The sequence below is a fragment of the Amphibalanus amphitrite genome, unplaced genomic scaffold, assembly GCF_019059575.1.
Source record: "Amphibalanus amphitrite isolate SeventyFive unplaced genomic scaffold, NRLGWU_Aamphi_draft 000022F_arrow, whole genome shotgun sequence".
Classification (NCBI taxonomy): Eukaryota; Metazoa; Arthropoda; class Thecostraca; order Balanomorpha; family Balanidae; genus Amphibalanus; species Amphibalanus amphitrite.
This window is the reverse complement of record NW_024881518.1, coordinates 1,321,191-1,463,310: the sequence shown is the minus strand read 5'-3', so window position 1 is coordinate 1,463,310 and position 142,120 is coordinate 1,321,191. Positions and strand designations below refer to the sequence as shown.

The window sequence follows — 142,120 nt, the reverse complement described above, 5'->3', positions numbered from 1 at the left end:
CTTAGGCCAGGGCGTGTCCACTGGTCGAAGGAAGAGATGAATGAGGTGGCCTGGTCGGATGTGAAGCCGTTCGAGCTGCGATATCCGTTGAGCCGTCAAATTGACCATGTGTGGGCTGCCAGCAGCTCGAACGGCGTCGCCCGGCGTCAAACATCCGGCCAAAATCTAGACCTGAAGCATGTTCAGCTGCTGTGTAATATTCAAGCTGTTCATGATGCCACAGAAAACCACTATCAGTGATAAGTATTACCGGCGCAACATCCTGGCTAGCCATTGGTTAGAGCCACTCAACCAGGCTGCACAGGTGGGCTCAGTTTCTGAACGTGTACTTATGCCTGATTCAAGCCGCGCAGTTTTCATGCGGGGCGGCGCACCACCATGAAGTCCCTAGCAGAATGATAAGTGATGCCGAGAGGACCTATTTTTCTTTTCAGCTTCACTGGGGGGCCAGCGGCATCACTGCGGGGGCCACGCCCCCCCCCCCCTAGCATCTCAGAGGAAGCCCTGGGGGCCAACCATGTGTTTTGCCCCCCCCCCCACACCCACTTTTTACTCGAGGCCCTCTCGTCTAGGACGTGGTCACCTTCCAGAATAAACAAACTCGGTAAAAATAAGTTCCACGAATCCCCACGCACAGAGTCCAAGGGACCCTTGTTGATCCAAGGAGGCCCTCTATCCATACTCGTCAGCGGAGGCCCCTGGAACTGATGCCCTGAGAGGCGCTAGTGGATCTGAGGAGGCCCCAATATCCACACTAGTCTGGGGAGGCCCCTGACACTGGCGGTCTGAGAGGCCCGTCTGGCGTCTATCCACACTAGTCAGAGGAGGTCCCTGAGACTGGTGGTCTGGGAGGCCCCTCCATCTACACTAGTCAGAATTGGCCCCTGACATTGGTGGTCTGGGATCCCCCTACCCTCACTAGTCAGAAGAGGCCCCTCTATCCTCAATAGTCAGAAGAGGCCTCTGAGACTGATGGTCAGAGAGACCCTTTTATTTATACTAGCCACAGCTGCACAGGAGCCCCCTGAGATAAATGGTCTGAGAGACTCTTCTATTTATACTAACCTAAGGCGCCCCTGGGATTGATGGTCTAACAGGCCCTTATATTTATACTGGCCGGAAGAAGGCCAATGAGACTGATGGTCTGAGAGACCCTTCTATTCACACTGGCCAGAGGAGGCAATTGAGACTGGTGGTTTGAGAGGACCTACTATTCATAAAAGGCAGAGGAGGCCCATGAACTTAAGGGTCTGAGAGCCCCTCCTATTCATACTAACCAAGAGACGACCCTGAAATTAATAATCTGCGAGGCCCTTCTATTCATACCAGCCAGAGAAAGCCCCTGGGATTGATGATCTAAGAGGCCCTTCTATCTATAGTTGCCAAAGGTGGCCCCTGAGACTGACGGTGGCCAGAAATGGCCTTTGAGACTGATGGTCTGAGAGGCCCTTCTATTCAAACTAGGCATGGGAGGCCCCTGAGAATAATAGTCCGAAGTCTCAGATACTATACCTCCTCTGACTAGTGTGGACTGTGGATAGACGGGCCTCTCAGACCCTCAGAGGCCGGTATCCCTCAGAGGCCGGTATCCCTCAGAGGCCGGTATGGGATATTAGAGCTCAGTGAGAGCTTGTGTGGTGCCTTCAGTGGCCTTGTGGAGCCGTTAGTGTTCTCTGGCGCCGGTGTGTCCTCACTCCTCGTCACCGGTGTGGGGCATTTAGAGCTCAGAGATACTGGTGTGGGGCCCTCAGAGGTGTCGGTGTGGGTCCTTCAGATGCACCTATAGAGCCTTGAGAGTTGAGATGCACACGTGTGTGGGCCCCAGAGGCGCCGGTGTGGGCCCTCAGAGCCACCGATATCGGGCCTTGAAGGAAATTGTTCATTTTCCTGAAATTTGTATTTTACTACAGATTAATGATTTTCATGATCATAATTATCAGAAAATAAAATAAAACCTTTTTGTATGAAGGATTATTTTCCATATTTTAATCTAGGAAGAACTATATTCTATATAAAATTATGTTTATCGCGGAACCTTACAACGCGTTGACCAATCATATTGTGTAGTTCAAACCTACCCATGCTGATTGGCTGACGATGAGGTGACTGCATTCCTCTGCAAAGCGCGCATTCCTCTGAAAGGCACTCTTTTTGGAATGAGAAATGGAATATCTTCGTCTAGGGTAATTGTTGAGCCGTAAAAGCCACAAAGAGCCAATCATCTTTGTGCTAGTCTCAGCTCAAGCTACAAAGTACGAAACTGCTATTCCAGTAAAAAAAAAAACCATGTGAAAAGTGAACTATTTCCTTTAAGAGACACTGGTAGGTATGACCTTCAAAGGCGCCGGTGTGTGGCGCTCATAAACACTGGTGTGGAGCCATTACAGGCGGGTGGAGCCGTTAGAGGCCGGAAGGGGCCCTTAGGTGCCTACAAGGAGCCTTCAGAAGCTGGTGTGGCACCCTTATGGAGATAAGCGTGTCTACTTAGCAGCCCTCGAGGTGCTCTCACGAGCTCTGTGGGGCCCTGCCGAGCCGAAATATGGCCAGTTTTTTTTTAACGGCCAGTGCCGCCGCAGGGCTCTTAGGACTTTTATTCTCAGGGACCTCCTCTGCATAGTTTGAATAGAAGGTCCTCTCAGACCATCAGTCTCGAAGGCCTCTTCTGGCCACCATCAGTCTCAGGGGCCTCCTTTGGCAAGTACAGATAGAAGGGCCTCTCAGATCATTAACCCTCGTCCGCACATGGGGGCCCAGGTAGTTTTTTCTGCTCTGCACTCAACATTTTTAGAGCTAGATGCCTGATTTTTCGTATAGCTGCTCCTCTATCCTTTCTCGATGTCCACTGAAAATGTCAAGTCTCTGTGGTTTTGGGTTTCGGAGATATGACCTTGTTCATCAGGTCATGTCATGACCCAAATGACAAATACCCAATATCTTGCGTTGGCCATGGGTCTTGTGAGCTTTTGACACATTGATTTCGGCCTTTTTCACAGTCTTACCTCCCCCTATCAGTGAACATGTTGTTCGACTATATACAGATGTCAAGGTTAGGGTCAAGGTCAACCTAGGTCATCTGGAAACATTGCGTTTTAGGCAAGCGGAATTTACTTTTTGTGAAGTTTCTTTGACTGTATATTTAGTAAAAGTTTCTCATTTCATGATCTCATGTAATATGGACACATAAACAATCGGTGCACACATCAGTATACACACAGACACGCACAGACATACAAACACATATCATTGACCTTGACCTAACTTGACCTGAGATGACCTCACCAGCAAAAACCTGGTCGGATAGTGTGACATAGAGGTTCTAGCTGGCTTGGCACCACAATACGGCATCGTCATCGGTATATGATGAGCAGCGCACTCGATATCCAACGGTGACCCAAAACAGTAACATTTTTTTAGTTTGACCTGACCTGAAAGGTCAATGCCTGACCTGAGAAGGTAAAACTGGGCATCATTAGATTCGTCTTTTCCCAAAGAATCTTTTCAGTCTTTACCGCAAAGCTCTATCTCCAACAGGAACGAAATGGGGCGGGGGGGGTGTGGCAACCCCCCCCCCCATGTGCGTTCTAGGATGGGAAAATGGCATGTGCAGGCGAGGGTTAATCCCAGGGGCTTTCTCTGGCTAGTATGAATAGATCAGCCTCTCAGATAATTAATTTCAGGGTCTTCTCTTGGCTAGTATGCATAGGAAAGGGCTCTGATACCCTGAATTTCAGAGGCCTCCTCTACCTATTACGAATAGTAGGACCTCTCCAACCACCAGTCTCAGGTGCCTCCTCTGGCTAGTATAAATAGAAGGGCCTGTTAGACTATCAATCCCAGGGGCCTCCTCTGGTGAGTATAAACAGGAGAGCCTCTGAGACCAAAAATCTTAGGGGGCTCCTGTGGTCAGTATAAATAAAAGGGCCCCTCAGACCATCAGTCTCGGGGGCCTCCCTAGAACAATGTGGAGAGGGGCCTCCCCAGATTCACTAGGACCTCTCTGACCATCAGTCTCAGAGGCCTCTTCTGACTATTGAGGATAGAGGGACCTTCTCTGACTAGTGAGGGTAAAGGGCCTCCCAGACCGCCAGTGTCAGGGGCCTATTCTAACTAATGTAAATTGAGAGGCCTCCCAGACCACCAGTCTCAGGGACATCCTCTGACTAGTGTGGATAGACGGGCCTCTCAGACCGCCAGTGTCAGGGGCCTTCCCAGACCAGTTCGGATATTGGGGCCTCCGGCCTCCTCAGATTCACTAGCGCCTCTCAGGCCATCAGTCTCAGGGGCCTCCGTTGACGAGTATGGATAGAGGGCCTCCTTGGATCAACAAGGGTCCCTTGGAGTCCGTGCGTGGAGATACGTGGAACTTATTTTTACTGAGTTTGTTTATTCTGGAAGGTTACAACGTCCTCTCAACTCGAGACGAGAGGGTCCCGAGTAAAAAGTGTATGGGGGGGGGGCGGCAAAACATATGGTTGGCCCCCAGGGCCCCCTCTAGCATGTTAACTTGGGGGCCGTGGCCCCTGCAAGTGATGCCGCTGGCCCCCAGTGGAGCTAAAATCGCGTCACTGGGGCGGGGGCAGGCAGTTAACACTTTTAGTGGCAGGGGAGTTGTTGTTTTCATCCGTCCCTCAGGTTTTTCGAGAATATCTTCGAAACGGCTAAAGATAGGATGCTGAAATTTTGTGACTTTTCTTAGAACTAAACTAGGCACATCATTTGAAATTTTCAAGTTGATACCCTGATCAGGGGCGGTTCCAGGGCATCGGAAGGTCCATTGGGAGGTCCTATTCACGAAGTGAGTCATTTGGGTGAAGATCACTATGCTGGTGCACTATAACTGTAGGTAGGTATTCATTCTGTGGGTGGATCAACATTATTTTCGGGTATTAGAGGTTCACAAGTGATCACAAGAGATGGATCATAGGCGGTTCCAGGAAAGCAGAAAGGGAAGTCGATTTCACCTCCCAACTTCGGTGCTCTGACGCCGCCTATGAATTGCCAATCTACTATTAGTCATTCTTTCACATATTTTGTAACATCAAAAGACCATTGCAAATCCGTTTTGGTAATGGTATTAGGCCCGGTGGCCGCGCCGGGCCTGCGGGCTCGACCTTGACATCTCTAAACAGGACCTCGGGGAAGGGCAGGACACAGAGTCTGAGCCTTAAGGACAGGGCAGGCACTGGCCATGAGGCTAAGATAAGACACATTAGGCACGTGAGGACTGGGTAGGTTGCAGGGTCCGAGGGCAAGGCAAGGCGCGGGTCTGAGGCTGTCATTACACAGGGCTGGAAAGTAGTGCAAGATTCAGGGCCTTAGAACACCTGATGAACACCACACCTGATGGCAGGGCAACACACACACACAGGATCTTAGAGCAGGGCAAGAAACAGTACCTAAGGGCAGAGCAAGATATAAGGACACAGGTAGGGCACAAGGCCTGAATGTATGACAAGACAGGGTATAGGGCCTGAGGGCAAGACAAGGCTCAGGGCATGAGGGCAGAACAAAGCACAGGTTGTGAGGACAGGTAAGGGCATGAGGACGGGAAACGGCACGGGACCTGAGGACGGGGGACACCACAAGGCCTGATAGCAGGGCAGGGCACAGCGCCTGAGAGCAGTGGGACACGAGACCTTAGGGAAATGCAGTGTGCAAGGCTTGAGGGCAGAGTAGGACACAGGGCTGATGGCATGGGACAGCACAAGGCCTGATGACAGGGCAGAGCACAGCAGCTTAGTGCGAGGGCGGGGTCTGAGGGCAAGACAATGCACAAGGCTTAATGGCAGAATACGACAGGGTCTGCGGGCAGGGCATGCACATGGGGCCTGAGGCAGGGCAAGGCATCAGGCTTGAGGAAGGACGCTGGGCCGGGGCATGAGGGCATGGGAAGGCACAAGACCTGATGGCAGGACAGGGCACAGCACCTGAGGGCAAGGCAGGGCACGGGGTCTGATGGCAGGACAAGTGTACGAGGCTTGAGGGCAGAGAAGGGCACAGGGCCTCAAACTAGGGTAGGACAGGGCACGGGCGTAAAGATGGGAAGACAGCGCATACAACTTCAAGGCAGAGTACATAAGGTATCGGATTTGAGGGCAGGACAGGGCGGGGCACAGGGCCTGAAGGAAGGGCAGGGCAAGGTACAAGACGTAAGGACAGGACACTGGGCAGGGCACATACCCTAGGGGTATAGTAGGGGAGGATATAACAAGGTGTACGACTTCAGGATAGAGCAAGGCACAAGGAATGGAGAGGGTATGTTTGTGCTTAGGTACATAGTAAATCAGGGCACAAAGCAATCGAAAAGCAACATCTGTTACACAGTAAAAGACCGAGGCATGTTACTTATTTTTGCTAGCACTTTTCCGCTGACACCCTGTCATTTCAGTGTGGGACGCAGTGGTTCAAATTTCGCGAGGGCTACGTCCCAAAGGCAGGGGGCTGCGTCCCCAAATGGGACGCAGTCAGTTTGTTAAAATATACCCTGAGTGTTTGAGAGAAATTGAACGTCGCGCTTATTGGGAGGTCGGATAGACCCACCCATGACCCTCAGTAAAAAAAAAAAAACTCGTAAAAGGTGGCCGATCGCGGCGAAACTTTTCGCATTCACGAGCTAATCAAAATTACACACATCATGACAATTATATGACCCCCAACCCCATGACCCTTGACCTATGGCGTGTTTCTAGAGACCATGGCATGGCAGAATCGCGATTCTGCGTGTTAGCGCACATTATCGACGCGTTTTCAGACTATTTGTGTCTTAAAAAAAACGCGCAAACTGGTGGAATGATTGTAATACCATGCCTTATGGTAGGTGTCAGGGTCGCAACTCGCATTAGGGTCAGGTGGTCAAGGTTACTGAGCTTAGATGACCTTGCTTCACCTTTTCAAGTTTCAACATGTATTAGTGTCCTTTTTGCAGATGTCGAATTTAGGATCCATTTTCAAGAGAGGTTTTGGTGCCAAAAAATATGTTACGAAGCTTCCCATGTTACGAAGCTCCCTTTCAGTGGTAATTGACACCTACTGTGGCTACCTGGCATGACACCTAGGCTAGCTACTGGACACTGGTTGACCTGAGCTTACCTGACCAGACCTACCCCCAGGCCCCAAATGCTGACAGGGGATTCAGGTTCAGCGCACAATTTTGAGCAAGATAGCATTAAAATTGGGAGGTTCGTATTTCCTTTGTATTTCATTTTTGTAACCACCTGGTCGGGCAATGTGAAAGGGTTACAAATAAATATCAAAGCATGGATAAGATAGGCTACTATTTTTATTTTTCTTAGTTAAGAAAAGATAATCGTGTCACGGCTATGACTAAAAATAAGTGGCCTAAATCCGATGAGAAAACAGGATTTGAGGGAACCCTAGGTTTGGCTCCATGAGCCTCTGCCCCCCCCCCCCCCCCCAGCGAAAATCCCTTACAGGAGGCCCTGAAGCCCCCGGCCCCCCACCTAAAAAAGTAGGTGGGCACTTGCCCACCTGGCCCCTCCTGTTCCTACGCCTATGCAATTTTGTTAATAGCCAAACTATCAAAAATAAAACACAAACTAATGTTTGTGGAATCAATAGTTTGATTCTGACACCAGATTGCCTCCATAAAAAATCAATTTCCTGATTGTCTTTTAGCATGCTTTGCATAAAAAACAGTCATTATTTTGGCTGTATTTTTGTGTGTGGTTAGCTTCATCATTTTTCTTTGCCACCTGCTAGCAGCACTGCCAATAGTGTTTTACAAGAAGCATGCCAATTGGGGAAACTATGAGGCAGAAATAAAAACATTGATCGATCAATAAATGGATCTTGTACCTATAACCATATATGGGCATAAATGCAGTCCCCGCTATGACGGGGTGCCTTCAGTGTAACGGGACAATACTTGCGGTATTGAGTACACCCACTGAAGAGAAAAAGCTTCCATTACCAAAGGAATGATAGTTAATGAGTAATACTTGACAAAAGTACGCACATTCACCCGAAAATATTTATAGTCACCGTGCCGAAAATGACGATGTTTTTGCAGGTTCTGGGCGTCCACTTTGGCAGACAATCAGCTGGCCATTCCATGAATGGATCGGCACTATGAAAAAAGTTTAGAAATTTATTTCTAAAACAATAAATACAAAATATTAACTATTGAATAATAATTAATTTTGCTAAAATTAACAATATTGTAAACAAATTAATACAAATAATAACTATTTACCATCTCTTAATTACTCACTTTTTCTGGCACGTTTCTGTCGATCCGAGCAATTGCCGTCAAACGTCGGTTGGCCTTGAGTCACAACTTACTTCATTAGGACCGCCAGCTAATTGTGCGCTGAGTGAGTACAGGCCTTGTGTGAATTACAACTTGCTAATGTCTTATTTTTTCATTTGAAAGCTAGGATGCACAAAATCACATCCATTTTTTCGTTACATGGTCATGGCCCTGCCCACTCCAACCTTTCATTGGTCGATCAATATTTGGATTTGAGCCTCGTCCTTTACCCAACTGATGCACAACCTAACAGAACAGCTTCCAACAAAGTATGGTTAGTTTTACAATTGTAAGAATGCCCTGCTCCTTCATTTCAAAATGAAAAGTGATGTAACCATTAACAACACATGAGCCTAGTATCCGCCATCTTCACACAACTATATAGCCGCCAAGATAAAGCAAAAAGGGATACCGGTATGGACTCTAGTCATGTCATGGCAGGCACAAGCTAGCTACAGGCAGTTTTTGCAAGAAGGTAGGTGGAAAAACAAAACAAAACAAGGAGACAAGTGACAACAATATGGGTGGGTGGAGTTCTTCTGGCTGTTTACTTAACCTGATCTATCATATATTAGGGAGAACAATATTTAGCTTACCTGTTGTAGACACACAACGACCACCATCCTTGAAACTGCACGTGCAACACCAATAACGCTCAAAGATATACCGGCGTGCAAACAGCTGCGCCGAAATTGTAGCTCAGTCGTGCTTCCAAATCGACGTGGCACATCGCTGCCAGATCTTTTACTGGACGAGGAAGGCCTTTGAGTATGAAGCAAACTCTGGTGGATAAAATATGAACTAACAGAATCGTTTAATTGGCCGGGTTAGGGTAAATCTGGTTTAGGCTAACGTGCTCCAAAGTTAGTATAAACTCGGATCTGGGCTGTTCCTATCAAAATACACTAGTTTTAATTTATGCTATCCAAAAAGTTAGGGTAAATTAAAATAAATTGAAAATCGGGTTTAGGCTAACGAAAAGTTAGCCTAAACCCGTTTCACAAAAGCTTCCGACTTTGACGAATATCGACAGTGCCGTAACAAAATTGGTAGTTCAGGTACAGACTGCAACTGCAGTTCTTTTGCAACTTATTCCTTGATCAGATGAATACTTGTCATAGATTTATTGGGCGTACGATATTGGCGTGCGAACGAAGGGGCCAAAAATGCGTGTCCACGACCGACTTCTTTTTAAGAGAAAAGAACCGCTAAAGCAGGAATCGATCCACCGATCTTCAGCTTCCCACACAGAGACTCTAACCACTCGGCTACGTGGATTGACTGGCATCCATATACAATTAACAAAAGTCTCAACTCAAATCTAGCCTCAATGCATGCATTGTCGCGTCGGATGGCTATGACGTCGCACTAGAGATGTCGCTAGTTGGTGGGCCGATTCGTGTAATACACTTGGCGAATACGCGAACGGAACATATGCAACGCCGTCTCTGCATGCCAGAGCTGCAGGCAGCTCGCTGCCAGTTACAGCAATGAACCCTTATGGGTGGAAGACGATCTCCTCAGCCGCGTTTTCCAGTCGGTATCGGCAGATTATTTTTATGTCGCCGGCCGGACCTACCTCGTGTACAGTCTGTCTTAAAAGTACCGCGCAAAGTGACGGTGGATCCATCGAGCCTGACTGAGGAAGGGCGTGCTAAATTTGGGTCACCGAAGCAATTGACATCCTCGTCCATTCCTTAGGTCAATTGGTCGGTGACTTTCAAATTAAAACAGACCCTTTCTCGGTCAGGCTTGATGGATCCACCGCCACTTTGCGCGGTACTTTTAAGACAGACTGTACGTGGACAGACTGTCAGGCTGGCCGTATGTAACGGTCTGCCCCAGGACGGCCTCGGCGGACCACCTGATAGGCGGCGGAACGATTTTAGACAAGGGGGGGGGGCACCAGCTCAAGGAGCCAAACCTAGGGTACCCCCAAATCCTGTTTTCTCATCGGATTTAGGCCACTTATTTTTCGTCACAGCCCTGACACGATGATTTTTTATTTTCTTTTTTTTTCTTATCGAAAATGGCAGTTCACCCACGTAGGTATGTGTGGTTAACTTTAAGCTGACCCTTAAGTACCTAGGTATGTGTTTGTTTCTTCCTTATTGTCGTTTGATAAATTCCATTTATCCTACATGTATCAAATTCCCAAGAAGCCATCGCAGTACTAATCAGTACGTAAACTGTAGATATACGTGCGAGAGTGATGTGTTTGTTACAGTAAATATATTGGTCCCTATTTGTTTATACACTGTTCGACGAAGCACAGTAATAGCCAATTGTGTGTCATCCCATCAGATGTGCATGCTTACATTGGAATGTGCTGCTGAGTGAATACAATACAATACAATACAGTGGCGAATCCCAGGGGGGAGGTCACATGGGTCATGACTTAGGGCCTGGGGTCACCACATGCCTGCCAGGAGCACCACAGGCCTGATAGCCGACAGGGGCACCACAGGCCTAGCAGGGGCACCACGGGCCTGTCAGTGGCACCACAGGCCTGTCAGGAGCACCATCGACCTAGCAAAAGCACTACAGGTCTTCCAGGGACACCACAGACCTGCCAGGGGCACCAGAGGCCTGCCAGGGGCACTATCGGCTTCGCAGGGGAACCACCGGCCTTGCAAGGGCACCATGGGCCTGTCAAGGGCACCACAAGCCTGTCGTTGGCACCTTAGGATAGTCAGGGGCACCACAAACCTGTCAAGGGCACCTGCGTTCTAACAGGGGCAGCACAGGCTCGCCAGGGGCACCACAGACCTGCCAAGGCCCAGGGACACCACAGGCCTAGCAAGGACACCCCAGGCCTGTCAAGGGCACCATGGGCCTGTCAGGGCCCATAGGCACATAAGTTATGTCAGGGCCCACCGTAGGCTTGTCAGGGGGCAGGGTAGGTAGGTACCACAGTCTTTCCAGGGGCACCAGCGCCCTAGCAGGGGCACCAGTCATCACATGACTAACCAAAAATAAAGAAAAAAAACTGAAAATAGGGCACCACCAAAATTAAGTGGCCGAAATCCGTTGAGGTTTTAATTTTGGGTATAGGTAGGGGCACCACTTCCATGACCCTCCCCTTGGAGTTTTCCCGAATCCGCCCCTGGTACTAATACATCAAATTTAAGGGGGCACCTTGCTATTGGTGCCCCCTTGCAGAATTCAAGGGGGCACGGTGTCCCCGTGCCCCCCCCCCGTTCCGCCGCCTATGGCCGTGAAGCAGCTGCGGCGGCTGTTCTCTCAGACGGGTGTTCCCACCGTACTGCGGAAGACGGCGACCGCAGTTCGCCTCATCCACGCTCCGGCGATTTCTGGACCGGTGCAGTGGGGAGTCCGCCACGAGATGTCATCCCCACGGTACCCGAGATCCAACGGTCACGCCGAGGCTGCCGTGAAAACGGTGAAGAAAATAATCGTGGCTGCCTCAGCGAGCGGACGGCTGGACGACGATCAGCACGACCGAGGTCTCCTCGAGCTGCGAAACACGCCACGGGCCGACGGCAGGTCACCAGCCCAGACGCTGTTTGGTCATCCGCTGCGGTCAGGCGTGCCACACCAATTCCGAACGCAACACCCAAACGTCCTTACTCCAGCGTGCATTTGCGGTCACCCAAATGAAACAACCACTCACTACATAATGGACTGTCCTCTGTACCAAACAGCCCGATCGCAACTGTTCGGTGTCATGCAGGCTATCGTTCCAAACTTTGATAATCTCTCAGGAAAAAGTAAGCTTGGCGTACTTTTATTTAATAGAAACGTCACAAGCATGGTGGGTGTGGCTCACCACTTACAAACATACATTCAAAACACCAGGCGATTTACTAACACAACGTAACATTGACATAAGTACGATTATACACACTCACAGCCACACACCACCTTCCAGCACACACACTCACATCACTCATCTGAGCCGGCGGTGGCCGCCCTGTGCACGGGACCGAGCGGGCTTTCCCCAGTTGGATGCTTCGTGGGTAGTTGGCGGGGTCGGCGTGGTTCTGTCCCCTGTTGGCTGTGTTAGTGGATCCATGATTTATTAACATTGTGTTTTGTCACTGTAACTGCATTTCGTTGTATCGCGCAATAGTTCTCGTCTTTTGATGGATGCTTCGCTTAACGAAGCATCCATTTTGCGGGCAGTGTCGAGCGAGCCGTCAAGGTGTGCGTGCCGTCCGAGCCGGCAATATATGTGCAGAGCGGTGCGTGTCGTGTCAGTGCGGACTGAGGATCCGGCGGGCGCAGAACAGAACATTTGCCAGGGCCCCCACATACCCTCCAAATTTCGTCTTTCTAGCTCCAGTGGAAGCCAAGATCTTAGGGGGGGGGGGCGACATCCGCCCCCCTTCCACTGGGCGTAGTACTCGCAACCCTTCGACTACGCGTGTTAATCGTCTAGCCGTTTTACAAATCAGTTACACGACATTTGGTTATTTTCTCTCTTTCCACGTGAAGCAATTGAAAACACTGTTTACGGTGCGGAATGCTTCAATTAACCACGAACCGTTATCATGCACATAATGGTAGCATCGAGGTACCCTTTCAATATACTCTTATCTAGCGGGTTTGATAAAAATGAACCCTCCAGGAGATAGTAAGAAGTTTTGAGTGCGCAGCCGAACGCCATGCAGAATGGTCTCATTCAGATGCTTCTTCACCTGATCGGCTGATCGGCTTGGACCGGACCTTGGCCATTGGGTGACATCCAGAAGTGACATTTTCTAGGCAAAAGGGTGTAATAGACGAGGCTTGACGTCACAAACGTGAAGGTGGCTTCTCCTGGCTCTGTGTCCACTCTTTATTGGTAAAGTATTGCATTATTTATTAGCACACAGAGCCAAACCTTCTTTATCGCGAGCCCAAGGTACACTATGGCGGCGAGGGCAAAGCATTAGAATCAGAATCAGAATATATTTAAAGCTCATCCAGACAATCACTGGTTTCTCATGTGCTCGCGCTAACAATATGGGCAAAAGACTAAACCGGTAAAAGACACGATATGGGTAAAAAACACTTAAAACATGTAAAACAAAAATGGGCGTGCTAAGATCACAATAAAAGCTCCGCATGTGTACATATATGTGCGTTCACCGCCGCGCCGTGCTCAAGTATTTCTTGACGGTCCCTCTGAACGCCGATATGCGGGTCTCCCTAATGTCGCGCGGCATGGCATTGAACGCGCTGGCAGCTCGATAGGCAAACCTTCGCTTGCCAGACTCGGTTTTGACTCGTGGCCAAACAAGAAGGTCATCCTGTCTGGTCCGACCTCGATCTCACACTCAGCGCGGTACGAAACAGGCCAGCGGAGCCGCTCGGCTGTCCATGGGTCAGCCCGCCTTTGATTAAACACAATGTGCGGTACATTACGAGGTCCTGGGCAGGTAACCAGTTCAACTCAGCCAGTACATCGCTTACGTGCTCACGTCTACGCCGTCCTGAGACCACTCTTGCACACAAGTTGAGTAGGGGAGAGTGGGGCAAAGCGGCCACCTTAACGCTGCTTACGATGTCGACGCTTGATTTTTAAACTTGGAAAGAATCTTTCTATAACAATGTGATCCCGATTAAATTGCCTTTTAATTTAACTGCGTTTCATTTACAAAGGCGTTCACATATGGGAGATATTGACAAAACTTTAAACCTATGCATATTGGCCACTTTGCCCCATACCCTGGGGCAAAGCGGCCACCGGCGACTACTCAAGTCCCGATGTGAGAAAGAGAATAGTTGCTTCATGTATACGACTAGGGTAATTGATGGCGACAAGGTTTAAGCGAGGATGGATGTTTACTTTGTCATCTTCCCACATGTAGGTAAACAAAGAAAGGATTTTCATGGAAAGACATTTAATTGCATTATTTGGTAACTCATGTTACCGAAAAGTGGCCAAGATGAATGCATGACGACACATTTGAATATAAATGATGTTCTTTATCCAGATGGAAACAACTTATAGCCAATTGGGGGCTGGCCACTTCGCCCCGGCCACTTTGCCCCGCGAATACCGTCCGAGACAAAAATATTCCAGCTTAGCTATTAGTGGGGTAAAGGACATTTAAATCGGTAGAATACATGTACGATAACCATGCAATGCATGGACAAGAACGCTTATTAAAATTTCAAACGGTTATAGAATAAAATAGCATTTAAAAATTGTAAACATAGTTGGTGACCTGGCAAGAAATACTTTTCCGTGTTTCACAGAACAATGGTGATGGGCCTGAAACCCCGGTCTGGCTCATTCGAACGACCGCGAAGAGAAGCATTATTGGAAAACCATAAATTGGAACTGACGCCAGTTGTGGAGGGTTAAAACGATGGGTGGCCGCTTTGCCCCGGGTGGCTGCTTTGCCCCACTCTCCGTTGTGAGTAGTATGAGTAGTTGAGTAGCATGTGACGAAATGCATATAAAGGTGTAAACTCATGCTGCGATGCAACAATTAGCTAGTATGGTTGGCTTTGGTCCATTCACTGATATCTAACATGGAACGCATGTTACCGGCTGGTCAGCATTACTGATATATGCCCGGTCAGAATGTAGGCGAGAGAGCTCATGCCACGCGCTGCGCCTCTGAACATCCGCTTCCACATGTACTTCTGTTTAGTAGGTATATATGTTACAGTTAGTATGCGAAATCCGTTAGGTTGCAACGTAACTAGTTACGTTGCAAACTACCTGACCGGCAAGGTAGTTTGCAACCTAATTATACGTTGCAAACTAGCTGACCGTCCAGTTACTTTGCAAACTAACTAGTTAGGATGCAAACTACCTAGGTACGTTGCAACGGAACTAGTTATGATGCGAAATGGACGGCTCACGGCAATAATTGTACATCAATTCCAATGCTCAGTCACTGGTTGTTAGCGCGAAGTTCTGTGATTGTCCCAAGGGTTGCGCTCAACATTTCTATTGGTTTAACCCGCGCCGGGCCGGTGCTTGACGCCAACCGCGCCAGGCCAGGGGTGTTTGAACACCCCTTCTAACTTGGCTCCTGAGCCAGGTAGCGACTCGCGGTGAGCGGCATCCGAAAGAGCGTCAAAGATCATCAAGGAAGCACTCGGTCATTTCTCAGTTCTCGAAAGTCGAGCCGAGGAATGTCATCAACGCTCAACTTTTGCTAATTTCAACATTGTTTTCAGCTTCAGTCTTTGAACTGAACCGAGAAATGACCGAGTGCTTCCTTGATGATCTTTGACGCTCTTTCGGATGCTGCTCACCGCGAGTCGCTACCTGGCTCAGGAGCCAAGTTAGCGGGGGTGTTCAAACACCCCTGGCCTGGCGCGGTTGGCGCCAACCACCGGCCCGGCGCAGGTTAAACCAATAGAAACGTTGAGCGCAACCCTTGGGACAATCACAGAACTTCGCGCTCACAACCGGCGACTTAACATTGGAATTGATGTACAATTATGGCCACTGAGCCGTCCATTTCGCATCATTACTAGTTCCGTTGCAACGTACCTAGGTAGTTTGCATCCGAACTAGTTAGTTTGCAAAGTAACTGAACGGTCTGTTAGTTTGCAACGTAACTAGTTAGGTTGCAAACAACCTGGCCAGTCAGGTAGTTTACAACGTAACTAGTTGCGTTGCAACCTAACGGATTTCGCACACTAACTGTAACATATATACAATTACATGAGATCACTATTATTTGATGAATACCTGGATAACCTCATTCCTCTCGTTCTCGCTCCATTGTCCGGCATTAACCGTGTTTGTAGCGTCCACTCTATAATCCCAGTTTCTTCCCGATGGCAGCGGCTGTGTCCAGTTGGGCCCGTAGCTGGTCTCGAGGTAGGCGTGGGAGTCGCAGGGCACTCCCACCACCAGGCCGTGCAGGGTGCCCCAGCAGAGCGTGATTTCCGGGTCCACCCATCTGTGAGAGAAATAGGGCGGGGGTGGGGGTAGGAGGTGAACTGTCATAAGTAGTGAGTGCACGTGTTGTAAGGTGTTTTGTCGGGAGTTCTTTTGACAATGCTGACAATGGTGGACCGTTGCGTGGCTGAAAAAGGATTGTGAATTCGCTGCATACCTATACCTACCCATAATGTAAGATATCACCTATAAAGCTAATGACATCCTGGAAACACACACAGTTTCCAAACAGTAAGTAAGCTTCCACACAGTGTAGTGTAAGCTTCCACACACAGCAAACTGTCAATCTCTCACCTGATTTTTTTCAGCGTATCGAAGTCGACTCCTGCGGTATATCGATTTTCTCCGTCGGGATACGAAAAGAAAACGTCGATTCTCGTACCGACATCGTCCTTGAACGCCATTTCTAGGCTGTCGTTGAGCCGGCCGAGTTTAGACGCCAACAGGAGTCCGGCAGAGTTTAAAATTTCCACCAGTTGGGTCACGGTGACGTTACCATTTACAAATGGTTCCACGGCCACTTCTAAATCAACGTCACCCATGGCTGGCACCAGGTCGCATTGCCGAATGTAGCCTGCGTTACAAGAAAAAGGGAACGTGTCACAATCGTAAATATAATTCAAACATTCCATGGCAGTTACAGGTGTTGGTAATGCAATTATGCATGCTTCAGTACAGAGGTCGCCTATGTAGTTATGTAGGCCTGCAACCCTCGTCTTAATGTTCGTAGGCATTCTCAGCCCGGTGAAACCGAAGATAACTAGAAGACTAAGTAATCACACTAGGTAGCCACTAGGTAATCACAAAACAAGGATGTAACATGATTACTCCGCGGCCCGCGCCATAGATTAAGTATAAGTCACAGCGGTCAGCGTGGACTTAAAATCAATAGGTGTTACAGATTCTGGCATTCTTTTACGTTCTATCAATTCACATAATAGCAGTGATGTCAATAAAACTGGATTTTCAACAGGAAGGTATGTGATATGATAATTTTATTTTATTTTAACCCGCGCCGGGCCGGGGGTGTTTGAACACCCCCTGCGGTTTTTCGCAGATATCTCAAAAACGGCGGCGCTCCGCGCCGCCGTTTTTGGCACACCTGTTTGGGCATCTTTTCCGCACAAGTTGTGAAAATTTCAGACCCAGGTCGCCTTAGGTCAGGTCACCAGGTCACGCCAAGTGACCTCACCTCAGAAAAAATAAGAATGCTCGTCATAGCTACACCGATTGATCGATTGCCTAACTTTCAGCGATTGATTAGAGCAACATTATCTATAAAATGTATATCTCGGAATTTTGATATCGGTGACCTAAGGTCAGGTCAATTTTGCGACCTCTCCATTAAAGGTACCTACTCGTCAATGGGAGAAAATTGAAAAGCGTCTGTTTTGCACGAACGCTATTCCAGACACTCTCAAACATCGAAATGTAGGTAAAATGGACACACTGAACCGGAAAATGGCAACTGTGACCCCTCGTTATGTCCCCGAGGTCATCTCAGGTCACGAACAGAATCTAACAGTTTTTCGCTAATAACTTCTGATAGAGGCGTGCTAGAGCGCTGAAAACGCCTTAGATGTGTTCGGCTCGACGTTGCGGATCGACTGATATGCAACATGACCTTTTCCGGTCAGGTCATGACCTTGACCTGAGGTCAAATTTTCACATTGACCTTTCAAGGTCAAATTATAGTTCATTCGACGCGTCTCGACGAGAAGAACACGATTCTGGCAAAAGTAATGTCATGGCTTTTTTGAGTCAAAAGTTATTGCCGAAAAAAAACGTTTTTTTTTAAACGGCATTTTTTGGAGTTTTTGCCCTCTGGAGGCTAAACCGTTGACCTGAGATCAAATCTGAGAGCATCATTCAGAAAGGTCTGTAAAAGGGCTATCGAATGCGCTTTTTCGCAGCGCTGTAGCTCTATTGGTTCCCGAGATAGCCCTTAGCAAATTTCAAAATGTTGAAATAGTCAACATTTTACCTTTGGTGACCTCTGGTGACCTGACCTTTGACCTGACCCAAAAAATTACTGGAGTGCTTTCGTCCTTATTTTGGACTTTTTTATTGCCGCTTACCGCGTGTCGCTACGTGGCCCAGGAGCCGAGTTAGAAGGGGGTGTTCAGACACACCCCCCCCCCCGGCCCGGCGCAGAATCTCAGAGCACCGGCCCGGCGCGGGTTAAGCTTGAAAATGTGCCAGCTAGCTAGTTTCGAAGATAACACGGGGTAAGAAAATGCCCTTTCAATCTCCGAAATTCGCTTTATGACCCTTACGGGGCGGGTGTGAGCGTCCTGACACCGCATCTACAGCCACCCCTGACCCCGCTCACCGAGCAGGGTGCCACTGCCCAGCCAGTGGGGCACGCCCAGCGTGTTGCACGCGCTGACGGCAGCAGCCAGCAGCGCCCAGGCGCGCCTCCTGAACCTGTCGGCGTCAGGGCCCTCCTCGCGCGGCGCCAGCCGGTGGTAGGCGGCGGCCAGGGTGCGGTTGCAGGCCCGGTGTCTCGCTGGTGTCATCCCGGCTGGCAGAGTGTCGCCGGCGGACAGAGACGTCGGCTGGAAACTGGCGAACAAACTGGGAGAGAGTGGAAGACATCAGCCAGGCTATGCAGTCATTAGTGAAGACAACTGGCGGAACCAGCAGCGCCAGCTTCCAACCGTAATGCTTGTTTCAAAATAACACATCGCAAAACTTAAATCGCAAAAATTGTAATCTGGATACATGTCCGTTGCACATAAATTACACATGTATGTGAACAGTGCACAATTGCGTGTCCCCATGTCAGTACAGTAGAATCCGCTTAATAAATCCTTGGATTATAAATCCAGCCGCTTATGCTTCAGCTGTTCACGGATTTTCTCCATAGATACCCATAGTTAATAAATTCGCTTAACCCGCGCCCGGCTGGGGGTCCTGGATTTCCACGCCCTGCTGGGGGGGTGTTTGAACACACACCCCCCCCCCCCCTTCTAACTCGGCTCCTGGGCCACGTAGCGATACGCGGAAGGCGGCGTTCGAAAGAGCGTCAAAAATAATGAGGAAATCACATCAGTTAATTTTTTGCTCAGGTCAAAGGTCAGGTCACCAGAGGTCATTGAAGGCAAAATTTCGCCGATTTCCAGGTCGAATGTCGACAATTTCCAAGAAGCCAACGCATAACTCGGGAACCAAAAGAGCTACAGCGCCGCGGAAAAGCGCATTCAATAGCCCAATTAACGCCCTTTCTGAATAATTTTCTCAGATTTGACCTAACCTAACGTCAACGGTTTTGCCTGCAGGGGGCAAAAACTGCAAAAATAACCGATTTTTCGGAAACAGTTTTTCTGCAATAACTTTTGACCCAAGCCTTGTACGAGCTTACTTTTACCGGCATCGTGTTCCTCTCGTCAAGACGCATCGAATGAACAATAACTTGACCTTGAAAGGTCAACTTGAAAATTTGACCTCAGGTCAAGGTCATGACCTGACCGGAAAGGGTCATGTTGCATATCAGTCGATCTGTATCGTCGAGCTGAACACATCTAAGGCGTTTTCATCGCTCTAGCATGCCTCTATCAAAAGTTATTTGCGAAAAACTGTTAGATACCATTCGTGACCTAAGATGACCTCAGGGCATAAACAGGGGTCACGGACACCATTTTCATGTTCAGTGTGTCTAAACCACTTGTAATTCAGTGTTTGGGAGTGTTTATAATGTCTTTCGTCCAAAAGAGGCGCATTTCAATTTTCTCCCATTGACTTATAATGGAGAGGTCGCAAAATTGACCTGACCTTAGGTCATCGATATCAAAATTCTGAGATAAAAATATTGTACATGCTATTGCTCTTAGCAATCGCTGAACGTTTCAAAGCAATCGGTCACTCGGTGTAGCTATGACAGACATTGAAACTTTTTATGAGGTGAGGTCACTTCAAGTGACCTGGTGACCTGACCTTGAATGACCTTGGTCTGAAATTTTCACAACATGTGTAGAATTAATGTATGATAAGGTGTACATTCGCGAAAAAACACAAGGGGGTGTTCAAACACCCCCCCCCCCAGCAGGGCGCGGGTTAATAAATCCAGTACTCCGCTTAATAAAGCCACTTAGGAGTTTCGAAGTCCGCAGTGACGTCTCCCCATTCGAAATGTGACATCCGACCCGCTCCCAAAGAACCGCACTGGAGCATGGCAGTGTGCAGCAGTTGGTTCTAAAAACAGGAGTTCAGGGCTATCAAGAGCGCAATCATCATGCATCTCAAAGAAATGTTCCCGGCAAAGCAGGCACGCTCGACTGTTTCGTTGGCGTAGCAAGCATGGCAGGGAGTGATCGTGGATGGATAGGTTGACTTCACCGCTGTAACAGCTTTGCAGTATGGGATGGTCACTTTCAGGGGCTCCACTACGGTCGCAGGTGGGGGGGGGGGGGGGGTGTCCAACCCTAAAACGCAGGCCTTTGCATATTAGGCTGCATTACGAAAGTCAAATTATTGAGGTCCGACTCCAGACCCCCACGACCCCACCGGTGGCGAAGCCCCTGGTCACTTTTATTGGAATAAGTAAGGTAATGAGGAATGTAAGCCTATACGCTTGCATTGCAGGGAAACGGAACGTGCAGCTGCGAATTGCGATACATGCTTTTTTAATGAAAATAACTGACTCCGGTTTATGAAGCCGCCGCTTAACCCTCGCCCGCACATGCCATTTTCCCATCCTAGAACGCACATGGGGGGGGTGGTTGCCACCCCCCCGCGCCATTTCGTTCCTGTTGGAGATAGAGCTTAGCGGTAAAGACCAAAAAGATTCTTTGGGAAGAGACGAATCCAATGATACCCAGTTTTACCTTCTCAGGTCAGTCATTGACCTTCCAGGTCAGGTCAAACTAAAAAATGTTGCTGTTTTGGGTCACCGTTGGATATCAAGTGCGCTGCTTATCAAATACCGATGACGATGCTGTTTTCTGGTGCCAAGCCAGCTAGAACCTCTTTGTCACACTACCCGACCAGAATTTTGCTGCTGAGGTCATTTCAGGTCAAGTTAGGTCAAGGTCAATTATATGTGTTTGTATGTCTGTGTGTGTCTGTGTGTATACTGATGTGTGCACCGATTGTTTTTGGGTCCATATTACATGAAATCATGATCTGAGAAGCTTTTACCAAAAATGCAGTCAAAAAACTTCACAAAAAGTAAATTCAGCTTGCCTAAAACGCAATTATCTTAGATGACCTAGGTTGACCTTGACCCTGACCTTGACCCCTGTACATCGTCGAACAACATGTTCCATGATAGGTGGGAGGTAAGACTGGCAAAAAAGGCCGAAATCAGGGTGTCAAAAGCTCACAAGGCCCATGGCAGGCGCAAGATGTTGAGAATTGGCCATTTGGGTCATGACATGACCTGAAAAACAAGGTCATATCTCCGAAACCAAAAATCACAGAAACTTGAAATTTTCAGTGGACCTCAAGAAAGGATAGAGGAGCAGCTATACGAAAAATCAGCCTTCTAGCTCTAAAAATGTGGAGTGCAGAGCAGAAAGACTACCTGGGGGGGGTGGCAACCACCCCCCCCATGTGCGGGCGAGGGTTAATTAATAAATCCAAAACACCTTGTCGCCAAGGTGGATTTATTAAGCGGATTCCACTGTAGTACTGACTCAGTACGTGGTGATGTATTGCAGCGCAGAGTACATACCTACGGTATAAAAAGGTCGGTCTGTTGACGGTCTTATTGTTGTCTGACTGTCTTACTGTTCTGTCGTTGCGAAGATGCCTGACGCATGCGGTCTAATTGATGATAAAGAATAATGCAACTAGATCAACACGGGACTGACATAAGTAAATGTACACACCCAACATTGGTCGGCAAACCTAAGGTAGGCCTTCACTCTCCTCTGGACAGTAACTTCTGAAGGTAAATGTGCACAACGACGCAGCATTTGAGCAAAGGGCGGATCTCGTCGGGCCGGTGACGTAGAAATGTGCTCGAAAAAATGCCCGAAGCCCTTCTGATGTTGACATTTTAGTGCCTGGCATCAGGCGTGGTCAATTACTGTACACCCAAGAACACAATCTGCACTAGCATGTCTCCGTGCACATTTGAACCATAACGATTCCACATTTAGATATTCCACATTCGTCGACAGTCAACATTTGTATTTTGTAGACATTCCAAATTTAGACATTCTATTCTATTCTAGACATTCTTGCGGTTTCGCCCCTGATCGAGCTAGAGCTTCGCGGAAAAAACGAGCGTGTTTTCCGTGACGAGAGGAAGCCGATGATACCCAATTTAAAGGTCCTAGGTCATTGGTTGACCTTCCAGGTCAGGTCAATGACCCAAAAGTCGGGAAAATCGGGACCTGTCAGAACGTCGTAAAATGTGGCTGCTATAAGGTTTTTCGGGGTGCTGATCACGAATATCATGCTAATTTTGATCACAGATGATGTCTTCATGCATTTAGGCCAGGTCGGGTCAGGTCAGGTCAGGTCAATCAGTAGGGGTCCTGCCGGGTATTTGTAGTAGGTGTCAACCGGCTCTGACAGCTTCGTAACATGTTACGAAGGCACCAAAACTACTTCGTATGGTTCATATGGTTGCTAAATTCGAATTCAGCTCCAAAAACTGGCCTAGAAACATGCAAAACTCGAAAAAGTGAACCGAGGTCATCAAAGGTCAATGACCTGACCTGACCTTCAGGTGACCTTGACACCCACCCTAATGCATGGGGGCAACATCATATCACATGTTTGAATGCTTGTAACCACGCAAAGACTTCAAACGCGCGGCTAATGCGAGCCGACATACGCTGAATCGCGATTCCGGCCAAACTTGGTCTCGAAAAGTAGGTCACAGGTCAAAGGTCATTTGGGTCAGGGTCATGAAATTTTCAGGGTAGGTGTAAAATTGATCAACTCGAGGGTATGAAAGTTTCGTCGCGATCGGCCGCTTTTTATGCGAGTTATTCGCGAAAAACCTAGGGGGGGGGTCCGTTCGACCCCCCATACGGGCGAGGGTTAAAATTGTCGACATTCGACAAGAAAATAGGCGAAATTTGGCATTTAATGACCTCAGTGACCTAACCTTTGACCTGACTAAAAAATGTACACGTAGTTTCGTCATTATTTTTTAACACTCATTAAAACGCCGCCTTCCGCCTATCGCTACGTAGCCCAGGAGGCGAGCCAAAAGGGTTTAAACTAAAGCGCATAATTGTGCCACTGATTGTCTGGGGGGGGGGGGTAAACCACCATCCCCAAGGGCGTGGAAATCCATGATCCCCAGCTGGCTAACAATGCAAAATGAACATATTCACTTACCTCGTAACTATAACAATAAGTGCAGTGCAGTGCATCAGCCAACCGACTAACGCTAGCCGTCGATGCCGACAAATCAGAGTACGGTATGACGTCATTTCGAACAGCACCCGGACCAGCCGGAGGTCCCACACCCAGCCCGCCCCAACAACGACTGCCGAGTAGGGATGGACCGCTCTGTGAAACTCGCGGGCTCGGTGACGTCACGTATACCCGCCAAGGATGTCCTCAACCGATACGGGCTATTCCAGGGAACTGCGCGCTCATGCCGAACGGGGAGAGTTTTGACCTATTCCGCCATATCGGAAATTATATGGGTAGGGTGGGGTAATTTGAACATGTGGGGCAATTTGAACATAGTGTGAATAACACAAAATTACGGAAAATCCATAAGTGGCATGACAATAAGACCAATGAGAGAAATTATCGTAACCAAAAGGGCTATCATATGAACGGGGTTTAAAGTTTCAGGGAATGAAGATGTTGACGCACAGTGTAAAAAATCAATTTCGCAAGGAAAAACGCCTAACAACACTTCATTGCAACTTCATTGCAGCGCAAAATCTTGCATTGCTAGCGCCTAATACGCAACGGCTTTTGTTGTACAATGACCTAATCAGTGCCTTCAATCCAAGAAATTTGCTTTTGAACCCTGTTATTAAAAATGGCGAAATAACTTTTAGCGTGGGGTAATTTGAAAATAGTGTGAGAATTTCAATGAAGACAGGGATAGCTCCGAAAAACAACGCTCCCAGGCTTTTTTTTGCCAATATTTTCGACCCAGAGCAGTAGCAGATAAGTGATGCCAGTTTTAGAAAATTTACGTCTAGTATCCGTCTAATGTCCGGCATTTTCGTTGATTTTCCGTCCAAAAAAAAAAAATGTTAAAATCAATTATTTGTCCAAATATGTCCGAAAATTATGCAGCTATCAACACTCAAAACCGTCATTTATATTGCTTATCATGTAATTTTACCAGCCGAAAGGTGTTCATTATATTGAGAGCTTAACAAGCTTTCCATTCGCCAATCAATGCTACGCACGATTACTTGATGAAAATGCTTAAGTGTGGCAGGCTATCGTCCAATGTTGTCCAGACTACTATACCTTTGTGCAATCAATTCCGAATTGGACAATATAAAGAATTGAAACTCCGAATGTCCAGGTTCCGATTGGCACCACTATAACAGATGAAGTAAGGTTTGGTAGGGTTTTTATCGAACGGAGATGATAGACGTTCTGTTCATTGAAGAGAGGCGAATTCTGTCAACTGACCGGTGTGCAGCGTGCAGATATTGATACTCTGCAACTGTTATTTTTGTTGTTGTGTTGCTTTTTCAAATGAAGCTATGTTTAGAATTGCTCTGTCTATTCGTTTATGGGTCAAACAACATCGGTGCTGGCGAGACTATCGTTTTTATGGCAGATAAAGGCAGTATGTTCAAATTACCCCACGGTGGGGCAATTTGAACACACCGTGACTTGGTGGAGAAGTGATGCTATGCTATTCAAGGTATGCTCGGCTCGTCCAAAAATGATGCTTACATGGTGAAAGCAAGTGACACATGCGCTACAGAAACAGTTTTTCTTCATCCAGGGTTGAGCTGGAATTTGGTACAACGGAGAAGACATAAAAATATGTTCAAATTACCACACACTACCCTACTAGGCTAATTTTAGGAATTCAAGTCGCGCTAGACAGATCAGTCAAATGATTTCTAGGAGATAGGGAAATTTAACTGAATGGTCCTTAGTGCTGGCAATGAATTACAGGTCGGGCTAACCCGGAGGTTGCTGGAGTATTTCGCCTCCCACCACTAGCTGGGTGAGTGGTGTTGGGGGGGGGGGGAAGAGGTTGAGTGTTTTTTAATGTCAATCCAGTATATTTATTAACCCGCGCACCGACGGGGGGGGCGGATATCCGCCCCCCCCTGAGGTTTTTCGCGAATAGCGGGAAAACCGCGGCGCGTAGCGCCGCGAAATTTGGTATGACTATTCCCTCATCAATTTTACACATGGTGTGCAAGTTTGAACCTCCTACCTTTCAAGGTCAGGTCACCAGGTCACTTTGAATAACCCAACCTCAAGTCACTTTTTTGCAACTTTGTCACCGTGCCAGAGCTACAGTAGATGTTGGAGGCCTTTGAAAGTCGCAGGATGTTATTAGGTCATTAGTAGCTACAATTTGTATATCTCGGAATTTTGATATCGGTGACCTAAGGTCAGGTCAATTTCGCGACCTCCCCATTATAAGTCAATGGGGGAAAAATCAACTCCCTGTTTTTACCACTAAAACGGGTCGGAATGGCCCCATATACCATACATGACTTCATATACGATCAACCTTCACTACCTTGAGGTCTGTTTTAATGTTGGGCAGCTGTGAGGTCATGTGACGTCATCAAAGGTCACCAAAGGTTTTTGGCCAATAACTCCGTACAGGAACAAGATACAGACGCGTGGATGGTCTCATTGTGTTCAGCTCGTCAAGACGCATCGAATGATATACATGATGACCTCGAGGTCACGTGACCTGAGGTCAACCTTTGACCTTGACCTTTCGAGGTCAACATATATATCATTCGATGCGGATTGACGAGAGGATCACGATGATGCCCTTAGTTTGTTCCTATCTTGACTAATTCGAAAGTTATTCGAGAAAAACTCTCTCCATATTTAGCGCCGCCATTTTGACTTTTTCGACCCCTGTGACGTCATCTTTGACCTGACCTGAAAATGACCTTAGTAAAAATTGTAGATCTTGACCGTGCGTATCCGATGCCGTTTACCGCTTGTCGCTATCTTGCTTCGTTCTCGAGATCTCAGGGGGGGGCGGTCATCCGCCCCCCCCCCCGTCGGTACTAAGTTGGCGCAGACCCCCGTCGGTGCGCGGGTTAAACGTGTTAAACGCCCCCAGCGGATAGCTCGAGGACCGAAAGGTGCAGCGAAACGGGCGAGGAGGCAAACGAAAGAACGACGCCACGGACGGGACACTTCTGTTGAGAACTTTAAAAATGACTTTTGAGATCACAGGTCGGGACCAAAGTCAGGTAAAACATTTGAAGTTGGGCTTTCAGTAGCATGGACTTAGGAAACTCGTATTGAGCGTCTCTTGTCATAAACTCTGTCAGGATTGTGCAGAATCTTCCATCTAGTTAAGTGCTACAGTGTCACAAGTATGCAAAGTTATGCAGGCCAGTTGCATAGGTAGGGTCAATGTCGGGTCAGTCAGGTAAGAACATATTCCCGATAAGCAAAATGAGCATTCGTGACATATGACATATGTTTTATGGAAACGTTTAGGCGCAGAACTCGATGATGATATTCATCTTTTCATACGAGGACTTGTTTTGCAAAAAAGTTAAACATAACAACTGCATGGAGCATGACGGTGAAGCAGGGGAGAGTGGGGTACCTGTGGCATGGGTGATTTTTATATTACAAATCATGCATCAAGTACTCAACTCAGCTTACTTTTCACTGGCACACGCACGTATCAGTATTTAGAAAGACTGATATGGCGCCAATATTTACGCAGGCTAGCAGAAAGGCTGCACACGTTTAAAATGCTAATGCAGGCTCAGATCTCATAGAACGCTAAGTCACCCTGTAGGCGCACTGGGATGAGTTGTGACAGCAAAAGCATCTTTTCTGGTCAACACTGAGTTGTTTTTTGTCAATACTGTTTGTGTTGGAATGTTGGATTGTTTGTATGCTTATAAACATAAAATGATCATTTGTCTTGAATAGCCTGTCAAGTAAGAAGCGCTCGTCTCATGTTTATAAACATTTGATCTCAATCGTGTGAAAATTGGCCGCCGCAGGCTAGGGTTATGTTAAAAAATGACTGTTTATTAATGGTTTTACCGCGCATCATTTAACCTGGGTGTACATTTCATGCATAAACTCCAACTCTGGGTCAGTTCAGCGAAGCGTGGTTAGCAACGTTAATGCGACGTTAGTTCGAGATTGAGCCATACTAAATTAGCCTTTTCATGCGTGTGGAGATCAGAATGGTTTTGTGCTCTATATTGTTAATGCATTCCAATAAGAAGGAAAGCATGTGTAGTTTGAGCCACGAGGGAGGTTTACGATCGGCTATGATAAGCTGGCTTATGGTCGTTAGTTATAATTATCGAGAAACCGCGAAAAGAAGTGCGGGAGTGCGTCTTTTGCCTCCTGTAGCGTCCCACCGTGCCGGGGCTGTTTGACAGGTCACCCGAACAATGACCTCACCCCCCCCCCCCACCTCCCACCGATCCCGACTCGGTAGTGACCTTCTTGGAATCAGGCATGCACTCGACTTGGGTACAACACCATGTAGCTACGTTTGGTTCGTCCCCAACCAAAATTTTCGAGACAGGCACACACGGCAGGATCATCTCCTTCATCTTCCCCGACCGAGGCTTGAAACCGGAAAACGGCGTTTTGAGTACCGCGCCGCGGCGCTATTGAATAGCCTCCCACCCCAGGTAGTGCAGCTGCCACCTGCCAGCTTCGCCCGGTCTGCCAGGGCCGCGCTGATTAACAAATCCCCGCTACGCCGCTGACGAGATTTAGTAGTAGACAAGGCATGCCGCCAATAGATGGACGATCTGTTTGTGCTTATGTATGTATATTGTTTGTCTTATGTACATATGTAGATGATTATTGTCGCGACCCCATCGATGGATGACTGTCGTCTAGTGCTGAGTGTTCTTCCCCTGTCCGCATGATTGTTACCCATTATACTCGGATCTAAGCCGCCACGCCATATGTGGAAGGCTTTTGGTGTCAATATATACATACATACATACATACAACGCTAAAAACACGAGAAAAACCCACGAAATGAAGGAATATCATTCCTGCGAAGCGAAAGTTTAAATGGCAGCTTAGCGGCCCCCGGCTAAGAGGCGTTGGGCGAGAGCAGACAGATGCCGGAGAGAGCGAGGGAGAGGGAGCGTGGGTGGGAGGGGGAGAGATAACCCGGCAGTTGCTGGGGTATTTCGCCACCCACCGTTTGCTGGGGGGGGGGGGGGGGCGTTAAACGCCCCCAGCCGATAACTCGAGAACCAAAAGGCGCAGCGAAACGCACGAGGCGGCAAACGAAAGAACGCGACGAGACGCTTCAGATGAGTACTTTAAATTTGAATTTTGAGGTCACAGGTCAGATCAAGGTCAGGTCAAACACCTGAAATCGGGCTTTCAGTAGCATGGACTTCAGGACTTCGCAATGGGCGCCTCTCGTCATAAACTCTGTCAAAACGGTGCACAATCCATCATACCGGGCTTCTCAAAAAAGTTAGACGGATTTCTTTTGCGAATAGATGACCCGTAACAACATTTAAGCAAAATCAATGCACGTGGAAAAACGGATAATTTTTCGTAGATTTATGTGACCATGATTTGAGCTTTGAAAATAAAGCCGTGGTCTTAGGAAGTAAAAGAAAAACTCGTGAAATTATGTTTTCCCAGACTAAGTCGGTCGGTTCGACACCACGGAAGATCCGCAAACACTTTAGGGCAAAGAGAGCAACATCTTGAAACAAAATTTTCCACATCCTATTGACAAAATTCTGGCTCAAGGAAGTGTTAACAATAGGTTCAGCAATTCAAGGTACACAGCGGCGGCCATAAACCCAATCAAAGGCTCACGGCGAACACCACTCGTGTGAGAGATGCGCTACTCAGACTGTCAATGGTCAGCGATATCGGGTAGCTCTGGCGACGTTTTGGAGGGTTCTGCAATATCAGGATGAGCAGAGATCCGGAAACGCTTAAGATCCAATGGTTCCAGCAAGACGGTGCCACGCCAATACCGCTAAAGAAAACCGGGAGGGGCTGTGGGAGCGCTTCGGGCGGCGCGTGATCTCGAGGTTCGAGACACGCCCGTGGTCGGCGAATTCTCCGAACATAACCCCACCGGACTTTTTCCTATAGGACCACCTCAAGTCCCAAGTGTATCGAAACCACCCAAAAAGTTTCGAAGATCATAAGGATGCAGTGAAGTCAGCGGTGTGCCGTCTGCAGCTTTCCGTGGGTCGTGCTGCAGCAGAGGTCGCGCTGCGCCGGGCTAAACTGTGCATCGAGCAAAAAGAGAATCATCTCGAACATGACCTCGGCGCGGCTCAGAAAGGCGACTGCCGAGGATCGAAATCCCCTCAAACGAAATGTCTTTGATGAGGCTTTTAGGTGATACCCAATTATGTTTTGTTACACTGATACACTCTTCAATACGTTAGTTATAAAATCGTCTAACTTTTTAGAGAAGCCCGGTATAAGGCCTACAAGAGTGTCAGCTCCATGCAGGGGTCAGTCAAGCATAGGTCAGGGTCAAGGTCAGGTCAACCGGGCAGGCACATATCCCCGAAAATAAAAACTGATATTCGCAGCCTGTGACACATGTTTTATGGGTAATTTGGGGCGTAGAACACGATGGTGACAATGATTTTATCATATGTGTACGTGTTTGGCTAAAAAAGTTCAATTTAAGTAATGCATGTATCATGGTCGTGAAGTAGTCACGAGAAATTGCCGAGATTCAGTGCAAGATTCTGGAAAATGCGGAACGATAATCAATAATCGAAGATAGCCATTTCATTGTTCATGGTATTGGCAGTCTAATGGCGTTTACAGCATGTCTGTATGTCTATTCTGTGATTTTATATGATTTTTTGAACATAGGTATGCCGTTTTTGGTCGAAAACTCAGAAATCATGACGTCACTAAAACCTCGATATCTCAAAAAAATTTCGACCGATTTTGTGAAACTTTGTCACAATAAACTTCAATTAATTCCCTACAGGTACCCAAAATTTGGCGCGCCTGCGGCGCGCCGTTTTTATGCTATGGCCCGGCGAAAAAAGTGGGGGCGTTTAACGCCCCCCCCCCCCCAGCAACTCGCGGGTTAAGCGGAGCGGGCGGGCTGGGGCGGGAGGCACGAGGGGAGCGCGGGATATAAGACAGTCAGAGACGACCCAGCCAAGGGGACGGACCATCGGTCATGGTCTCAACAATATTTTTTTTTTTGTTCTTCTTTGTTTATTTTTCCTGTCGTGACCCCACTGTGGCGGGTGGTTCCAGGAGCAGGAACTGCCACCAGTGGGCGATCGGCCTTTACTCAGCCAACAGAGTGTCTAGATCACGGAGGCGTCAGGCCTGAGCCCATGAGCCCAATTCGTAATGATCGCCGTAGTTCCAAGAAGAGCCTATTATCGTTCGGCCCAGCGCCGGCTGCCCGGCAGCCAGCTTCGGCGAACTCCGAACGGTTTCACAACTTTCCCTGTTTCACCTACATACTCGCGCACATCTTTTACCGTTAGTATGTCGGCCATTAACCAGCCTGGCCGGCCCACCCTGGGGCGCTCACGCCCGTCGGGTCGGGCCAAAATAAGCGCCCGTCCCAGGGGTGTTCACGGGCACCGCACACTGCTGAGTGCGCCGTGCGTGCGGTGTGTGCAGCAGGCGTGGTGGTAGGGGATGGGTAGGCGGTTCTGACGTCACGTTGGACGGTCCGCTGTGGCCGCTCCCGACGCTCGTAAACAGCCCTCGGGGGTGCGTCCGGTGTGACAGGAAACGCCGCACACTGGGCGGATCGGCACTTCTAGCACAGCATGGGTACAAAGAACGAACTTTGCGGAGGTGCAGTAAAATCTATGCCATTTGGCTAGAAAATGATCATACTACATTGCTCTAATCTTCGTTTTCCAACGCGGTTGCTATTTCATGTCGAAAACTCAGCTAAGCGGGCGCAATGGAGGGGGGAACGAATTTCGCTCATCCATCATGTTTTTCGCCAATAACTCACGCCGTAACCATAATATTAACGTGAAATTTTCGGTATTTGTCAAGAAATGCATGGTGGATCATCTCAGGCAAGCAATATGTAAATAAATCAGTCCACAGCTTTCTCTAGAAATAGCTGTGTGAAGTCGAACATCCTGTCGGCGCGTCGGCCGGCGCCGACCGTTACTCGCCACCTGAATTGTAGACAGACTTTGACGGGGCGGGACGGTACCGTCTTTACATCGCGCTCCTTACCGCTGATTATGATCGATTCGACTCAATTTTTGTGTGGAGACAAAATTCTCACAAACGCAATATTGCGGATGACGCGTTTCCTGCGTCGGCCGATCCCCTTCTCAGCCGCCGACACGTTACTCTTAGCGGGCTTCTAACTGCCACTTATTTCGTATTATTAGCTAGAGATTCACCATGCATACTCACAAAGATATCTTCTGTCGTATAGTGAAAGAAACAGGAAAATCGGACGGCAACTTTTTGAGTTATCGGCGCATAAACGCAAAATAGTCGCTCATATGGAAAATTTGACCACACTTGACCTCATTTGACTTTGGAGATATTGACCTAGGATCCGGAAATTCACACAATAAAATTCCTAACAACCCCTACCTACCCTCGAAATTTTTTCTTTCCAGCTTTTATAGGAGCTGAGATCTGTTGTGCCGACTGTCGAATCGAGCGGCCACCACAGAAATTGGGACGGGCTCGTGTCGTTAACGGTTTTTGATCGTCCTTGGCCACCAACCAAGCGTGGTGCGGTAGTTGACCTACTGTCCTGTCCCAGCCGTTCACAGCCGTCCACAGCCGTCCACAGAGTCGACAGGCTCAGTGGAAAACCGCGGCCGAACAGGGGCACAAACTTCTCTGTCGGTGGGGATAGAGGGCAGCGGGGAGAGGGTAGAACGTCTTCAGGGCCAGTCGCTGCCCGACGCTATACCGGAGCTCCGTTGTCATAGAAACCGAGCGCTCATGCCTGGTAGTGTCAGGCATAGGCGGCGGAACGCGGGGGGGGGGGGGGGGCATCGGGGCACCGTGCCCCCTTGATTTTGCCATTTTAACATTAGCCCTATGGGCGTTGCATGGAAAGAATGGGACCAAAAGTTGACGCCGCCACGTCCGATGCCCTGAAACAGTGCCCCTGAGCCCTGAATGTTGATCTGCTAAAACTATCTAAGTAGGGGAGACCCGGGAGGTATGGGCCATCGCAGTTTTGAAGAAGTGTTGCGTATTTTTACGCATTTGACCGCGTAAACTGATAGCAGCCATTCCGTTATACAACCCCCCCCCCCCGTGATTTTCAAAATCTTCCTCAGTCTTCTTTGGCAATGAGCGGTGATAAAACGTTTTTGCCCTCTTCGAGTAAAATACTGAATATACAGAAAATTCGTGATAAATTTGAACCAGGCTCGTTTTATGATGTCAGACCAAAGCTAACATAAAGTTTTAGGCATGCAAATTAAGACTGGATAGACAATTTGAAGCTTTTTTGCAAGATTATGAGCTGAGATGCTACGCAAATTCTGGCGTCCTACCGGGAAGCTCGGGCCACCCACCCCCGTTGATCCTTAACCCTCGCCGGCACAGGCCATTTTGCGTCCTTCGACGGAACAAGGGGGGGGGGGGTACGATCCCCCCTCGCGTTTGGCCCCTGATCGAGCTAGAGCTTCGTGGAAAAAAACGGGCGTGTTGCCCGTCACGAGAGGAAGCCGATGATACCCAATTTTAATGTCCTAGGTCATCTGGTGACCTTCCAGGTCAGGTCAATGACCCGAAAACCGGAAAATCGGGACCTGTTAGAAAGTCGTAAAGTGTGGCTGTTATGTGGTTTTCCGGGGGTGCTGATCACGAATATCGTGTTAGTTTTGATCAGAGATGATGTCTTTTAGCATTTAGATCAGGTCGGGTCAGGTCAGGTCAGGTCAACCGGTAGGGGTTGTGACGGGTATTCGTAATACGTGTCAACCGCCTCTGACAGCTTCGTAACATGTTACGAAGGCACCAAAACTACTTCGTAAAAGTTTAAATGGTTGCTAAATTCGAATTCAGCTCCCAAAACTAGCCTAGAAACATGTAAAACTCGAAAAAGTGAACCGAGGTCACCCGAGGTCAGCAAAGAATGACCTGAACTGACCTTCAGGTGACCTTGACACCCACCCTAATGTACATATGGGAGCAACATCAAATCGCATGTTTGAACGTTTGAAACCACGAAAAGCTTGCAAATGCGCGGCTAATGCAAGCCGACGTACGCCGAATCGCGATTCCGGCCAAACATGGTCTCGGAAAAGAGGTCACAGGTCAAAGGCTATTTGGGTCAGGGTCATGAAATTTTCAGGGTAGGTGTAAAAGTGATCAATGCGAGGGTACTGAAAGTTTTGTCGCGATTTGCCGCTTTTTACGCGAGTTATTTGCGAAAAACCTTAGGGGGGTTGCATCAACCCCCCCCCCATGCCGGCGAGGGTTAATCAATGAAAAGATGCTTTCATTGAGTGTCATCTTTAATAAGTTTTATTTTTGTCGCGCAAGGTTGAAAATTTAACTTCAAATTTCATTCGAACAGAAAAATACAATTTATTTCATATCATGGTGCATGATTGAGTTTACCAAAATACATATGTGCCCAAGCGACCTCCATGAAGTAAGCTGTTGGCCGCTTATGCGGTTCCGGGCTTAAACCCTTGCCCTGGCAGGGCATTTTTTCATAACACGGCCTGGCAGGGGGGGCTGATGCGACCCCCCTCCTCGCGATTGGCTCCTATGGGCTATGGCACCTAGAAACACCAAATTTGGTAGGTAGGTGAACCGCCTGGAGTTCTTGCCCCTGTGCAAATTTAGTTGCTCTAGGTCAATATTTAGGGGGGGGTTTGGGGGTATAAATGTAAAAATTTCGCTAAAAATAGGTCAAAAGTGTTTCGCTTATAACTTTTGATCTAATTAAGATAGAGAAAAAAGCACTAGTGAACTCAGCACGTCAAGGCCCGTCGAATGACATACTTTTTTGCTTGCTTAAGTGTGCTTAAAGTTTTTCTTAATTTTTAAGTTAACTTTGAATAGTTAATTAAGTTTGGGTTAACCAAAGTGCATCATATCGCATATCATTCGATTCGGCTGATCACCAAGAACACAATGACACCATTTTTAATCTCTAGCGTCATTATGTTCCAAGTTATTAAGTTATTGGTAAAAACGTCATTTGACCTCAGTTGCCGTCATTTGACCTGATCCATGGATAAGTACACCAAACAAAGAAGCACCAAGTGACCTGCTGTTAATTACTATGGTTACAAAGCACAAAAGTGATAGAACGAAGCGGATATCTCCAAGTATTTTCCAAATTTAGTATTTTCCCATAGGCTTAACATTACGACGTAATGACCTCTAACTGACCTCATGTCAGTGACATAAAAAACCCGAACTCATATATGTTATAAAACTCGGTGAACTTAGCACATCCTGAAAGCTTGAAGGAAATCAGTCCAAAACTGTGAGTTGGACAGGTGTAAAAAGAAAATCAAAATTCGACCATGACCTTGTACCGTTTTTTTCTGGTGACCTGACCCAAGGTCACCCGGACTTGAAATTTTTAGGTCATATGTAAAAAGGTTGCCCCATAGGCTGTGCCAAATTTGGCGTTTTTACGCTATCTTCGAAAAACCTTAGGGGGGGGGGGTACATGCATCGACTCCCCTGCCAGGGCGAGGGTTAACCCGGCAGGCGGTGGGCCACCCGGCCACCTTCCGCGCGGTGGGGGGGGGACATTTTTTGCCCCCCCCGCATCTGCGAAACTACTGGACGGATCCGGAAAATTCAAACGGCGTTCGATAGCCCTGTCAAATTTGTTGACAGAAACCAAATTTCATTGACTTCGGGGTCATCGATGACGTCACAGGTCAGGTCAAAGATAAAATGTTTCACCGTTCACGGGTCTCCTAGGGAAAGCGCTATAACACCGAGTAAAACGCATTTTGTCGAAAATCAGCGATAGGGCGTCAATTGTCTAGTACATATTTTGAAATGAGAGGTCACTGGTCATACCAGGTCAGGTCACAGGTCAGGTCACCGAGGGTCACCACATGAACCCAGCTTTACTAAGGTTGTGCGATGCATGTTTTATGGACAATTTTTCATTTCCAACTCAATGGTGTTGGTTATTATACGCATCAGACAGTATGTAATACATGGTAGTAGTACGTTATAGATACCTATACCTATTAGTTATTACCTACGTAGTACGTACCTCCAACATTAACCCGCGCCCGGCTGGGGGTCCTGGATTTCCACGCCCTGCTGGGGGGGGGGGTGTCTGAACACCCCCCCCCCCTTCTAACTCGGCTCCTGGGCCACGTAGCGATACGCGGAAGGCTGCGTTCGAAAGAGCGTCTAAAATAATGACGAAATCACTTCGGTCAATTTTTTGGTCAGGTCAAAGGTCAGGTCACCAGAGGTCATTGAAGGCAAAATTTCGCCGATTTCCAGGTCGAATGTCGACAATTTCCAAGAAGCCAACGCATAGCTCGGGAACACTGAAAACTAAAATGATTCCGGGGGGGTGATATTAGGAGAATGGTCTAAAACGAAACCCCAATTATTCCCGTAATATACTTCAAGTAGCACCTTTTTGGCCTTAGAAACCCCTAATATCCCAACATTATTTAATTACCCTAATATGCCTGTTGGATGGCTAAGTGGAATCAAAATGATTATCTGGTTATGCCTCCATTATTCTTACGAAATGCCTAGTGTATTCCCCCTGATTCTCCTCTATGCCCCTTTGATGCTATCTATATACCCCATTGATGCTCCTTTGATGCTTGCTATAAACCCCATTGATGCTCCTTTGATGCTCTCTATATACCCCATTGATGCTCCCTTGATGCTCTCTACATACCCCATTGATGCTCTCTATATACCCCATTGATGCTGATTTGATGCTCTCTATACACCACATTGATGCTCCTTTGATGCTCTCTATATACCCCATTGATCAGGGGCGTAGGCAGGGGGGGGCCACTGGGCCATGGCCCCCCCCTTGGGCGCCGAAGGCGCCCTTTGCGATTGGAGGGCGCCGAAGGCGCCCTCCAATCGCAAATGCAATTGTGATATAATCGAATCGAAAAACAATCGCGACTGGAGGGCGCCCTCCAATCGCGAATGTGTTTACAGGGAAAATACGGATGGAGGGCGCCCTCGGAGTACGCCCATTCCAAATACGCCCTCCAAATACGGTTGGAGGGCTCCCTCGGGCGCCCTCCAACCACATTTGTAGGCTGTAGCTCTCTAAGCGTAACGGTGGTCGCCTATGTAAGCCGCTGTCCTGTAAATAAGCGCCCTCTCACCCGAAGGCGCCCTCCTGTAGGTCGCCACCCTGCTACACATTGCCGCCCTTCTGCTGATCGGCGTCCTCATAATTATTGGCGCTCTCCTACCTATTGAGCCCTCATGTGAAATTTTGAAGGCCGCCTTTCTCCCTTTTGGCACCCTCTTGTTCAGTGCCGCCCTCCTACCTATTGGTTCCCTAGTCCTTCCTGTTGAATGTTAATCGGGGCCCTTCTCCTATTGGCGCCCTCGTGTAGATCGCCGCCCTCCTAACCACTGGCACCCTCCTGTTGATCACCGCCCTCCTATCCACTGGCACCTTCCTGTTGACCAGCGCCCTCCGCACAGACGCCCTCCTGTTCGTGTCATCCTCTTGAGCAAAGGCGCCCTCCTCACCATTGCCACCCCCATTTTAATCGTCACCCTTCCGCTCATTGGCGACTTCCAGTTGATGACCGCCCTCCCACCTATTGGCGACCTCTTGTTGATCGCCACCCTCCTATTGGTGCTCTCCTGTTCCTCGCCACCCTCTTACCTGGTGGCGCCCTCCTGTTGATTGTTGATCGGCGCCCTCCTACCTATTGGTGCCCTCCTGTTGATCGCTGCCCTTCTATCCATTGGCGCCCTCCTGCTGCTCGCCAACTTCCTACCTATCGGTGCCCTACTGTCGAAACTCGGGATGTTGATCGGGGCTCTTCTACCTATTAGTGCCCTCCTGTGGATCGCAGCCCTTCTACCTATTGGCAACATCCGTTGATCGCTGCCCTCCTATCATTTATTTACTCCTTTGGCATGTTTTTCAACTTAGTCGTTCTATTGCACATAGTTGATGTCTTGCCTGTGAAAACTGCCACAAATGAACGTGCATTCAGCACAATGAATGAAGTATCTATACCTACCAAAACTATCTACGCTCTACGATGCATAAAACACGTCTTTGGTCTTAACGGATTGATCCTACTTTACGTGCATCATGGCATCTATATGGATTACGATTAAGTATTGTCAACAGGTTCGGGCGCAACAGCAGGCATCTGAAGTTTCGGTGATTGAAACTAGTTATGTGGGTACACTGTATGCATCTGTGAGAAGGCTATGAAGGCTGGTCTGAGGTAATTTGGATGATGTTTACGCATCTCGCGCTCCGGTATCAATCCGATACGGTGATCTGGTGCGTAGATATGCCACCGCCAATAAACTTTTATACATCGACACCCATGAGCCAAGCTTTCTGTACAGTTTGTGTGGCAGCGGCCCGACCAAACCTTAGGTATTTTTTACACCTTCAAATTTGGTAAAAGAGCGAGAGGAGCTTTGAACAGTGATCGTATAAAAGGCGTGCCTAAAAAGCGGAGGAAAAGGTTGTTTTCAAAAATTTCGCGCGCCTTCGGCGCAGCATTTCAAGAACACTTGACCTTTTGTGACCTGGAGTATAAAGAATACACACGATGCAAAATCAATGCAGCACGACCTATACGAGGTTACGCAAAAAAAACTGGTGGCATGGTAAAAAACGCCTCCCAACCCCCCAACCCCCACTGAGCGATTTTTTATCTCGCGACCGTATGGCGCCCTCCTTGGGTGAGGTGGCGCCCTCCAAACCCTTGGCCCCCCCCCCCTTCGCGATTTTCTAAATACGCCGCTGCCATTGATGCTTCGTTCCGCAGTGGCGGATCAAGGGATGGGCTCGCGGGGTCATGCTATTCCTCGTGAGATCCCCATGAGATACCTAGCGCACTGATTTCTTTACCCACACAAAGGTAAGAGACGCCATTTATGTAACCATCTTCGCCCTTCCTCTGAATTTCCCTGGATCCGCCCATGCCATCGACGCTCAGCCACACCAACAGCAACCACGATACGCTTGTGTGTTTAAGAAAAACGTACTGTATTGATTGGAAAGACAACTGCCTCTGCATTCATTTCAAAATCACAGCTTCCTAGTTGCCAAGAGACATTCAATTTGTACTATCCATATTAAACATACGTCACGCACACGCCTCATATAACAAATGCCATATCACATGTTGAGATCCAGGCTGTAAAAAACACATGACACACGAGAAGCGCCGCTGGCTCTTCTACGATGACCGTTCCCTCTTAAGAAGGAGTCGCAAAACAACCGGTGCCCCTTCAAATGGCGTGGTTTTTCCCACCTTTGTTACACAACGAAAGTTGAGCGTGTGGCTCCTACGAGTTCCCCCTCCCTGACCTCAAGAAAATCCGACAACGTAGCCCAGGGGCTGCCACAGGATGTCAACAGGCCCGCCCATGCCGCCTGTAACCCCTTTCCCTGTGGGGCGGGCCATCACGTCCGTCTCCATCATCTCCGTCCATCACTCCGTCTCCACTCCGCCCCTGGGCTTACCTCACTGCGCGGGCACACTATGCTGTCAGCACCGACAGATTTTTCAGCGCGTCCGCCGTCGCTGTTGACTCTGCCGGCAGCCCCATGATGTCGTGGACGATGAACCACATCGTGGAGCGCGATGCACGGGACACTTTCTGGTTGAAGACGTAGTGGGCGACCCCGAAGAGAAGGAGTGCCTCTTCAAGGCACTGGGCGCTGGCCACCACTGTTTATCCAAGCATTTCATCGTCATATGAGTTCCTGCTAAGGATGGTACTCACCCTCAATAAGGCTCAATTCCAGCCTAAAAATGGTACCACTCGCAACCACACAGCACCCAACACCGCTCTTCACTGATCACCGGAAATGGCGGAGAAAAATGGCGGACCTTTGGCGCGTTCCTGATGCTTCCAACGAAGAATAATTGAGGAATAATATGGTTCTACTCGGGTGATATCAAGAGTAGGTATTTTGAAAGAATCAGCCAAAGGAAGCATATCAGAAGAATATGAAAGCATCTCAAGGGAATATGAGCCTCCCTGTGATTCCGGCAAGATACCCTCTGGGCAATGAAAGGGTATATTGCAAGAATAGATAGAGAATCATAAAGGCATAACTATCAGCGACTGCAGGGTATCAACAGCATCTTATACGCACGGAATCATGCAGAATCATTTGGGGTATCAATGGCATAATATGGTTCTCACAGAGTGATATCAAGAGCTTATTAAGAGAATCAATAATTCATGGAGGACGAGGGAATATCATGGGAATATGAAGCCAATTGCGATTCCATGAACATACCCCATAGGTATAATGAAGCGATCAAAAGGGAATAATTGGGGTATAGACTTCAATGATCAGGGCATCAGGAGATTCATTTTGGTTTTCAGTGAACCAATAGAGCTACAGCGCCGCGGAAAAGCGCATTCGATAGCCCTATTAACGCCCTTTCTGAGTAATTTTCTCAGATTTGACATCACGTCAACGGTTTTGCCTCCAGGGGGCAAAAACTGCAAAAATAGCCGATTTTTTTGAAACAGTTTTTCTGCAATAACTTTTGATCCAAGCCTTGAACGAGCTTACTTTTACCGGCATCGTGTTCCTCTCGTCAAGACGCATCGAATGAACTATAACTTGACCGTGAAAGGTCAACTTGAAAATTTGACCTCAGGTCAAGGTCATGACCTGACCGGAAAGGGTCATGTTGCATATCAGTCGATCCGTATCGTAGAGCTGAACACATCTAAGGCGTTTTCATCGCTCTAGCATGCCTCTATCAAAAGTTATTTGAGAAAACTGTTAGATACCATTCGTGACCTAAGATGACCTCAGGGCATAAACAGGGGTCACGGACACCATTTTCATGTTCAGTGTGTCTAAACCACTTGTAATTCAGTGTTTGGGAGTGTTTATAATGTCTTTCGTCCAAAAGAGGCGCATTTCAATTTTCTCCCATTGACTTATAGGTAGGTATTGGGGAGGTCGCAAAATTGACCTGACCTTAGGTCATCGATATCAAAATTCTGAGATATACATTTTGTACATGCTATTGCTCTTAGCAATCGCTGAAAGTTTCAAAGCGATCGGTCACTCGGTGTAGCTATGACAGACATTGAAACTTTTTATGAGGTGAGGTCACTTCAAGTGACCTGGTGACCTGACCTTGAATGACCTTGGTCTGAAATTTTTACAACATGTGTAGAATTGATGTATGATAAGGTGTACCAAAAACGCGCCGCCGTTTTTGAGATATTCGCGAAAAACCACAAGGGGGGTGTTCAAACACCCCCCCCCCCCAGCAGGGCGCGGGTTAATGCACAACACTTAGCTTAGAGGCGGCCGCGAGTGACATACAAAAACATAAACGTAACATATTGCACATCGGTTCAGGTTATTCGTATCGTGTACATGTGATCGAGTTCACTTCGTATCTCAAATTAACAACGAGTGTTGCACATCAGTAATCAGTAAATTCGCTATCGTAAAATTCGTAGTTATTCGTTGCTATTCGTTGCTAATCGTTGCTATTCGTTACTATTCGTTGCTATTCGCTGTATTCGCTGTATTCGTAAAACTGAATCGTGTGGACCACACTGTAGGGGAAGCGGGGGTAACACCGCCCCCTAAGGCCTAAGCTTTTCGCCAAAATGAGAGAATATGTGTGAAGTCTCTTGGTAGTTATTGTCTTGGTTAGGTACAATATTTAAACATTTTCTCACGTGTTTTAGGTACTTATTTTGCATGCTCCTAAAAGGTTTTCATGTATCACGACTTTTAAAAATACCTTGCATATTTGCTGCCTACAAATTGTGTGGGTAACCCCGCCACCGGTGTTGATGTTAACCCAACCCATTCCTACGAAAGCATTTTAATTGTTCAGAGATCGCGTGCGATGAGTTTCCTGTCGGTAAGTGGTAATTTTCGCAAATAATCGGTAATGGACACCTAAATAGGTATAGGTTCATCAGCCATGTTTGCCAGTTTTATACAGCTGGCAAGTGCTTGGTCGGGATGCATGAAAAATAAAGTAAACAAATCAAATAAGCTGCTTATTCCCGACTTAGGAACATCTACGAACATAAATAAAGCGTGTCTTTGGTTTATCACTTATCACGCTACAAACAGGAAACACCGCAACCTCAATTGGGGGTAACACCGCCACGGGGTGGCGGTGTTCCCCAATAAGTGATCACAAGCAAAAATCGCCAGCGGCAAGAATGTACTACACGGTTCAAGCAAACCTATCTTACTGGACAAAGCCGATCAGTTATTTTTCGATGTAATCAAGTAAATCAAAATGAGTCTCTACTTAAAGACATTCAAAAGTGCTCCCAACTCATCGAATTTTTATAAGAGGATGTGCATTTTTCTTTAAATGGCCACATTGAGCTTCGATTACACTGAAACACCGGAACACAAATCAGAAGACGCTTACCCTCGTGCGGTTAATAGGAAATAACGGATTTTTACACTTCACATTTCATACTTTCGCCGCCAGATGGGGTGGCGGTGTTTCCCACAGTGGCGGTGTTCCCCCCGCTTCCCCTATAGAATATGATACATTGATAAGAAGCAGAGTGATAAGTGTAGTTCGGCGCCAGGGGGACCTAGAGCATAGGCCAAGAAGACTGATTATAGTTCACTTGGGGTCGTTTCTTCTGTATCAATAGACTCTGCTATCTTCCTGTCTGGATGATCCCGGCTTGAACGATATAGAATGCGAAGTTTTAGACGCGCTGTGCCTCTATCCTCTGAGTGGTGGTGTACCCTAAAATGATCACCCATCGGAGTGTCTTGGGTTTGATTTTGGGCATCATCAAAAAGGTGGCTATCGCCCTGCGTTGACCTCAGGTCAGGTCATTTTTATGACCTGTCCATTATTACGAGCGGGAGCGACAGCGAGATCTCGAGAATAAAGCAAGATAGCGACAAGCGGTAAACGGTGCAGGGTACAAACGGATAAGGTCTATAATTTTTACTGAGGTCATTTTCAGGTCAGGTCAAAGATGACGTCACAGGAGCAAAAAGGAAGTCAAAATTGCGGCACTACATATATATGAAGTTTTTCGAGAATAACTTTCAAGGTATCCCAGCTAGGAACAAACTAATAGCACCATCGTGATCCTCTCGTCGATCCGCATCGAAACATATGTATGTTGACCTCGAAAGGTCGAAAGGTCAAAAGTTGACCTTAGGTCACGTGACGAGCGGGAGCGACAGCGAGATCTCGAGAATAAAGCAAGATAGCGACAAGCGGTAAACGGTGCAGGGTACACACGGATAAGGTCTATAATTTTTATTGAAGTCATTTTCAGGTCAGATCAAAGATGACGTCACAGGAGCAAAAAGGAAGTCAAAATTGCGGCACTACATATATGAATATTTTCTCGAATACCTTTCAAGGTATCCCAGCTAGGAACAAACTAATAGCACCATCGTGATCCTCTCGTCGATCCGCATCGAAACATATGTATGTTGACCTCGAAAGGTCGAAAGGTCAAAAGTTGCCCTTAGGTCACGTGACCTAACGTGAACTAACGTAACGTCTGCCCCTGAGACACTGAACGTACACCGATTTTCAGCTAAATCGAAAGACCCCGCCGTTTACCGTTAAAATGTTAATTGGCCGTTAATTCGTTAACGGTGCAAAATACCACCCCAAAGAGGTACATTTTCGGAATAAGCGCATCGAGGAGGCCCTGTACACCGATTTTCAGCCAAATCGAAAGACCCCGTCGTTTCCCGTTAAAATGTTGATTGGCCGTTTACCCGTTAACGGTGCAAAATACAACCCCAAAGAGGTACATTTTCGGAATCAGCGCATCGAGAAGGCCCTGTACACCGATTTTCAGCTAAATCGAAAGACCCCGCCGTTTCCAGTTGAAATGTTAATTAGTCGTTAACTCGTTAACGGTGCAAAATACCACCCCAAAGAGGTACATTTTCGGAATCAGCGCATCGAGGAGGCCCTGTACACCGATTTTCAGCTAAATCGAAAGACCCCGCCGTTTCCCGTTAAAATGTTAAGTAGTCGTTAACTCGTTAACAGTGCAAAATACCACCCCAAAGAGGTACATTTTCGGAATCAGCGCATCGAGGAGGCCCTATTTGCCGATTTTCAGCCAAATCGAAAGACCCCGCCGTTTCCCGTTACAATGTTAATTGGTCGTTAACTCGTTAACGGTGCAAAATACCACCTCAAAGAAGCACATTTTCGGAATCAGCGCATCAAACAGGCCCTGTATACCAATTTTCAGCTAAATCGAAAGACCACGCCGTTTCCGGTTAAAATATTAATTAGCCGTTAAATCGTTAACGGTGCAAAATACCACCTCAAAGACGTACATTTTCGGAATCAGCGCATCGAGGAGGCCCTGTACACCGATTTTCAGCTAAATTGAAAGACCCCGCCGTTCTCCCGTTAAAATGTTTATTGGTCGTTAACTCGTTAACGGTGCAAAATACCACCCCAAAGAGGCATATTTTCGAAATCAGCGCATCGAGGAGGCCCTGTACACCGATTTTCAGCTAAATCGAAAGACCCCGCCGTTTCCCGTTGAAATGTTAATTAGTCGTTAACTCGTTAACGGTGCAAAATACCACCCCAAAGAGGTACATTTTCGGAATCAGCGCATCGAGGAGGCCCTGTACACCGATTTACAGCCAAATCGAAAGACCCCGAAATATGCTGCTGTGAGGCTGATATTCGTTGCAACTGAATTGACAGACGTCGCCAAAACCTTGTATTTGTATCAGATGCGTCATGTTGGCTTACATGTGACTTAGTTTGCATTCTGTTCGCGAACCTGTCAGCAAGATTATCAGCACTAATTATCGCACAGGATTGGTTTTTATGGTCGTCAACGTTGGCTTTAAGTGTCGTCATTTTAGCCAAATATTCGTGCTGATTGGTGTATTGTGCCAACTGACAAAATTGCGAACAGAGTGATATTTCACTTTAGAAATGTATGTTGATGGCTCAGCCAAGGCTCAGCGGCCCAGCGAGCTACACCAGCGGACCCCGGCCGCTGAACAGCGGCGGCGGCCGGGTTGAACGGCCACAGACAACCGTCGGCCGCCAACTGCAGCAGCGACAGATTCCCTATCCTCCAAACCATTCCGTTCCTTTCATCGTGACGCTTAAACATTCACAAACCCCATCCCTCCCAGCGACCTATCCCCCACTCTTCAAACCATTCCTGTCATCCAACTCTCGTCGTAACCTTACCATTCACAAACTTCCTCCTTTCCTCCTTTCACAAACATCAATTTACCGGTAAGTTTCACTGTTATTTATGTGTCTTAAAGGAAAAGTGCCACCTTCTTGAAATATGAAGATATCGTTGGTTTTTATTTTGACATTATTATTTTCCATTTTCTTTTCAAAACCGGTGCCAGAAGTGCATAATTCGCTAAAAAGTATTTCAAACTATTTAACATATTGGTACTATGTTTATACTCTCTACCGCAGCTACTGTATGATGTCATAGCAATGACGTCACACTCAAGCCAATCAGCCTTGAGGAGGATAGACTCGTCGGACTGTAGCGGTTGTAAACAACTTGTCGCCCCGTGTGTCTGCCCGTGGCGCTAGTTATCTGTCGAAGGTAAGGGTGAAAGATGGATATAATGGCCATGGAACGCTATTTTAGGATTATTGGTGAATAGCAAGAATATAGTTTTGGTGGTTTGAAATTGTTTGTCCTCAGTGATTGGCTTGATTCTCATTTTGCGGCATAAGCGGCTGTTTGGTTACATTGCATTTTTTATGATTGTGTAATTATTATGATTATGTTCGTCCAAAGTAGGCATCACATATCAATCTCAAAGGCAGATCATCTTCTTTTCATGCCTATAATTTTCTTCAAGAATATTAATAAAAAATATTCCATTTACCCCTGCCTATCATATATCCCATGGAGCTGCCGGTGGAAGTAGGCATGCAATGTGACCTAGCATTGGCGATGTGGTTAATTAGCTTTAAAGTACTATGGAATGCTAAAGGTCATCATTTAGAATGGTTTTCAAAACATTCCACTAGGAAATATTCATTGAAACCTGAAAATTACTTACAAAATGTAAATGTATAGCCACGTCTCAAGAGCATTCAGCCGTCTTCTCAGTAAATATATAATGAAACATAATCTTACCTGACCTAGCCTTACCTACAACCTACAACGTACGGCATTGGTAAAGCTGGCATCACTGTCAGCGTATATTAGTTTGGTAGGTTGTGGGTAGGTAGGTTGCAGGTCAGTACAGGCGCGGATACAAGGGGGGGGCATGGGGACCATGGCCCCCCCTTGGCCGATTTTTTCAAAAATAAAATAAAAAGTTAAAAAGCTGAAAAGGGGGCCTCCTGAAAATAAAGTGGCTATTCATGTTGAGATGTTGCCTGAACAGCTAGATAAGCTCAATAGACGCAGTTTTTTTTTGGGGGGGGGGGCCCAACAAGTGGGAAGATGGGGCCTCCAACAGGTGGGATTATGGGGGCCTCCTGGTTTCTAATGGCCCCTCCCTTGGAGATTTTCTGGATCCGCCCCTGGGTCAGTAGGTAAGGTTAGGTTAGGTTAGATTGTTTTTAAGATTCCTTTTATCTACACATTTACCGGTTAGCGCTGACGGTGACACCAGCTTTACCGATACCCAACCTACCACCTACAACCTACAACCTAAAACCTACATTCAATGGTGGCGGGTGGTGATAATTGTTATACCTATATGATAATACTGGAGATGAATACCATACAGATTAGCTGGTATCCATGACACACTTTCTTAAGAAGAAGGTCTTCTATTAAATCATGTCTATTTTATAGGAATGAAATGATTTTTGTTGTAGTCACATTCCCTACTCTGACCATCATGTCTGATTATTTCCAGTTACCACTGACAATGCCCAAATCAAGAACAACAAAGGCCCAAAGGTGGCTGTTTGGTAGTGCGCAAAGCTGCTGGTAAGTGGCATCAAAGGATAGGATGTTGTTGTTGTTATGGGTTAGGGCGCGTAGCAACTTGGCTCTTGCGTCCAACATCAAAGGATAGGATGTGCTTTGTTATTTCCAGGCACGTAACCAGGATTTTGCTCAGGGGGGGGGGTCACAGGTTGTGGCCTAGTGTTGTACCCCCTCCAAAAAAGGAAAATTTCTCTGATTAGGCCCACTATTTTGGGGGTGTGTCACAGCTGTTTTTATTTAAAAAAAAAAATCGCCATCACCGAGGGGGGAAGGGGCACGAGGGCATGGCTCCCGTGCCCCTCCCCCCTCCTTGGTTACGTCCTTGGTTATTTCTGAGAGTTTGGATATCACAAAGCTTTAGATATAAATTAGAATGTAATAAGAAGCTTTCAGCATTGCACCTTTCCAGACACTGATAATTCATTTGCCTTTATTGTTTCAAAAGTCAATTTTCAACACAAAAAAAGTTGAAATTATTAACTCAAATAATTGCAAATATATACTTTGGTAATTTGCCTTTCGCATCACTATCAACAAAATAATCAAGGGTGACTAAATATGAAATGTTCCTGCATGATCTTCATCGTGAACAATTGTCAAGGTATGATGTTTGCGTGTTGAAATGTTATAAAGAACTTATGTCATAAAAACACAACTTGTAAAATTGTGTCTTTCCATATTATTCTGCAAGTAAGCCTTGGAAGGAAGAGACACTATTCCGTCCTACAGAAGCCATTTAGAAATGTGTGACATGTTCAGCACTTTGAGTCAGTCGGTGCCCGGACCTCAGTCGGCTGTATGACAGTCTCCTCGTCCTCTTTTGTCGGCTCCGCCCCGTGCTGTTCTATAAGGGTGTCTGACCCGCTGCCGCTATCCCCACTGTGAGGTCTGACCCGCCGCGCGCTGTCACCACTGTCGGCCCTCTGTGTGCGCGGCAGGTGGTGGTGGACGTCTCTGCCCTGACGCGCGGCGTGCGTCTGCTCAGTGTGGAGGTGCCGCTGACAGCGGTGCCGGCCGGACCGGCTGCCTCTCCGGCGGCCGACATTGAGCGCGGCACGTGTCCGCCGCCGTTCGGGCCGCTGCAGCTGCTGCAGTCGGCGGCGCAGCTGTCCGTCTCCGTGTCGCTGGCCGTGCCGCTGGACCTGCTGCCGCGGCCGGCGCCGGCGCGCTGCGCCTACGGCCGCCTGCTGGCCGTCGTCTCGCAGCGCGGCCTGCAGCGCAGCGGCGTGCTGCAGCTCATCCAGCAGCTCAACGAGCCGCCCAGCCCGGCGGCGGCCAAGGGCGCCGCGCCGCGCCGGCCCGGCGACGTCAGCACACCTGGCATCAGCGGCTTCTGCCTGGCCGACCGTCAGCTGCACCTGCTGTTCGCCGAGGGGCGCGCCGACGCCGAGCTGGAACAGACGGCGGCCGCGCCGCGCGCTCTGCCGCGCCGCGACGCTCGACTCTGCCACCATTCGGGCCTACTGTTTAGGGAGCGCCTGTACCCGCGCCAGCCGGCCGCGTTCCGCGTGCTCGAGGACCGCCCGCTACGCGCCCAGCTGCTCGACACCCGCCTCTACACGTTACAGAAACAGGAGCCGGCGCGCGCCGTCCGCGCCATCAGAGAGTGCTTCCGCACGCAGTGGCTGTCGGAAAATGAACCTGCTTCCCAACGAGGCCGGCCTGCAACAACTGCTGGCCGGCTGTTGGCCGAAAAAAAAACGCCTTCAACCGGATGTCAGTTGTCAAATCAACGCGTATTAATGCATTCACTAGGATGGGCTTACGTAAAGCTGTAGAATTGCAAATATATAATGGCACTGTTTTTGATCCGTTCGGTATGCATTGGTATCATATGATCTCTCATTCACAGACGATCAGCTGCGAAGACCCAGATCCGTAGTAGAGGGCTCATCGAGTCCGGGTCCAGCTCCCCATACTTCCTCCACTTTGGAAACACCGCAGCGCAGATCACAGTTATACATAATATTTAGTTTTCGTTCACTTCATAACCGAAGGTTGTTTGATAGGTGATATGCTGCTTAGGTTGCACCCCGGTATATCAATACGAAGCTTCCGTCCCTGCCACATACCAGTGAAGGAGGCGGCGGCGGCGGCGGCCGGGGCCGGGCTGCCCTGCCCACCGACACAGTCTGTGAAATGCCCCAACAACCTTTAAAATTCAACAGGCTTCATAAATGTTTTTTTGCACCATATTTTCTCGCGTATATGAAAGCTCTAAAATGTACAATATTCCTTTCAGCCACAAGCGATATAAAAGCTCTACAAAACGTCATGTCTCTGTGTGCAAGAAAGACACATATATTGTGTATAATCGAGCGTACATGATCTGCAGCGCTGCGGAGGGCTGCTCGGTTGCCGCTTTTTACCAGTCGGCTCTAGGTCGGACATATGGGTAAACAAAATGGAATAGTAATATTAAACAATGCTACCTGCTGATGCTACTGGGCCTCTCATTGGTGAAGAACTGGCAGCCAGCCAGCGTGTTTTTGTGAGAACTGTTTTAACAGCAGCAACCGAACGGCTCTCGGGCCAGCGACCAGTGAGCGTAGACAGCACAGCGCTCCGTTAGGCATCGGCGGGCAAGCACGCATTAGCTGTGGACGGACCGGCCGCCCGAACATATTTGTCGGTATCGAAAGTATCGTGAACCAAATGACTGCTAGCGAAAAAAGGACTGCCTCTCGTATCCATGAAAACATGTGTTCTACAAAAGTACATAATTGCTTAGTTGTCGCCAGTCACTCATTGCACCATGGCGTCAGTGTGGGGCCGCGCCCCGAATCATCTCAATCGCCAGGCAAAGCATCTCAATCGACAGGCACATGGTAGTCCAGCTACGAATCCGAGCCGCGGCATCCCGTCTATGTATCTACATTACACCACAATCGAACACTGTCGGGCCACCCGAGACAGCAGTCTCCAATGTAACATCAAAACCCGCCACTCGTCTAATATCAGAAAAATGAGCATTGAGTACCTACCGAATATCGACTACAGAAGATTACAATGGGGTGCAGATCTAGCAAGAGTGTCGCGGTTCGTCTCGGCACGGCTTACAGGCCGCCGAGCCCGCGCAGGTGACCGCCAGCTCCACCTGTTCCACCTCTGGCGCGGAAGCTCGATCACAAGACTGACCTCAGTCGGCGCTCTGTGCTCGGCACAGGGCGACCGGGTCAGGAGCGGGCCGCTGCCGCCAGGGCCGCGGCCACCAGCCACGCGGCAGCGCCCGCGCACCGGCCGCCATCACCCGCTCAGCCCAGATGCGCGCCACGGCGTCATTGGGGCTTCCCTGAGCAGGATCGAACCAGAGCTGCATGCACGGCTCCGTATCCGCCGTGAACTTCCACGAGTGATCCCACACCTGAAAAAGGCGCACGGTTTGCGTCACAGCTCGGCTCACTTTCACAGTCCACGCACCGGCAGCAATTAAGGGCTACTTAGATAGTGTGCTAATAGAGCGCAATCACTTAGCTTAATCCATATAGTCAACCATGAATTGTTAATTACGAGCGAGCGAGCGAAGCGAAGTCTTTTCAATATCACGGAAAAAGCTCAGTATGAGCGGCCCGACCCGGCCCGGCCTGTAACGCTTTTGAGAGGCTTATATCTCAGCAACCGCTGGACCGATTGGCCTGCGGTCTTTTTTTTTGTTGGCTAGCCCTATTCCCTCTACCCCGTAATTGACTACTCTTGATACATTACAGGGACCGTCGTGGCACGTGCCACGTGAAAAGTCAAGGGTGTTATTTGTCAAAAGTTGCAAAAGAAGTGATTTTGAGAGGCTCATCTCAGCAGCCGCTTGGGCGGTCTTGCGGTAAATTTTGTAGGGTAGCTGCACCCCTTCAACCAAAGGTCGGATGCTGTTGATCTATGTGAGTGACCCCCACTGCACGTGCAAAATGCAAAAAGAAGAGGTGCCGAATTTGTTCCCATTTCAATAACTCTGTAATTACTGGGGCGATTTAGCTGAAACTTGGCATACAGGTAGGCAGTAGGCACCCACCAGGCAATGCATTCCCATATGTTGCGGTTAGGGTGCTACTGCTTACTGTATTATGTGTAAAATAAAGGACGCTTGAATCTTACCTGAGTGATGTCCATTTCTTGATCACTTTCATCTGTGGGTGACCGAGCAGCGACAGCAACCCAAGGCGTATACGGAATCTGTAAAAAATCAGCACACCGTTACCACATGTTTTAATAAAACTTACCTATAGGGAGGTAGCATAAAATACAGATCAAAACAATAACATACAAACATACAGATATTCGGTTAGGTTGAAATGGCTAAAAAATATAAAAAATAAGGGCAAGGTACTAGGGCTGTAAAGCTGTAAGGGCTCGGTACTAGTAATAATTTTTGGCTAAAAATATCACAAATAAAGACTCTGCACTAAAGCTGTAATGTCTGGTACTAGGAATAACTTTAGAGTGAAGTGTTACAAAAACAATATTCAAAGTCTTTTGATAACTTTGCAGGCATTTTTATCACTTTTAAATAATAACTTACATTCTGATCCGGCACAGCACTGTTCTTTAGACGCAAACGTTTTTGACTGTGCTTATCATGGTGCGCACTTCTTGTTAAGTTTAAGTGGTCATGTGGTCTTGGCTCATTGGTCATGCCACACACCCTCATCCACTTTTCTCTGTACTTCTTTTTTTAGCGGGAACCTAAAAGTAAAAAAGGGTCAACACATGCTTAGTCCATGCATGATGCAACACATACTCTGTGTATTAAGCTGAATAGCTCCACTGAGCCCAGTTTCACCAAGTGCGGTAAACTTAATTTTGGGGTAGTTTTTGTAGTTAAGTAGTGGGGTAGTTTGGTAGTTTACCCCAAATTGAGTTTACCGCACTTGGTGAAACTGGGCTCTGGTGAGTTTCCTTTTCTTGTCAGCACATAAGTGAAAGAAAACTGTGTAGACAAGAGATGAACCAAACCCCCATGGAAAGGTAGGTGTTACCACAACCAGGAAATGGGATTTGAAGGGCTGGATAAATGTGTCTGAGTTCTGCCTTTCAGCCAGACTGGAAAACATCCATACACTACGCCGGATGCCCGTGAGCCCCTCATGCGCCAAAATTTGAAGCAAGCAATTTTGAGCTGAAATTCCAGTGCATGATTTCCACTGAAAGTTGGGTGCCTGTTTGCACCAAAATTAAGCCACTTTTACATAAAGCACATGTGCATATCTACCGACCAAGGCTATATCAACCAGACAGATCGTTCCGGGGCCTCGGAGTCAGACGCTCTTCTCTTTCTGAGCGTCTGAATTAGTTAATGTTCCCATGAAAACCCAATACCACAATTTGTGTGGCACACTGTAGAATCTTAAGGTGAAACAAGGCCCAGGCCGGAAGTTTCGACTCTCTTCAGACCTCCCAGCGCCCGCAGGGCAAGTCTGCTGCTAGATTGACCACAGCGTGTCAAAAAATTCGGTGACAGCCATTTGCATAAACATTATGCGCCATGCGGTCACCCTGCGCCTAAAAATTCAGCTGCCACCATGACCATGCGCTGAATTTGACGCATGCAAAATTATGCTGGATGTGCGATGAAATTTTCTGGGCAACGCCGCAATCACGCCACTTCGCATGGCATATTCGGCATAACTTGCGTTTTTTTATCCAGTCTGGCATTTCAGTTGTGAAAGCCTGAACAGTTCAAAAGGGTTTGCTAATCCAGGGGAGAGTTCTGTGAAAACAAAAGTAATAGAAGAGCCATTGCAATAAATAAGAATTTAGGTACCTACCTAGGTACCTAGGTACTTACTTGTGCACAGTCACACGCATATCAGTCCCGACCCGACGTAGGTCGTTTGCTCCGCGGATCACGCACTTCTTCATCGTTATTATAGGTATTTGTTCGAACAAAAATGCCCTGATTTCGGATCAGAGCCACGGTATAAAATATGGTATACTGCCTTGCGTAAGATAAAAATGCATTTTAGCAATTGGCTACCAAACGAGATGTCATCTGTTCAGGGCATAGCATAGGTTTACTTTCATAGACCTCATGAAAGTAGCTCATGAAACTCATCACCAATCAGCGCGACGGATTTCAAGATTCGATTGCGGATGTTCATCCGCCGGCCGATTGCCAGAACAGACAACGAAAAATAACGCAACTGCTCGTGGTCTGCTCGCTAGTACAGGGATCCGTGCCTGATCAGTACTGCTGCAAGCTGATTGGTTAAAAACCAAAGCCTCGCCGCGGGTGGCTGTATTGTCGGATAAGAACGCATTCCTGGGATAAGAACGCATTCCTGGCATATTTTCTTTTAAAATTGCCGATAACTACGAATGGAGGCCGAAATCGGCCGTAAGGAGGTAGACAGAGAGGTTTTCGGACACGGGCTACAAGATGGCTATCTCAGTTTCAATCCCCATGTTAAAGGTGGCCCTTTTCCTTTAAAGGGACCCTCCCACCTTCAAAAAAGTTAATGAATTGGCACGAAAGTGATGTCGCTCGGTTCAGAAAGAGCGAAAACGAATATCTACCAAATTTCATCGAAAAATATTCACTGGTTTTCAAGATATTAGACTTTTACTTTTGTTTACTTTTTGGGATCTCCGCTGTTCCTAGCGACTTTATTTGAAAGTGCGGCATTTGTTGCGCGCAAAGCAGCATATACCACCGCGTGCTACCAAACGTTTTAGTAAAAGATTTAAAAATCGTTGGATCTCCGCTGACGTCACAAATTCTAAGGGGGCATACCAATGCACTAGCCCCTTAGAATCCGAAAACTGCAAGTTTGAAATTCCATATCTCCGAATTAAAGCATTTGTCGATGTTGTGAGTGCCCAAACCGGTATTTACAGGCCATGGCCACCAATTTGGCTATCTCAACTCAAAACTAATGTTAAGGTGGGAGTGTCCCTTTAACGTAAATTCATGGGTTTTTCCCCATATTCATGGCATAGTACATGGATATGGGTTTTCCCATGTTGTCTTGCTGTAAAAGTGGCCACCGGTCTTAGTCAGGACGGCCGGTTTGTTTTGCGCGGCGTAGTTAGGTCGCCGCCCTCCTCGCGAGGCCGGTAACGTAAGTTAGGGCCACTAAAAAAAAAGATTCATGATTGTGCGTTCTGTGGTCGTCGTTGACACGCGATATTATGGTCAGATTATGGTGATAGAATGCTACATAGGGTGAAGGCTTAGGTTAGGTTAATTTATTTCTGAAGCTTACTGTTTTGTGTCAAACTTTTCATCGATGCTTATCTATTTGATAAGCACAGCCCACAGGTATGAAATATTTAGTGAGAAAACCCAAAAGTACAGTGGCGGATCCGGGGGGGGGGGGGGCAAAATGGGACGAGGGGCATTTGCCCCTCCCAAACGGCAAATTAACATTACGCCTATGGACGAGGCATGGGAAGAATCGATAAATTGTTATGTTTTGCCCCCCCCCAAAAAAAAACTCTGAGCTGGATCCGCCTCTGCAAAAGTATGATGAATGTAATGATTTTTTTTTGCTTCACACTTTCATGTTACATGTTAAGATTTTTTGGAACACTTTCAATATGATTCACTTTGTATGCTTAAGAAGTATGAAGTGATTAACTTTCATATCATGCTCACTGTCTCAGCAGAATAATGTGTTCTTAAAGGGACCCTCCCACCTTAACATTAGAGTTGAGTTGAGATAGCCAAAATGGGGTCCCTGGCTCACAATTACCGGTTTCGGCACTCACAACATGGAGAAATGCCTTAAATCGGAAATATTGAATTTCAAAATTGCAGCATTTTGATTCAGAGGGGCTAATGCATAGGAATACCCCTCTGAATGTGTGACACCAGCGCAAATATCTAACGATTTTTAAATGTTTGACTAAAACGTTTTGTAATATGCTGCTTTGCGTACAACAAGTGCCGCACTTTCAGCTGCCAAACTATTGCTTCCAAATAAAGTCGCTAGGAACAGCGGAGATCCCAAAAAGTAAACAAAAGTAAAAGTCTAATATCTTGAAAACCGGTGAATATTTTTCGGTGAAATTTGGTAGATATTCATTTTTGCTCTTTCTGATCCGAGCGACATCACTTTCATGCCAATTCATAAACTTTTTTGAAGGTGGGAGGGTCCCTTTAACAGAGCACTTTCAATGTTTTTAGCATCTAGAATTCAAAAAGATGTCCTAATTTATTGATATCTTCACTTTCTTGATATATCTCAATTGTCTGCTTATGTATGATACATATTTTGTTCATTTTCATGTGTTTTAGGCTGATTCTTAATTTTCCAGTGTTTGGGTTGTAGTTTTGCCATTGGGGTTGTACTTTAAAAAATTGGGGTCACAGTATATTAAGTTCCGCATGTGGTAATTAATATTCCCCAAAAGTTTTACTTTTGAACCCCTCCTTCGACCTTCATTGTTGTCTCTACGAAAACTTCAGGTGATTTTCTGTCATGTTTGCAGGCATGGATATAGCACAGTCAGTTAAGAGAAAAGCTGCTGCACCTGAAGATAGCTTGCCAAAGAAAATCACATCGCAAGCAAATGGTGACCGAGTAAGTCTTATCACCTATTCCCACTTATCAGTAAAACACCTTTTGGGGCGACCAACCCCAAACCGCCCTTCCACGAGAATCCACCGCCCTGTTCCAAAACCTGAGTGGACAGGAAGTGGAGCATGATCTAGCTGATCTGCTCAAAAAGGGCCCAAAATTTGCCCTAACCCAGTCGATTCGGGATAGAACCCTGACCAGTGATGCCATCCACATTTTTGCTCCATCCCAAGATCTCGACCAGAATTTCCCAAGATTCTCGTCTCGAATCCCAAGACTACCCATCACATATCCTTAGGAGTACCCCAAGTAAATCCATAGCTTATTTTGGACATATTAGTGTGTTTAGTATTCAACTTTCTCTTCTTCGGGTCCACCCTTGTCCTTATTGGCGTCTTTACAGCAGCTAATGTACCTAGAGGCCGGGGGGAGGGGAGGGGGAGGGGGTCGATCGGACTCCTACAGCTGATCGGTTCCCAGTGGCGCGGGAACCGGGGGGGGGCTAGGGGGGGCTGAGCCCCTCCAACTTTTCGGCTGGGGGGGCTCGTAATGTATTTGAGCCCCCCCAGCTGGAGGAATCGATATCGGAAATCTACCAACACAATTTCATAGATTCATACATAGGCGCGGGAACCGGGGGAGAGGGCAGTGGGGGAAGCTTGCCCTCACAACTCTGGGGCCGTGGGGGCGGTGCCTCACAACTTTTCATGAGGCCAGGAACCGTTGGGGCAGCTTGTCCTCCCCAAATTAGGGGTTGTGAGTCACAAAGGAAGAAAGCATGTGAGTGAAAAATCTACCTATTTTACTGACTCGGCACCTCATTTGGCAGCTTAAAACCTTTATTCCAGGTTGCCAAAACGGTAGTTTCTTCACTCAGCTGAGACGGAATACCTCACTTTTTTTGCAAATATTTTCTTCTTTTTTTTTCGTTGAAAAGGCCACGGTCTGAAAAATAAGTGGCCTAAAACCGATGAGAAAGCTAGATTTGGGGGTACCCTAGGTTGATATCTATGATGGTTCAGCCCCCCCAGTCTGGAAGAAGTTCCCGCGCCACTGTCGGTTCCTGACCGAGTATTAGAGCTTCACGAAAAATGAAGATGCTGGCCTAGACAACATGAAGCCGGTGGTATCTGCTATTATGGTCAGGTCATTCGTCGACCGTCAATGGTGGGTCAAGGACCCAAAACACAAAGTTTGAATCTGTTAGAACTTCTTGGAAACGAAGTCTGTGGCATTTTGGGTTTATTTCGAAATTTGTCTCGTGATACATTTGGAGAAGCTAGGGTCAGGTGAGGTCAGGCTGATTTTTAGTGTTTTCCACCACTGAGTTTTGAAATATGGGCTCCAAAAACAAGCTCTTAAAAGCTTATGTGAATCCCGAAATCGAAAAGCCTATGCTGTGAATCTGCGCGTAAGCCAGTGCCCGCTGGGGCCCATGAATTTTCAAGCCAACGATGGCGAGGGGGTCTAAACGAGGACCTAACTCGTCCCCTGGGCTATATAGTTACAAGACGTCAGCAGTGTTGTGAAGGTCGCAAGGTTATGCTTTGATTATTTTTGGTCCAGCAGAGCGCAGAGGTCAGGTGACCAGACACTTTTCCGAGGTCAAAGACAAATTGCCCTTATTTTGGTTCGCGGTCAACGGATAAGCCTCCATAGAGCAAAACCGTAAAATGAAACGCTTTGTGCGGGAGCCGCTTTCTGAAATATTTTTTAGGCACAATGTTTGTAAAAGCTTTTCATAGCCATGCAACATCATGCCGCCAAACCACCCATCCCTGTTGATCGGTAGTTGGAAATTAAACAAATGTGCGTCAGTTGCGAACAGCGACTGAAAGCTGCTACTATACCCATAACAAGTAATGGTACAAAAATAACCCTGCGACCTCGGGAAGATAATGCCTGCAAGAAACATCGCAAGCTTCGTCCGTTACTTCAATATGTTTGAATGCTATTAACCGTCCGTGAGGCAAATCCATCCTAAATTTATTATCGACCAAGGAAAAAAGCATTCGACAGCATGAGAAGACAAAGTGAAATCAGCTTCTGTCAGATCCCAAGATATGCAGCGCAAATCACAAGATCCCAATGTTAATGTTCAAATCCCAAGATCTTGGGACAAATCCCAAGGAATGGCATCGCTGACCCTGACAGAGGTGGAAATTGGAGCAGAAAGAGGCGCGTTTGCACTACGATGGAAAATTGAATTCCAAAAGCGAGCGGCACGAGGGATGTATAGCCTAAGACAAGGCACCCTAAAACCGCGCTTCCCGGATGGTAACGCGTCCATGCCACCAGCCGCGTCTGGGGAGATCGAGAGAAAACTGTCGGCGCTGAAAAAGAAGTTGATGGTTATCTATCGCAATCACAGAGCCTCGGGGAAAAACCACACTACCCATCAGCGACACGCCATCAGCCAGTTCAGGAAGAACGACGACCTGGTTCTGAAACCATCGGACAAATGCAAAGGATTTGTACTGATGACGAAAGACGATTACATCAGCAAAGCCAACGCACATGTCTCAGAATATGAGCCGGTCCAAAGAAACCCGACACCCAAGCTCGAGGCTAAAACCAAGCGTCTCATTGGTGACACAATGGCCGACAAAGTGGAGAAAAGCATGATACAGGCATTGTTACCCCAATGCTCTCGCACGGCCGAGTTTTACGGTCTGCCCAAAAACCACAAGCCAACGGTCCCTCTGAGACCCATCATATCCGCATGCGGGGATCCGGTTGATAAACTCACCTGGCTGCTTGAGCGTGTGATCAACCAGCTGCTGCCATTCGTTCCGGCCCATCTCACGAGCACTGACGATTACCTCAAACGGCTTCACCACAACTTCCCAGACAAACTATCAGACGGGAGTATCATTTTTAGCGTGGACGTGACCAATCTATACGGGAACATTCCGGTAAATGAAGCGATCGAGACAGCCACTGAACTCCTAGAGAGGCATGCAGACAACATCTGTATGTTCGGTCTGACACTGACCGATGTTAAGACGCTTCTCTCTCACTGCCTTAACAACAATTACCTTCGATTCGGTGACAGGTACTACCGACAAACGAGGGGAATTGCGATGGGCAGCCGCGTCGCTCCTCCACTGGCGGTGGTATTCATGGGAAAGGTAGAAGAGCGTATTCTGAGCTCACCCCGCCTGCAACCCACCCTCTACCTCAGATACATCGATGACGTATTTGGAGTGTGGCCGCACGGAGCAGAGGAACTGGACGCGTACTTACAGTTCATCAACACCGTACACCCGTCGATCACATTCACAGCTGAGCGCTCAGATACGAACGGAGAACAGTTACCATTCTTAGACACTTTGGTCACAATCCACCCAGATGGCACCTACCAAACTGAGCTCTACTACAAACCCATGGCAGCCCCAATCATTATGCCATATGACTCTGCTCATCCCGCTCAGATGAAAAAGTCTGTGCTGAAGGCACAGCTGAAACGAGCGGTGCGTTTGTCATCTGACCCCGCCGCAAGGGACCGGAGTGTCGCCAAGGTGACAGATCTGTTCATCTCAAACGGTTACCCGCCGCGTCTGGTTCGTTCCTCTACGGCCCAGGTGATGTCGATACCTCGGGAAAGGCAGAACGAACAGAGCCGGGCGCGGCGGCGCCAAGATGACCGAACATTCATCTCACTGCCATTCATCGATGACTCGCTCGCTCACAAAATCCAGGGCACAGTCCGGGCGTCAGGGCTGGCATTCCAAGTGGCGTGGAAAAACGACAATAGCCTCAAAAAGAGCCTAGTGCGCTCCGCTCTGGAACCGCCCCCCTGCCCTGGAGGGGGTCGCAAATGCGCGACTTGTATGAGCGGTCTGGGTGGCAGGTGTCACACAAAAAATGTGGTCTATGAGATAGCCTGTGAGCTGTGTGAAAAAGTAAAGACGCGGAATATTTATATCGGAGAGACAAGACGAAGCGTGCGACTGAGATTTAACGAGCACCTCCGAGACGCGCGGCACAGAAACCCGGACACTCCCCTCGGCGACCACATGACTACCTGCCACCCAAACGAACAAACAGACATCACCAACTGCTTCCGCATCAACATCTTGACGGTATGCAAAGACGGCCCAAACAGGAAAATCGCAGAATCGCTATTTATTCGAGACCGCAGACCATCGCTGAACACCCAAACCACATCATGGCCGATATTATAACCGGCGGCTGAAGGAGTTGCCAGTCCGAACGGTGACCGACAGATGGCCTACCGAGACAGGTGGCGCTGCAGGTCACCTCGCGCGCCAACTGGTGTCATTTCAAACCTCCGTCTGGCGTCAGTTGGTACCTCGCCGCGGCCAGGGAGACACCGGTTGGTCACGTGACTCGGAAACAAAAATCAGCTGATAGAGTGGCGGAATCGCGGTAATCAAACACGAATAATTCCGGACGATAGAGCGGCAGTATAGGAGTTTTCTTCACAACAGGCAAACATTGCAATGTTTTATCATTCTATGATCAAGAAACGTTCATAAATCATATATTTCTTCGATGATTACTGCCGCGCAACCGACACGCACATATCGTAGCCAGCGCATAAAGCTGTGCTTTGCGATATTAAATGCAAAGAAAAGCATTCTATATCTTGTTTCAGCCTTCTACTTACGCTTTTATAATTACGACAGCGACACCATACGGCCTATCGACGCTATGCAACTCCATGGAGTGTCCGGTCGCACTCTGCCGAGTGTGCCGAGATCAGAGGCGGACCATCCAGGGCACGTCCAGCTGCACTGCCCAGTGTCCAGCTGCACTGCCCGGTCGCTGGGAGGGCGACACCTGACGCCACTCTGGCCGCTCGCTTCCACGCACAACTTAGCTACCTGGCTAGTGGCTACGCTTGTGGGAGGGGAAGGAGGAAACCAACAACAGTCTGATGAGCCAATGTAGTCAGCGAGCCGCGCCAATCAGAGCCCTTCCGCGCGCAGACGGGAGCTAGAGCTATTCATCTCCTTTCCTGTTTTCGCTGGTCCGCCAGTCACCAGCATCGTTCCGTGCTCTCCATCGTCGCGATTCGGCTGTATTGTCCTGTGTGCGTCAGCAACAACAGAGAGCGAGAGAGAGAGAAAGAGAGAGAGAGAGAGAGAGAGAGAGAGAGAGAGAGAGAGAGAGAGAGAGAGAGAGAGAGAGAGAGAGAGAGAGAGAAAGAGAGAGAGAGAGAGTCGGATCACGCCAGGCAGCCACATGGGTATCTATTGTTTATTTACTTTCCAGTGATCGCAAGCGTTTAGTTGTTTGGAACCGGGTGTGATAGTATTTGACGCATTTCTGTGATCTGTATGATAAAACTGAAAAAAGTGAAATATATCCACTTTAATTCACATATCGCTTTTGATTCATGGTACGGCTGCTTGATTTTGCCACAGCGTACATAGTACATACCTACACAGCCGATCTCGGCATGTTTCTGTTCCAGAACAGCAGCTGCAGTGGACATCAAAAATGCATTCATGTTCTGACAACTTATTCCAAAGATACACATATTTTACGACGAACGTTCCAGAGAAAGTATTTTCTCGCTCACAGATGCTCAGCAAGAAGCGCGCGATTGATTACAACTAGCACGCTCACGATTTCTAATATAGCGCTGGCCAAAACTTGCCCCTTACATCCAAATATAATAATCTTAATTCCAGTCTCTGTCCTATTTATTATTTATAAGCGCATCGAGAGTGAATGATACCACGGCATAGCCGTCATATTACATAGCACAAATTGCGAGACGACGTCGAGATCCGTATCGGCGTATCATTCACAGATCCGGGTGTCTCGCCTCCACTCTCAATCAACCCTGACACACCATCAACCGAACCACGTCGGCTCCAATCATCTTGAGTTCCGTACTGATATCTGATGGCCGGCCCGTCAGTTGATCATATCTGTCTGCGCGCACTTCACCCGAGCTCAGCCTTAAGTGCACTGTGCGGCCTTCTCCAGATGACGCCTCTGAGCATGGCGCTTATCCTGCACCTGGATGTTTAGAGCCTCTTGTTCGTGTACGGCCATTAGCATTTCAGGAGTCTGATGTTCTCGGCGGAGGCGGCGCTGGTCACCGTGGAGCCGTCAGACGACACCGTCAGCTCGAGCGCCCGCGACTAATGACCTGCAAAACAGCGAGTCGCGGCACGTCACGACGAGTGACGACCGTCACGTTTCAGTCACGAAGGCCGTTATAGAACAGTCACGGCGACTGTCATGTAGCAGTCACGGCTGCCGTCACAGGTCACGACGGTCGCGTAAAATGCCACTACCAGCCACGGCGACCACGAATCACACCTCATAACGTTCCCTGTCGCACACTCATCCATAATAACAGTACATTCGCCTGTATAAACATTACACATTTCTCACTCAGCATTTCTCACTCACTCGAAGCTCAAGCCTGAGACCATCAAGCGTCACGACACTTGCAACGGCACCTGCATTAGCAGACATCCCATCCCGGCAACACATAAAGTTCCCCCAAGCAACCCACCTAGGGTCACTGACCTAGTAACGAAGCAGGACACAGCTGACCTGTGGATGCGTTGGTTGACACAATTACTGACCTGGACATAATGTGATCGTTTCTGATCAATGTCGATACGCGCGCCGGCGTATCGACGCCGTCGGCGAGCGGGACGCGGTCGGCTGGCAGGGCGTCGTCGGCGGGCGGGCCGGCGTCGATCGGCGTAGGTTGGCGAGCCTCGTTCGGCTACCGGATCACCTTCGGCCGGCGAGCGACAGTCGGTCGTCGGGCCACCATCGGCGGGCAGAACGCCGTTGGCTGGCGGAAGCCCGTTGGCTGGCGGAACGCCGCCGGCTGGCGGCGAGCTGTCGGTGAGCAGGCCATCGTTGGCAGTACCATCGTGGTCGCGTGGCGCTCTGAAACACAGTAAAGAGTTAATGACTCATTAGGGACCATATTATTTTCAAGTCCTATGCTGAATATCCCTAAGGTAATCTATTTAACTCACCAAGAAATATTCAGAGCATTCACTGGAAGCATAGTCATGCAAGTAGGCCTTTAACTGCAATGCTATATTTTTGCCTTATGACACAATATGCCATGCCATTCAAACAGCCCATTATGGTCAAACAGCAGACTGAGTGGAGCATAAAGCAATTAATCTGGTTGTAACTTGTAACACCGAAGGATTGTACAGTGAAGGATAGGTGGTGCCTGACGGCCTTCAATGACAGGTTCAGGCTCTGGAGCTGGTCCTGGATCTGACTCAGCTGACTGCCTGAGGGTGGAGGGCAGAGGAGGACGCAGATCAGATTATATTGGCAGATGTTGAACAGTGATTGGTCACAACCATTTACCTACAAATTGATAAATTCACATATTGATGGGAAATGCATGTATGGGACCACGCCTCCATCAGACGGCCAAGGAGGTCGCCCCTGGGCCCGCCTCGGCTCTCGGACCACAGCGACAACCGGCCCCGATCGACCTGTGGTCGACCGGTGACCGGTCACAGTCATCACGCCACTCACCGAGGACGGGGGGACGCCATTGTCACCTATCAGGGGGCAGGTGCCAGGTGCCTTCGCTGCGGTGCGCGACGCCGGCTACATCATCGCTGGTGGACGCATCGCGGCCGACGGAGGTGGGGCGAAGGGAGCGGCCTCGGCCCCTGCCTGCCGCCCGAACGCCTCCCTCGGGGGCGCAAGCCCCGCCCACGCGCCTCACCTTCTCGTGGTGGGGGTGTTTGCACCAAGAGGCGCACCTGCCGGAGTCAACCGACGACTTCAGCTGCGACCGAGTCGCACACCGTCAGCGCGGCCCCCGAGTGGGGGGCTGCGCCTAAATGAATAGCCGACGGGAGCTGCGGTCCGCGTCCCGACCACTGGGCGCGGACCGCGCCGGCGGCAATGCGAGGGGAGGCGCTGCCGCCGGCCACAGGAAGGAGAAGGAGGACGAGACGCTACCGACAAAACCAGAGACGGACACCAAACAACCCACCAGAAGAGTCACCAGAGCCATGACAAGACAAGAAGGAACGGCCGATGCTCGAGCAACTGCAACCACTGAAAGTGCAACTCTGCGTAAGGCAATGGCGCAGCTTATTGAGGCAGGAAAGCAGTGTACCACGGAGGACTTCCAGTTGTGCACAACCGTAGAGGCGGAGACGCTACGTGAAACGATGAAGCGACTCATCCAACGGGGCAAACAGTGCTCGGAGGAGGAATTCCGACCCGACAGTGGACTGCTCGAGACGTCAAAAGACAAGACGGAACCTGAACCACAAGACATGCCAGCCTCCGGTCCACCGAGACGTAACTCACCTCGCAACACCCGAAGACAAGACACTCGGAGCCCTGCAGGGGACACACGCGAGGATCGGCCGAGGGATGGGGTCGTGGAGCAAGCCCAGCCGGAGAGGCCTCGTCCCTTCGCCGCCCTTGTGAGTGCAGCCAGAGCGCTCCCACAAGAGGACTACCGGCCACCAGAGCATCTGACACGAACAACACGAAGTACAAAACTAACTCACAAGGCAGAACTACACATAATTCAGTTGAACGCTAACGGCATCGGTGCAACAGAGAAGAGGGCAGAGATCCTACGATACGCCGAGGAACAAAAGGTAGATGTCCTCTGCCTCCAAGAAACCAACCTCCGACAGGGACAGGAGACCCCGAAGTTCGAGGGATGGGAGGTGGCGGCGCGGGCTGACAGAAGACAGCATCGAGGAACGCACGCCGGTGAATCCCATGGATACGGAGGTGTCCTGACCCTGGTCCGTAGAGGATGCGGCTTCGGCTTCGAACCGATAGCGTACGACGTACGAGACAGAAACTCCGACGCAGTCATGATAGATATCCAATCAACGACACGAACTGTAAGGCTGCTAAACGCGTACATAGCCACAGTAAAACCAAGTAACGAAGACACGAGAAGGGACGAGTTCAACCCGGACAGCCTCCCGCAGGGAAGAAACGTTATCATCGCAGCGGACATTAACGCACACCATGAACTCTGGGACTCCAACCGTGCGAGAGACCCCAGAGGGGGCAGGATCGCCGAGTGGATGGACCAACATGACATGTGTGTGCTCAACTCCGGAGCTCCGACGAGACATGATGCGAGCGGTAGAGGCACCACACCAGACGTCACAATCTGCCATGCCGCCCTGAGCGGCGGGATCGAGTGGTGTATCGGGGAAGACCTGGCGTCGGACCACCGCCCGCTACACATCAAGGTGGAAATGCAAGTCAAGACGCCGCCCCCAGCAAAGAGGAGAGCGAGACTGTGCCTGCGGAAAGCAAACTGGACACTGTACCGAACACTGACCGACCACAAATTCAAGCACAAGCTCCGCCGCATGACATCGACCGAGGCAGCGACAAGAAAACTCACTAGAATCATGGTCCAAGCGGCAGAGAAAGCCATCCCTCGCGTGCCACCCCGGAGAAACGCGAAAGCATGGTGGTGTGAAGAAGCCGAAGAAGCCGTGCAGCAAAGAAGGGAAGCCCGAGACGCCCTGAGGAGAGACCCTGGAAACGAAGATCTGATGGCACAATGCACTGAGAAAACCGCACAAGCGAAACAAGTTGTAAAACGTGCAAAGCTGAACGCATGGGCCCGCGAATGCGAGAAGATGGACGCGGCGACAGACAACTCGCACCTCTACTCCACAATCAAGGCGATGGATGGACGCGGGAAGAAGCAGGGATCGACAGCTATCCTGAAAGTGCACAGAAGATCTGCAAAAACAGCGAAGGAAAAAGCAGATGTCATGGCTAAACACTATGCCCAAGTCAGCCAATCACAATACTCAGCCTCAAACCAGGAACTCAGAGACCACCAGAAGGCCAGACGACAGGCGGTGAACAAGGCGGTAGCCCAACCATGCAAGAAACACCCAAACTGCCGGGGCAAAGTCTGCCGTCCCTACAGCCTGACGGAGCTGGAAGTGGCCCTGTCTCACATGAAAACAGGTGCCCCCGGCCCGGACGGAGTGATGCCACAGATGCTGAAGGAACTCAGCACGGCGGGCAGGAAGACGCTCCTCAGAGTGCTGAACAAGAGTCTCGCATCGGGAGAGGTGCCCACCGCCTGGCGCAGAGCCAAGATCATACCGATTCACAAGAACGGGAAACCCCCGGAACAGCCGTCGTCGTACCGCCCCATCAGCCTCACCAGCTGCATCTGTAAACTGGCCGAACGCCTCCTCCAGGGCCGACTGGCGTACCTGCTCGAAGCGAATGGCACCCTCGTCCCAGAACAGGCGGGCTTCAGATCCGGCCGGTGCACAGAGGAGCAGATCGCCCGACTCGGCCAAGATATCATGGATGCCATGGAAGCGAAGCCCACCAAGAGAACAGTCCTGGTGGCTGTAGACATGACTGCCGCGTACGACCGTGTCAACAAAACCAGTCTGCTCTACAAGATGACGGACATGGATGTTCCACCATGTATGATGAGGTGGATCAGGAACTTCCTGGCAGATCGAAGAGCCAGAGTGGCATGGGACGAGACGGCATCCGCAGAGGTGAAGATGCGGGAGGGCCTGCCGCAGGGAGGAGTGATCTCACCGCTCCTGTGGCTCTGCTACATCAACGACCTGGCACCAGTGCTGCGGCGGCACGACGTGCAGATCGGCATGTACGCAGACGACCTGATCATCTACGCCAGTGACAGCAGCGTCCCCACAGCCCAGGCCAAGGTGCAGGCGGCAATGGACGAAGTAGAGGAATGGGCCTACGCCTGGAACATGACAATCAGCGCCACCAAAACCAAGACAATCTTATTCACCTCCAACGTACACGAAGTAAACTCAAAGAAAAAGGTGGACATCTGTCTGGGGGACACGATCATACAGCAAACCAGCGAAGTCACAGTGCTGGGAGTCGTCTTCGATACCCAACTGTCTTTCACCCAACATGTACAGCAGCTGAAGGGCAAACTGGCAAAGCGACTGCAAGTCACCAAGGCCCTGGCGGGAACCACGTGGGGTTGCAGCTCAGTAACCCTGCGAAGGATGTACTGCCAGTTCATCCAACCCGTAGCGCTGTATGGAAGCGCGGCGTACATGTCGCTGAGCCGGAAGACGAACAGGGAGAAGATGGACCAGGTCGCGGCCGCCGGAGCCCGAATCATCACGGGCTGCCCAGCCGGCACGAGGACGAGGGTGGTGATGGCGGAGGCCAACATCCGGAGCATCTCTTCTCTGGCTGAAGAACAAGGCGCGATCCTGCGAGAGAGGGTCATCCGTCTCCCTGACAGCGTCCCGGCCCGACAGACGGTCACCAGGAAGATGAGGAAGCGGCTCGTGAACCGGCAGACCTGGCGCGAAGAAGCGACCAAGATCGCGAAGGAAGCGCTGCTCGAGGAGACGAAGAGGGAGACAATGTCCCTACCACCGCGCCCCCCGTGGCTGTCGATGGGGAAAGGAAGGATCAGCTTCCACACGGAATCTGGTGACACCACCTCCAGACATGATCCACCGGAAAGAAGGCGAGCGGCAGCAGAGCGCGTCCTGGAATCCCTGCCGCCCACGGACTCAACCTACTACACTGACGGTTCCACGGAGAAGGGGTTTGGAGTTGGCGGAGGGGGAGTTGTCCGCATCGAGCAAGGCCGAGGCAACGCGACCTGGAGCGTACCGGCCGGCAAGTGGTCAAGCTCGTACCGGGCCGAGCAAGTGGCTTTCCTGGCAGCTGTGAGGGACGCAGCGGGAGCCCCAAAGGAAGTCAAGACGACCCGCCTGTGCACCGACTCACTCTCACTGGTAACCTTCCTCAAACAGGGTACCAGAGGACCCGCCCCAGAAACCCTTACCGAGATATGGACAGGCCTGAACCATCTCAGTCGCAGAAAAATGAACGTGCAAATCGTCTGGATCCCTGGCCACGCAGACATCGCGGGAAACGAGCAGGCAGACCAGGCTGCAAACACCGGAAGGACCCTCCCTCAAGAAACGGCCAAGATCGACCTCCCGTCGGCGAAAGTGGCCATCCGTGGTGTGTGCTGGAAGAAATGGTCTGGCACGTACCACACCACCGTGCCCCCGGAGCACACACACCGGAGAGCGACGGACGGGCGCTGCCTGAAGTATGAGAGTGAATGGGCCAGACGGGACCAGGTTCTGCTCCATCAGCTGCGAGCGAACCGCTGTCCACTGCTCCAAGCCACACTAGCCAGATGGAACAGGCCGGACACCGACGGCCTGTGTCCCGAGTGTGGCGTGCCGGAGGACACGGAACACGTGGTCTGCGAATGCCCGAAATACCAGGCGGCGCGGTCTGCGCTCCTCGGCCACACCCCGACACTGACGGTGCTACAAGAGGACCCGGACGCGGTGCTGAGGTTCTTCAGGAGGACTGGCCTCCTGCCGGAGGCCCGATGATCGGCCCGCCGGAATCGCCGGACAACAGAAGAAGAAGAAGAAGGTGCCAGGTAACACAATTGGCATTATATCACTGCCCTACAGAGTCGGTGGGATGCACAACTGACCTGGAGATGACGTGATTGTTTCTGGACATTGTCTGTATGCGCGCCTCGTAGCTGGTGATAACATGCTGCCATTTCTGCTGGGTGACGTCAGGCCCACAGCTGGATCGAACCGCGCTGTCTCCAGAACCACCGCCAGATACAACCTGGTGGATAGGATGATAACTCAAGAACCACACAACGCTCGAGCTCCCCCCCCCCCCACCAAAAAGGCACCCAGGAGCACATGAACACCAATGCACAATCACCTGCACAACACAGCACATGCTCAAGGATGCCTGGTGCATGGTGGGGTTTGTAGGTCTACACAGCAATTCACGCTTAGCATGGGCTCTGGCTCAATTCTTCCACATTTATGCAGGGCATACTGGTACACTGGAGGGTACACATTTCCAGATTGGTTGATATAGAATGATGCGGATTAGTCGAACTAAGTGATGCATTTTGCTTGCCTTTTTGCCAAGTATTGTAGTCTGTTTCATACTTACGTCTTCGTCTCCGCGTCAGCATGACACTGCTTTGCTTCGCATATTCCATGCAGAATCGGCAAATGAACCTCGATTGCTTTGAAGAATATAAAAATGTGCAGCATCCATTTGGGCACAGACCTGCTTTCTTGAATGCAAATCAAGGCTACGAACGAGCCAGGACTTGAGGCAAACTTTGCCCTGCCGTGTTGCCCATAATTGTGGCATGAAAACAAAAAAAAAACACTGTTTCCTAGTGGCATTGTGATTGCAAATTTCCAACCCCTGCAAAGATCTCAAAAGAGCACAAGAAAAAGGAAATGTCAAAAACGTCAACACCCCATACAATCTCTACACAACTCTTTTATGTTATGCGCTTCACAACTTCTACCATCAACAAGCTGCACAATTTTAAATTGAATTGAATTGAATTGAATTGAATTCCAATGTGCCTAATCGGCCTAATCAAAACAAATTCAAAAATCAGGGATGTTCTCCGTCAGCAGCGAACACGCCGTTAAACCAATCAAATGAGAGCGCTGGCGTTCGCTAGCGATAGCAGTACAGTAAACTGTGCGCAGCTGCAGGTGATAATCATGGTCTGCAGTTTTTAACATCGAATTTCGTACTGAGCCCCAATTTATTTTGTATAAAACCTTACACCAGCAGATAGAAAATTTAATTTTGTATATTATTGTACTATAAATAGATGCCGACTCGGTTTTATTTCTTAGAAATATTCCATTGATTGCTACAGTGTGACTTTTGGCAGCAAGGAAGCTCTCACATTCTAGACCCAAAAAATATATCTTATTACACCGAAACTGCAATAAAACATGCTTATCGGGAAAGAAAATTTAATTTTTATTATGATGAATACCTTTTATGAGCCCATCTGCGGTAGGTTTACCAACTATGAATGTTTTTGTTCAAGACTGTTTGGTACCCAAAACTTTAAATTTCAACTTTGGAAGGGAAATTGACAATGAGCCCCAATTAGCTGAGCTTTAATACTTTTACATGTTATAGTCTGTGCATTTTTGCACATTTTGGTGGTTTATTTAGATGCCGACTCGGTCTTGTTTTTAAACAATATCAAATTTAGTGGAACAGGGTGACAAAGAACACCAATGGTGGTGATGTATTCAACATGGATTAATTCTAGTTTTGAGCATTAGTAAATGCAAAACACACATAAAATATGAAAGACAATTCAATTTTTGATATTGACTGCTACTGATTTGAGACCCACACCACGGTATTATTCGAGAATTCGTGGTATAACTTTGGCAGGTCCGGCGGGATGACAACTTTGGGAGCATGGTGGTTTCGAAATTCAAAGAAGCAATATTAGGCTATGATAATAGTTTTTCACTATTAGTTTTTATTTTTAAGGATGAAAACACATTTTCGTTACTATAGAATCCCTACAACCTAAGATTGATTATTTTCGAAATGGCGTGGCCGGCTTCAAAATTATCTTCGCAAATACTTTACAGATATACACCAGTCCTGCCCTGAATACATTTCTGGATAATATATATCTAAATAATAAAACATATAAAAATATGAGGCCTAGTTCCCTTTTTGGAATGAAAAGACCAGCTGAAAATAGTGGTCAAAATACCTTAGTGTTGTGGCGGCGAACCGGTTTTACCTAGTTCTCTATATACCGTGGCCGCGGCGACCGTCGGAGGTGGTCTTCCTCCCCCTCCTTACCTCTACCTCCCCTCTCATCACCTGAGGATGGCCTAGGGCCGAAAATTTGTGCACACTTCTCTTCGTCGTCCTCTCTTCGTCGTCTTCTCCTCATCATCGTCGACTACAGCATCGTCTTCACATCATCTGGAGGTCAGTCTGGTTTCTTTTGTCTTTACACTAGGGCTTAAGGTCACCAACACACAAATATTCACTGTAGAGGGTTTTTAAATCGCGCTTATCTTCAAAACCGGGCATTTCTTAGCATATTGCTGCTCTTTTTTGTCGCTAGAAAATTAGTTGGGCTTTCCAGTGACATCAACGGTTGAGCAATATGTGAAAAGTACCATCAATAATCTTCAAATGAAGTTTGCCATTTTTACGTTGTTAAGGAATGGAGTACCCCTTGCGAGCATCAGGGATGACGTCACTCAGGATCTGTCTCTGATTGGTCGGCGGGGGAGTGACTGTACCTTCTATATATGGCCATGGCAACAACGTTTTTAGTGAAGCAATGCCATTTTCAGGATACCGCAGCGTCTGGGGATGCTGTGATGACCATCCATCAACTACCTACTGAGATGCTCTGCTACATACTGAGCTATCTCCCTCTCCCTGAACAGCTGAAGGTAGCTACAGGTAGGCAACATCAATGACAATTGCCAATGAAGGACTACTTACCTAGGTTTCATGGTAAGTAGTCCTTACAATGAAGGACTACTTACCTAGGTTTCATGGCTCACACCTTCCTAATGTCTCGATGAGTTTTCAAGCTCAGTTGTTTTACCATTGGTTCTTGGCTTAAATTATGAATTGTTACCCGTCCGTCATATATCACATTCATCACAGGAATGAATGTGTGATCTGATGTATGCAAATCTGGTCATGGGTGCTTGTAGGGGTGCATCGTTGCGGAGCGGTGTTTGTCTCGTCGAGACGAACTGAGCACTGAGCAATGCGAAAATTCAAAGTTTAAGGTCACGTCGTGACTGGTCGTCAGTCAGGTCAAATGTCAAAATTCAACATATTCGCTTTTAGGACTATAGTGAACGCAATGTCGACGATATGGAACACAACTTGGACATGGAGCCACAGGAGCGGCTGGATTTCCTCTGCACAGTTGCCGACTTGAAACCGTGCGGTTTGACGATGTCAATTGACCCAGTCTTATTGTCACCAACAGTTTCGTGGTGTTGGAAAAGGGCAGTGGATGACTGCCTTGCAAAGCGTCGGCACTTCTCCGACGAGCTTATTCCTGGACTCAAATCACAGAGGGTCACAGACTGCTGGCTGGAGAAAGTCCTTTCCCGGATGTCTGGCGTCCAGAACTTCGCCGGCGTCAGAGGTGTTGACATGGACATTGCTATTCTAAGTGAGTGAGTACCCTTCAATCGTGTCCATGTTGCTGGTTGGATCATTGGTGAAGGATGTGTGAGGTTGATGCTGATATGTTTATAGGACGATTGATGTTGGGTTGTGAACTGTGATGTTAAATGTTCATTATCTCCGTCGCTCACCGAGCTAGGAATCCTGGTTCATTCATTTCCTCTGATAAGATAAGCAAACCGTCTTTCTTTTTCAGTTCGACACTGTCACCAGCTGGTAACGGCAAATCTATACATGTTTCGCGTTACCGTCTCCTCACTGAAACGCCTGTGTCAGAGCTGTCCAAAGCTAAAGGACATCATTCTCCCCAAATCATGTGATGACGCATGTGTCGAGGAGCTGATCGACGGCCTACCAGAGCTCTCTGCGCTAAGTTTGACAATGAACAAGACGTCTGGACGATTCCTGTCGCGCCTACCGGCCTCACTGCGGCGACTGAGCTTGAGCGGCCGCTGGAAGTGCCAGCCCACCGAGCGGCTGCCGGCCACGTCCATCACGGAGCTGGACATCTCCGGTCTCTGGGATCCGCCGCCTGCTGCACTGGCCAGCCTGCTGCGGATGTGCCCGCGGCTGGAGCGGCTTAATGCCAAGGAGTGCAGCGTAACGGACAGTTTCGTGGAGCAGCTGCCTAAAAGGACGCCAGGCATCCGCGACCTGAATTTAGAAGGTTGGTTTTCAATGGACTACCATACTTTTGGCTATTTAGTTCTCTTTTTCAGTGTGATTTTAGAAGTGCATTGTTGAACACGAATGATGGGAGACGAAATGAAATATGATTTCCCAAATGTATCGCGATTAGATGCATCTTGAAACCGGTCGCATATGCATACAACTGAACATTTAAACATAGCTGAAACGATGTAAATGCCGCCTACTCGCCAGTCGTCCTCCGGTCCTCGCATGCCTTAGCTCAGTTGGTAGAGCATTGGACTCCCGGTAGTGAGAGCCCGGGTTTGAGACGCTCCGGTGCTCGATATTTGAGACTCCTGACGGGGATGGTCTGCGGTTGGTGGGAGCAGCCGCAGTCAGTTCAAATCAGTTGAGCGGGACAGGCCGTGTCCGGCTTTGAAGGGCACGTTAAACTTTGGCATCTAAATTCTCCCGATACCCGGCATTGTGCGATCGGACGGTAGGGGTCGGGGTCTACGCAACAAGCTCTGCTTAGCTGGGCTCCGGCTCTGTCAATCCGTCCATTCAAACATTCGAGCTAAATTTATTTAAAAAAAAAAAATGCCCTGACGCAACGCACATCTAATGCCTGAAAGCTCCGCTTTTTCAGGTTGTGGGGCCTCCGCCGCTGGTCTTCTGTCTCTGGGACTGCTCAGGGAACTTCGCAGGCTGAACCTAATGGACACCGATACGACCGATGCAGTTCTTCTTAGACTCCATGGTCTCCCGCATCTCTCAGAGCTGGCGGTCGGAACACATCCCTTCAACGGTCCCGATTTCAGCCTCGACACACTGGCCGAGTAAGGACTTTTTTCTTTTAGGTTGGTTGCGTTTGGTGTGTAACTTATCAGTCAGTGACTTATTAGGCATAAGGACTTTCCTCTTGTGGTTGGTTGCGTCTGATGTGAAACCTATCAGTGACTTGTTAGACAACCATTAGCTACTTCATCCTGTCCCCTATAGGCTATACATATCACCAGCTTAGGGAAACGTATTGTCAGGGAACCTACAGAGAACGTTGAAGTATTGACATGAGTGGCATTAAGACAAAAAAATGGCGATGTCCAGGTTTTGTCCAAGCGGCCTTAACGTATGTTCATTATTGGTCGGGTGGATAAGCGATCGGACCTGGACCAGGGTCTTACGTGGTTATGGATCGGCAAGACAGACGGGTGGTTAAGAATAAATGAGTTCATGTTGAAGCGAATACATTGTTTAGCTTATGTTTGCTTACGGCTTAAAGGCCTGGCTACACTATGCGTTTTCTTCGTGCGTTTTTTGCGTGTTTGCGTGTTTTGCGTGATATCGTTCTAGAAAAAGAAGGATATTACGTTTTTGTGATGTTTTTCACCTTAAATTTTAGTTACATAAGAGTTATATTAGCTTTTGTATATAACCGAAGTAAAAATTATATAGTTTATAACTTTTTTCCTAGAACGATATTACGCAAAACACGCAAACCTGCAAAAACGCACGCAGAAAACGCATAGTGTAGCCAGGCCTTAAGAGTACCTGCGAACTACCTGTTTCATACTCCGATGGTTTGCCCGTCGTGCATGATTGGTGCTGCCGATCTTGCCGCCGCCGTCAAGTGATCCGCCTGTTCCAGTCTGGTCGCGTCCTGCCCGTCGCTGCGGCTGCTGGTGCCCACGGAAATGGTGTACACTGATGTGGTGCTGGACAATCTGGTGGGCCGACTGGAGCAGGGCCGACGACTCACGGTGGCGGTCGGCAGTGAGTAACTATCATAAACCGGACACCTGGGCACTGACATGTGGCCCAATCCGATGGCTTCAGTGAATCGCCTTGTCGTCTGGCAGATCAAACTGATGGCTGTCGCATCAGTTCATGGTTCTGCTTACAGAAAAGCTTTGCAACGTAATTTAGCCATCCAGTTTTGTTCCGCACCAATGTCCTGTGGAAGGCTTCGAGGAGTGTTCTATTACTGACAACCATCGAAGGATATCTCGTTTGCTCCAAGTGTGTGTCCTATCAAAGCTGCCATACAATAGTAACGTAACATTGGATCAAATGCCCGTCCACCCAGGAGTGAGCTGTGCAGTGTATAACTATTATATGCATCAGATCATATACCTATAGCATGGCAATTGGCATGCTGTGTTGTACATGAGCAGACAAATTTAAACCAGTGCGTCCTCAAGTGTTTCTAACTGCAACGTACGCTTCGGAACTTACCAAACACGGGCTCCTCGAGTCCGAATAAAAGTTAATTGCGTGTAGGTAATACATTGAATGCACATTACCTACCCATTGAGTGGACTGAATTGTTTTCCTTACCGACAGGTGACGACATTTCAGATTTTGATGAGAGGATCAGGGAGAATCCCGCCTTTCGGCTACTACCGTACGAGGAGTGCGACACATTTGAATGAAGCAATTAAGGCGTCTACGTATGTGCCAAAATAACAATAATAGCCTACTCGAGTGAGTCATTCATTCGATACATCGTTGGCGAGTCTGCGGCTCCGAAACTGTTGCATTGCATGGAAGATGTATGCCTTCTTGCGTGAACACGCTATCTCTATATGGGCTTCACTTTTACGCTTTGCATTTGTTCCTCACGTTCCATGATGCGACTATGCGGCGTGCATTGCATTTTAGTGTCCTACACACGGTCGGAGCCGTAATTACGACATAAGTTACAGCTCGCTATGTGAATGGTGCCAAGGCCCTAAATACAAGGTTGCACGGACTAATTTCTACTAAACCTACCAGAATATAGTTTCACAGTTGAGTATTTAAATAATTAATCAATGAAAACTTCTTCATTATTATCTCGTAATCATTTATAAGCAATTTTGTAAATATACTTTTAATTTGCTTGCCATTTACGGACAAAATAACTTTCTAGTATTGGGTCAACATAGTGGTGTAGCAGTAGGAACCATATCCGGCAAAACCCCAATACCTACATACAGCAGAAAAGCAGCCACCAGGTGTCGCCACAGTCGTCCCACAGATGTCGCGCGCGTCGCTTATCACCACACTACCGATTTCCATAAGGACGCATATGTACGGATATGTAAGGGAAAGTCGCCCTTAAGGATTACGCTTACATCCTTTGCTTATAAGGTCGATGTTTGGAAATTGGGAGGGGCTCGGCTATTTTCGACCACGGATATGGCTTTGTCATATGATGAGGAACATGCTGATAAGCGTTTAATGTGTCATAACAACACCCAAGTATTTTTAATCGTTTTTCAAAAATAGCGGTTCTGCCGTATCTTTCAGTGCAAGGTGCCGTCGATCATCCCCGACGTTACGTCACGCCGGGGATTGCCAGATTTTCCTACTAGACTTCGACGCCCCCTGAATGGTGCCATGTGCTGTATGACGGACTGTGCTGGTGCGAAGTCAAGCTGGTGTACATACATACACGCAATCTAAAAATTCAGCTCTAGATGTACCTGCATGCAGAATCTTCAGCCAAAATTGTTACGGTTAAACTAGCTGAGGCCTATGCAACCTATGCACGATAACGCGCAATCTGCCGTTGACGGTTAAGGCCTGGCTACACTATGCGTTTCCTTCGTGCGTTTTTTGCGTGTTTTGCGTGATATCGTTCTAGGAAAAAGAACGATATTACGTTTTTGTGATGTTTTTCACCTTAAATTTTAGTTACATAAGAGTTATATTAGCTTTTGTATATAACCATATTATATTGTTTATAACTTTTTTCCTAGAACGATATTACGCAAAACACGCAAACCTGCAAAAACGCACGCAGAAAACGCATAGTGTAGCCAGGCCTTTAGGCTTTATTCGCCTTCACTTTTGGTTGGATGTGTTTGCGCCGTGGGCAGACATGGTTCAAATATGCTACATAGGAGTGACTTTTTCTAGTTGTTCTTCTCGAGATCTTTATGATATTCAGATAGGTGTGGTAGTGGCCAACGTGCGCGTTACGGACGCCATTGGATGGTAAAAAATATTGTGTAGGTTATAAACCTACACAATATTTTCTTGGTGAACGACTCTAGTTCTTAGGTTAGGTTAGGTTAGGCCGCCGTTTGACATGAGCTGCGGCCGCAAGGCTATAATGTGCCACGGAGTGTATGTATGTGTCAATCATTGCTAAGTTCAATAGGTGAGTCATATATATATATATATATATATATATATATATATATATATATATATATATATATATATATATATATATATATATATATATATATATATATATTTTGGCGTCGATTGTGTTGCACCCGAGTGAACTTTGGGCCGGGATAGGCCAGGCGCAATCGTGCTGTGGTTTTGTAGTGTTGTTCACCAAGTGATTCTGTGTTTGTATGTGCCTGTAATGCTTGAATATGCTGTTACAAAACATGGAAAATCTGCTAATAAAATGACGAATCATTATCACAGTGCTTAAATGAAACAATGTTTATTACGATCCTTCAAACAATATTTTCGTCGTTCGCGAATCACAGCACTGACGGAGGACACTTGGGGGTCACATGCTGAGATCACACCTATCTGACTGCCACCAAGCTTCCAGTGTGCAGTGGGATGGCACAGGCAACGAGCCTCTGAATCACAGCATAAGAACACTTAAACGCAGCTTGAAACCACAGCCATCACTGTCACCCATTCTCTGGATCACGGCATAGGAACACTTAAAAACAGGTTGAAATCACACCTAACACTGCCACCGAGCTTCCGGGGTGCAGTGAGATGGCACAGGCAAAGAGCTTCTGAATCGCAGCATAGGAACACTTAAACACATGTTGAAATCACGCCCATTTCACCACCGAGTCCCTGAATCACAGCACTGCTGGGCGAAGGAACACTTATACACAGTTTGATATCACGCCCCCATCTCTGTGAGATGGCCGAACTTCCGTGAATCACAGCATACTGCTTGACGAATGAACACTCGCTGCTTCACCCTGAGATCATGCTCGGCGTCGCCACCGAACGCCGCGCGCGATGCTGGTGTCGCGACGGCTTGTGACGGTGCTCCAGGAACCTAGTCTGGGTAGATCTCCAGTCGCAGGGGGTCACCCTCCTCAGGTTCATCGTACAGTTTCGATGTGGCACTGGCTGCGGGGAGACGGTTGTTACGTAGCACAAACTAGGGCGATCACTGACGACAGGTAGGTAATTGTCAGCCTCTACAAACTCAGTTCTGAAGAACGTTGTTCAACACTCACCAACCAGCAGCGGGAAGTGTTACTGATTTCTAGCCAATGCCACACTTGTTCTTCGTGTCAAACATGCAGTACTTACTGGGCAGAGACAGAGTGACGTTGCGATGGTGCGGTAGCCTGCCGTTTAGGAAACTGATCACGTCGTTTATCCAAATGCCGCGGGACAGACGCACCTCACGCAGCGACGGCAGCGCCAGCACCAGGCTGCGGTGCCGGGGGGGGGGGGGGGGGGTCACGTACCCATCCCAAAGGGGTGCTTAGTTATGTGTCCTTACGAATGTCGCCAAGGCTAGAGTTGTTTAGCACAGTAAAACATGAGAAAGAAGACTAAGAGCACGAGTGAAAAACTGCAGCGGTTTTAGCTGGATAAAAAGTGGATACTGAGTTAGTGCCAACAAGAATTCGATGACGCACTTCAGGAAACATGTGTTGCGATAGGGCTTTGCTGTTTCTTGGTAAATTCAAATAAATCAAAGATTTCTGGCTATCTCACCAACCATTGAATCTAAAAATATTTTACAAACAACAAATATTTGAATAGTCCATTTTTTACCGATACAAGTCCGCAAATCGGCCAGTGTGTACCTATACGCATTACGACACCGGCCTTCTCTGAAACCAGTCCTGTACTCACTCGCACAGGACGTCCTCAGTCGACTGTATGGGTCTGTCGCAGTGTGACCCCACGGCCAGGAAGGACAGTCGGGTGGCGCTGAGCAGCCCCCGCAGCACCGCGTCGGTGGTGTTGGTGTCGAACAGATCCAGCCAGCGGAGCTCCTTCAGACGGGCCAGGTTGAGGAGGCCAGCCTCAGAGAGACCTTCGCATCCTACCGAGACGCATGGGAGCCCGGCGGTCGGTTCAAATTGGGGTCGAGAATGAAGAGCCCATCATCGGCAACGCACAGTGTATTAGGAAGCAACCGTCCTTTGGAGCAAGGACATGACGTGCCTCCAGCACCATGAAACAAAAATTTATTTGATTCGCTGATAAAATGATGTTATGGTAATGAAAGCCCAATAATGCAATTATTTTTATGAACGTTTTGAGTGCGCTAGACATCTGTTCTCTCATAAGGAAGGCTTCGATATCACATCCAACTATCTTTGTCGTGAATAATATCAACTGACCTGATATGTGGAGAACGCGGAGACCGGGTATCTTCACCGGGAGTTGTTCCAGAAAGGCATCGGTGATACCGGATCCGTACGCATCGAGCATCATCAGTTGCGGACACACTGAGAGCAGCTTGACTAGTGCGGGGCATGATGCGTTCTTGAGACCCGTGATGTCCAGCTCTTCCAGGGTCGTGTAACTGGGTGCCCTCTCCAGCTCCTCTTCTAGCAGTTTGAACACACCGCGCATCTCGAGCCGCTCCAGATTAGCGGGCAGTAGCGACAAGAACTTTCCCGTCAGCTTTTTGAGGTCGATGTTTAGGGTCTTGAGTTTGGGAAGGCCGCGCAGCACTACTTCGACACAAGCTTCGTCGCAGGCCGCGGGGAGGGTAACCTCCTCCAGACCTGGACAGCCAAGGCAGAGCCGTTCCAGGGCAGGAACGTCAAGTTTAAATCCACGCAGGTTGGCCTCTACCAGCAGCGGACAATGGCGACCTGAAGCGGCAAAACAGTAATCACTCGTCAGTTTAAAAGTGAAAGGAATCGACATGTAAGTCACCAACACAAATGCAAATTAGTAAGCATTTGTTTGTTTATTAACATAGACCTATGCATATATCTGAGCTGAGGGCAATGAAAGCTGCATGACGCTTCTCACACAAAATATCTGCGTCTAGTAGTCCAGCCGGTTCGATGTTGAAGAACCACATCAAGTCGTCGCCGACATTCTGGCATTTGACGTTCTCCAGGCGGCGGAGCCCAGGCAGGTGCGACAGAACTCTCTCTAGCCGTTCATTGGTGTAGTACCAGAAGGCAGGGATAGGAATCAAGTCCATAGTGAAGCACCGGTAGCGAGCCAGACAACCGATCACACACTGGTGCCACTGCCGACTCACTGTGAAAGAACATGGTGCATTTAGGCCAGGCACTAGGCAGGCAATATGTGATGGTACAGACAGGACGTGCTGCTGCAGTATGGGGGAGCTAATGTAAGTAGTTACCTATTTCAAATGCTATTAAGTAGCTGATCAGATGTGAGGTAAAAGATAATGCTGATTCAATGGCTACATCATATGGCCAGTTTCCTTTCATTGTTTTTCAACAATGGAACAAGTAGCAAGGTACTTGCTAAGCAAACTGCTGGAATGCTAGCCCACACTAACTTTTTAGATATCCTGATTCACTTAGCTTTGTGGTCAAACTAGTCTTTTTTAAAGTTTGTGCTGTAGAACTGAGTGTTACTGAGATATGAATGTAGGTACTGGCATTCACCATTGAAAGTACGAGGTACATACAAAATGCATACATTTACTGAGATGCATGTCACAAAAAGATGAGGTACCTACCTGATGCCACCTTGAGCTGTTCAGGCAGGGAGAGAAAGCTGAGGATATGGGAGAGGAGCTCCTCTGGCAATGTCTCCATGGTGACTTGCACGCCTCCAGCAGGTGCAGCAGAGTCCTAAAGTATATCAGTGATCACAATTGGTAACAAGCGCAAGGAGAATGCAATGTTTGATTGCCAGAGCAAAATAAGGACTGGTGTACTGTATGAATAAGGGTTCCTCGTCCTTTCATTAGTCATCCCTCTTGACTGCCATCGTTTGTTTGTTTGTTTATTGGGGCTTAAGGGCGCGCCGACTACAAGGTCATTTTGCGCCCATAATTATATACAAGTAAAGCAAGTGTGTCACAAGAAAACCGACGTAATAAAAGGCTTAAAAAAGCCTAAAAGCTGGTTAAAAAGAGCAAAGAAGGGTAAAATACTCCAAGCGTATCGTAAAAGACAGCTGACTAGGCGTAAGGACTAGATTAGAATAAACGTATGGACTAGTTGGTTCGGTATCAGATCGAGTAGATTACTTGGAATTTGATTGAACGGATAAAGGAAAAGATGTTGCCAGATAAAACCCAGGGTGACTCGTCACCCAGCAAGTGGCGGACGGTGATATCCGGAGCGATGCGGCCCAGGTAGCGAGTCCGGTCCGGTTCCAAGCGTCGACAAGATAAAAGCACGTGGGCGACGGTGAGAGGCACGGCGCACCCGCCGCAAACGGGCTGCTCATCTCCGCGGAGAAGGTGGCCATGCGTCGCATACGTATGACCGATGCGGAGCCTGCATAAAATCACTTCGTTTGACCTGTTGTCTTGCGAGCGAGACCTCCAATGCTCCAGAGTCGGCTGGAGTGCCATCGTGAGATGGGAACCCAACCACGTAAGTTCAGTTAACTAGGCTGCAACAGGTTACAGGCGACACCCGCGGAAACCAATGGACGCTGAAAAAAAAAACGAGGGCCGTCTCACAAACCCTCAAAATGTCTTCCCCATTCGGATCATCAACGATTGGAACATACCCCGCCATTAATTGTCGATGTCCCCAGCCTTAACGCCTTCAAAGCTAGACTGCACTGGGCACATTTCATACAACTCACCCTAACCACTGAGTTAGGACACAGGGTCGAGTCAGTAGTGACAAGTGAGCTCGATAGGACCGGATCCTTGATGAGCACAAGTCAAAGTGGCCCTTCAAAATTCCGCACTTCATAGGTATAAGTAAAAGCAAGGTCTCACCGCGTGATCTTCATCCATGTCAGGAATTTTCCACAAAAATTGTTCCACTAATGTCTAGCCCGTCCAAATCAATAAGATCCTAATTGTAAAGGATCCCCTAGGATCCAAGCGTTACATTTACGCACGGTATATAGAGAACTCGTTTACGTTGTTTAGAACCAGATAACCACTTGGAACTCGCGCGAAACTGCAAAATCCGATTAGTCTGTTCGAAACAGCTGGTGTAAAGTTGCTAATTCTCCCATTTCTGTTGTGGATTGAGCGAGTTTTCACTTACCGCAGTTGAATACAAAAGCTTTCGAATACAACATGCGCCGTAATTGTCGTAGCCTAATTCATTCTCTTGATCCATTCCACTCTACGCGCCCTAACCCAACAACAACAACATTGATCCATTCCGTAGCTCAGTTGGTAGAGCACAAGGCCCTAAAACATAAGGTTGGACGAAGTTTTCTACCATAAATGTACTAGCATTTTTCGAGATGTGCATTGTTTGAAGCTGTTTCCTTACAGATTTAACGCAAATGGACTTTTTTCTCATTAAAATGCCATTTAATTATGTTTTAAGGGTTTATGCACATTTCGGTAAGGGATAATTCACTTTTGAAATTAACCCAGTTCAACTTAGACCAAATCTAGTCAAACTATCTAGTGGTTACTAAAATTTCCAGATGCTACATATATTGCGCTTTTGTGACAAGCACGTTGCTAGGGGCGGTCGCCTCAGTTGCTAAGGACGCTACTGAGCATTTGCTTAGGGAGTTTTCATTTGCCTCGGTGCTCGGTGGATCAAATTCGTTTTGGGTTAGGTTTTTGTCGAGAACAAGGTTTGAATATGTTTTCCTGAATTTTCTGGTTCGTTTTGGTTATGGAACGCTTACATGATTTTCACTTTCTTCACATTTTCACCATTCTGTCGAGTGCCGATTTTATCATGCAGAGGAGAGGAACAATTTTATCACGCACGTTACCTACATACATCACACATTCCACTATGCCATAATATTGCACAATTGATCAATTTTTAAGCCAAGTCTGCCAAACCCATGGAAGCCCATGAATCCGGCCCTGAAAACAGGGCCTTCATGACGGTGTCTACTCGTCGGGGCGGGGTGTGAGGGGCGAGGGCACACAATTTGAATTTCAGATTGCACCAAAAATTGTGGCACTTTTCAAGAATATTTATCATATGTCTTGAAGCCTGTTAATTATAGGACTCTGGAGGCAATACAAGTGGTATGTTAATGTAGTCCGTAATTTCCGAGGGCACCTTGACCTGTCCCAAGCGGTCACCTCCATAAGTTGAAGTGAGTGGCTTGTTGCTCCTCCCTTTGCTTTACAATCTCACTGTAATTCCTGGCTGGTATGTCAGTTAAGTCATGAATTGTTTACATAGGTAACATTTGTTTGATCATGTTTTGTTAAGTATTTTTGCTCCACAGGTTTTTGCAACTTTGATAATTGGGAAGTCTGGCCATGGGTAGATACTGTTTGGTTCCTGGATGCAAGTCTGGTTGTGATCGCCTCAAGAAAGGAATTACTGTTCATTCTGTGCCAAACGATGTGCGTCTTGCTCGTGAGTGGATGCTGGCAGCTAAGAGAGAAAATGTCGTGAACGTAAAAAATACAGGGGTTTGTTCTTTGCACTTCCTACCCGAGGATTACCTCAGAGATATTCAGTTTGAGCTGGCAAATCCAGGAAGAGATCCTGTCACCAATCCAAAAAGGAAGCTGAAGGAGGATGCCATACCATCGCAAAACATTCCAAAGTGCCCACCCAAGTGAGTTTTCTTTTTTACTTTATTTCCATTAAATGTGGTATTTTATTCATGGAGGCTGAGCTATGGATTGAGGTACATGGAGTTTTTTGTTTCAAAAGAATAATTAGTATTCTGTGTTGCATGCCAATCTGGAATTTGATGTATGCATGTTGTATCTATGCATTTTAAAGGAACTATCCCACCTTCAAAAAAGTCAATGAATTGGCATGAAAATGATGTCTGTCGGTTCAGAAAGAGGGAAAACGAATATCTTCCAAATTTCATCGAAAAATATTCACCAGTTTTCAAGATATTAGACTTTTACTTTTGTTTACCTTTTGGGATCTCTGCTGTTCCTAGCGACTTTATTTGAAAGTGTGGCACTTGTTGCGCGCAAAGCAGCACATACCACTACGTGCTACCAAACGTTTTAGTGAAAGGTTTAAAATTGTTAGATCTGCGCTGACGTCACACATTCAGAGGGGGCATTCTAATGCATTAGCCCCTCTGAATCCAAGTGCTGCAATTTTGAAATTTGATATTTTCGATTTGAGGCATTTCTCAATATTGTGAGTGCTCAAACCTGTAACCTTAACATTAGTTTTGAGTTGAGATAGCCAAAATGGGGTCCAGCCAGGGACCACATTTTGGCTATCTCAACTCAAAACTAATGTTAAGGTTACAGGGACCCCATTTTGGCTATCTCAACTCAAAACTAATGTTAAGGTGGGATGGTCACTTTAATGGCAAAGCACTATGGTTACATAACTGTGAAAAATAATTCAAAGTAGGTACCTAACAATGTTTGCAAAAAAGTTGAATACATTGGTCTTTGCAAATATTTGCCTTTAAAGCTGTTCATAATTCCATTCCAATTATTCACAGGAGTCACCGGCATGCTGGAGCTCTCGCTGCACAGACGGAGAGGAGAGACATCCTGCAGTCTGTGGTCATGGATCAGCCACCCATGGAGCGTGAGCCAAGGTCGGTTTCTTATGGCAACCATTCACTAATGCCATTATGTACATACAGTTGTTATGTTGTATTCCCAAGTTCAAATCAGCTCCTATTGTTATGTCATGATTCACCCTCATACCTCTAGATGTCTGATTAATTCATAAAAGATGAACTATGACAGCTGCTTAACATACTTATTGACAAGCCTTTCCTAGCAATGCAATGTCCTAACAAGGCAGAATATTTGATTATATGGTAATACCTGTTGTGCTATTTGTTCCATATCCAGTCCTGCTCCTGGCCCTGCCTCCTCCTGCTCCCATCCTGAGGAGCTGGCGCAGCTCCGCCAGAAAGTGACTGACCTGGAGGCCACTATCAGACGACTGTCTGATCAGCTGGAAGCCAAAGATGCTGAAGTGAAGGCCCTATACAGGGATAAGCTGAGAGTCTTCCTCACAGATCAGCAGGTACCACTTCAAATAACCCTAACCAATCAGAATTGTCACTTATATGTCTGATGAATATCAAACAGTGCTTCTATAGCCTGCTGTTATTTTCCCTCTTTTCCTATATTACACCTAAGTCCTAAACCATTATGCCAATACATGTTTTCATGTGACCAGCAGAGGCCCGTTTATCCAACAGAAAAATAGCCGCCTGCCAGAACTTTTTGCTTAAAGGCCGTTTCACATACGGAGCGTAAACGCGATGGGCACATGAGCGGATAGGGCTTTATCGTTCACGCTCCGTATGTGAAATGGCCTTTAGGCAAAAACTCCGGTAAGCGGCTATTTTTTTGTTAGTAAAACTAGCCTCTAATCAAGTTAACTTTTTTCATTGTTAGAAAATGAACAGAAAAGTCCACACGTAACTATTGAACATTAGTACTGACTACTGCTTATATAGCTTCAGTTTACCTCAGTTCCTCACAGTACTCTTCTAAATGAAAAAGTTTGCAGTGTAAGGTAAAGTAAGGTACAAGGTAGTAAGAGCTTGGAGCTGTAATTCTATGTACTCTATGAGTGACAAATCAGTGCAAAATTGGTAAAATTTTCATTGCTGCCCACTGATTGTGTTTTATGCCCTGTCTGCTGCAGATCGACGCACTGCTGGAGTCCAAACGTCCCTGTCCGTGGGACGAGCAGACGATCCACAGGGCGCTCGTCTTCAGGACCCGGCTTTCGCGAAGCCAGTACAACTTCCTGCGGGACGGGGGTATGCCGCTTCCCTCCCTGACGACGCTGAAGACTCGTCTCAGGAAGGTCACCATCACGCAGGAGGACTCAGGATTCGCGAGAACGATCCTCAAGGCGTATCTGGAAGAGAAACCCGACCGCGAACGCCCCTGCGTACTCATGTTCGATGAGATGAAGGTATGTTGTTAGTAAAAGTTACACTTACTGTGCACGCGAGTTGCGTCTAAAAGCCTAGCTCATTATGCCTGTTTTTCAGAATATTATTATTGTTAATATAGCTTGGTTAGCAATAAAGCGCCCCTCGGTATCGTTTAGAATTGTATGTTGTTTCTCAAATTTGTTGCAACTTTCTCAAATATTAAAATATAAATAACATTCTTTCAAAAATGTATTCAATAAGATGAAAGCACGGCATACTTTGTTCGACGACCTATGCCTAGTTAGAGCGAACAATGATATACTGAACGTCACAAGGATGGAGCCAGTTTAAATGTATGCCCACGACATGGTTCGTCTTTTGGATGGAAATTAAATCGTAAGATGGAAATTTGGGCACAAGGAAGTAATGGAGGTACTCGTTTGTTCCAGGTCCGTGATATCGGTGACTATGACTCCACCGACGACCAGATCATCGGGCCCGTCAACTACCTGCAACAGGTCATGGTGCGATCCATCGTCGGCTCTTGGAAGATGCCACTCTTCTTTGCCTTCGACACGCGTATCACGAAGGACCTGCTGAACAAGCTGGTGGTCGACGCCGAGGCATGCGGCCTGCGAGTCATGGCGATAGTCTCGGACCTCGGCGGCTCGAACCGCGGCCTATGGACGTCCCTAGACGTCAGCCATGACGGAAACACCCACTTCACCAACCCCGCCGACAGCCGCCGGTGAGTTTACGGGTTACGGATAGCGTGCTTATCATGGCTGATTCATGTTGCCTTGTGGTGGACGATATGAACACTTCTTGGGCTACTTTCATTAGCATGGTCGGATTCATTCAACGATTACAAGTGAGATGTATGTATTCAGCCTATTGGTGCATATCTGCATAATGATGTACTGACTAGCCTACTGTGCTCAGGGATTAGTTTAGTTTAGTGTATTAAAGTCATCGTCGATGGGGACACCCCATTTAAAGACGAAGTCCTACCTATAATAATACAACACAAAGCCATGACAAAATCATTGACAAATAGCATTATATATTAGTGTTGTGCATATCCGCTACATGCGGGCATTTCACTTGCCTCGTGCGTGGTGTTCGTTTTTTTTTTCACAGTTTTATTTACATAATTCACATAAAAACACCGGCGAAAATAAGCATAAAACATTGTTGTGCTCCCCATCGGCGACCCGCCTGGCCAGGCCGGGACGGTGTCAATCTGTGACATATGCCGTCCCGGCCCCGGGGAGAGCTATAGGATACCTCCCCAGCCTGGGAGATCTGATTGCTACCTCCCCGGCGCTCCAGGCGGGCCGCCAGCCCCTGCCCGCACCGCCCGGCAAGCAACCGTGGTGTTTTCCATCAACTTCTTCTCGAGTAAAAGCCAAACTGAACATTCGTGTACAATTTCAGGAACATCTGGGTGTTCGCCGACACTCCTCATCTGTATAAGCTGCTGCGCAACCACCTGCTTGATAACGGTCTGCAGCTGCCAGGCGGGGGACTGGTCGACAAGCAGCTGTTCGCTGACGTCCTGGCCATCGACCGCGGCAAGGAGTTCCGGATCCTGCCCAAGCTCGGCATGGAAAGCCACGTGCAAGTAAGTACAGTCTGCTGCCAAAGGACATGCATACCTATCGGCCTGTGATGGTGAAAGTGCATCTATGAATATGGGTAGTTGACTCGCTTATGGATAACTTCGAATTCGATGGACAGTTTTTGGGCCTCATTTACAATTTAGTGCCCTCTCGAATATTTCAGAAAAGTTTTGGTGTCATGCAACATGTTGTCAAGCTGCCAATGGTGGCAAACACCTATTTGCAGATAGCCACACCTACACCTAGCCACACACCTGGATGGGGATAGTCGGCTCGACGTCTGATGGCTGACCTGACCTTACCCGGTCTGCCCCAAATACATAAATACATCATCTTGGTTTAACCCTCGCCCTTATTGGTGTTTTGCCAGACGTAAACGTATGTTGCCTTGTCGTTCGGCCCCTGATCGAGCTAGAGCTTCGCGGAAAAAAACGAACGTGCTTGCCGTGACGAGAGGAAGCCGATGCTGCCCAATTTTAAGGTCCTAGGTCATTGGTTGACCTTCCAGGTCGGGTCAGTGACTCAGAAGTCGGCAAAAGCGAGACCTGTTAGAACTTCGTAAACTGAGGTTGTTAGGGCGTTTTCGGGGGTTGATCACGAATTTCATGATACTCTTGATCACAGATGATGTCTTATTGCATTTGGGCCAGGTCGGATCAGGTCACGTCAGGTCGACAAGTAGGCGTCCTGCCGACTATCCATAGTTAGTTGTCAGCCACCACCGATAGCTTCGTAACATGTTATGAAGGCAATACAACTACTGCGTAACTGTTTAAATAGGCGCTATAAATTAGAAGTCAGCCCCCACAAAAAAAGAAGCTACCCTAGAAACATGTGCAGACACATCTTTGCATCGTATATTTGCTGAGAAGACGGTTAATGGGCATCTATAATCTCGACGCAACTCTGCTTTGTGAATCGGTGTAACCGGACTCGGCACGTGTCACGTGGGTTGTCAGAACTGTCCCGCCTACTCTCGATAAAGCTGCCAAACCAGAACTTGTATCCGTAATCCTACGTTCAATAGAAATGCCTACGATTATAGCGGTCCTTTTACTCTGGTTGCAGGTGACCGGGCAAGCTCGTCAGAAAGTGCGACCGGCCGCGCAGCTCCTCAGTGCTTCAGTGGCGGCAGCTGTCGACACCTTCCTGGGCCGGGAAGAAGAGGCGCGGTACTTGCGGGCATTCGATAGTGGCTTTGATGCCCTGAACGGACAGTGTCCCACCGACGTCAAGCCACTCCGCCGCGGCATCAAAGGAGACGGCAGTGCGCACTTCAGGGCCCTGGCTGAGCTAGAGGCGGCCATCCGGCTCAAGTTCCAGGGCAAGACCTCGCTGCTGCCATTTCAGAAGGGGTTCATCGTAACGATCCGGTCGATGCGTGGCTTGGCGGCTGATCTGCTTCCGGTGCTCGGCCAAGGCTCGTACGTGCTCCCCGGCCGCATCAACCAAGATATCTTGGAATCGTTCTTCAGCCTGGTGCGCGGTAAGGGCGGCGCAAACTTGCACCCCAGCCCCAGTGAGGCCAAGTGTCGCATCAGGAGTTTGTCGCTGATGTTCGCTCTGAGGCTGGGAGTGAACCCGCTGACGCTGAATCCGATGTCGCCCGAACCGGTCACTGGCGGGGACAGCGCGGTGGAGACGGCGCTTCTCTCAGAGGATCTCGAGGAGCATCACACCGAGGACTCGCAGCTGAGCTCTGACCTGATGGAGATCGAGTCGTTGGTGGAAGCCGCCCGCCAGAGCCGGCCGGCTCCATCCGGCACTGCGACTGCCTCGCCAGTGGACCCGAGGACCAGTGTGACGGCAGAGCAGTACGGCATGGCCTATGCGGCCGGCTATCTGTCCGCCAAGTGCCGCAAGATTGACCCCAGTCTGGGAACTCCCTCAGCCTACGCTGATGAGACGGCAATGGCGGAGACTATGTGGATCCGGATGCGAAGCATGGGCGGCCTCAGTGTTCCCTCTGGAAAGTGGATGGAACAGTTCAAGGTGCTGGACAGTGCCTTCTGCGTCCGACACCACCTGGAGCCGGACCGTCTGTCCCGCAGTACCAGGGTGGTCGAGTCCCTCGTGGAGTCGATCACAAACCAGAACTTGGACCTGCCAGACATCCGCATTGTGCGGAGGTTCGTTCGCCTGCGGACGTTTCTCCGTCTCAGCACGGTGAACCGGATGCTGCGGAAGAGCAGCTCAACAGCATCACTTCGTGAGAAGACCAAGAACAAGCAGTTTGCCACTTAGAAGGTAAGTACGCGTCGGTGTGGTTCATTCGTCAACACTGCATGGTTAGGTAGACCCGACTTTTTCATTGTCCTTGAAACGAATAGCTCACCTTCCAGAAATATTTCGTGTATAAAATAAGTACTAAATCAAATATGGGCTCGAAAAACGACAAACAGTATTTGAACACATTCTGAGCTCGAACCATTATGGTTCTTTTGTTCCATAGCTATATAAATGAACACAAGCAACTTAACATCTGATCAGCTTGGACTTGGAGCGATCCAGCGTAAATGAAGAGTATGGCCACTGGTTGCTTATCTTGGCGTTTGAATTGCGTTCCGCTACAAACTAACGTTTGTTTTGTCGCTCGTCCTGAAATTCGTAGCCCTGAGCTTTCGAAATGTTGACTTAACTGTGAACGATGTGATGGAATTTAATGTCATTAATAAAGGATTTTCTGCCCGTTACAGACCGCACCAGGGCGGCGCCAGGGCTTCCGGCGGTGGCACCGGAATGGACGGTCGCTGGAGGCATGGAGACGCCGCCCGCCGGACCAACCGCAGCGCCGAGACGCTGGACATCGACGGCCAAGGCGGCGGTGCAATAGTTCCCGACGGTAACGAACCAGTCGCCGGGGGAGGGTGACGTGTCGCCGGGCCTCCGGTCACGGGCCGGGCCTCCGGTCCGGCGTTCGCAATAACCGTACCGGCGATACGGACACCGGCTGAGCCCGGGCGCGGATGGCGTTGGGCCGTGGCAACCGTGTTTTATTTGTTAACTGTTGCAGGACTGTTTTCAATCGTGTTTGAAGTAGTGTTTTTGTTGTGCTCCAGCTTCCATTTTGACTAACCGGTTGGTGTGCTTTTGAGCGTTTACCCCACTTGTTAGGCGTTCTTTTCCGTTGGTTCAGCGGAGTGATGTGCTGTGTGCCCGCAAGGGGCAACCGGTGGCAGGTTGTCCCTCCGCTGTCTGTCTGTAAGCCCTGCTGGATAATGGCGACCTTTTTGCGCAGGCATATCGAGCTTGTTCGCATCGAGCCTGTTCGTACCGAGCTCTGCATGAAGAGCTTGTTTGCATCGTTTCGTTGGACGGTAGACAGACATGACGGAAGAGTGCAACCACTGTGAGCAGTGAGCATGCATTCAATATACCTCCTGTATTCGAGTCTCTATTGGTTGTACTACCGCCTAGGTGATAATTGATAAAATCATAATACGGGCTACAATCACAGCAGTGATGCCCAGCTATGCATAAATCGCGTGTTAAGTGTTGAGTGGATCGCAGACGTATGTTTGATAGATATCCATGACATGAAAGGCGACAATACCCTGCAATCGCATTATAAAACACTCCTAATAACTACGTGAGCCACAATATTCCTTATGTCCACCATACCAACCACAATGTCTTTTTTTCCACTGAAAGGAAACCCTGTGGTGGCAGCTGAGATGAATAATGGTAGGTAATGAATTACCTTCATTCTATTAATATGTGCACTTAGGTGAATGGCATCGGCATCACGTGAATGGTACTGCGGAATCGATGTTTTTTATGACTCCGACTCCGACTCCCGACTTCAAAAATCGACTTAGACTCAGACTTTACACTTTGTTGATGTCGTCTCCAACCGACTCCGACTACGCCTTTCGGTGACTCCGACTCCTACTTGTAAAATTGACTCTGACTCCGCATTTAACAATCGACTCCGACTCCAACTCTGACTCCGGTCAGAACTGTCGACTCCGACCGACTCCGATTCTGACCCATGAGCGCTAATGCCAGCTATCACGCCAGCGAGTAAGCCGCAAATCGTATGTTCCGTGGCGGTTTATGGCATTAAAGGCGACAATGCGGCTAAATCGCGCTATGAAACACCCTTATTGGCTACAAGGACCACCATCGTTAGCGGGTCACCATCCGAAAACTTGACAAGTTATTGATAAATTGGCCCTGGATTTGGATAAATAACATGTTGACGAACTTATTAGCACACATTTATAATACGAGCTAGGTTTAGGTTGTCCTCCAGTCGGCTCTGAACTTGTCAATTTTCCCTATCTCCAACATGTAAATGCCCTGGGGCGTCCTCGTGGTGACGTCAGCATGGGAGTTGCCAGGCTGGTAGGAACTAGACTTCGACGCCCCCTGGTAGAGCATTGGACTCCCGGTAGTGAGAGCCCGGGTTCGAGACGCTCCGGCGCTCGATATTTGAGACTCCTGACGGGGATGGTCTGCGGTTGGTGGGAGCAGCCGCAGTCAGTTGAAGTCAGTTGAGTGGGACAGGCCGTGTCCGGCTTTGAAGGGCACGTTAAACTTTGGCATCCAAATTCTCCCGTTACCCGGAATTGCGCGATCGGACGGTAGGGGTCGGGGTCTACGCAACAAGCTCTGCTTAGCGTGGGCTCCGGCTCTGTCAATCCGTCCATTCAAACATTCGAGCCAAATTTATAAAAAAAAAAGAATCTTGCATTCAAGATCCAATTTCATTCTGAGCTAAGTGGGTTTGTATAAAACTTATATGGGCTTGGGTTTATATAGCCTTGGGAAGTCTCAGTGTGTCAGTGTGTTATTACATGACGGATAATAGGTGATGTTTGTTTCTGGGGGATTTTGCATGTTGATTGTGACGTTGTGCAAATGTATTGCGCGTGCCTTGCAGTGTGTGACGTCATGCGGCCGATCCTAGCAGTGTGTGACGTCATTCGTCCGACTGACCTTGATACAATAAACAAGCAGTTAGCGGCTGACCGGCGCGCTGCTCGCTACTGGTTCTCTGTGTTTTACGGTTTCACGGCTATTAGGACTCGTGACATGGTGTCAGAAGTGGCCGAATTATCGCCCTGATTGGTCTTCCTGTTCGTTCGATTCGTTCGTTCGATTATTTTTGCGATTATTCAAGATGAATTTGCGCGCTCCGACAGAGCTGAATTTTTCGGCCGTCAACATGGCGGCCGAATGGGCGCGATTCAGCAGAGATTGGAAGTACTACGCTGCGGCTAAGGAGCTGGCTGAGAAACCTGTCTTGGTACAAGTGGGAACTTTTTTGAACTATGCAGGCATCGGCGCCCAAGAAGTGGCCTCTCATTTTCAGTGGCAGGACTCTGATGGCTTGCCGCCACTGTTGGAAAAGTTTGAGGCATATTGCAATCCGCGCCGCAACGTGGTGTTGGAGCGCTACTTTCATGCCCGTGTCCAGCAGCCGGGCGAGAGCATCACGACCTTCCTCGCCGCTCTGCGCTCTTTGGTCGTGACGTGTGAGTTCCCGGACCCGGACAATATGATCCGTGATCGGCTGGTGATCGGTGTCGCCGATCGCGCCACCCAACGTGCCCTACTCCGACAGGCCGATCTCACGTTAACGGCCGCAGTGGACATCGCCCTGTCTGAGGAGGCCTCACGGCGTGACCAGCAGTGCATGGGGAGTGCCGGGAGTGCTACTGGTGATGTGCTGAATCCCAGTGAGGTGAGCGCGATTTCTCAGCCCTCCCCGGCCCCAGCTGTGAGTCGGTGTCGGTTCTGTGCCCGAGTTCACGTGATGCAACGGTCCTCGTGCCCAGCGTGGGGACAGTCATGCCACGCCTGCGGTGGCCGAAACCATTTTTCGGCGTGCTGCGGCCGGCCCGCCGGCGCCCGCCCCCTGTCGCCCAGAGGCCAAGATGGCGGCTTCTCGGGCGTCACAACACGGAGTGGTGGCGCCTCTACCGGCCAGCGGCGTAACGACAGCCGCCTGCCGCCTCGCTCTGTGGCGCCACCGGTCCCGGTGGCCGGCGACCGGGGACTGCGCTCTGCGACCCGTGCTGGAGGTGGACGACGGGACCGGGACGGTGTCGCAGCAATTGAACAAGCAGACCAGGATGCGGAACAGGTGGGCACAGAAAGGGGGGCCCCATTATATGCTGTGAATGTAGTGCAGGCGCCAGATTCAGATATCCAGGTATCTCCTCGTGTATTTAAAACGCTTACATCGCCGTCGGGCGAGCCCCTGCGGTTCCTGGTCGACTCTGGCTCCGAGTGTAACATCGTGTCGCTCAGTGACTATGAGCGTGTCACAGGTGATGTATCGCACCAGTTTTTGCGGTCTAGTGTCTCTGCTCTCCGTATGTATGATGGCACACTTGTGAGCACACTAGGTAAGGCCAACCTGTGTCTTGTGAACCCCTCATCGGGCCAGAAGGTCACGCTCAACTGTAGAGTGATTGGTCATGACGCGCTGCCCATCATTAGCCTGCTATCGTCTGTCGATTTGGGTCTGATAGATGTCAAAGATGTCGACCCGCTCGATTACGTTCCCCGAGTGTCTGCTGACATGGGCTCGACCGAGGGTCTGACTCGGGCTGGGGTCATGTCCGAGTTTGAGCAGGTATTTGATGTGTCCAAGCCGGGTCGAGTCGTCACTGAGTACAACATTGTCACAGACCCCCAGGTCAGTCCCGTCGCGGAGGCCCCGCGCCGTGTTCGTGTCCATGTCCGGGACCAACTGAAATCTAAGTTGGATGACCTCGTCGCCCAAGGACTGATATCTCCTGTGACCGAGCCCACACCATGGGTATCTAACCTGGTAATCGTAGACAAACCAAACGGAGATCTCCGCCTCTGTCTAGATCCCAAGTCCCTCAATAAGGCTATTCAGCGCGAGCATTACCCTACCCCTACTCTGGATGAGGTCACAACCCGGCTCAGTGAGGCCAAAATTTTCTCAGTTGTCGATGCCAGTCAGGCTTTCTGGCAGATCGGGCTGACGGATGAGGCGGCCAGGCTATGTACATTCCACACACCTTTCGGCAGGTACAGGTGGGAGGTCCTGCCTTATGGCATTAAATCAGCCCCGGAAGTCTGGCAGCGCACAATGCACGACCTCGTCGCGGGCTTGCCAGGGGTTGACGTGATCGCCGACGACTTCATCATCTTCGGTACGACTGAGCAGGACCACGACGCCAATCTCAGAGGGTTCCTCCGACGGGCCGCGGAGCGGAACTTGCGTCTGAACCCAGATAAGTTCCGATTTAAAGTCGGATCCGTCAAATGGATGGGACACATCTTGAGTAAGGAGGGCCTGAAGTGCGACCCGGCCCGTGTTAGGGCTATAACAGACTTCCCGGTGCCGACCTCGGTGCCCGAGCTAAAACGTTTTTTGGGCATGGTCGGGTACCTGTCTCGATTCCTGCCGAACATGTCATCTGTGCTGGCCCCACTCCGGCAGCTGACTCAGCGTTCAGTTGAGTGGTATTGGAGCGAGTCGTGTCAGAGGGCGTTCGATCGCGTTATATGTCTGCTTACCTCGGCTCCGGTGCTGAGTTTTTACGACCCCCGACGGGAAGCGACGGTACAGTGCGATGCTTCTATGTCTGGTCTCGGAGCGTGTCTATTGCAAGAAGGGAAGCCTGTAATTTACTGTTCACGCGCGCTCACAACGGCTGAAAAGGCGTATTCGCAAATCGAGAAAGAACTGCTCGCCATCACATTTGCACTCACTCGTCTTGACCAGTTTTTGTACGCGCGCCCCGTCACTGTGGTCACTGATCACAAACCACTGGTGGCCATTCAATCGAAGCCGCTAGGTGACGCGCCGCTCCGCCTTCAGCGGATGCTAATGACCCTTCAGCGCTACGACTACACGATCACCTACCAGCCCGGCAGCCAGCTGTGTGTCGCTGACACCCTCAGTCGGGCGTCTCTGCCGCTGACCCCGGACGTTTTTGCTCTCCAGCTGGAGACGGTAGATTTAAGTCAGGGAGTTTCAGTGTCTCCGAGCCGGCTGGCGCTTATCCGTGCAGCGACAGCGTCCGATCCGATACTGTCTGCCCTTATGGCTCAGATTCAGCGCGGCTGGCCTGACCGCCGTGACGCGGTTCCTGAGATTGTCAGGTGTTTTTACCCATTTCGCGACGAACTTACGGTTCAGGGAGGTCTAATTTTCAAGTATCGGTGTCTAGTAGTCCCAGCCAGTCAACAACGAGAGGTACTGTCTCAGCTTCACCGCAGTCACATCGGACTGGCTTCTATCATACGGCTGGCGCGTGAAAGCGTGTTCTGGATAGGGATGCAGGCCCAGCTACGCGAGATTATCCTCAAGTGTCCTGTCTGTCTCGCGCACCGACCCTCGCCTCCTCGGGAGCCGTTACAGTCACATGACGTGCCCAGTCGTCCCTGGCAGGTACTTGCGACGGATCTGTTTGAACTGGATGGCCAGGCATACTCCGTGCTAGTGGATTACTACAGTAACTACGTGGAAGTTGATCGTTTGCCCTGCCTTTCGTCGGCTCAAGTAATTCGTGCCCTGTCTGTGCATTTTGCTCGTTTTGGATTTCCAGAGGTTCTAGTCAGCGATAACGGACCACAGTATTCGAGTGCTGAGTTTGCGGATTTTATGCGCCAGTTAGACATAGAACACCGCACCTCCAGTCCCAAGTACCCTCAGGCTAATGGCAAAGCTGAAAATGCAGTTCGCACGATCAAAAACCTCTGGCGTAAAGCTCTGGCTGCCGGGGAGGATCCACTCTGGGCGCTACTGATGTGGCGGAACGCACCGAATGAAATCACCGGAGTTTCTCCCGCTCAGCTTATGTTCAGTCGCCCGTGCCGTACTTTTCTTCCGACTGCTCGATCAACTTTGGCCCCAGCACCCCCAGTTCCCGTCCGTGAGGCCCGGATAAAAGCGCAACAAACCCAGGCGACGTATTTCAATCGCGGCACCCGACCCCTCCGGGCTCTCATCAGGCACGTATCCAGGATTTCGCTCAGGGGGGGGCGACAGCCGAGAAGGGCCCGGAGGTCAGCCAAAAGGGGCCCCACAGCGACTGCCTATCCTGGCGTGTAAAAATTCGAGAATGTCGAAAAAACAGCAAATTTACGATAGAATTTGGCATTGTAAATGAAAATGCATTGTCTTGCGTTTCTCGACCTTGATAACATGTTTGCAGTTAGCTTCCGTTGAAGTTTGTTTTTGCAGTTCACTTCCGTTGAAGTTCGTTAACCCGCGCCCGGCCGGGGGGGGGGGGGGGCGGGGGGCTGTTTGAACACCTCCTCCTTGCGGTTTTGCGTGGATATAAAAAAGAGGGATGAATATTATCTACAGATATGAAAATTTTACACCCAGGTCGCTCAAGGTCAGGTCACCAGACCACGTCAAGTGACCTCACCTCAGAAAAGGTTAGAATGCTCTCCATAGCAACACCGACTGAACGATCGGCTTGAAACTTTTAGCGATTGATAAGAGTAACAGTATGTATAAAATGATTATCTCGAAATTTGCATACCGGTGGTGACATAAGTTCAAGTCAATTTTTGCGCCCTCTCCATTAGGTTTTATAAATGGGAGAAAATCGAAAGGTGCCTCTTTTAGGCAAACGTCATCCTAGGCACCCTCAATCACCTGGTTACATAAAAAATGACAACCTAAATCGGAAATTTGTACCCGTGACCCCTCCTTATGTCTATGGGGTCATCTCAGGTCACGAAACGTCTCCACAGCTTTTGACAATAGCATTTGTTAGAGACACGCTAGAGCGTTGAAAACACCTTAGATGTGTTCAGGCCTTATCGACGATACGGTTTGACGGATGTGCAACATGACCTTTCAGGTCAGGTCACCTTGAATTTAGTTCAAATTTTCTAAATGACCTGATAAGGTCAAATTATATGTAGTTCATTCGACGCGTCTCGACGAGAGTAGCACGATGCTGACAAAAGAAATGTCGTGCCTTTTCCTGAGTCGAAAATTGTTAAAGAAAAAAGTGTTTCATAAAAACGACTATTTTAAAAGTTTTTTTTCTCTCAAGAGGCTAAACCGTTAACCCGAGCACCGACGGGGGGGCTGTTATCCGCCCCCCCCCTTGAGGTTATGCGGGAAAACCGCGGCGCGTAGCGCCGCGAAATTTGGCATGACTATTTTCTCATTAATTTTACACATGGTGTGCAAGTTTGAACCTCCTAACTTTTAAGGTCAGATCACCAGGTTACTTCGAATGACCCAACCTCAAATCACTTTTTTGCAACTTTGTCACGTCGTGTCAGAGCTACAGTAGATAACGGAATATGATTCGATGCGGATTGACGAGAGGATCACGATGGTGCCCTTAGTGTGTTCCTAGCTTGGCTAATTCGAAAGTTATTCGAGAAAAACTCTTCATATCTAGCGCCGCCATTTTGACTTTTTTACCCCTGTGACGTCATCTTTGACCTGATCTGGAAATGACCTAATTAAAAATTGTAGACCTTGTCCGTGCGTACCCCATGCCGTTTACCGCTTGTCGCTATCTTGCTTCGTTCTTGAGATCTCAGGGGGCGGGCGGTCATCCGCCCCCCCCCCCCCGTCGGTTCTAAGTTGGCGCGGACCCCCGTCGGTGCGCGGGTTAATCGCAGGTCAATTCTGAGAACAGTTTACGGAAAGAACGTTAAAAGAACTATTGAATGCGTTTTTTGTGGCGCTGCAGCTCTGTTTGTACCCGGGTTATGCGCCGGAGTTGTCAAACAATGTTGAAATAGGCAAAATGTGACCTTTGCTGACTTATGGTGACCTGACCTTTGACCTGACCTAGAAAATGACCGAGTTACTTTCGGCATGATTTTTTACGCTCTTCCGAATGCCACGTATATACGCTTACGTGTCGCTACGTGGCCCAGGAGCCGAGTTAGAGAGAGAGGGTGTTCAAACGCCTCCCCCACCGCCTGTCCCAAACGCTATCCGTGGCGCAACTATGGAGCTCATTTTGTTCGGAGAACTGTAAACAGGAGCAGCCCCATGAGGTCAGTCGAAAGGGTCCCATCATCGGCTGTTGCCTGTTCCTCGGGCCCCATGGCCTGGGCAGGGCCTTCTCAGCGGGCCCTTCCGTTTCTGGGGCCCGGCCAGGACAAGCTGTTTCTGAGACTGGGCACGGAAGTGTATATCTGGGCTCGCTTTCTTGATACGTTGTCGAGGCCGAGGGACCAATACTTAAGCTCAAAAGCCTGCTTCAAGGCTTTCTGAGCGGGCCCTTCCGCTTTTGTAGACCTCCCGGGCCCCCGGTTGTCATTGGCTTGGCCCGGTCCGCTTGTGGGGCCCGGCTAGGGACCCATATGAGCACCGGCAAGACCCTATGGGCCCTTTTTGGACCCGAAAGCCTGGGCAAGATCTTCTCAGCGGGCCCTTCCACATCTAGGGCACAGACAGGCCCTGTGACTGGGCACGGAAGAGGATTTTTTCGGATCCGCTAACCATAACTTCTCCGGGGCCAATTAGCTCAAAAGCGATACCTTTGGGCCCGATAAGGGACCCGTTTGGAGTCCGGCAGGGCCATAGGGGCCCTTCCTCAAGCTCGAAGGCTCGAGCATATCCTTCTGAACGGGTCTTTCCGCTTTTGGGGCCCTGCCGGGCTCCAAATTGCCCTCGCTCTGCCCAAAAGTGGGCCGAAGGGCCCAGTTACGGACCTGTTTGTGGCCCGGCAGGGCCCCAGGGGCCCATCCGCGAACCAAAAAATTCGAACAAATCCTTCTGAACATGCCCTTCCGCTTTTTGGCCCAGCCGACCCCAAATTGTTCCTGACTAGGCCCCAAAGCGGGCCCTTCGGGCCCGCTTTCTTGCTGCCTAGCGGGCCCTGCCGGGCCCGCTTTTGGGGCCCGGCAGGGCCCAGGGGGGGGCGACCGCCCCCGTCGCCCCCCCCTTGGATACGTCCCTGGCTCTCATCGAAGGCGAGACCGTCCGCATGCAATTGCCGGGTCAGTCCACGTGGTCACCCGGTATCTGTTTGCGATCAGCGGGAGACCGATCCTATCTGGTCAGAGTTGACAACTATGTGTATCGGCGTAACCGCCGCCATTTGCTCGCTACTAACGAGGATCCGAGCGTTGCCCATGACCCACCAGAGAGGCCTCATGACCAGTACCACCTACCGCCTTCCCGTCTCTCTCGGGACCATTCGTTCTCGCGGCCAGAGTCTCCCCGTACGCCGCTGTCCACCTCGGACACCGTAGGAGGTGGGGACGCGTCGCCGAGTGTTCACGGCAGGGGAAATGTCTCTGCCTCATCGCCACTCTCTCCGCCGCCTGTGCGCCGCTCTGGTCGCATCTCGCAACCTCCACGCTATCTGCAGGATTATGTGCCGTAAACGGGACGGATTATCCGTCGATTTGTTTTGTCGTTTGTCAGCGTGCATCCGTTTTGTTTTCTTGGTGTCCCATTTCTCATCGTTATTTGTCGGATGTGCTTTGTGTGTTTAACTGCATCAAGAATGTTACTTGTGTGAAGGGTTTCATATTAGCTCGTTTTTTGTCGAGAAAGGGAGATGTGACGTTGTGCAAATGTATTGCGCGTGCCTTGCAGTGTGTGACGTCATGCGGCCGATCCTAGCAGTGTGTGACGTCATTCGTCCGACTGACCTTGATACAATAAACAAGCAGTTAGCGGCTGACCGGCGCGCTGCTCGCTACTGGTTCTCTGTGTTTTACGGTTTCACGGCTATTAGGACTCGTGACATTGATGTAATGTGTATTTACTGCATAGTCTGAGTCATTTCAATTTGCTAGCCAGCAGATAGGTAGTTAATCTAGTCAGTTCTTTTTCTCCGCTGCACTGCGTACAAAGTAAGTATGTACCTACCTGCTTATTCTACATGCAATGTAAGTGGGTACCTTACTTAAGTTGATGTTGATGATTAATGTGATGCCACTGGATGAAGGTACGCTGTATGTTAGAAACTAGTTACCAACCGATGATAACCTACCTGCCTTCTTTCTTTCCCATCAGTTCTTGTCTTTAGACCATGGAGGAGCAAAAGTTCTGTCTGCGCTGGGACAGCTACCAGAGTAGCATAACGGGCGTCTTTGATCGTCTGCGGCGGGACGGCCAGCTGCTGGATGTAACCCTCTGCGCTGAAGGGCGGCGGCTTAAGGCACACCGTGTCCTGCTGGCTGCCTGCAGTCCCTACCTCAGGGACCTTCTCACTGTGAGTTCAGAGGGATAATATAATGGAGGGGTAATATGAAGCCTTTGCCACTTATTTTTAGGTAAGGGATAATCACTGGATGGCTCAGGTCCCCCCCCCCCCCCCCCCCCGAGTAGACAGTATGATTTGGCTCTGAATGTAATTTGCATTGCATTAGGTGTCCTACCTTATTTTACACATGCTTTTTATACCTCACTCCTGTGATGTAATTTACATTGTGTACAGTTTTTTAGGGCATTCCTAACATGAAGGTAGGCTCAGCATACCAATTAACAGCTAAATCTGGTCATAACCTGATGCTGCACCACCAGTGGTGGTCACCAATTTACAATAAACTGACAGACCCCCGGGCCATACAGGAGACCCAGTGCGAGCACCTGGTGCTGTTTCTGAAGGACACTCCAGCTGCCGACCTCCAGGCGCTGGTGGAGTTCATGTACAGCGGGGTGGTGAACGTGACACAGAGCCAGCTGACATCCTTCATCAAGACTGCGGAGACGCTGCAGATCCGCGGACTGAGCGGCGATGAGGGCCAGGTGAGACGGGCAAGGGGAGATGGGAGGGGTAGGACTCAGTGGGACAGAGTAAGAGGAATATTATCAGGTCATAATTGGCGCGGTTCAGGTGGAATGTTGTGTATCAGACAGAAACTCAGCAGGCTGGTGATTTGTATTGTTAGGCAGTTTGTGCTTAAAGGGACTGTCCCACCTTAACATTAGAATTGAGTTGAGATAGCCATCTTGATGGGCGTTCTTTGAAAATCAGAGCCGTGAAAACCGTTTCTCCAGCAATTACTTCATCGCAAAGAAATTTGTGTTTGATTTTGACATCTGTGCAAATAAGTGCCACAATGTATTGGTATTGGCACTTAAAACCTGTGACGTTTCCGCCTTTTCCGAAGTTTCTGTATCTGTCGACTTGTTTTTATCGAAACCTTGAAAAATAACAACGCCTCCTTGAACAGCGCCCATTCGTTCCGGGTGGAGATATAAATTGATATGCCAAACTAATTCTTATAGTCTTCTAATTCTTGTAGTATTTTTATTTTTGTATTTAAATAGTTAAGAGGCCGTCCTAAATGTGACTGAAGAATGCAAGAGCCATGAACTTATCAATGGCAGGTGTCAAGTTCAAGTGTGCAACTCTAAAAGTAATCATAGTATCAAAATGATAAATGATTTGCTCACTGCTGTTTCAACTTTCAACTCCATAATCAAGACATGCTCTGAGAAGTCCACAATCTATTGATGGTGACAACTAAGGAAGAGACGATGAATGTTCACCTTTTTATTTCTGAGCATCCAAGACGACTAACCTTGAGCCGTTAAACATTGATAATACCCTGTATGCTGAAGTGTGGGTGGCCTGAGGTCGACCATGCCTAGTAAAGAACTGTTGTTTGTGTAAACACCATGCAGAGGTGTTTTGAAATAAATTTTAGTGATGTAATGTATCATTCTTTGAACTGAGTTGCTAATGGCGGATGAAAGCGGAAGTGCTGCATGTTGAATAAGAAATGCTCTGTTGTGCTTTTAAGCTTATGTTAGATTTTATAGATGGCTTAGTTTTCCTGCAGATTTCATCTTAAAGCTGTCAATAGTGTTTTACCTTTGTTTCCTGGGAGCAGATCCAGCTACTAACATGAGCATGGGACTGGGCCTTTGTACCACAGTCGCTGCGCTGCTTGTCAAAACCTAGGTAATGTGCCTTGTTGGGCCATGCTGTGCATTTTTTAAACCTTTAAGAGTAACTACTTTGTGATCATTGACACACATATTGCACCTGACAAACAGCAGCAAAATCACACCCCATCCTTACCTCTGTGCAGTGTCACCCAACAGACAGCAGGGCTTCAAAACAGGCAGGTTCCGCATTCAAGTCGCTTCTTGCAACTCTTGACTAATGTTAGGACAATAGACGTGCTGTACAGGGAAGGCGTGTTCTGTGTAGCTCTTGAAAAATGAAGTCATGCCTAAAATTCAGTTTAGAATATTACAATTACAAATAACTTGGATAAAAGTTGCAAAACATGAACTCTGACTGGTCAGTTGAAATGTCTTGAGTCAGTGAACCACGCCTGGGCTGGAGGTGGTCAGTTCCCTGACTTGCGCGACCTCGGGCAGGAGCTGTGGTACTTGTACATGGACAAATTGAATAGGCCTAGATCATGTCGTGGCTGCAGTCCAAGACATGTTCACTAGTTGCTGTTGCTGCCGCCGCCTGCTGCTGCCCTGCATACCGGCTGGGAGCTCACTGCTGGACTGTTTGCGCGCCAGGCATCCTACTGGACGAGTGGGGTGGGTCGCAGATCTTTGAGAGTGAAACGTTTGTTCTATGTAAATGTAGCTGAAACTCTTACAAATAATCTAATAGAAAGGCAAAATTTCAGAGGACTCCATTGGTGTCTCAGTGGTGACAATCAGAACTTGATCAGAACTGTTATGCTGAATGCTGAAACTGAGAATAGGGCTGAGCTGGTGGGCTAGAATTTAATATGCAGGCTTACAAAGACCCCAGTTAATCCACAAATTTGTCAGACTTGCCTGTAGGCAAATTTATGCAGATGAAATGTTTCTGGCAGATAGCCCTGAGGCAAAATGCTATTCAAGCTTGTTCCGTAGCTCGTTGCGTTCCACATGAGCCACTAAATCAGAGTCACACATCTCTGCCAAATGTGCTGAAAGGCCACGATTTTTCCAATAGGTAGGTATATTTATTGTTTTTCACAGACACAACAAAAATACAAATGCAGTTCACTACAATTCATTCTGCTTCAATTACAATTGCTGGAATGTGTTTTGCAGACTTATTATATTGAATCTTGAACAGACTATATTATATTACTTTGCTCATGGGCCCAGTCCAGTACTGCAGAGTATGGCTCGCAGGTCGCCAAGGAGCACTGGCCCAACTCCCAAGCTCAAAATTGACACAAACCCTTCAAACAGAGCCCGAAAATTCACACCAAAGGGGGCTGAGGCCTGAGAGAACACAAAAATGCACCAAACCCCAAAATGGCCAGTCAAAATCTGCACTGACATCAAATCCCCACAATGCTACACATCTGCACCACAGCAAGCCAAATTCGCACCCCGCTACACTACATCCGCACCACACTAGACCAAATCCGCACCGCACCACACTTAAATCCGCACCAGACGAAGGAGTCCGCACTGACAAAATCTAGACAAAATTGCCCCACTTTGCAGTCTGGCTCATGGCTATATCCATTGTGATTCTTAGGTCTGATTATTGAAGTTGAGCTCACGTCCATCATCCATGTGCCCAAGACATTGTGGGCAGCATCAATAATCAAACATCAATATCTTGCTTTTGCTTATTAGGGAGCATTCTATAACTTTTTTAAAAATGATAAATAAGGCCTTGTTGATATTCTTTGCAGTTTGCGACCTTCTTCTGGACAAAGTTCAAGCTTCAATTTTCCAATTTTCATTTCAATCCTTTCCATGAACATTGAACATGTTTACCAATGGGGGATAATTTTTTCAGTACCTAAATTTCAGTTATTTTGCACTATCATAAGTTCAGTTTGCACTATCGTCTTTTCGCAGGCAATTCCTGTCAAACACAGGTATATTCGGTCATTCCGCACTATTTTTGTTAGTATAGAGGCGATGCCAGATCTGGCATAATAAATGGGTGTGTGGTAGCTCATTTTGCACTAAATCCGGTATATGAGCACTATTTATGATTTCACTGCCGAGCACGAGCTACTGCTATGATCACAGTATTCTTGAGCCTTGAGGTATTTATTTTTTATGTTGTACGTAAGTTGGACATCAAAGTAGGATCCTCCATTCAGCGTATTACTTCCACGATGAAAACGGAATTGGAGCAAATTTTGTTGCATAGGTCCTGCCCTCTACGCAATACACAACGCCCGGTGCTGCCCCCTAACGACTAATAGGCATGCTGGGTATATATTATGTAGGTAAATTTGTGGACAAAAATGCGCATCGCTTAGGTTCGTGGGACAAAATCATGTACTGTACGCAAATGTACGGTACACGGTCTGCCCACCGGCTAATCATCTGGTGACCACTCATGCTCCTCAGCAAAGTACCACCCCTCGAAATGAGAGCTGGCTAGGCGTTAGCTGCCGCTGAACGATAAAACGCTGCTGCGAAATGCTACAATCAAGATCCATCTAGTTGATGTGCGTCAATGACAGACACGTCCCTTCCACGACACGTACGGAAGGAACGTCGAGCGCTTCCTACTAAGCATGGGAAAATGCCACCGCACATTATAAGCATTTGCTACTGCAATGCTGTACCTACAATCTACATGCCCATAGCGCCGTTAGATAACCTGACAGAATAAAGACAGCAGCACTGGCGGACCAGTACGCTTGGGCGGACGGTAGGACCCAACATCCTCGCGGAAATCGTCATCACTCTCCAATCTCCATGCTAAGAACCTCGCTCAGTTCACTCTTGGACAAGAAAAGGCAGGATGATCGGCACACGCTGAGGCTGTACGCAAATCAATCTATCCAAATTCCTTGCCAAATCCGTCCAAGAAGCGCGCCTTGCGTCCTATCGGTCCTCTCAAAACGCATGCGCCGAAACAGACGCTAATCGACCTGGCAACAAACAATCTGTAGCTAGTACAGACTAGTATTGTAGTTTATTTCTCCATAATATACTAAACTCCTTCTAGATTTAGTAGGGATGCCTAAACATCTACCAAAAATAGTGCGAAATGACTACCATTAGGTGCCATTCAAACTAAAAGTACTGCGAATTAGACTGAAAGTAGTGCTAAAGTCCCTTAAATAGGTGTTATAACTGGTTACGTGCTAAATGACCCTGTTATACCTCAAATTAACTGGAAATGCCTAGTTTTGCCGAAAATACCACAAAATGACCGGTTTTTAGTGCTGAGAAAATTACCATCCTTTACCAATTTCCTGAGTTTATGCGCAATGTTTGTACTATTCGCGGCAGAAGCGTAACAAAACTTTGTGCCACCGATTTGGCAGCTAGGAAAAAAACTTTGCCCGATAAAAAAACAATCATATGACGTAATCGATCCAAAAGCTTTAAATTGGAATTTTTAAACAATTAGCCAACTATGGGCCGAATGTTTGCCAATTTCGTGTAAAGGGGCCCATAATCTATGTCTTGCAACACAAGAACAGTATATCAAAGCAATTTTTTGAAGGTGGGACAGTCCCTTTAATGCTGAGCAGTTATACTATAAGTTTTCTAAGCCTCTATGTTCTGTAATCCATACACCGCAGTAGCTATATAATGTGTCTTCAGTTCACACCTTTCTCACATTCACCAAGTCCCTGCTCTCGGTCCGCCAGCGTGTGCCCCCGTCCGCCGTCGTCCGCGGCTGATGCCGTTCGTGTGTCCCGTTCCAGTCGGAGTCCGCTCAGGAGCGTCCGGAGCCTCCGGGAGGCGGCGGAGGCAGCAGCTCCTCCCGCGCGCCACCCCCGCCGGCGGTCCAGCGGTCTCACCGCTCCCCACTCCCGGAGCCGCCGGTTGTCCCCACCGCTGTTAAAGTGGAGAAGCAGGAGCTGCCTGATGGCGACGACGCCACGCTGGACGACGCGCTCGGCTATGTGGCGGCGTATGAGGACGGCGCACTGGCCTCGCCGGGCCCCGCGGCGGCGCCGTCCCCGCGACCGGCCGGCAGCCCGAGCCACTCGGTCCCCGCTGGCAGCCCGAGTCATTCTGTCACCGCCGGCAGTCAACACCCTTGCGATATCTGTGGCAAGGTGTACAAGTACCGCATCTCTCTACTAGCGCACCGAAAACACCACGAGGGGCGCACCAGCTGCTTCGTGTGCGGCCACACGTCGAGTACAGTACAGAATCTGCGCCAGCACCTGCGCTTTGTGCACCGCCTGGGGGCGGACGAGGTGCGCCGGCGTACCGGACAGCAGCGGATCCGTATGTCGGCCGCCGAGGTGATGGCCGGAGGTCAGATGATGGGCAGACAGGGCCTGGTCAGGTGGCCGGCGCCCTCCGCCGGACTGGGACCGGCGGGGGCGGGGGAGTACGGAGGACAGGGTGCGCGGGTGCAGGGGCAGAGTCCAGGGGCACAGGGACAGAGTGTGGGGGCGCAGGGGCAGAGTATGGGAGTGCAGAGGCAGAGCGGGCAGCCTGTAGCACACGGTGCTGTAGCCAGCCAGAGTGTGGGAACTCCGGGGCAGAGTGCGAGAGCTCAGGTACAGAGTGTAGGATCGCAAGAACAGAGAGTGAGAGCTCGGAGCCAGAGCGGTGGGTCGTCCGTCGATCCCGCGCAGGCGCCCGCGGTGGCGGACACGCCCATGGAATTGACTCCCACTGAGCCGCCGCTGGTGGACGTTGATGGATCTCCGGAGGAGGCTGGACCGCCGACGGACCAGTCCGGAGACCACTCGGAGACCGGACAGATGGACCAGTGATCGGGGACCGCCGCGAGCCGTGGCAGCTCGCAGCCGGGTCTGAACGAATCGGTCCGACTCTGACGCTGTAGTTCGCACAACTCGTGTATTAGCCCGTCAGTCTACTAGACTGGGGCAGTGAGGCAGCCTGCGTTCCTAACTTGTTACGGCCGCGCGGTGCCATCGAGTTAGATAGAGCGGCTCACCGTCGTCCGTTGTGACGTTTTAGATGCGTATCGTGCCAGTTCTGAAGCTGCGGCTTGTGCCATTCATTCATATTTTGTACCTGTGGCATGTGCGTTCCATAAATACTATCGCAATCATTTTGTTTTCACTGATGAGTGTTGCCACATTGATACTTCACATTGTTTATCACTATATCATATATTACTTTGTTGTCTGGAAACGGTACAACGAAAACAACTTGAACACTGCACGTGTGTTAATTAAATTGTTTGATGATGGCGACTAGTGCTAAAAACCGAAAAATGTAAATAAAAAATAATGCTTACTGGATCGTCTCGGCCGCACTCCGTAGTGCGCTAAAACTCTGCGAGAGAAGCAGTCTTTGGTGACTTCGTGACCTCCATGACCTGCACTAGAGCGCTGTTTAGCGCCGCTTTTTATCAGCACGTGGCCGGTTTTCCATAAATGGAAGTTACTTGCAGGCATTTCTCGACCTTTCATTGGTGAACCGCACGCCTTATCACAACCTAAGTGAATTTCGCCAGTAAGAAGTCGAGGGACGCCAGCAGGTTGACAAAAACGGCGAGCGAACAGCGTCCACAAAAGGGCCGAAACACTTAAAGGAAATAGTTCACTTTTTAACATGGGTTTTGAACTGGAATAGCAGTTCCGTAGCTTGGGCTGAGACGAGCATAAATCAGGAGCTTTTACAGCCCAACGATCACCCTAGGCAAAGATATTCTATTTCTCGTCCCGAAAAAGGTGTCTTGCGTTGAGGATGTGTGCCTTGCATATATTTCCATCCAGTATGAAAAGAGCATGGGTCCCGAAAATTCTTCAGAAAGTAGAGAAATTATCTACGAGAACTCTAGAGAAATTCTCGTACTGAGGCCAGTTTTACCAACAGAAAAATAGCAGCCCGGCGCAATTTTTCTGTCAAAAACCAGCCGACGAGTTTCACCAACCAGGCGAAAAAATATCCGCCGGCGTGAAAAAATATCAGCCAGAAAAATCAAGAAAAAAAGCCAACGAGTTTCACCAACGGCAAATGCGGCATTAACCCGCGCGGGGCTGGGGGGGGTAAATTTTACCCCCCCTCGCGAATTTTTGCGATATCTCAAAAACGGCGGCGCGCAGCGCCGCCAAACTTTCAGTACCTTTTTTTACATCAATTTGACACGTTCCCTGAAAATTTGAGCGAAATCCGTCGGAAAATTTTTGAGAAATTGACGTTTTAGTGACGTCATGTTCGCCATTTTCGCCTCAAAAACGGCAAAAGTTCAAACGCCGCTAACATCTTCATTTTTAAAGGAATCAAGACGTAACAAAAAAGGTTATACGTAATTTTACTTTGTCTATCAAATGGCTATCTCGGTTTTTTGAAAATTTTGGATTTTGGCCTAAATTTTTTCAAAAAACTGACTTTTTTGGGAAAATCATCATAAAATCCAAAATTTTGAGTCTATCGAAAAAACCGGAATATATGTCAGAGAAGTGGTCTATGTGCACCTACATACCAAATTTTAGAAGAATTGGTTCAAAAATGTGGGAGTAGTTCAAAATTTTATGACGTCACGACACACAAATTTTTTGAAAAATGACTTTTTTGGAAGTTCTAGACCTCGTACGGAAACAAAAATAGCACCATTCGATTCGCCGTGAAAAACTGCATCAGATAGACACCTTTTTAGGCCTTAACAACCAACTTCAAAATTTGACCTCACTTGACCTGACCTTGACCTGACCTCGACCTGAAATTCATCCAGAGGTGGTCCATATCACTTATTGAGTGTGCCTATTGAATTCTATGAGTAAAATGACCCATAAAACATGTGTCGCACATGCCCTTTTCTATATTTTGTTTTTTGGTGACCTGACCTGACCTGACCTGACCTTGACCTTGACCTCTGAATGATATTGTATGCAACGAATATTGTCTTGGTAGCCTAAGAACACGTTTTGGGCGATCAGTCTCAGTACATGACTCCATTCTTCGGCAACTACGGTGCAAGGCCGATACTGTAGAAACTTGCAATTTGTACCCTTGACCTGACCTTGACCTTGACCTCAAACTTTAAATTAAGTACATGTTTTTAGTAGTTCGTGATGAGAGCTTTCGATTGGCGTTTGAATTTTCCAAATCGGACCATTAGTTCGGGAGATAACAGGGGGGGTAAAATTTACCCCCCCCCCCAGCCCCGCGCGTTCGGCTGGAGACCCCAGCCCCGCGCGGGGCTGGGGTCTCCCAGCCCCGCGTCTGGGGTCTGGAGTGTTATTTTGCGCCATTATTTGTAGAAAAACAGCCCAAAAAATAGACGGGCGACCCCGTCTATTTTTTTGATGTCGTGTTGGAACAATTGGCCTCATTTGTTACTAATTATCGTGATTTGCGCTTCCCAGTTGATATAATAATTTAGTATCATTCATGGCCAATTTGTAAAGCATCTGGGCTTCAAGATTAGAAGAGGAATACTGATGATATTGCGTAAAGAAAGAGCCTTTGTCACCAGGCAGGACCAAAAGAAACCAACAAGACGGGTGTTTGGTGTTGTGGTGTTAGTTTTTTCGTTTAATATTATCTTTTTGCTACAAGCACCCAACAGCAAGATGATAGAGCATTAACTAGTGGTCAGCTTACAAGTTCATTGCTCGCACGGAAGTGGAAAATAATGATGGAAGGTCATTTTCGAAAATTGAAGGTGCTTGAAGAAATACTGGAAGGAGAGGCAGAGAGGGTAGGCTCATTGGACTCAAGATTTTAAATAAATATGTCACTGTTTTCACATATTCAGCTACATTTGACATGGCAAGGTGCCAGCTACTGATACCACTACTACTTTTGGGTGAAACTTGCTTGAGCTGTGCGGAATAGGGAAGGTGCATTGACATTGCTAAGACCGAATTGGCAAGATTTTCAAGATAAATGACAATAAATTTTTAAAAAGAAATTGAATAGCATGAAAGAAATGTATAAAGGCTTGTTTTTGAAGCAAAACGTGCAAAGTTTGTGAGGTTGCGAACCCGAACAAACTTGCTGTCATAAGATTGTGCCACTGAACTCAGCAAGTCATGCTGCCAATATTGAAGGGAAAGAAAATAATAGTAATGTTGTAAAATGTAAATGAATCCATAACTGTTGTGTGTGCACTGTGCTGATATTGAATGCATGTGTATCTTGCATGCTTGAGTCATGCAGGGATCATGTTAAAACTGGCTGTAAGTATTGTGAGTTAGTTTTGGAAAATTGTGGAGGCACCAGGCAAATTGCGGCCAAAATGTTATTTGTTCACCTCAGCACTGAACTTTCTGCACACAGAGTTTTCAGATCATGCGCTGAAATGTTCATGCAGCCCGTCCGTTACACTGGTCATGTTGACAGTGACAAGGATTTTTTTCCCAGTCTCATGTTGAAATACAATAATAATTCACTTAGCTTGATTTAGCTTATGTTTTTCATGCCAGTTCCTAGAATAAAGCAACAAGTATTTTCAGTCATGTGAGAAATATAATGACAATTTGCACAATTGCAGGCTGTGGCATGTTGTGAGGGTTTTCCTTGTTTATTGCTGAGGTTTTTCCAGTCTCTGCTGCAAAAACGGTGGTGAATCCACCGTCGTCCGACGGTTTCGATGACGCTAATCATCGGCGAGTGTTGCTGTGATGGCCGACTGAGCGCACAGCGGCAGCCGCCGTCGCCAATAACGACAGTGAGGACACCTCCGAGTCGGACGGAGACGCCGCCGCTGACGATTTCACCGTGCTGGACGAGGTGGAGCGCTCGAGCCGACAGGCCGTGCACCGCGTGCGCTGCCCGACTGGCTGGCGCACCCGCAGCCGATTGGCGACCGGCGGCCGGCGCCGGCCAATCTGCCGGCGCTCTGCCCCGAGCTGCGCGCCCGGCTGGCCGCCGAGGGCATCGAACAGGTGTTCCTGGTGCAGGTGACCGTGCTGCCCAAGCTGCTGGCGGCCACAGAGTCGCCGCTGCCACCGGCCGACCTCTGCGTCTCGGCGCCGGCCGGCCGCGGTACGACGCTGGCGTTTGTGCTGCCGGTATAGTGCAGGCGCGGCGCCGGCCGCCGGGTGCGCGCGCTAGCTGTGCTACCCACACAGGCGCTGCCCGCTCAGGTGCCCGCCGTGTTCCGCCAGTACGATGCCGACACGCCGCTCTGCGTCTGGCTGCTTGGTGGAGACACAGTGGCACGAGGGGGCGCCAACTGGTGGCGGTGGGGCCGCGCGGCCCGGTCTCCCTGGCTGATTGTGGTGAGCACTCCCGGCTGGCTGATGGATCACATAACCAGCTCCGAGGGCTTCTCGCTAGCGCACCTGCGCTACCTGGTGATCGACGAAGCCGACCGGGTGATCGAGATGGCCGAGACGGGCTGGCTGAAAGCGGTGGGGCGGGTGGCGGCGGCCACGGCCCGCCGCCCTGCATCGCCGGCCGGCCGACGGCCGCCGCCGTCTGCGCGCCTCACCTGCCGCTGCAGAAGCTGCCGTTCTTGGCCACCCTGTCACAGAACCCGGAGGCCGGAGAAGCTGGAGCGAATGTCGCTGTTCCAGCCGCGACTGCTGGCGGCCGGCACGGCGGCCGCCGCCGTCGCACTGCCCGGTTAGTTCGTCGGCAGGTTCACCACGCCGGCCAAGCTGAGCGAGTCGTTCAACGTGGTGGCGCCGCAGCCGCTGAAGCCGCTGGTGATGCACCATTTGCTCCGACAGCCCGACTGGCGACGCTCGCTCGTGTTGGTCAACTGGAACGAGGTGGCGCACCAGCTGGAGCTACCGCTGTCGGTGCTGGGCGCGCGCGTGACTGAGTTCTGTGGGGTAGTGCCGGCGTGCCGGCGGCGGCGCGCGCTAGGTGAGATGGCCGCGCTGGTGTGCTCGAGGCTATAGCGCGCGGTATTGACGTGGACGCCGTGGACGCGGTCGTGTCGTACGACATCCCGGCGCTGTTGAAGACGTACACTGCGTGCGTCGGACGGCGCGCATCTGCCGGGCCGGCCAGGCGGTCAAGCTAATGTTGGAGCGGCAGCGCAGCCATTTCCAGCGGCTGATGGTGCAGGCGGGCAAGGCGGGCGGCCGGGTGCGGGAGACGCTGGCGCTGCTGGACGAGCTACGAGCTGCGCCAGTACGAGGCGACCTACGTCAGTGGATTTCCACACTAGCTTCTAGTGGATCGCTGTTGTTTTTTATGCCCATTGCTCATGATTTATTTACATTTTAGAAATATTGCAATGAATAGGTGTATGCCTTGTCATCAGCCTAGAAAAGTTAAAGTAAGTAAAGCGTTTTAGTTGCATAATGTATATTTGTTCATGAACACGGATTTAACATGTCCTAACTCCCAAATATTTCGATATTAGACCCGAGTTACAAACCAATCGAAAGGCTTAGGCGACCAATTGGAGCGTAGCCAGACGGCTCGGCTGGGTGTGAAAGCCGGCGACCATGGTGGTGACCACGCGATCATAATGCAGAGCGGTCTCCGTCGGACGATTGTGCAGTGGTCGATAAAACTTCCAACGTGCCAACGCTCGTTGGAGCAAGATATTAGCAATACTTGGAAGAGCTGGAGACAGTCCGCCCGTCTACATGGATGCTCCCTTACGCCTAAAATACAGCATTGACTTATGACTTTCTAATCGTCCGGTGCTGTTATCGGCTGCTCGGTACCGCGTGTATGTTCCCTCATTCACTCCTGGTCACCCTTTGGTCACCCCTCGCTGGGTCTGGCCAGTCGGCTATTTTTATCCTCTTTCCGGCTAGGCCACCCGCTGAGCTCCCGCCGTGCCGCGCCGTCTAGTCTGCGAGGGACCTGACCCTTCGTGCCGGCAGAGGTTTCTCCAGGTGTCTCCAAGGAGCCATCGTAGCGCTAAGGGTGTGCTCCGCATACACATACATTGATTTTCGCCCTTACTAGCAGGGCCGCTGGCACGCGTTGGCAGCGCCCCGCGGGCATTTTTTCGCTTAGGGTCATTTTGTGGTAAGGAGGATCAGAAAATCACCCTTCCAACTTTCTCCAGGCCTGGGTGTTTTATCGAGCGCGCCTGAAAACGCACAGTGGACCGGAATCACACTTCGATTGCGTTACTTCGTATTAGGTAATACGATCAAAAGTGCGCTCTTTTCTCAATCAATAAGGACAAGTGCGTTAAAACACACTGATAAACTTTTAAATTAACCCGCGCACCGACGGGGGGGGGGCGGATATCCGCCCCCCTACCTCCTACCTTTCAAGGTCAGGTCACCAGGTCACTTTGAATGACCCAACCTCAAGTCACTTTTTTGCAACTTTGTCACCGTGCCAGAGCTACAGTAGATGTCGGAGGCCTTTGAAAGTCGCAGGATGTTATTAGGTCATTAGTAGCTACAATTTGTATATCTCGGAATTTTGATATCGGTGACCTAAGGTCAGGTCAATTTCGCGACCTCCCCATTATAAGTCAATGGGGGAAAAATCAACTCCCTGTTTTTACCACTAAAACGGGTCGGAATGGCCCCATATACCATACATGACTTCATATACGATCAACCTTCACTACCTTGAGGTCTGTTTTGCTGTTGGGCAGCTGTGAGGTCATGTGACGTCATCAAAGGTCACCAAAGGTTTTTGGCCAATAACTCCGTACAGGAACAAGATACAGACGCGTGGATGGTCTCATTGTGTTCAGCTCGTCAAGACGCATCGAATGATATACATGATGACCTCGAGGTCACGTGACCTGAGGTCAACCTTTGACCTTGACCTTTCGAGGTCAACATATATCATTCGATGCGGATTGACGAGAGGATCACGATGATGCCCTTAGTTTGTTCCTATCTTGACTAATTCGAAAGTTATTCGAGAAAAACTCTCCATATTTAGCGCCGCCATTTTGGCTTTTTCGACCCCTGTGACGTCATCTTTGACCTGACCTGAAAATGACCTTAGTAAAAATTGTAGATCTTGACCGTGCGTATCCGATGCCGTTTACCGCTTGTCGCTATCTTGCTTCGTTCTCGAGATCTCAGGGGGGGGGGCGGTCATCCGCCCCCCCCCCCCCCCGTCGGTACTAAGTTGGCGCAGACCCCCGTCGGTGCGCGGGTTAAAAGCTTTAAAATGCTAAATTTCAAAATTTCTACTCTGATGATAATCGTTAGTTGTTTCAGACTTTGGCATGAAAACGTAGGCATTCAGATCCACCGTGTGACCGGTCACCGTATGCAGTAGTGTGATGGTGTGAGTTGGGGAGTCAAGGCCGTGTGGGGAGAAGGTGAGGAGATACCGGTGTGCCGACGCAGCGGATGGCAGTGATTATAGACAGTTGTGCATGCATTGTTCATATAGCATATCATTTGCTTGGGCAAATTTATAGGCATGGCGCCTGTTTATCCGTCTAATTCAAAAGAAAGGTGTGAGTACCAATACTGGTCGTACTTTTCATAGCCTCAAAGAGAGCCTGAAGAAACACACGGAAGGATTAAATAAGGACCGGCCTATTCGGAAAGAAAAATGCTGGCGTCGGCATTGTTGGGCACTGGCCAATATCAGTCTGGGACACAACCATCAGGTAAGAAGGACGTTTAAATTATCGTTGGTTGTATACGTGCATTCTTGCATTGTTGTGTTTTCTAATGGTGGTCATATGCAAGTTAGTGTAGTGTTGATGTTTGTATGCTGCTCCAGAACGTTTCGGTACCCAAGTAGATATCTTGGTCGAAACGACACCATCATTTAGGAATTAGTCACGGCTTAATTAACCCTCGCACTTAGAGAGGTGGGGCCTGAGGGGTGTGTCGAAAGCCCCCCTCGTTTTTTCGCGAATAACTCGCGCAAACAGTGGCTGATCGCAACAAAACTTACAACATCTACAAGTGAATTCATTTTGTACATACCATAAATATTTCATGACCATGACCCAAATGACCTTTGACCAGTCACCTGCTTCTTCAGATTATTCAGGCCGGAAGCGAGATCAGCGCATATGTCAGCACACATATTCCGTGTGTTTTCTGTCTTTTTGTAGCTATTAACGTTGTAACATGTGAGATGTTGTTTGTGCCATGCATAATAGTGGCTCCAAAGGTCACTTGAAGGTCAGGTCAAAGCCATTCACCTTAGTTGACCTTAGATGACTTTTCGGGGTGTACATGCTTGTAAGGTAGTTTTTGGAGCTGATTTCGAATGAAGCGTCCATTCGAACATTTAGGAAGTAATTGTGGTGCCTATGTAACATGTCACTATAAAGTTTTAGCCCGATATCGTTGAAAATAGCTAAGGTATACGCGTCATGGTCAAAACTTCACTATAATTAACTTTTCAAATCGTACGTTTTTTTTTCGTACGTTTTTTACATCGTACACCAATATAAAAAGTACCGGCGAGTTACTGAGCTTAAATAGCATCCAATAGACATCCTTTTTGTTGAAAATTTTCAACTTTAAAATTTGACCTTTTTGACCCGAAAGTGACCTGACCTCAGCTATACCTATTAAGCTGAAGATGACCTCCAATGACACAAACGACACTTATTTCAAAATCTATGGCCTGAATGAACCATATAGGTCACGAAACATGTGACATGTGACCCGTGACCGAGTCATGATTTAAGCTTTCTGTTGTGATGACCTGGCCTTGACCTGAAAATCAAAGTACAAGTTTTTCAGCCTCAGGGTATCTTAACCCTCGCATGTGTAGGGGGGATCGGATGGACCCCACCCCTCCCCCCATGGTTTTTCGCAAATAACTCGCACAAAAAGCGGCCGAGCGCGACGAAACTTTCAGTACCCTCGAGTTGATCAATGTTACACCTACCCTGAAAATTTCATGACCCTGACCCAAGTGACCTTTGACCTGTGACCTATTTCTCGAGGCCATGTTTGGCCGGAATCGCGATTCGGCGTATGTCGGCTCGCATTAGCCGCGCGTTTGCAAGCTTCTCGTGGTTTCAAACGCTGAAACATGAGATTTGATGCTGCTCCCATGCATTTGGGTACATGTCAAGGTCACCTGAAGGTCAGGTCAGGTCATTGACCTTTGGTGACCTCGGTTCACTTTTTCGAGCTGTACATGTTTCTAGGCTAGTTCTTGGAGCTGAATTCGAATTTAGCATCCATTTGAACATCTACGAAGTACTTTAGTAGTGCCAATTTGTAACATGTTACGAAGCTGTGAGAGGCGGTTTACACGTACTACGAATACTTGATTGCAGTAATTTGACTTACCTTCATGGTTATCAAATGGAATAGTGCTTAGTACAAACACAATGCATATAGTACGCATGAACCAAGTGTCTTAATTTGCATATTTCTGAATGAAACAGCTTGCTTCAAGTACCTAAATGAAACAAAACATTCAGAATTGTCTATTGATGAATGTCATCTGTCCTTTCACTATAAATTGAAATAACAAAATAAATATAAATGATCCATACGTTCATCATCTGTTGATGACAAATAAAAACATTTTATGATTTTTTTTTCTACAAGCAAAAAAAAAATCATAAAATCATTTGTAGCACAAGAAACATGAAAGAATAGCACAATAATTCAATACCTCACTATTCTCACTGTACACTTAAATTCCTCTTCCTTAGTGGCACCTCAAAATCCTAGTGACAGCGCTAGTCACTTGTGTTGAGGCCGGGTCCGACGGTGGGTAAATCGGGGAAGGTATCCAGAAGTCATACATACTGGCCCGTCCGGCAAGTCCTTTCAAAACAATCTCGAAAACATTTGATCCATTCATAAATGACATTAGTAATATATCAACAACGCATTCCAAATTTGACACGATCAGACTCAATTGTGATTTTCACGAACCACTCAAAATCAGAAAACTTTCCTGCTTTGAAGGTAATATATCGATTGTTCACTTGAATGCACGCTCAATGGTAAATAAGGTAGATGAAATAACTACATTTTTGGCTCAACTTCACCATAGGATATCATTTGTTTGTATATCAGAAACTTGGCTTTGTCCAGAGACCGAAAGTAGGTATTGCTTAGGTAAAGAGTATCAACCTTTTTATACAAGTAGAAAGTCAAAAACTGGTGGAGGATCAGCAGTTTTTGCATATCAGAATAACCTAACAACAGTTAAGGAAGTACACCTCTTTCAATTTACTACAGCTGAAGTAGTCACTTTACAAATAAGTAATCAGAAGCAGCCCTCATTCATGATTTGCCAAATGTATAGAGCCCCTGAAAATGATGTACAATTTCTCAATGAACTTGAACAATTTCTATCTATTGTAAGCTCTCTAAACCTGCTCACCTACATCACAGGTGACTTCAATGTAGATCTTTTCTCAATTCATAGTAATTCTGCCCATGAATCTTTTTTCACCTTGATGTGTAGCTATGGTTTCCTTCCAACCATCTCCAAAGCTACTCGTATCACATCAAGTTCAAATACACTTATTGACAATATTTCACAAATGATCTCTCAAAAATTGTCTCATCTGGTATTGTCCTATCTGACCTTTCAGATCACTTCCCAATATTTGTCACCACAAACATTGCTCATGAAGTCCAAAAAGTGAAAAATGAAACGAAGACAATATTTGACTACAGGAAATTAGACACACTCAAATCACATTTGATATCCAAACTTGAAAATCTAAATTATCAAACTGATCCTAACCTTGCATGTCAACAAATAATAGAATCCTATAAGGAAGGAGTGGCATTATGTTCAAAAACAATCACATGCTCAAGGAAAAACAGTTTTGTTAAACCATGGATGACCCCAGCACCATCAACCACAAAAACCAACTATTTGCAAACAAACTTAAGAATCCAAACAATACAAACACAACAGCATACAATGCATATAGAAATTGTTTAAACAAGGCAATTTTAAATGCTAAGAAAGCATATTATAAATCAGAGTTCTCTAAGAATGAAAGTAATCCAAAAAGAACATGGGAAATGCTCAATGACCTCTTAAAACAAAAGAAAAAAGGCAATGTTTTGCCAAGTGAGTTGCAAAATGAATCTAGTGGTCAACAAGAGAGTAAAAAGAAATTAGCTGAAAAATTTAACAGATTTTTTACTGAAATAGGGGAAACACTAAAGCAAAATATTCCTGAAAACAACACTGATCCCCTACAAAATGTGGAACATTCAGATGAGGAAATTGTTAATTTCTCTCAGATCAGTGATACATATATAGAACAACTGATATTGCAGCTTAAAGACGTAGGGGCAGGGATTGATGGAATTAACTCAAAATTATTCAAATTAACGTACAAATCAATTCTATCCAAGCTCACATACTTTTTCAACCTATGCCTTTCAACAGGTATCTTTCCAAATAGTTTGAAAATTGCGTCAGTAAAACCGATCTACAAAAGTGGAGATTGTGACAGTCTATCTAATTACAGACCAATAAGTATTTTACCAATCATGTCAAAAATTCTGGAAAAAATTATATATAACCAAATGTCAGACTTCATAGCTAATGAAGATCTCCTCTCACAATATCAATTTGGTTTCAGGAAAAAACATTCAACATACATGCCGATAATGCTCATCCAAGAATATATAACAAAAGCTTTTGAGGAGAATGAATTGGTAGCAGGAATTTACCTGGACCTATCCAAAGCATTTGACACAGTTGATCATACTATACTTATACAAAAACTAAATAGGATGGGCTTTCGAGGAAACAGCCTCAAAATTATAAAGTCATATCTAAAAGATCGCATGCAAATAGTACAAATTGAAGAGACTCAATCAAATGTCAGAGAAATTAATATTGGTGTTCCACAAGGATCAATCTTAGGGCCACTTTTGTTTATTTTGTATGTTAACGACATAGTTGATCTGAAAGTAGGAGGGCAATTTATGTTATATGCTGATGATACAGCAATATTTTTCAGACATAAAGACATTAAAGCACTAGAAAACAAAGTAAATATAGCGCTGTCAAACATATCAAACTGGTTAGAAGCCAACTATCTCACAATAAATACATCAAAAACCTTCCTACAGGTGTATACTAAACGCAAAACAAGTGAAAATATCAATACATTCATAAATGGTGTTAAAATAAAGGAAATGACAACAATTAAGTACCTGGGAATACTCATTGACTCTGATTTAAAGTTTGCATCTCACATTAGCAGCGTCTGTAACACAATCAGCAGAAATATAGGAATGATTGCTAGAGTGAAAAGATTCCTTCCTAAACAGCAAATTCTTCAACTATATAATTCTCTTATCTTCCCCTACATAAACTACTGTTGTTTCATATGGGGTTCAAATTATGACAGTCAGATTAGAAATTTAGTTATCTTACAAAAGAGATCAATGAGGCTCATTGAAGGTGTCTTTCCTCCAGAAAGTGCTACCCCCATATTTAAAAAATACAAGATACTTAAAGTAAAAGAAATAGCACATCTACAAATCATGCTCATCATGCACAAATTCATTATACAGGACTTGCCTGTCTCCATCGGAGGATTGCTTAATATTTCTCCTGAACCCATTCGCCAAACAAGAACAAGATGTCATTTTGAACGTATACACTCTAACAGGAATTATAGGCTTTTTACATTCACGTGCCTTGGACCGAAACTGTGGAATGACTTGATTGGGAGGGATCTCTTACTACAAGAAGTACCTCAGTCAAGGCAAATATTTAAAAGACATCTAAAAAATATACTTTTGAACCGATACTGAGAACAGAGAACACACGGTATATAGAGAACTAGAACACGGACAGTATATAGTATAACATAGAGAACACGGTAGTATATAGAGAACACGGTATGAGAGAACATATACAGTCTCATCATTAACCAAATAGGTAATTACTGCTCTGAGCCTGTATATTAAAAACAATTTATAAATATGAAATTGTTTAATTTATAAATACTGTAAAACCAGAAACATACCTTGTTTTTGTTTCAAGCAAAACGCCATAACGTCCACTGGGGCTTCATCCAACAACAAGCCTCGCTTAGTTGGATGAGACCCGGAGGACGGCATATATTGACCTTGCATGAATTTTGACCAGCACTTGCCTCTACCCTTGTATATATATATCTAGTATGCATGTGTTGGGCGTGCATGTGAGTGAGAGTGTTACCTGTTTTGGTATTGCTTTGTGCATGCGAATCTACTCACTTGCTTATCACTTTTCTAAATTGCATGCTTGCTTTCTCAGATGTATGTGGTCCTATGGGGTAGCATCGGTATAGCGGTCAGTCATTGCTGGATTTGGCGTGACTACTTATCTGTTTGCATGGTATCATGATATCATTCTGTTTTTTTTTGTGTTTATTTCACTTTCTTAAAAAAAAAAATACCCGTCACGACGCCTACTGGTTGACCTGACCTGACCTGACCCGACCTGGTCTAAATGCTTGAAGACATCATTTTTGATCAGAACTAACACGATATTCGTGATCAGCACCCCGAAAAACCCTTTAGAAGCCACACTTTACGACTTTCTAACAGGTCCCGATATTCCCGACTTTGGGTCATTGACCTGACCTGGAAGGTCAACTAATGACTTAGGACCTTAAAATCGGGTATCATCGGCTTCCTATCGTCACGGGCAACAGGCTCGTTTTTTTCCGCGAAGCTCTAGCTCTCTTTACTCTCAATCTTTACTCTCGCCAGCTGCGAGGGCCTTTTTCATAACGCGGACGTGAGGGAAAGGGTTGATACGACCCCTCCCCCCTGGCGATTGGCTCCTATGACACTGTAGGTAAGACTCCAAATTCACAGGGTAGGTGGGCCCATAGTGAATCTCGTCCTTGTGCAACGTTGGTGACTTTAGGCCAATACTTAAGGGGATTTTTTTTTGTGGGGGGCTGGTACCTATAAATGAATATTTTTCTAAAAGAGGGTAAACGATTTTCCCTAATTACTTTTTTCATATCGCAAATCATTCGACTCGGCGGATCACAAGGAATGCAATGACATCATTTCTAGCCTAGCGTAATGCTCTAGCCATGGTGTGCCAAGTCATTAGTAAAACCGTAGTTTGACCTCAGTCGACCTCAGTTGACCCGATTTAGTGTTCTTGCAGCATGCAAACACCAACTTGATGAATACTAAGGTATCGCAACACACAATCGTGGAAATCGAGCATATGTCTCTCAAGTTTTCACAGTTGGAGCCATCCGGGAAAATTTATTTAGACTTCGTCATGACCTCTAGATGACCTCAGGTCAACCGAATCGGAAAAAACGGGATGCATGTGATGGTATGCGGTGAGCTTAGCATATCCTGAAAGTTGGAATACATCGATGAACAACTCTAGATTTTATGGAAAGAAAAGAAATAGTGTTTTTCGCAGGCATTTTGACAATGTACCGGTTTTTTACCTTGGGATTTGACCTGAGGTCACCGGAGCTCAGTGCTCCCAGGACACGTGTCAAATGAATGCTTCAAATTGTGTCTGATATTTGGTAGCGCTACGTTCCACGGCACTCACGTCGAAAAGCTCTTCATTCGGTTTCCGCTCAATGCTCGTATGTCCAATTTTAACCTGACCTTGTACCGATTTGTACCGGTTTTTGTGACCTGGTGTCCTGTCCTGAAATGACTGACACCTGAAATTTTCAGGATATGTGGCAAAAGGCTCATTCCCAGACGTTGTGCCAAATTTTGCGGCGCTACGCGACACCACCTTTTACGCTATTCGCGAAAAAACTTAGGGAGGCTGCATCCCCCCTCCCGCCAGGCGAGGGCTAAGTTGGAGACAGTGATGGGACTAAGATGTTCGTTGGAGCAACTCCAAGCATTTTATCGACCTCTGCGATTGTGTCCGCGCGCAACGAATGATCTCGGCACACGCGGAGGAGTTCGGCAGGACTCTCCACTGAGCGGTACTGGGCGCAGTCGAACGACGGTCGACGACGCTAGCGCAGGTATTGTTAATTTGTTACGACTTACGAGCTGGACCAGTGTAGCGGGCCCGGAGCGAATATTCTTTGCTGTGTGGCGTTCCTTCTTCTCGACCGGGCCCGGCAAACGGGGCCTGCATATCGGCTAAAACCACCTAGCCGGGCATTCTGACATCCACCTCGCCGAAGCGGAGCGAGCGACCACCCTCAGCCCTGCAATGACCGCGGTGCAGCAGTTAATCTGGGTAGGCATTTTCCTAAGGTAAGACACTCGCCTTGGCACAATGCTTTTAGCTTTATATAGGCCTTGGCGAATTCGTTAGCCCTCTTACTCCCGCTAGAAGGTGCTAATGCAGTGCACGCGAAGCCGCCTCGTAGCACCGCAGTTCAATCGCTCGGCTGCGGAACTGTCCGTCGTCCGTCCAGCTTCAGGTGGCGTCTCTGGGAGCAATGTTGACCGCTTCTTTGCCGCTCTTTTGAAAGCTAGGAAAGAGGTGCGGCTCCCGGATCTGTCGGGAGCGGGACTCATAGGCGGGGGAACGGGTAGGGCACCGGGGCACCGTGCCCCCCTTTGATTTTGACATGGAAAGAATGGGACCAAAAGTCGGCAGTGCCCCCTTAATTGAAGGTGTTCCGCTGCCACTGGAGTGGTCCCATCTAGTCCCCACCTCATAGGTGGAGGTCCACACATTGCGTTCTCGGTCTACACGATGATTTTCTACAAGGGCGACTAAAAACAGACAAAAAGGTACATAGCAAGTTGAAGGTATTGTAAAAATTAATATAATAGGCTGACAGGAAAAAAGATCCATCTTAAATTTGCCTAAAATGCAAGCTTCCTTACGTCACCTTTATGAATGACGTACCTACGTTTACAATTTGGTAGTTTTGTATTGATTGGCTTTTGCTGGGCACCAGAATGTTAATATAGATATGAAAGTTTATAATGATCTACTTTGTTGTTATTACTCTTGAAAATAATGTAATAATTTACGATAATAATATTTCGAAATATATATAGCATTTGCATTAGAAATCTTGCTTCAATTTGATTGAAAACATGCTTTAAATGATTTATTAACCTCCTTGACGTATCGTAAATTGATATCGTAACAGAATATCAGCTGACTACCGGCGACAAATAATTTCCGACCCCCACCGGACACGATTTGGTAGCCGAGGTCTGTGACGTCAGCCGGGCGTGAAGTTTTCCCTTCACCATAGGCTTCACACACAAACCGGCCGAAGTTCATGCCAGGATAGCCCGGCTTGAAAGTGCAAAAATGATTAAATTTTGCCCTCAATAGATTCATTGCTTCATTTTATAACTAAAAACGTCCGTTATTAGGACTCAATGAAGGTAAAAAGTACTCAAAATCGAAGTTCAAGAAGATGCTGTCCAAGCACAATCTGGTAACATCACGTGACCTCTTTTAAGCAGAATGTATATAATTCAAGGATGTTATTACACGATTGCTGCCTAAAACATCATAAATAATACGCTTGTAACATTTATTGCTTCTGTTTAAGTCATAACATTGCAAAACGCAAAGTTTGTCATGGAAGTCACGTGACCAAAGGTATAGCAGGGGTTGGGACAAGCACTCAAAGGATTTCAAGTTTTTTAATTAAATTATATAAGTTTCATGATGAAATTGATAGAATGTATTTTTTTCGAATGAAATACAAATTTTCGTATGTAAAATATTTTTCTTATGGGCGAAATTCTCCATATAAGAAATGTCAGTGACGTCACCTGGGCTTTACGTGGGCTTTACTCAAAACATCGGACCTACCTGTTTCTTATAGGTATCTTGATAATTTCCGTCCGAAGTCGGCTGGAATTTTTTGTTGGTGAAACTCGTGGCTGTGTGGCGTCTATTTTTTCGGCTGGATATTTTATTTCGGCGGCCGGCTGGTATTTTTTGGTAAAACTGGCCTCTGATCAATTAGGACATTCAGGGGAACATTATCAGATCGAGCAGAGGCCAGTTTTACCAAAAAATACCAGCCGGCCGCCGAAATAAAATATCCAGCCGAAAAAATAGACGCCACACAGCCACGAGTTTCACCAACAAAAAAATTCCAGCCAACATCGGCTGGAAATATTTGTCGCCGGCAGTCAGCTGATATTTTAATATCGATAATGGTCAAGGAGATTGACAAATTATTTAAAACATGTTTCAAATAAAGTTAAGCGTGTTTTTTTAAAGCAAATACAACAAAAATTGAGAAATATTATTATTGGAAAACATAACATATATTTTCAAGAGTTGTAACCACAAAATAGACCATAATAAACTTGCCAATACAAGACCACCAAATTGTAAACCCACGTCATTAATGACGGTCACGATAGGAAGCGTGCGTTTTAGTGGATCTTTTTTTCCTGTCAGCCTATTATTTTTCATTTTTACAATACCTTCAACTTGCAATTAACCTTTTTGTCTGCTTTTAGTTGCACCTTGTAGAAAATAATCGTGTCGAACGTGCACGCAATGTATGGACCCCCACTCCCACCTTTTATGAGGTGGGGAACTGGGGACTATAATAGATGGGACCCGCTCCCGACGCGGGAGTCGCACCTCTTTCCTAGATGTCAAAAGAGTGGGGAAGAAGCGGCAAACATTGTTCCCAGAGGCGCCACCTGAAGCTGGACGGACAGTTCCGCTGCCGAGCGAGTGAACTGCGGTGCTGCGAGGCGGCTTCGCGCGCACTGCATTACACCTACTTTTAGGACCAAGAGGGCTAAGGATTCGCCAAAGCTTATATGGGTAAAGCCTTGTGCCAAGGCGAGTGTCATACCTCAGGAAGATACCTACCCAGATTAACTGCACCGCGGTCATTGCAGGGCTGAGGGCGGTCGTTCGCCCCACTTCGGCGAGGTGGAGGTCATGCTGCCCGGCTAAGTGGTTTCAGTTCAGCCGATATGCAGGCCCCGTTTGCCGGGCCCGGTCAAGACGAAGGAACGCCACACAGCAAACAATATAAGCTCCGGCCCCGCTACACTGGTCCGGCTCGTAACAATACCTGCGCTAGCTTCGTCGACCGTCGTTCGACTGCGCCCAGTACCGCTCAGTGGAGAGTCCTGCCGAACTCGTCCACGTGTGCCGAGATCATTCGTTGCGCACGGACACAATCGTCCGACGGAGACCGCTTTACATGATGATCGCGTGGTGACCACCTTTTCGCCGGCTTCCACGCCCAGTCGAGCCGTCTGGCTACGCCCCAACCAAATGATCGTTCTAAGCCCTTCGACTGGTTTGCAAAACTCGGGTCTAATATCGAAGGGACGCCATTTAATTGCGTCCCAGAAAAGCTATTTCTGGCACCTAAAAGCTGACTCGCCCCAGAATTGGTCCTCAGCACCTATTTGGTGGATACCAGCACCAATCATGGAAAATGACCTTAATTAGCTGTTTCTGGCACCTATTCATCGGTACGTCTTACTCTTTTTTCTGAATCTGGCACCTAAATGCTGAGCGTAGCACCAATCTAGTAGAAAAATGAACTACTGGCTGGTAGAATCATGTTGCTCTGGTATAATGACCCCTGGAGTCTAGCCTAAAGGTTGCCAGTGCAGCTACACTCTAAGACAGCCCCGTAGTGATCTCAGCATTGTATATGACGTTTAAGTAAGCAAAAAATATTGATTTGTTTGAAAAAACAATGTCATTTAAATATTTAAAAGCATTTATTTGTAATGCTTAAAGGGAAACATTTTTGTGAGTAATTGTCTCGATTTTGACCATTGAAACGGGTAGGTATTGTATTTTTTGACGTCATCAAATAGCTCCAAAAAAGCAATGTAATGTTTTCATCCCGTTCAAGGCCGCTGAAGAAACGCGGGATCTTGCGTGGGACATTGTCCGTTGTTTGCCGCGCAGAGTTGTGCCGTGGTTGTGCCTTTTTCATCCGTTTCTTACTTATGTCATATGTGTGCATGAAGCTTTGATTTTGTTTTTGGTTATTGTGTGGCCGGTCAGTCAAACGCCCCTGTAGAAACCGGATGCTGCGTTTGATCGAGATGGAGTCAGACGATGATTGCAGAAAGCTAATAATATTGAAAAGAGGGCCGGTAGCGTGGCATGTCTGTTCAGAGTTTACATTTTGCTTTACTCCAGTTTATGACCTGAGAGCCTGGCTGGAAGTGACGGATCTAAACTTTTCACGTTAAAATGGCTGAGGGTGCAATAAACTCTAGTCTCTACATAGCGGGCTGGCTGGTATAGGAGCGTCTTGCTATGCTGCACCATTATAGCTGGCTAGTGATTCTCTTTTGGCTAGAAATGGCATTAATCATTATCTCCACTGGCGAAAATGGCACTTGACATCACCGAATGCAACGTCCATGTTTGTTAGGATACATAAAATCAGGAAGATTACGCGAATTAGGTAGGCAAAAACGTGGAATAAAATAGGTGCTGGATGTTCTGGTTTTGGTGCTGAATCAGCAAACAGCAAATACGGAGTTCAACTAGACGATCTGGCAACTTAAGGCTGTGTGGAAGCAATTAGGTGCCAGATTCAGATATTAGGGTCTAATAAGCATTTTGGGGCTGATCAGCAATTAGGTGCCAGAAACAGCTTTTTAGGGACCAGAAACAAATATTCCCCATATCGAAGTATTTGGGAGTTAGGACACGTTAAATCCGTGTTCATGAACAAATATACATTATGCAACTAAAAACGCCTTACCTACTTTAACTTTTCTGGGCTGATGACAAGGTAAACACCTATTCATTGTAATATTTCTAAAATGTAAATAAATCATGAGCGATGAGCGTAAAAAAGGTGAAAAAAGCGATCAACTAGAAGCTAGCGTGGAAATCCACTGACGTAGGTCGCCTCGTACTGGCGCAGCTCGTACAGCGGCACCGGCGTCTCCCGCACCCGGCCGTCCACCTTGCCCGCCTGCGCCATCAGCCGCTAGAAATGGCTGCGCTGCCGCTCAAACATTAGCGTGACCGCCTGGCCGGCCCGGCTAACGCGCGCCGTCCGACGCACGCAGTGTGCCTTCAACAGCGCCGGGATGTCGTACGACACGACCGCGTCCACGGCATCCACGTCAATACCGCGCGCCATAGCCTCGAGCACACCAGCATCTCAGCTGGCGCGCGCCGCCGCCGCGCTGGCCCGCCGGCACTGCCCCAGGGAACTCGGCCTCGCGCGCGCCCAGCACCGACAGCGGTAGCTCCAGCTGGTGCGCTGCCTCGTTCCAGTTGACCAACACGAGCGAGCGCCGCCAGTCGGGGTGCCGGAGCAAATTGTGCATCAGCAGCGGCTTCAGCGGCTGCGGCGCCACCACGTTGAACGACTCGCTCAGCTCGCCCGGCGTGGTGAACCTGCCGACGAACTGACCGGGCAGTGCGACGGCGGCCGACCGTGCCGGCCACCAGCAGTCGCGGCTGGAACAGCGACATTCGCTCCAGCCTCTCCGGCCTCCGGGTTCTGTGACAGGGTAGCCAAGAACGGCAGCTTCTGCAGCGGCAGGTGAGGCGCGCAGACGGCGGCGGCCGTCAGCCGGCCGGCGATGCAGGGCGGCGGGCCGTGGCTGCCGCCACCCGCTCCACCGCTTTCAGCCAGCCCGTCTCGGCCATCTCGATCACCCGGTCGGCTTCGTCGATCACCAGGTAGCGCAGGTGCGCTAGCGAGAAGCCCTCGGCGCTGGGTATGTGATCCATCAGCCAGCCAGGAGTGCTCACCACGATCAGCCAGGGAGACCGGGCCGCGCGGCCCCACCGCCACCAGTTGGTGCCCCCCCCCCTCGTGCCACTTCGTCTCCACCCAGCAGCCGGACGCAGAGCGGCGTGTCGGCGTCGTACTGGCGGAACACGGCGGGCACCTGAGCGGGCAGCGCCTGTGTGGGTAGCACAGCTAGCGCGCGCACCCGGCGGCCGGCGCACCGCGGCGCCGCGCCTGCACCAGCGGCAGCACGAACGGCAGCGTCTTACCGCGGCCGGCCGGCGCCGAGACGCAGAGGTCGGCCGGTGGCAGCGGCGACTCTGCGGCCGCCAGCAACTCGGGCAGCACCGTCACCTACACCAGGAACACCTGTTCGATGCCCTCGGCGGCCAGCCGGGCGCGCAGCTCGGGGCAGAGCGCCGGCAGATTGGCCGGCGCCGGCCGCCGGTCGCCAATCGGCTGCGGGTGCGCCAGCCAGTCGGGCAGCGCACGCGGTGCACGGCCTGTCGGCTCGAGCGCTCCACCTCGTCCAGCACGGTGAAGTCGTCCGCGGCGGCGTCTCCGTCCGACTCGGAGGTGTCCTCACTGTCGTTATTGGCGACGGCGGCTGCCGCTGTGCGCTCAGTCAGGTCGGCCATCACAGCAACACTCGCCGATGATTGGCGTCATCGAAACCGTCGGACGACGGTGGATTCACCACCGTTTTTGCAGCAGAGACTGGAAAAACCTCAGCAATAAACAAGGAAAAACATCACAATATGCCACAGCCCGCAATTGTGCATATTGTCATTTTATTTCTCACATGACAGAAAATATTGGCTGCCTTATTCTAGGAACTGGCATGAAAAACATAAGCTAAAATCAAGCTAAGTCAATTATTATTGTATTTCAACATGAGACTGGGAAACAATCCTTGTCACTGTCAACATGACCAGCGTAACGGACGGGCTGCATGAACATTTCGGCGCATGATCTGAAAACTCTGTGTGCAGAAATTTCAGCGCTGAGGTGAACAAATAACATTTTGACCGCAATTTGCCTGGTGCCTCCACAATTTAGCAAAACTAACTCACAATACTTACAGCCAGTTTTCACATGATCCCTGCATGACTCATGCATGCAAGATACACATGCATTCAATATCAGCACAGTGCACACTGCACACACATCAGTTATGGATTCATTTACATTTTACAACATTACTATTATTTTCTTTTCCTTCAATATTGGCAGCATGACTTGCTGAGTTCAGTGGCACAATCTTATGACAGCATTCAGCAAGTTTGTTCGGGTTCGCAACCATGCAAACTTTGCACGTTTTGCTTAAAAAACAAGCCTTTATACATTTCTTTCATGCTATTCAATTTCTTTTTTAAATTTATTCTATCTTGAGTTGAATTATCTCGAATTACTATCTTGAATTATTATATCTTGAAAATCTTGCCATTTTGGTCTTAGCAATGTCAATGCACCATGCCGCACAGCTCGAGTAAGTTCCACCCAAAACAAGTAGTAGTGGTATCAGTAGCTGGCACCTTGCAATGTCAAATGTAGATGAATATGTGAAAACAGTGACATATTTATTTAAAATCTTGAGTCCAATGAGCCTACCCTCTCTGCCTCTCCTTCCAGCATTTCTTCAATCACCTTCGATTTTCGAAAATGACCTTCCATCATTATTTTCCACTTCCGTGCGAGCAATGAACTTGTAAGCTGACCACTAGTTAATGCGCTATCATCTTGCTGTTGGGTGCTGGTAGCAAAAAGATAATATAAAACGAAAAAACTAACACCACAACACCAAACACCCGTCTTGTTCAGTTGGGAAAACTACGAGGCGGACGTCAAAAAATGGATTGGTCAATAAATGGACTTTTGATGACCATATATGGGCATAAATGCAGCCCCCGCTACTAAGGGTGAAAAACGGTATAACAAGCCGGTACTTGCGGTATCACGTCCACTTATTGGAGAGAAAAGGCTTCCATTTTTCACTAGGAATCGGTGTGATTTGATTAAATTTGGCGAATTGACTCGAAAATGGCGATAGGAAAACGGCTTTTCTGCAGGTTCTGGGCGTCGCAATCAGCTGGCCATTCATTAAATGGATTGGTTTTATGAAAGAAAATTGTTTAAAGATTTAATCTGATTACAATAAACAAAAATATTTAATTCTAAAATAATAACTTAACTACAATTAGAAAAACCATAAACAAAATAATAAAAATAATGACATTTTTAAACCACGGTACTGCTTATATTTTTTGGCGCGTCTGTTTCAATCCGCCATATTTGCCAATCACGGTTTGACCTTGCGTTGTAACTCTGCGATTTAGAGCCGCCAGTTAATTATGCACCGGGTGAGTGTAGGCCTTGTGTGGTTAAAAAACATTCTTATGCCTTATTTTTTCATTTGAATGCTAAAATTCATTGAAAAGATGAAGTCGTCTGATTTTATGACCATATATGGTCATCGCCCCGCCCACTCCAGCCGCTGATTGGCTAATCCAATTTTTGTTTGGCTCCTCGTAGTTTCCCCAACTGTGTTGGTTCCTTTTGGTCCTGCCTGGTGATAAAGGCTCTTTCTTTACGCAATATCATCAGTATTCCTCTTCTAATCTTGAAGCCCAGATGCTTTACAAATTGGCCATGAATGATACTAAATCATTATATCAACTGAGACGCGCAAATCACGATAATTAGTAACAAATGAGGCCAATTATCCCCACACGACATCAAAAAAATAGACGGGGTCGCCTGTCTATTTTTTTGGGCTGTTTTTCTACATATAATGGCGCAGATAAACACTCCATTAATGCCGCATTTGCCGTTGGTGAAACTCGTTGGCTATTTTTCTGGCTGATATTTTTTCACGCCGGCGGATATTTTTTTCGCCTGGTGAAACTCGTCGGCTGGTTTTTGACAGAAAAATTGCGCCGGGCTCAGGGGCGGATCCAGGAAAACTCCAAGGGGAGGGTCATGAATCGAAGTGGTGCCCCTACCTATACCCAAAATTAAAAACTCAACGGATTTCGTCCACTTCATTTTGGTGGTGCCCCCATTTTCAGTTTTTTATTTTTATTTTTTATTTTTAGTCAGTATCTTACCTCTTAGCCACAACCACATTTACCAATTGTAAGCAAGTATATATGAATGTGCTATGTGTATATATGTTGTGGACGCTGAGCAATGAGTACTTACCAGGAACGTTATCAGGTAAGCAAATCGTTGTCAGTCCGACGAACTTGACCCTGGCGTCTAAAGGGTCTGTCCTTGACACTTCAGGCTTGTCAGGGGCACCAAAGTCCTTCCAGGGACACCACAAACCTGTCAGGGGCACCTACGGCCTTGTAGGGGCGCCACAGGCCCGCCAGGGGCACCACAGGCCTGCCAGGAAGCAGGGGCACCACAGGTCTAGCAAGTATACACGACAGGCCTGTCAGGGGCACAACGGGCCTGTTGGGCCCATGAGCACCCCTAGGGGCAGGGGCACCACAGTCCTTCCAGGGGCACCGCAGGCCTGTGAGGGGCACCAGCGGCCTAGCAGGGGCACCAGTCAACACAGGCCTGCCAGGGGCACCACAGACCTGCCAGGGGCACCAGAGGCCTGCCAGGAGCACCACCGACCTCGCAGGGGTAACTTGGGCCTGTCAGGACCCAGGGGCACCACGGGCCTGTCGAGAGGCACTTCAGGCTTTTCAGGGGCACCATAGTCCTCTCAGGGCGCAGGGGTAGCAGGGGCACCAGAGGCCTGCCAGGGGCACTACAGGCCTAGCAAGGGCACCACTGGTCTATCAGGGGCACCACGAGCCTGTCATAGCCAGGCATCTCAGGCTTGTCAAGGCCCAGCGGCACCACAGGTCTGTGAGGGGCACCAGCGACCTAGCAGGGGCACCAGTCAACACAGGTCTGCCAGGGGCGCCACAGACCTGCCAGGGGCACCACAGACCTGCCAGGGGCACCAGAGGCCTGCCAGGGGCACCACCGGCCTCGCAGGGGCACCTTGGGCCTGTCAGGGGCACGACGGGCCTGCCGAGGGGCACTTCAGACTTTTCAGGGGCACCAGTCCTCTCCGGGCGCAGGGGCACCAGAGGCCTGCCAGGGGCACCAGCGGCCTAGCAAGGGCACCAGAGGCCTGCCAGGGGCACCACAGGCCTAACAAGGGCACCACGGGCCTGTCAGGGGCACCTCAGGCTTGTCAGGGCCCAGGGACACCACAGTCCTTCCAAGGGCACCGCAAGCCTGTCAGGGGCACCAGAGGCCTGCCAGGGGCACCACAGGCCTAGCAAGGGCACCTCTGGCCTGTCAGGGGCACCTCAGGCTTGTCAGGGCCCAGGGGCACCACAGTCCTTCCAGGGGCATTACAAGCCTGTCAGGGGCACCAGAGGCCTAGCAAGGGCACCACAGGCCTGCCATGGACACCACAGGCCTGCCAGGGGCACCACCGGCCTTGCAGGGGCGCCTCAGGCCTGTCAGGGGCACCACGTGCCTGCCGGGGACACTTCAGGCTTGTCAGGGGCGTTACAGTCCTGTCAGGGCCCAGGGGCACCAGGCCCGTGGTGTCCCTGCTAGGCCTGTGGTGCCCCTGGCGGTCCTGTGGTGCCCCTGTCAGGACTGTGATACCCCTGATAGGCCGGTGGTGCCCCTGGAAGGTCTTTGGGCCCCCGGGCCTCAAGGGGGGGGCCATGACCCATGTGACCCCCCCCCCTGGATCCGCCCCTGGCCGGGCTGCTATTTTTCTGTTGGTAAAACTGGCCTCTGATCGCCCAAATGCCGGTGGCTGCGATAATTTCTCTGTTTCTGAAGAATTTTCGGGACCCATGCTCTTTTCATACTGGATCGCGTGTGCCTTACAGAAACTGAAAAGTTCTTCCCATATCAAAATATAGAAAATAATCTTTTGTTATAAAAAGGTTTTATTTTCTTTGCTGATTATTTTGAACATAAAAAAATCATAAATCCGTTGCAAAAAAAATAATTTCGTGAAAGTGAACTATTTCCTTTAACCCGCGCCCTGCTGGGGGTCCTGGATTTCCACGCCCTGCTGGGGGGGGGGGGGGTGTTTGAACACCCCCCTTGTAACTCGGCTCCTGGGCCACGTGGCGATACGCGGAAGGCGGCGTTCGAAAGAGCGTAAAAAATAATGACGAAATCACTTCGGTCAATTTTTTGGTCAGGTCAAAGGTCAGGTCACCAGAGGTCATTGAAGGCAAAATTTCGCCGATTTCCAGGTCGAATGTCGAAAATTTCCAAGAAGCCAACGCATAACTCGGGAACCAATAGAGCTACAGCGCCGCGGAAAAGCGCATTCGATAGCCCTATTAACGCCCTTTCTGAGTAATTCTCTCAGATTTGACCTAACGTCAACGGTTTTGCCTGCAGGGGGCAAAAACTGCAAAAATAGCCGATTTTTTTGAAAACAGTTTTTCTGCAATAACTTTTGACCCAAGCCTTGTACGAGCTTACTTTTACCGGCATCGTGTTCCTCTCGTCAAGACGCATCGAATGAACTATAACTTGACCTTGAAAGGTCAACTTGAAAATTTGACCTCAGGTCAAGGTCATGACCTGACCGGAAAGGGTCATGTTGCATATCAGTCGATCCGTATCGTCGAGCTGAACACATCTAAGGCGTTTTCATCGCTCTAGCATGCCTCTATCAAAAGTTATTTGCGAAAAACTGTTAGATACCATTCGTGACCTAAGATGACCTCAGGGCATAAACAAGGGTCACGGACACCATTTTTAAGTTCAGTGTGTCTAAATCACTTGTAATTCGGTGTTTGGGAGTGTTTATAATGTCTTTCATCCAAAAGAGGCGCATTTCAATTTTCTCCCATTGACTTATAATGGGGAGGTCGCAAAATTGACCTGACCTTAGGTCATCGATATCAAAATTCTGAGATATACATTTTGTACATGCTATTGCTCTTAGCAATCGCTGAAAGTTTCAAAGCGATCGGTCACTCGGTGTAGCTATGACAGACATTGAAAGTTTTTATGAGGTGAGGTCACTTCAAGTGACCTGGTGACCTGACCTTGAATGATCTTGGTCTGAAATTTTCACAACATGTGTAGAATTGATGTATGATAAGGTGTACCAAAAACGGCGGCGCTCCGCGCCGCCGTTTTTGAGATATTCGCGAAAAACCACAAGGGGGGTGTTCAAACACCCCCCCCAGCAGGGCGCGGGTTAAAGCGGTTTCACGGCCCGTCTACAGTGGGTTCAGCGTCGTGAGCGAAAACTTTTTCGTTTCGTGAGCGTCGTGAGCGTATCTGGAGCCAGTATGAGGAGAGGCGGAATAGATGAATTCCTTTGGTAAGTAAACATGACTCGTTCTTCATTTGTGGGAGACAAAGTATTTTAGCATGTGACAGTGTGCCGTAACGGTAGTGAGGTATTTTGTTCTGTTGTTGCCGTTACCACCCATAGTTGATCTTTTTAAAACATCGCGTATATCTGCACACATTTTATTGTCTTTAATCAGATTCCCAAACAAGGCTGTACGATAAACCCTGTATATACAACATTTGGCAATGGGTAGAAAAAGACGGCTCTAGCTCACATTCTAATGCAACAAAAGATCATAGGGGTTAGTGGAACTCCCCAGCTTCTCCGGAACATCCCACAACAAACAGTTGCACCGTCATACGTTGTCTGACGAGACAACTACAAGTAACGCCATCCACCACCAGCTAATCACCAGCTGCTCATTACCCTCACCTTGCCGCGCCCGCCTAGGCGGCTCACGTAGCCCTGTCGCATCCGCTAGGTTACGGCAACGCGCTCTATGCAGGCACATTTCGATGGGTTGGGATTGGGTGGTAATGTGGCACTTAACGACGATTTACAGTGACAACGTGAAAGATATAGGTTCTATCTAGAATATAAGATAGACAGACGAGATCGATAATCAATTTCTGCTAACAGAAAACGATTTAAAAACGAGTAGCAAGTAACAGATAACGGTAGGTACAGCCCTCTGCAAACTGCGTGGTAGGCATTCTTTTTTCGACAAAAATGGGAATAACGCGAATACTATGCTATCGGTCATTCGGAAATCGTAACAACAAGACGCGCTAGACCCCGCCCCTTAGATTGGCATCATCACCGTATCCATTTTTCATCTAGTTCGGCAACTAAACCCAAAAGTTTATATTTGCCCCCAAAACAAACTTTTGCATTTTGTTGCCACACAAGGCGTATACTTTGTTTATTGATAGACCTAATCGAATGATTGGAGCATGGCGCATCTATTTGCAGTGAGTTCCGACCGACTGATAACATAACCTTTGAGTTATTATCGGTTTTGTCGAAAAAAGAATACCTACCACGCAGTCTGCAGAGGGCTGTACGTACACACAAGGTATTTTTAAGTCAGGCTAACGACAGGCGGTTTCGTACAATATCACTGCACCATATCACGGTCAGGAAGTGTTAGCGAGAAACAGTCGAGGGCACAGCCTGCAGTTACGCAACGGTTGTTTCTATTGAATAACAAACTCCCAAAATTCGCGGCACGACACAACTCACACAGCTAACAATTAACACAGAGTGCTCACAACGCACAGACGGGTGCGAGTTACGGCACAGACCTGTTGGACGGGTTCCCCGGTCCTTTACAAATGGCGGGTGCCCTCATCGGGCAGGGTCGCCTCACAGAGTGGGTCACAGAGTGGGACCCGTCGGCCGTCTCACAGGTGGTGCGTGCCGCCGTCGGCCGGCGGAGGCAGACGCAGACCGTCCGCCAGCTCGGGCGCCGCCCTGTCCAGCACCGCCATCAGCAGGGCCGCCTCTCGGCGCCGGCGCGAACACACCACAAACCGCGTCACACTGCCGACGCACTGTCGCGCCAGGAACGCCGCCGTGGCGCCCAGCCGCTGGTCGAGCTCGGCGCGTGCCTCGGCGCCCCCGTCCTCCATGGGCGCCTCGGCCGGCTCCTCAGCAGCTGGCTCGGCGTCACTCGGCAAGTCCTCGTCCCCAGAGACGCGCTGCGCCGCCTCGCAGAAACGCAGGAGCGAGGCCAGAGTGTCGTCACACCAGGCGAGCCGCAGCGCCGGAGCCGCCAGCCACAGCAGACAGCAGGCCAGGCGCGGGTCGGCGCTGGCGGCGGCGGCCCGGCGCGCCTCGCATACGCCGCGCACCAGTCGCGGCACGGGCGCCACCCACGAGTCTGCGGGCAGAGCGCGCACACGGCCACCGCCGCCCGTCAGAGGCCAGTCAGTCGGAGCGCGAGGGACACGCGGGGGTTGTTGTTGTTGTTTATTGGGGCTTTAGGGCGCGCCGACTGCGAAGGTCATTTTGCGCCCATAACGTCACACTAATAAAACAAGTGTTTCAAAACAAGAGACCTTCTATATACCAAGGCTATTGTTGTTGTTTGTTTGTTTGTTGATTGAGGCTTTAGGGCGCGCCGACTGCTAAGGTCATTTTGCGCCCATAACGTCGTACTAATAAAACAAGTGTGCCACAAGAAAGAACCTTCTAGATACTAAGACTAGAAAGTAAGACTCGATATAAAATAGCAAGGTAAGATAAAACAGCGCAAAGGTGTCGTCCTAGACAACTGACTAGATGAAAGGACTAGAGAGGGCTAGTTGGATTGGGGTCAGGTCGAGTATATCACTTGGAAGTTGATCGAACGGATAAAAGAAAAGATGTTGCCGGATAAAACCCAGGGTGACTCGTCACCCAGTAAGCGGCGGATAGTGGTACCCGGAGCGATGCGCCCGAGGTAGCGTGTCCGGTTCGGTTCAGCGAGAGGACAAGATAAAAGCACGTGAGAGACAGTGAGAGGCACGGTACACCTGCGACAGGTGGGCTGCTCTTCTCCGCGGAGGAGATGACCATGCGTGGCATACGTATGGCCGATGCGCAGCCTACATAAGACGACTTCGTTATGTCTGTTACTTTGCATGGATGACGACCAAGGCTCGAGAGTTGGCTTGATATCTCTCAGCTTACTGCTCGCGCGCGAGTCCCACTCTGCCTGCCACTGCGAGAGCATGGAAGATCGTACGACGGGATAGTAATCCCGGGCAGGCAGAGGAAATCGCCGAGTGTAGGGCGCTGCGGCAGCGCGTCTCGCGGCGGCGTCAGCAAGCTCGTTGCCTTGGATTCCAACATGACTGGGAATCCAGCAAAACCGGATAGTTTTTCCGGACTGTTCCACCGAAGTTAGCCGAGTTAAAATGTCCTGAATGATCGGGTCGTCAGGATTAAACCGTCGTAAAGCCAACAGACTGCTTAGTGAGTCTGATAAAATCAAATAGAAAAAACCGTCGGACACCTCAATAAAACACAGAGCCTTTTCGATGGCGACTAGCTCTGAGGAAAACACCGAGGCGCTGGGTGGGAGGGAAAACGAGCGGGTGTCCCGACCAGCGACAAAAGAGCAACCCGCTCCCTCGGATGTTTTTGAGCCGTCTGTGTAGACTGAAATAAAACCATCATACGAGGCTATATGCTCCAAGGCTCTGGTTTGTGCTTCATAGGACAGCAGGCTATCCTTTTTTACTTCGGAAAGCGAGAGGTCTACCTGCGGCGGGGCGTTTCTCCAGGGTGGAGAAGGCGTTCCCCAGATACGCCGAACGCCGCGCAAGGCTATATTCGATGTAGAGAATAAACCTCTCATGCGTGCTCCGAATGGATGACTCGTCCCATTACCAGATGAAGCAATGTGACGCGAAAAGACGTACGGGTACGTCGGATGCGTCGGGAATTGACGTAGTTTAAGAGCATAACGCATCCCCAGCGTCTGACGGCGGAGAGAAAGTGGCGGCTCGTGCGCCTCAGCAAGAATGCTGCTCCTAGGCGAGGTGCGGAATGCTCCGGTGGCTATTCGGAGTGCTGCATGATGGACTGTATCCAGGACCTTCTTGCTGGATTCACTCGCTGAATCATAGACAAAGGAAGCGTAATCCAGCTTCGATCGTATAATCGATCGATAGAGAAGAAGAAGGGTCCTGCGGTCCGCACCATAAGATGTGCGGGCGACACATTTTAAAACGTTCAGGGATTTAAAACATCGTTCCCGAAGCGTTCTAAAATGTTCTCTATACGTCAAACGACTGTCAAAAAAGATTCCAAGAAACTTCGCCACCGGCCGAGTAGGAATCACCTGTCCATGGAGCTTGATTCCCAAGGTTAAGTCGTCACAGCGGCGGCGGCAAAAGTGCATAGCGACGGTCTTCGTTGTTGAAAAACGAAGGCCGTTGTCGTCGCTCCACCTCTCCAGACGGGTTACAGCGAGCTGCAACTGTCTGGCAACGTGACGGGCGGTCGTAGCTGAAAACCAGATCGCGAAATCATCGACAAATAGTGATTTGCCGATAGATGGTGCGAGATTGTCGCCAATGTCATTGATCGCCACAGCGAACAGCGCCACACTGAGCACTCCGCCCTGAGGAACTCCGTTCTCCTGAACAAAACTGCTCGAAAGACGGCTGCCAACACGGACTTTGAACCGACGACCCGATAAAAAGTTCTTGATAAAGAGACCCATTCGGCCACGTATGCCGTACTTATGTACTTTGGAAAGTATTCTGTGTCGTAACACGGTATCATAGGCCGCCTCAATATCAAAGAACAGTGCTCCAAGGTGCTTCTTTTCAGTAAAACAGGTGCGTATCTCGGTGTCAAGGGCTAAGATGTGGTCCACAGGGCTGCGGTGTTTTCTAAAACCGCACTGGGCGTTTGTAAAAACACCGTGATGTTCCAGAAACCAGCTAAGACGCACATTGACCATCTTCTCCATCAGCTTTGATAGCGATGATGTGAGAGAGATGGGCCGATAATGGAGAGGGTCATGTCCCGACTTGCCAGCCTTCAAGATAGGAATGATAATGGCTTCCCGCCAGGTCTCAGGGAAGGTGCCAGTCTCCCAAAGCGAATTAAAGGTTGCTAGCAGCGCCTCGAGGGCAACTGCGGGGAGATGACGGAGCATGTCGTTGTGGACAGCATCCGGACCTTCTGAGACGCTGCGCAACGAGCTGATGGCAGACGTAAGCTCAACCATGGTGAAAGGCTCATTGTACACGAAATTTTCAGCTGTGCTGAAGTCCACGGCGGCTGGTGCAGGTCGTGAGGACTCTCCTCGGCAGCGCTGATAGAGTGCACGGCCTATCGTCTCTGCGACGTCTGAAGGGTGAGATATGTCCGTGTTGTTCACTCTTAAAACCGGAAGCGGAACAGAGCTGAACCGGCCTTCAATGCGCTTCATGCGTGCCCATATCTGGGTCGTAGGAGTAAAACGGTTTAAGGAACTTACGTAAGTGCGCCATGAAACAGCCTTTGCCTCTTTTAAAACGCGTCGGGCAAAAGCCCGCGCTTTCTTAAAAGCGATGAGGTTCTCAGTGGTGCCACTCCGGTCAAACTTTCTAAAAGCGCGTTTCCTGGCACGAATCGCGTCTCCGCATTCCTTGGTCCACCACGGAACAGGAGGACGACGAGGCTGGCTCGACGTCTTGGGTATGCACCCGTTTGCGGAATCAATGAGTAGGGACGTAAACTCCTCTGTGGATATCGCAGAGGTGTCGGCTCTGGATAGAACAGAGGCCTCTACGGCGGTCTGGAAATCGCCCCAGTCGGCCTTCCGAAGATTCCACCTGGGTGGACGGCTGCCTACTACTGGGGACTCCTGGTGCTCCAGCCACACCGGGAAATGGTCGCTCCCGAGTGGGTCGTCATGGACGAACCAGTTAAAAAGCTGAGCTAGCTGCGGGCTGGCTAAGCTCAGGTCCAGAGCCGATGTTTGACCGGAGGGTGTTGTAAAATGGGTGCGCTGTCCTGTATTTAAAATACAGAGCGCCTCATCGCGGATAAAAGATTCTAAAAGTCGACCACGAGTGCCAGTCGTGTCGCAACCCCACGCCAGGCTATGGGCGTTAAAATCGCCGACTAGCAGGACCGGAGGTGGAAGTTCATCGACAAGTCGATGTAGCTCAACCACCGGGAGCGCTCTACCTGGTGGTAGGTATAAAGAGCACACCGTCAGTTCCCGGTGGTTGAGATCAACTCTGGCGGCCACCGCCTGCAGGGGGGTCTGCAGCGGCACCTGGCGCGCAGGTACGCTGTGGTGAACCGCCAGAAGCACACCTCCATGGGCAATGGTAGGGGTGTCCAGGTCTCTTCTAAAAACAGAGTAGCCCTTGATGGCAAAGGTAACGTTTGGCGCTAGCTTGGTCTCCTGGAGACCTAAAACAAGGGGTGTGCGCCAACGGATAAGAGACTGTAGGTCCTGGTAGTTGGCCCGGAGGCCTCTACAGTTCCACTGTAGAATAAAAGGCGTGGTTAAAAAGGCGCAAAAAGGGCGCGTATAACATGAGGCAAAGGCGCACGCAGATACCTGACTGGCCACAAAAAAGGTAAAAAACACCGAGAGAAACGCACCTGGTAAAAAAGCGCAATAGCGCGAAAAAGATAAAAGGATAAAAGAGGAAATGACTAGAGTAAATGACTAGACTAAGTCCTCTTTTTCCGAAGAGGCGCTCCCCCCGTAGCGGATACGGGGGTGCCCCGAGCCCTCTCGGTGGAGTCTGCCTTCTGCGGAGGCAGATCGGGCGTGACTCAAGCCCTGCTGGGGCTTTTTCGCCCGAGGAGCGTCACCCTCCGAGGGCGACCAGCTCGGGGGCGTCTGCCGTTTGGCAAGGCGCCCCGGAGCCGCAGGGGGCTGAGGCTGCCCCGACGGGGATGTCGGGGCGGCGGCCTGTGTCCTTGACACAGGTGTGTCTGGCAGCGGCGGCGGAGGCCGCCGCTGCTGCGAGAGCGAAGGAGGGGGCGGGGGACCCATGATGGGCCGAGTCCCCGCCTGAGGGGTCTCCGGGGTGTCAGCGGCGACAGCCGCATTGGCACTCCCGGAGGCGGAGGCGGCAACAGAGGCCTCCTTAGCCTCGATGGCCTTTTGAACGAGGCGAGCCCTCCTCGCCTCTCGTGCCCTCCTCTCCTCCTCTCCCCGCCGCAGAGCCTCCTGCACCGCCGTGGGCGGTCGGGGGCGGGGCGGGGTGGATGGCGCCTTACCCTGCGCCGGGGGGCGCCGACCACCCTGTCGGCGCTGGACGACGGTCCAATCGTCTCCTTCACCGCCCGCAGCTGGAGCGGGACTGGGTGGACCCCACACTGACTCTTGAGCAGTCTGTTCTGTGTCACTCGGCGGCGCACCAGGCGCCGAAGAGTCCGCGGAGTCACCAGTGGCTACGACAGTGAGGCCAAATCTTTTGAGAAGCTGCACGAGCTGTGCCACGCTCATCTGGGAGGCATCGGTAGCGTTTGTCACTTTCACCTTCTGGGCATACGAGGTCTTCGGGTGATTTTGGTTATATACCTCCCGGGCCTCTTTGAATGACAGATTCCTGGTAGCCTTGATGGTGTTAATCTCCTTCTCCTTGACGTATGTAGGGCAGGACCTGTCATACGCGGAGTGCGGTTTCTGCCCCTCTCCGCAGTTGACGCATCGAGGGGTCTCCGAGTCGCACGTATCGTCAGTGTGGTCCTGAGAAGCGCACTTGGAGCATGTGGGTCTACCCCGGCAGTTGTCCTTCGTGTGGCCGAACCTCTGGCACCGATAGCAGCGCATGGGTGCCGGGACGTATGGGCGCACGCGGACCTTGATGTACCCCACACGGACCTCGTTCGGCATGTCGGTGGTGTCAAATGTCAGAATGATGTTATTTGTCGGGACCGTGCCTCTTCGCGTGAGGATGCGGCGGGCGGCTGTCACGCCGTACTCCGAGAGCCCGTCCGCGATGTCCTCGTCACTCACGTTCCTCAAGTCGAAGCAGTTTATAACTCCTCGAGAGGAGTTCTTGGAGCGGTGTGGCTCCACCGTCAGCGGCAAAGAAACGAGCTTCCGACCGGAGGCACGTCCTTCCGAGTACACGAATCGAGTGGCAGTTAAGGCATTCGTCGCCTCTTCGCCCTTCCGGAATTCCACCTCAAGTGCTCCGTCCCGCATGCGGTCGCAGCGGACGATGCTGCCAAACCGGTCACAACCGTCCTTTCGCTGGAAGGGCGACAAGGAGCTCAGCTCCCTGTCTGCGCTCCGGAAGATGAGGATTCTGGGATTTTTCGGTCTTGGAACGTGCAATGTTCGCCCGTCGGCCGAGGCCGGCGGGCGAGAATCGGCCGAAGCCGAGGGATTGGTGAGAGAGGGGGAGGAGGGGTTGGTCAAGGTATCCATGCGAGTCTGTTGGTCTCCGCCAGCTCGGCCGCCGACGCTCCGCAACGGCGCCGCTACAAGGCCTGGGACGGCCGAGCTGACTGTACGGGACTTGGCGGCACCTTCCGAGGGGGAGAGAGAGACTCACCACCCCCCACGGTCGGATACCGCCTCCTCCCTTGACGCCTCGCCGAGTCACCGCCAGGGGCAGCGACAGATCAGTCCCACCGACGGAGGACGAGCACAGGTGCCCGAACCCCGCCGGCGACACCTCTTAGACACCACCCCCGGCGGCATCACGACTGGGAATGGCTCCTCAAGTGCGGCGCCCCACTGAGTGTCCCGCCCTTACAGAACTCAGGGCCAAAGAGGCGTGTTGCCCAGCCACCGCGACTGGCTCCGCACGGTGGGGGGCTCAACCTCCAGGATCCCGTTGTCCTGGGGTACGGGTCGGCTCGCCTAGCCTAGTAAAACCGGCTGGTACCCGAGGGGACGCCACTCCCCTTACACTAGCCCAACTCGGCTGTGTTCCTGCGGGTGCAAAAAACAACGAACAAAAGGGGAAAGGAATCAGAAAGCTGTGATCGAACGAAACGCGGACATCCGGTGAGAAGCAAAGCAAAAGCAAACAAAGACCGCTCAAGAGAAACAAAACCACGGAAACCAAGAAAAGTCGGGCCGTACCATCTGTCCATTCAGTGATCAAAAGCAAATCGTAAGCAAGCATGGGTCAAGCTGGGGCCGAGGGGGCGCTACTCCCCTTGCTGGCCGAGGCCAGGACCGCCGCGGGGCGAGGGCCCAAGGAGCCCAGTCCAACAGCGACCCAGGCCACTGCCAACCCCCTGCGGGGCCAATCCTGCAGACAATCCATCCAGTAAGCAAGGCAAGTCCAGGTCAAATGCGCGTCAAGCTGGGGCCGAGGGGGCACCAAGGCTAGAAAGTAAAAGACTTGATAAAAACGACAAGGTAAGATAGAACAACGCAAGAGCGTCGTAACAGTCAACTGACTAGACAAGTAGACTAGAGAGGAATTGGGTCAGGTTGAGTAAATCACTTGGAAGTTGACCGAACGGATAAAGGAAAAAATATTGCCGGATAAAACCCAGGGTGACTCGTCACCCAGTAGGTGGCGGATAGTGGTACCAGGAGCAATACAGCCCAGGTAGCGTGTCCGGTTCCGTTCAAAGAGTGGGCAAGATAAAAGAACGTGAGCGACGGTTAGAGGCACGGAACACCTGTTGCACAAAGGCTGCTCACCTCCTGAAAGGAGATAGCTGTGCGTCGCGTATGTGTGACCAATACGGAGTCTGCAGAGGACCACTTCCTGGAAACGATTGCCTTGCACGCAAGACTGCCAAGGCTCTAGAGTTGGTTTCAACTCTCTCAGCTTGTTCCTTACACACAAATCCCACTCTGTCTGCCACTTTGAAAGCATGAAGGGTCGCACCAGCGGATAAAAATCCCGGGCAGGCAAAGGCAAGCGCCGAGTGCAGGGTGCTGCGGCGGCGCGTCTGGCAGCAGCATCAGCAAGCTCATTGCCTTCAATGCCGACGTGACTGGGAATCCAGCAGAAACGGACTGATTTTCCAGATTGCTCCACCGACGTAAGCCGAGTTAAAATGTCCCGCA

The 142,120-nt window shown here is 48.8% G+C and overlaps 6 protein-coding genes and 2 long non-coding RNA genes across 25 annotated transcripts in view; 3 read left to right on the top strand and 5 right to left on the bottom strand.

Annotated features, from left to right (window-relative positions):
- Nucleotides 1-12,004: 12,004 nt before the first annotated feature.
- On the bottom strand, nt 12,005-23,570 carry LOC122392147 (fukutin-like). Its single transcript, XM_043386719.1, has 5 exons — nt 23,445-23,570; nt 18,478-18,722; nt 16,440-16,719; nt 15,831-16,146; nt 12,005-12,099 (listed from the first exon to the last, which is right to left on the bottom strand). The coding sequence occupies exons 1-4, from the start codon at nt 23,537-23,539 to the stop codon at nt 15,918-15,920; spliced, it is 849 nt and encodes a 282-aa protein (XP_043242654.1). The 5' UTR covers nt 23,540-23,570; the 3' UTR covers nt 12,005-12,099; nt 15,831-15,917.
- A 21,741-nt stretch (nt 23,571-45,311) lies between these two features.
- Nucleotides 45,312-48,161, top strand: LOC122391392. The gene is made up of 3 exons (XM_043385228.1): nt 45,312-45,329; nt 46,338-46,352; nt 47,291-48,161. Exons 1-3 carry the CDS (start codon nt 45,312-45,314, stop codon nt 48,128-48,130), a joined length of 873 nt encoding a protein of 290 aa, XP_043241163.1. The 3' UTR covers nt 48,131-48,161.
- A 463-nt stretch (nt 48,162-48,624) lies between these two features.
- On the bottom strand, nt 48,625-52,596 carry LOC122392140. The gene is made up of 4 exons (XR_006258469.1): nt 52,132-52,596; nt 50,866-51,029; nt 50,442-50,519; nt 48,625-49,716 (listed from the first exon to the last, which is right to left on the bottom strand). It is a non-coding gene; the product is annotated as an uncharacterized LOC122392140 (long non-coding RNA).
- Nucleotides 52,597-53,447: 851 nt separating this feature from the next.
- On the top strand, nt 53,448-74,503 carry LOC122392093 (F-box/LRR-repeat protein 14-like). 12 transcript variants are annotated; one of them, XM_043386663.1, is made up of 10 exons: nt 53,466-53,477; nt 53,598-53,604; nt 54,777-54,792; nt 67,873-69,649; nt 70,024-70,135; nt 70,680-70,868; nt 71,079-71,549; nt 72,162-72,351; nt 73,161-73,285; nt 73,856-74,503. In XM_043386663.1, exons 5-10 carry the CDS (start codon nt 70,051-70,053, stop codon nt 73,942-73,944), a joined length of 1,149 nt encoding a protein of 382 aa, XP_043242598.1. In that variant the 5' UTR covers nt 53,466-53,477; nt 53,598-53,604; nt 54,777-54,792; nt 67,873-69,649; nt 70,024-70,050; the 3' UTR covers nt 73,945-74,503. The 12 variants fall into 12 exon arrangements, 10 of the variants coding, with proteins under 10 accessions (XP_043242580.1, XP_043242543.1, XP_043242589.1 ...); XM_043386645.1 differs by having other exon boundaries at nt 53,448-53,604; nt 54,777-54,868; nt 69,554-69,649; nt 70,024-70,125; nt 70,769-70,868; XM_043386608.1 differs by having other exon boundaries at nt 53,448-53,604; nt 54,777-54,868; nt 69,554-69,649.
- Nucleotides 60,191-68,200, bottom strand: LOC122392133. The gene is made up of 4 exons (XR_006258467.1): nt 67,820-68,200; nt 67,335-67,477; nt 61,441-61,756; nt 60,191-60,995 (listed from the first exon to the last, which is right to left on the bottom strand). It is a non-coding gene; the product is annotated as an uncharacterized LOC122392133 (long non-coding RNA).
- Nucleotides 74,504-75,943: 1,440 nt separating the features above from the next.
- On the bottom strand, nt 75,944-80,789 carry LOC122392082 (F-box/LRR-repeat protein 20-like). 2 transcript variants are annotated; one of them, XM_043386587.1, is made up of 7 exons: nt 80,686-80,789; nt 79,185-79,299; nt 78,497-78,733; nt 77,854-78,333; nt 77,360-77,552; nt 76,805-76,929; nt 75,944-76,618 (listed from the first exon to the last, which is right to left on the bottom strand). In XM_043386587.1, exons 1-7 carry the CDS (start codon nt 80,758-80,760, stop codon nt 76,545-76,547), a joined length of 1,299 nt encoding a protein of 432 aa, XP_043242522.1. In that variant the 5' UTR covers nt 80,761-80,789; the 3' UTR covers nt 75,944-76,544. The 2 variants fall into 2 exon arrangements, with proteins under 2 accessions (XP_043242522.1, XP_043242531.1); XM_043386596.1 differs by having other exon boundaries at nt 80,409-80,689.
- On the top strand, nt 80,766-106,138 carry LOC122392055 (protein bric-a-brac 2-like). 4 transcript variants are annotated; one of them, XM_043386555.1, is made up of 5 exons: nt 80,766-80,801; nt 90,776-90,805; nt 99,029-99,227; nt 99,587-99,763; nt 104,620-106,138. In XM_043386555.1, exons 3-5 carry the CDS (start codon nt 99,045-99,047, stop codon nt 105,646-105,648), a joined length of 1,389 nt encoding a protein of 462 aa, XP_043242490.1. In that variant the 5' UTR covers nt 80,766-80,801; nt 90,776-90,805; nt 99,029-99,044; the 3' UTR covers nt 105,649-106,138. The 4 variants fall into 4 exon arrangements, with proteins under 4 accessions (XP_043242490.1, XP_043242503.1, XP_043242511.1 ...); XM_043386568.1 differs by lacking the exon at nt 80,766-80,801 and having other exon boundaries at nt 90,776-90,809; XM_043386576.1 differs by lacking the exon at nt 80,766-80,801 and having other exon boundaries at nt 90,784-90,925; nt 98,759-99,227.
- Nucleotides 106,139-133,691: 27,553 nt separating this feature from the next.
- The window catches only part of LOC122392038, an 81,774-nt gene continuing 73,345 nt past the window's right edge, over nt 133,692-142,120 (bottom strand). For all 3 annotated transcript variants that reach the window (XM_043386530.1, XM_043386522.1, XM_043386512.1), the window contains exon 3: nt 133,692-134,509. In XM_043386530.1, the coding sequence (XP_043242465.1) occupies nt 134,031-134,509 (479 nt within the window). In that variant the 3' untranslated portion in view covers nt 133,692-134,030. The remainder of the gene's footprint in view (nt 134,510-142,120) is intronic.

What these genes read in the sequence shown, in the direction of transcription:
- LOC122392147 (XM_043386719.1), bottom strand. Translation starts at nt 23,539, where the DNA reads ATGACGTCATACCGTACTCTGATTTGTCGGCATCGACGGCTAGCGTTA. An exon ending in CTTATTGTTATAGTTACGAG is followed by an intron (nt 18,723 to 23,444) that starts GTAAGTGAATAT and finishes ACTCTCTCCCAG; the next exon opens with TTTGTTCGCCAGTTTCCAGC. An exon ending in GATACGCTGAAAAAAATCAG is followed by an intron (nt 16,147 to 16,439) that starts GTGAGAGATTGA and finishes TTTCTCTCACAG; the next exon opens with ATGGGTGGACCCGGAAATCA.
- LOC122392093 (XM_043386608.1), top strand. Translation starts at nt 54,779, where the DNA reads ATGGATATAGCACAGTCAGTTAAGAGAAAAGCTGCTGCACCTGAAGAT. An exon ending in CATGGACATTGCTATTCTAA is followed by an intron (nt 70,869 to 71,078) that starts GTGAGTGAGTAC and finishes TTTCTTTTTCAG; the next exon opens with TTCGACACTGTCACCAGCTG. An exon ending in ACTCACGGTGGCGGTCGGCA is followed by an intron (nt 73,286 to 73,855) that starts GTGAGTAACTAT and finishes CCTTACCGACAG; the next exon opens with GTGACGACATTTCAGATTTT.
- LOC122392082 (XM_043386587.1), bottom strand. Translation starts at nt 80,760, where the DNA reads ATGGATCAAGAGAATGAATTAGGCTACGACAATTACGGCGCATGTTGT. An exon ending in ACAGCTCAAGGTGGCATCAG is followed by an intron (nt 78,734 to 79,184) that starts GTAGGTACCTCA and finishes GTTCTTTCACAG; the next exon opens with TGAGTCGGCAGTGGCACCAG. An exon ending in CCGCGTTCTCCACATATCAG is followed by an intron (nt 77,553 to 77,853) that starts GTCAGTTGATAT and finishes GCGTCTCGGTAG; the next exon opens with GATGCGAAGGTCTCTCTGAG.
- LOC122392055 (XM_043386555.1), top strand. Translation starts at nt 99,045, where the DNA reads ATGGAGGAGCAAAAGTTCTGTCTGCGCTGGGACAGCTACCAGAGTAGC. An exon ending in ACCTCAGGGACCTTCTCACT is followed by an intron (nt 99,228 to 99,586) that starts GTGAGTTCAGAG and finishes CGGGCCATACAG; the next exon opens with GAGACCCAGTGCGAGCACCT. An exon ending in TGAGCGGCGATGAGGGCCAG is followed by an intron (nt 99,764 to 104,619) that starts GTGAGACGGGCA and finishes GTCCCGTTCCAG; the next exon opens with TCGGAGTCCGCTCAGGAGCG.